General features: G+C 37.1%; 3 protein-coding genes across 7 annotated transcripts; 2 read left to right on the forward strand and 1 right to left on the reverse strand.

The window, feature by feature from the left end:
• Positions 1 to 919: 919 nt before the first annotated feature.
• LOC118017406 (60S ribosomal protein L35a-like) lies at positions 920 to 1,295 on the forward strand. Its single transcript, XM_035015309.1, has one exon. It carries the CDS (start codon positions 920 to 922, stop codon positions 1,250 to 1,252), a length of 333 nt encoding a protein of 110 aa, XP_034871200.1. The 3' UTR covers positions 1,253 to 1,295.
• Positions 1,296 to 5,650: 4,355 nt separating this feature from the next.
• Positions 5,651 to 18,308, forward strand: HSPA13 (heat shock protein family A (Hsp70) member 13). Its single transcript, XM_035015134.1, has 5 exons — positions 5,651 to 5,749; positions 7,797 to 8,137; positions 11,480 to 11,693; positions 13,439 to 13,606; positions 15,147 to 18,308. The coding sequence occupies exons 1-5, from the start codon at positions 5,725 to 5,727 to the stop codon at positions 15,812 to 15,814; spliced, it is 1,416 nt and encodes a 471-aa protein (XP_034871025.1). The 5' UTR covers positions 5,651 to 5,724; the 3' UTR covers positions 15,815 to 18,308.
• Positions 18,309 to 26,519: 8,211 nt separating this feature from the next.
• Positions 26,520 to 116,026, reverse strand: LOC118017326 (multidrug resistance-associated protein 1-like). 5 transcript variants are annotated; one of them, XM_035015136.1, is made up of 28 exons: positions 115,785 to 116,026; positions 111,048 to 111,109; positions 103,203 to 103,350; positions 102,321 to 102,463; positions 96,907 to 97,084; positions 86,708 to 86,962; positions 84,107 to 84,172; positions 81,939 to 82,076; positions 79,966 to 80,112; positions 78,110 to 78,194; positions 77,958 to 78,024; positions 77,442 to 77,568; positions 72,845 to 73,021; positions 69,481 to 69,648; positions 67,885 to 68,005; positions 62,029 to 62,104; positions 54,567 to 54,627; positions 53,842 to 54,061; positions 44,153 to 44,307; positions 42,058 to 42,213; positions 38,990 to 39,189; positions 37,700 to 37,826; positions 35,805 to 35,906; positions 33,227 to 33,370; positions 30,760 to 30,918; positions 29,335 to 29,501; positions 28,183 to 28,377; positions 26,520 to 27,633 (listed from the first exon to the last, which is right to left on the reverse strand). In XM_035015136.1, the coding sequence occupies exons 1-28, from the start codon at positions 115,854 to 115,856 to the stop codon at positions 27,507 to 27,509; spliced, it is 3,843 nt and encodes a 1,280-aa protein (XP_034871027.1). In that variant the 5' UTR covers positions 115,857 to 116,026; the 3' UTR covers positions 26,520 to 27,506. The 5 variants fall into 5 exon arrangements, with proteins under 5 accessions (XP_034871027.1, XP_034871026.1, XP_034871029.1 ...); XM_035015135.1 differs by having other exon boundaries at positions 67,885 to 68,047; XM_035015138.1 differs by lacking the exon at positions 79,966 to 80,112 and having other exon boundaries at positions 67,885 to 68,047.
• Between the last annotated feature and the right edge of the window lie 28,153 nt (positions 116,027 to 144,179).

The following is a 144,179-nucleotide window of genomic DNA, read 5'->3' on the forward strand; positions in this document are numbered from 1 at the left end:
CTGCCTTCGGCTCAGGTCATGATCCCAGAGTCCTGGGATCGAGCCCCGAATCGAGCCCCGAATCGAGCCCCGCATGGAGCCCCGCATCGAGCTCCCTGCTCCGCGGGAAGCCTGCTTCTCCCTCTCCCACTCCCCCTGCTTGTGTTCCTGCTCTCACTGTCTCTGTCTCTGTCAAATAAATAAATAAAATCTTAAAAAAAAAAAAAATAGCCTAAATTAGAGCAAACCTCCACATCTAACTAGCAATTTATACTAAATACACAAAAGAGACAAAGCTGTTTATACGATTAAGATACAATCCACAAAATTGTAGGAAGCCTTGAAGGACAAATGGTTTATTTTTTAAAAAACTGCAAGTGGTAGGGGCGCCTGGGTGGCTCAGTCGTTAAGCGTCTGCCTTCGGTTCAGGTCATGATCCCAGGGTCCTGGGATCGAGCCGCACATTGAGCCCCATATTAGGCTCCCTGCTCAGTGGTAAGCCTATTTCTCCCTCTCCCACTCCCCCTGCTTTTGTTCCCTCTCTCGCTGTGTCTCTCTCTGTCAAATTAATAAATAAAATCTTTCAAAAGTGCAAGTGGTTGACTTTTGGATTCAAATTCAAAGGAGCAAACTGGAAAACAATACAATATTTATGTATGAAGCATTTGGAAATGCTTCTGACTAGATTCTTAATAGTAGAGAATTACTTTTAATATTTACGTTTGACAATATTATTTTGTGTTTAAAAATTTTTTTACATGTACTTATTGAAATATTTAAGGATAAAAGGATTTATCTCCTATTTGCTTCAAAGTAATATGAGATTGAGGAATAGGGCAGATAGACATAAAACATGATTAGTTAGGCTTCGCCTTTCTTTTTCCGCCATCCTGGAGTCTGTGGAGGCCTGCTGGGAACAGGACTCCTATGATGCCAAATAATGTCTGGAAGGCTGTGGTCCAAGGCCATTCTTGCTGGCTATAAGCAGGGTCTCCAGAACCAGAGGGAGCACACAGCTCTTCTTAAAATTGAAGGTGTTTATGCTCGAGATGAAACGGAATTCTATCTAGGCAAGAGATGTGCTTATGTGTACAAAGCGAAGAACAACACAGTGACTCCTGGAGGCAAACCAAACAAAACCAGAGTAATCTGGGGAAAAGTAACTCATGCTCATGGAAACAGTGGCATGGTTCGTGCCAAATTCCGAAGCAACCTTCCTGCTAAAGCCAGTGGCCACAGAATCCGTGTGATGCTGTACCCCTCAAGGATTTAAATTTAATGAAAAGTAAATAAAGGTGTAGATTTGTTCTCTTGTATTTTTGTTTAAAAAAAAGCATGATTAGTTACCAATTGATAATTATTGAATCTGGATGAGGGGCATGGTCGCTAACTGTCTCTGCCTTATGTATGTTTAAAATTTTCTATAATAAATGTCTTGAGTTTTCCTATCCAAAAAGGTGTTGTCTTTTTATCTACTTCAATATTTTGTTCTAGTCTTAGGAAAGATGGATTGATTGATTGATTTTTAGGAGAGATTTAAAGCTTTCTTCTTTTATTTTTAGATGTACTTCTAAGGATTTTGTTTGCTACTGTAAATGTAATCTTTCCTGCCATATTTTTTTCTAACTGGATGTTGTTTGCATATAGAAAAGTTATTCTTATACAATATTATTAAAGGAGCCCTCTATTCAATTCTTATTGTTTCACAGACATTTTTAATGTGTGTTTTAATTTATATAATCGCTACAGACTGTGTCTCCACTCCTCCCCACCCCCCAAATCTATGTTGAACCCCAATCCTCAATATAATAGTATTAGAAGGTGAGACCTTTGAGAGGTGATTAGATTATGAGAGTAGAATCTTCATGAGTGGGATTAATACCCTTATGAAGAAGACCCTAGAGAGTTCCCTTGTCCCTTCCACCCTGTGAAGACACAGAGAAGACAGCAGTCTATGAATCAGGAAACAGGCTTTCACCAGACACCTAATCTGCCAGTGTCTTGACCTTGGATTTCTCAGGCTCCAGAACTATGAGAAATACATTTCTGTTGTTTATGAACTACCCAGCTTGTATTATTTTGCTATAGTAGCCCGAACTAAGATAATAATCATATAATTAGAAAATGATGATAAATTTGCCTTTTTATTTTCCCTAAATTTATACTTTCTATTGTATTTTCTTGCACAGGCTGTTAATTCCAAAGCAATGCTATATAATAGTTGTAAATGAGTATTCTTATCTCGGTCTCAATTTTACTGGTAATAATTCTAAGTTTGGTGCTGGTTTGTTGTTTGGGACATATTTTTGATCATGTAAGAAGTATTCATACGTTCATATGACTTCAAGTTTTTGTTATGTTTTGCTTTAATCGGAAATAGATTTTTTAAAAACGATCTGTTTCTTATTGTAAACATATGTAATATATATATCCACTTAAATTAATTTGAAACTTACAGACAATAACCAGAATATAAGCTATTTTTAAAATAAAGGGCAAACATACTCATCCTTCAAAAGTTCAGAGGTATGATAATAAGGTTCTGTGAAAAAACAACAACACTGGTACCAGCTTCTTGGTTACAAATCACATTTATTTCCTAATACGTTTACATGAAAAATCTTCATGCAATAAATTTTAAATTCCCAGAGAACAGAAATATATGGAACCATAGCAGTCTAGCACAAGGGGGAAAATGTATAAATACTCTGGTTCAATAAATGAGATTTGTCCCGTTATGGCATAATTTTAACATAGAAGTAATTTTTTATGTTTAAATATCACAGTGTTCTATAGAATCTAACAATGTAACTCAAACTAAATTGTAATTTCAATACACTTATTCTTCTAATGAATGTGCAGAGAACTGGATCAATTTTCCATTCAATGAACTTTTCTTATATAGATGAGAGAAGAGAAATAAGTGTGAATTAAACAACAACAAGGATAATTTGTCCCCTGAATTAGACTGGTATATTGTAAGATTTTTGTTATTTGGCAATGATTTTCCTAACAGAGCACATTTCTGAAATAATAATGAGAAATATCGGGATATATAATTAGATAATTTTTCACTCCAGCTGCTATTGTTAAAGATTACCTCTAATCACTAAATTGAAGGTGAAGTATAATTTATTAAGAGAATGAACACTAATTGAGATCATAATTTTCTTGACTTCTCTTGGCCTCTATTTTTCTCTCTATAAATAAGGGGGTGGGTCCAGATGCCCTCTAAGATATTTTCCAGCTACCAACTTCATTTAGTTATCTATTTAAGTCTCTAATAAATAGTTACAACTTTATATAAAAAAAAGGCAATCTGGCAGTTTTTAGTCTATCCCATTTATATTTATGCATATAATAAAAATTGAGCCTAAATCTGTCATCTGATATATTTTTTGACTTATTGCTTCCTTTGTTCATATATTTTGCTATATGGATTTTTAAATTTTACTTTAAATTATATACATTGACACCTCTCTATGGAAAACTGAAAAAAAGTACACATTTTAATTTTGTCCCACTTATTTTTCTCTATAGCTTATTCTTTTATATGTTTTATCATTTTTTAGTCCTTCAGAAAGTTGCCTTCATAACCTTGAATTATCTATTTAAGCGCCTATGTCTCAAATTCTCCATTCTAAATATCTATGAACTCCCTACTAAGAAAAATGAAGAAAACAGTATATCCACATTTCTTTCCATATCCCTGCCCTCACCCTTATTTCCCAACTCTCTTGGTTGCTATTCTTTATAACATTAGTATAAAGATCTTGAAGTCTTCTTGACTTCAAGATTAAATTACAGTGTTTATTCAATTCTGTTTCTGCCCTCTATCCATACACAATTATGGTTTTGTTAATCCTAAGATTAGCCAGTTATTTTACTAGCAAAATGAGTTTATGTGGTATGAATAGCAGAGGAATTGCGATTCAGGACAAGCAAACTATAGTGAACCATAGGCAAGTCTAGAGAACCAAATGAGAGAGGCTTATTTCTATGGAGGACAGGACAAAATTGTGAAGGACTTCCCTGAACAAAAGTCCATTGTAGTAGAGTGAGAGTTTGAACTTTTTTTTTTTTAATTTTTAATGATTTTATTTATTTGAGAGAGCGCGAGAGCCATCAAACCCCTGGGCGGGGAGGGTGAGGGGGGCCGGAGAGGTAGAGAGGCAGAAGCAGAGGGAGAGGCAAAGGCAGAGGGAGAGGCAGACTCCCCACTGCACAACAGGGAGCCCGAGGAGGGCGGGGGCAGGATCCCAGGACGCCAGGATCACCAGGATCATGACCTGAGCTGAGGGCAGATGCTCAACCGACTGAGCCACCCAGGCGCCCCTAAAGAGTTTGAACTTCTCATTGGCTATTGCTATTGCTGGGCAAGGAGAAAAGTTTATTACCTCCTGCTGGGGCAGTAAATTAAGCTTCCTCCTGCTGAGGATGCAAGGTGTGGCTTTTCCTCCTGGGGTCTGCAATTGACAACCCGTGGTAGTCCCAGAGAGCTCCCCCTTCAAGGCTTCTCCTGCTCCATTTTAAAAATGATGAGATTTCCTTTATTTTCACAGTATATACCATAGTAAATTATATGTATGTGCTTACCTTCTGTCTCTCCTTCCGGTTGTTACCAGGGGCTACCACTACGGTCAATAAATGTTGGTTAATGTGATCTATACCTAATAATATTCATGACTTGAGTGTTTGAATTATGTGTTCTTCATAAAGAAATTATACTGAACAGTACTCACTATAGACATACACACACTTTTTATAGATTACATTATGAAAGATTTTTTTAAATGTACAAAAGTGGAGAGATTATAATGCATCCCCATTAACTATACTTCAACTTCAATAACCATCAATATTTTCATTTACATTTTTTAGTCAAAAAGCCAGTAGTATATACCCCCAGCAGGTTGACCGGTTGTCAACACGGATTGTTTGATTTACATCTAAGATGAGGAAACATATTTCAATTCACCAGGATTATAGTTCTGGGGAACTTTAACAGCAATGACAGACAAACAGACAGACAGGCTTTCAGAAAGAGCCATTAAGTACTACCAGTGACCAAGAAGGAAAAAAAAAAAAAGGTCTCTTATAGACTAGAATCTGAAAAACACTTCACAAGTTTCCTAAATGGCCATTACATGCTACAGGACTTGTCCATGAAAGCAATTCCTGACAATTATGACAGGTGTTTAGAGGAACCCCATCCAGAATCTAGATCCCAGGCAAAGGATCATTCTTTAAAAGGTAGGAAGAACGAAAGACAAAGGCTTGAACCTAGGCCTGGGAGAGGAACACGGCTAAAGAAAGCAATAACCTACGGGTCCTCGCTCTCCCTACCGCGAATGGGGGCAGGACCGAACTACACTTCCCAGAATGCAAAGCGGGGGGCGGCGCTAAAGAGATAGTGTGTTTTTACCTCAACTTGGTTCCGGGCGCTTCCGGTTTGATTATAAACCCCAGTCTCTCTTCTTGGCTCTTCTCCACCTCAGCCTAATTGGCCCCGTAATCCGGGTGTGGGAGGGCGGCTCAGACGTCACTGGCCGCGGTTGAATGGAGGCTCTCGGCCCCGCGACCTGATGGTAAATGAAGTCTCTTCTCTGGTCAGAGCTGTAGCTTCTCCAACTGCATTGGAGCAAGAGAACTACATTACCCTGTAAGCCTCGGGGCTGGGAGGTGGCGTGGGGGCGGTCCCTCACGTCTGGTACAGTCATCCCAAGCCTCTTCGGCGGGACTGTGATGGCTGGAGAGATGACGATCTTAGGTCAGTGACCAGGGGTTCTCTATGGCTGTTGTGGGCACCGGAGCAGTTTGGGGAGGCCGGGATGGGCAGGGGTGGTTGTCACCTCCCGGATCCAATTGGCGCAGTGGGAAGGACTCGGGAAAGGTGACTTAGAGGCGGTTTTTGGTTTCTCGGGGCGCCGGATTGAGGGTTCGTCCAGAAATGGCCTGGGCCAGAGTAGGCCATGTAGGGCCGGCGGCGACCCTCTGCGTACATCCCAGGGACATCGGGCCTCGGGAAGGGTTCTTTTCAAAACAACGTCGATTTTGAATCGTTGGTTGAATTGGGGCCTTTGAGAGGCTGCAAGAACGTGCATCTCCAAGACCCCTTTGTAGAGGAAGGGGGAGGAGCAGTCCCCGCGGCCTGAGCTGTAGACTCGTGGGATGCTGCATTTTGAGAGAGCCAGGCCTCTTGGATGTATAGCCTGATGCACTTTCCACCAGTCTGAGTTAGTAATTAACCCTCCCCGAACGAGAAAATAATGAAATGTTTCTGAAGTTTTCCACACAGGAGCAAGAGGAAAGTGGGGTTGGCACTTGATTTCTTTCTTTCTTTTCTTTTTTTTTTTTTTTGAGTTATGTGTGATGAGGATGAGCTCACAATTAGTAAAACAGACTCCTACAAATTGACGTTTTGGGTCGTATGTAACACGTATGGACATAATCTCCTGAAACCAAATAACATATTAATTTTAAATTCGAAGTGGCATCTTTCTTCATTCCTTATGTTTACAATCTGCATGGCGTTTGTTCATATTTGTGTGTCTGTGTGTGTGTTATTTTATTTTATTTTTTTGTATATATTTTTAATTTTTTTATTCTTACGTTAATCCCCGTACATTACATCATTAGTTTTAGATGAAGTGTTCCATGATTCATTGTTTGTGCATAACACCCAGTGCTCCATGCAGAATGTACCCTCCTCGGGCGCCTGGGTGGCTCAGTTGGTTAAGCGACTGCCTTCGGCTCAGGTGATGATCCTGGAGTCCCGGGATCGAGTCCCGCATCGGGCTCCCTGCTCGGCAGGGAGTCTGCTTCTCCGTCTGACCCTCTTCCCTCTCGTGCTCTCTGTCTCTCATTCTCTCTCTCTCAAATAAATAAAATCTTAAAAAAAAAAAAAAAAAAGAATGTGCCCTCCTCAATACCCACCACCAGGCTAACTCATCCTCCACCCCCCTCCCCTCTAGAACCCTCAGTTTGTTTTTCAGAGTCCATCCTCTCTCATGGTTCGTCTACTGTGTGTGGTTTTTTTAAATCAATATTTGTTGAGCATCTGTTTGCTAGGAGCCATTCCTAGTGCAAGGGATATACAAAAGTGAACAAAAGCCGCCTTCAAGGAGCTTTGTATTGCATTTAGGGTTACACATTTATGGTTCTCCTTCCCTAAATATTAATTTCTGCAAGAAGTATTTTCTTAATTTGTATTTAAATACAGAAAAAGTTAATTGTGTTCTGTTGTAAAGTGGCAGTTTCATATTTAAACTACTTTCAAAATCATTTTACGCATTTATCCAGTTCATCCTTTTGAAAGGAAAAAGGAGATGAGGGGATAAAAAGTTTTAGTCCTCCAATAACAGAGTTTTCGCTGTGGAAATTTAATAATGGAGTTTCTTTTAAATGATAACTAAAGCTGCTTATAAAGCTATAATATCTAAATATTAATTGATCAAGAAATTGAATTATATCTATATTATATTTATCTAGCTTTTGCCAGAGATGAATGGCTTTTCCTGTCAGTATTAGCACAATTAATTATATGTTTTTACTTTTTCTTCCCCCATAGGTGTAGTACACAGACATACAACTACAGGGGTTTTTTGGTTTTGTTGTTCCTTCATTTTAACTGTATTATAGTCTTTATGAAAGACTTGATGTCTGAGAGAAGGGTTATCTTTAGTACTATAAAAGAAAATATTTTGAGAGTGTATTAGTCTTTTCTCAAAGAGTGTTATTAAAAGGACTTTGCTATAGTAATTTAACATATTGTAGTAGTTTAATAAAACATATCTTTTCATTTGCCTGTATTTCAGGATCAGCTGTTTTGACTCTCCTGTTGGCTGGGTATTTGGCACAACAGTACTTACCATTGCCTACTCCTAAAGTGATTGGCATTGACCTTGGTACCACCTATTGTTCTGTTGGGGTGTTTTTTCCTGGCACAGGAAAAGTAAAGGTCATTCCAGATGAAAATGGGCATATCAGTATACCCAGCATGGTGTCCTTTACTGACAATGATGTATATGTGGGTTATGAGAGCTTAGAGCTGGCCGATTCAAATCCTCAGAACACAATATATGATGCCAAGAGATTCATAGGCAAGATTTTTACCCCAGAAGAGCTGGAGGCTGAAGTTGGCAGATACCCATTTAAGGTAAGTGATTAAGCTAAAATCTGTTTTAATTTTAGTTAAGCATACTGTTTCAATTAATGCTTTGGCTTCAAGCTATGAAACATTCTGTTTCAACTTACTTACTTTGCATGGAAGCTACATTATGACAAGCAGTCCTACAGCAATTCCATGATGACTTAATTCATTGGCTCCACAGCTCTATCATGGACTTGGAGCCTTACTATGTTCTTGCTTTGCAATCCTCAGAATATCTGCTTAGATCTTTGTTTCACTGTAGCAAGAAGGCTAATGATGCCCCATGTACTATGGATGGATGGATGGGTGGATGGACGGATGGATAGATGGATGGATGGCTAGATAGATGGATAGGTGCTGTGTGTGGTAGGATATACATATTTATATACTTTAAAAGATCACAGTAGGCATGCTATTTTATGACTTATTTGAAACTCAACAATATGACATGGTTCCTTAGAATGGCTATTCCAATATTTAATTTTCCAATCTCAGTAAGGGCACATTTTTTTCCCCTGGTTTTCCACTTATGTTGCAGCTTCAGTGAATATTCTTGTACATAGATCTTTGTGTACTTCTTGATCCTTAGCTTGAATTCTAGAAGTAGAAGAACTTGAGTTCTTTAAGTACTTTGATTTATCTTGCCAAATTGTACACTGAAACGGTTGTGTACTCTTTACTTTTTTTTAGAGGGCCTATATCTTCCCTAGTTACTGTTTGTTTGTTTAAGATTTATTTAAGAGAGAGACAGAGTAAGTGTAAGTAGGAGTAGAGGCAGAGGGAGAGAATCTTCAAGCAGACTCCACGGAGACCGCCACGGTACTCAGTCTCAGGGCCCTGAGATCATGATTGAGTTGAAGCCGTAAGTCAGACTCTCAACCAACTGAGCACCCAGGTACCCTCCCGCCCCAGTTACTATTTTTTTAATCTTTGCCAATATATAAGTGAAAAATGGTATTTTTGTATTAATTAGCATTCCTTTGATTTTTACTGAGGTCAGATTTTTTAAACATTTGTTAATTGGCATTTTTATTTTTTTAGTGATCTATTTCTTGTCCTTTGTCCTATTTTTTGGGGGGGGTTCTTTTCCTTTGTAAAATACTTAGTGATATGTTTACAGTGTTTTTTTATGTTCTTTTTTTTTAACTGATGATATATAATTTTGCTTTTGAGCTGTCAAGAATGTTAAATTTTTATGTGGCAAAATCATCTAAAAAATTTTTAAAAAATGATTATAGACTCTTACCATGCTTACAATGGCCTTTCCCATCCTGTCCACTTCTATTGCTAATGCTTTTACATGACTATATGTAGGTTTGTGTTTTGCCAGTTTTTTCTTTTAAGTATTTTATTTTTTGTCTAAAACATTTTTTTTCATCATGATGAGTGTACTCTTTAATCCCCATCACCCATTTCACCCATCCCCCCACCCATATCTTTTAAATACTTAAGTGTTTTTTTCCATAGAGGGTTTTTCATGTAAACTGTGAAGTGGAATTCTAAGTGACTAGCTTTTAAAATTGATAGCTGTATCAGTGCTGCTTATTGAATAAAATTCTTAAATATTTTATGCATTTTCAAAGGAGAAAATAAATCTATCCCATGCATTTCTTAGGTTTATTTCTTTGTTCTTTTTTAGCTTTTTTCTTAGGATACTTTATCAATTTATAAGTCTTAAGTAATGATTAAATTATATAGAGCTATACATTTCCTCAAAATTAAGAATTTGAGTACATTACTTACTGATTCAGGAATTATTTTTTTCCCAAGTTTTATTGGAATATAATCAACATATGGCCCTGTATAAATTTATGATGTACAGCATAATGATTTCACTTAAATATATTGTGTAATTATTAGAACAGTAAGTTAACATCCATCATCTCGTATAGATACAAAAAAAAAGAAAAAAAATTTTTTTTCCTTGTGGTGAGAGCTCTTAGAATTTACTCTCTCAGCAACCTTCAAATATACCATATAGCAGTATTAACTATAGTCATCATGTTGACATTACATTCCCAGTACTTATTTCTTTTATAACTAGAAATCTGTACCTTTTGACCACCTTCATCCATTTCCCCTACTCTCCCCCCATCCCCTGCCTGCGGTAACCTATCTAATCTTTTTTTCTCTGAGTTTGGTTGTTGTTTTAGATTCTACATATGAGCGATCATACAGCGTTTGCCTTTCCCTGTTTGACTTAACTGCGCTTAGCGTAATACCCGCAGGGTCCATCCATGTCACCAGCGGCAGGAATTTCTTCTTTTTTTATGGCTGAATAACATTCCACTGTGTATGTATATCACCACTTTATCCATTTATCTGTTGATAGACACTTCGGTTGTATTCATGGCTCGGCCATCGTAAATGTTGCTGCTGTGACCATGGGGTGCAGGTAGCTCTTCCACATAAGGGTGTGTTCCCAGAAGTGGAGCTGCTGCATCAGATCGTAGTTCCATTGTCAGTTTTTTGAGGACCCCCTGTACTATTTTCCAACCAAGAGTTAGTTTGAGTTTTCTTGGTGTTAAGTTTCTAAGTGTTGTGATTTTTTTTGTTGTTGTTGTTGCTGTTTCATGTGGGAACTGAACCTCATTTTAATAGTATCTGTAGCTTATTTTTGTTTTTTCCAGATAGGTTTGTAGATGGTCAGGTTTTCTTCATTGAAATCTAATTATGTAGTCTAGAATGACCAGGGTAAAATTCATACAGTTTCTTAGAAGACTTAATTCTCTTTACTCTTGATATGAATTTAGTCTGTTGGTGAAAGTGGGATAGCATGTTTTAGAATTAATCTAGTTTTTTAAATGTACAACCACATTAGCAGGGATAATGACTTAATACATGTTTTCATGGAAATAAGAATATAAGTGATATTTGATTCTTGGATAAGAACATAATGAAGTACTAAAATTATTCTTGTTAATATGTGCCAGAACACTTTTTCACGTATCTATTATTTTTGGAAACAAGTTAACTAAAAAAAAGAAGATCCTAAGTCAAATACATGATCCAGCAACTTTTATTCCTTATATTTCATCTTTTTTTCTTTCATTTAGCAGATATATATTGAGAATCTTCTATATTCCATTTATATGCGTGGTGATGGATTTTATTATTCTGCTGTTATTGTAGATTCACTTTATAGATTTTAAAGTATAGCTTTTAATAACCTCTAATCTTAGTAAATGATAGATTATAAATAAATTTTATGATGTTATAAAGTTAAGTTTTTTATTGAATAAGTCCAATGTGTATGTATGTATGTATTTAAGTATATATGTGTATGTGTATATGTATGATTTTACATTTCTTTCTTTTTTTTTCTTTTTTGGCAAATCCTATTCACAGGTTTTAAACAAAAATGGAATGGTTGAGTTTTCTGTGACAAGTAATGAGACCATCACCGTTTCCCCAGAATATGTTGGCTCTAGACTACTGTTGAAGTTAAAGGAAATGGCAGAGGAATATCTTGGAATGCCAGTTGCCAATGCTGTTATTTCTGTACCAGCAGAATTCGATCTAAAACAGAGAAATTCAACAATTGAAGCTGCTAACCTTGCAGGTAATATCACCCTTGCTTGAGTTATATTTTTCTCAAAATGTTCTTAGGTTGAAAATCTTCTGTAGTAAGGTGTGTCACTTTGCAAACCACCTAACGAAGCACATGAATAAACCCAAAGTGGGTAAATTAGATGGATTTTGATATAGGTTTAGAAACAGAAATTAAGAAAATTTTATGGCACAATGTAAAACGCAACATACTATGAAAACAGCCAGTTAGGTAGGCATATAATAAAGACTGAGAACATGGGTGCATGTTAGCAATGAGGAATTTTTTCTATAAACTTTCTTTAATGTTATGATGAATGTAATATTTTTTTTTAAATCTGAGGTGGAAGAGAACTCATTTAAAACCATTCAATAAATATTGAGTGCCTTGATAAACAAAACAGATAAATCTCTGTTCTCATGGAACTTATATTCTACTGGAGGGAAACAGAAAGTCTGTATTAAAGATAAGTATATTGTGGGGTTTCCCTCTCTTAGCATTATTTGATATTTTGGGCTAGATAATTCTGTGTTATGGGAAACTGTCCTGTGCGTTATAGGACAGTTAGCAGCACCCCAGCTTCTACTCATGAGGTGCTCCAGCCCTCTCCTCTCCAAGTAGTGATAATCTTCTGTCTTCAGATGTTGCCAAATGCTCCCAGAGGGGCAAAATTGCTCCTGGTTGAAAACCCTGATACATTGTATATCAGAAAGTAACATGCAATGGAAGAAAAAAAGAGTAGAACAGGAACAGGATTGCTGGTGGTGATCAGGAGGTTGGGGGGGACTTGTAGGTTTTAGAGTGGTCAGGTAGGCCTCATTGAGAAAGTGACGTTTAAGCAGATTTGAAGGAGGCACGTTTGTTAGCCAAGCTGATATATAGGGTAAGAATATTGCAGGAGAGAATGGTCAGTGTAGCAGCCATAAAATGGGAATTTGCTGGTACATCTGAAGGTGGTAAGTTGGTCAGTGTGACCAGAGCAGAGTGAGTGATGAAGTCAGACTGCTAAAGGAAAGGGTATGAATTTAAATAAATTCTTCAGAATTTGAATAATTTTTTTATGGCTCCTGATACATAAATGCTGTATTACTTTCCAAACCACTCATGACCTATGGCAGTTAGGTTAAAGCAGGAAGTTTGCGCAAGGAAATCTGACCTTTTGCTTGAACTTTCACTGTTTAGCATTACTTTCAAGATCAGATTTGCTGTATATTTCAGATTTACATTTGAGGGTCTTAAATTTTAAGTACTTTTTTAAGAGTCATTTTACCTATTGGAACATTTCATCTAGTTTTTTTAATAATCTCATCTGTTTACTTATCTGCTTTTCAAAGTCCCTTTAAAAAGAAGAGCATAGTAAGCTTATTTCATTTCCACAGCAATTTATTATAGCACATAATGATTAAAGTTTTATTGCTCTTATATTCCCAAGTAAAATAATGAAAATTAAAAGGGGCTAGGATTTTTTAAAATTAAATATTAAATAATACAGAACAGAATGATGTATTCCACTGAATCTGGGCTTTTCTTTTCTTACATTAATAATTTTTTAGAATGATTTTAATGATTCCATTTAGAACAACCAATATTTATCCTTCCCATTTCATTATTTTTGATGGGTTTGTGACTACTATCTTTGTTACTCAGTGGAGTTCATGTCGCATAAAACACACTAACATGGTATGACGTTGAGGGGGAAGGAATTTTGAGAATGGTGTCCTCTGATGAATTTTTCTTCCTTCCAACCAATCTTACAGGACTGAAGATCTTGAGGGTGATAAATGAACCCACAGCGGCAGCCATGGCGTATGGCCTCCACAAGGCTGATGTCTTTCATGTCTTGGTGATAGATTTGGGTGGAGGAACTCTAGATGTGTCATTGCTAAATAAACAAGGAGGAATGTTTCTAACCCGAGCAATGTCTGGTAAGAAAAATACAGGGAGACTAAAAGAGGTTCAGATAATGCTTTCCTTATTAGCACACCTAATGTGTTAAGTGTTTATTTTTAAATTTTTTTCAGGGGATGCCTGGGTGGTTCAGTCGGGTAAGCGTCCAACTCTTGGTTTCAGCCCAGGTTATGATCTCAGGGTTGTGAGATCGAGCCCAGCGTGGGGCTCTGCACTTGGTGCAGATCTGCTTGAGATTCTTTCCCCCTCTGCTCTTCCCCTTGCTTGTGCACGTGCTCTCTCTCTCTCTCTCTCTCAAATAAATCAATAGAAATAAAATAAAATAAAAATAAAATTTTTTTCAGTATACTTTGACTTCATTTTGGTAGTCTGTATATGTAATTTTATAACCACCATTTATATATATATCATAACAACAAAAACTGAAATCTAAAAAAAAATGACTGAGGCAAATAAATATATCACTGCCAGTTGTAGCTCACTGAGCCGGTAGGACTTCATGGCTTCGGTGAAGGAAACGAAAGCAAGAAAAATCCTTTAAAATGAAGAGTGATCAGTTTATTTCATTTGCTAACATGTTTTACAAAATAGATATGCTTAGAAAATCTAATAATAGTATTCTCTAGGAAATTATAGGTTTTTGTATTCTAAATCTTTTTTTTTTTTTTTAAGTATTTTGTTTTAGTTTAAAGAATGGAGCCTGTTTAAAAAGTGAAGCTATAAGTTATAGGTTGTCTAACTTCTGCATTTTTCTGAAACCAAATTCAGTGCCAGGGATTTATATTAACATTAATCTTTTCCTTTTAAATCTCTCTTTCTCCTTTTTTTTTTTTTTTTAAGATTTTATTTATTTATTTGACAGAGAGAGAGAGAGGGAACACAAGCAGGGGGAACAGCAGAGGGAGAGGGAGAAGCAGGCTTCCCGCAGAGCAAGGAGCCCGATGCGGGGCTCGATCCCAGGACCCTGAGATCATGACCTTAGCTGAAGGCAGACACAACCGACTGAGCCACCCAGGCGCCCTTTTTTTTTTAATTTTAGCTCTTAATCTAACACTCCCCCTGCTTGTGTTCCCTCTCTCGCTGTCTCTCTCTCTGTCACTTAAATAAATAAATAAAATCTTTTAAAAATTTTAACCAGATATACACTGTTTTTTTTTTTTAAAGATTTTATTTATTTTTCAACAGAGAGACAGCGAGAGAGGGAACACAAGCAGGGGGAGTGGGAGAGGGAGAAGCAGGCTTCCTGCGGAGCAGGGAGCCTGATGTGGGACTCGATCCCAGGACCGTGGGATCATGACCTGAGCTGAAGGCAGACGCTTAACGACTGAGCCACCCAGGCGCCCGATATGCACTGTTTTTTAATAATATACATTTGAGTTAAAATTACTTTAATCCAATTATTTTTAATCAGTCTTTGTATGAATAAAATCTAAATAGTTAAGTACATTAAGCAAGAGATTTGTTATTCATTATATCATTTTCATACATACTAACAGACATGTATATGCATATACGCGTACAAATACATAAATATACGCCTTTTTATTTTTAACTTAGGAAACAATAAACTTGGAGGACAGGACTTCAATCAAAGACTGCTTCAGTATTTATATAAACAGATCTATCAAACGTATGGCTTTCTACCCTCTAGGAAAGAGGAAATTCACAGATTAAGACAAGCTGTGGAAATGGTCAAATTAAATCTGACTCTTCATCAGTCTGCTCACTTGTCAGTATTACTAACAATGGAGGAAAAGGACAAGAAGGAGCCTCAGAGTAGTGACACTGAACTGCCAAAGGACAGATTTTCTCCCACTGATGGCCACCATGTGAACAGTGTGTTTGGAGCTGGCCTTTCTGAAAAGAAAAGCGGAGAAAGTCAGGTGTTATTTGAAACAGAAATATCACGGAAGCTCTTTGACACCCTTAATGAAGATCTCTTCCAGAAAATACTTGTACCCATTCAGCAAGTATTAAAAGAAGGCCACCTGGAAAAGACTGAGATTGATGAGGTGGTTTTGGTTGGGGGTTCCACTCGTATTCCTCGAATCCGCCAAGTCATTCAGGAGTTCTTTGGAAAGGATCCCAACACTTCTGTAGACCCTGACCTGGCAGTGGTGACAGGAGTGGCTATCCAAGCAGGGATTGATGGAGGCTCCTGGCCTCTCCAAGTCAGTGCTTTAGAAATTCCCAGTAAGCACTTACAAAAGACCAACTTCAACTGAATTATGGAGGGATGATTATTTGTGATTGTCTGATGAGCTCTTCCTCCTTATCAGACCACCTCCTCCAATAAAGAAAAATCTCTAAAATATCTCAGAAATTTACCTGAAAGGTAACATTTAGATACACAGAATTTTACATAACATTTTGTTTTAGGATTAAATGTGACCAGATTGATCCTATTTGATTTCAGAGAGATCTCACTCCAACAAATACTTTTAAAATGATAGAATTGAAGTAAAACTGTTATAGGAGCATGGGTGGTTTTGTTCTCTGGAATCTGGAAGTAGATAACCATATGCACTTAAAATTACATTCTGTAAACATTGCCTAGTACCAGTATTACAATTCCCAGTTCTTACTAAATTGTATTAGCAGGAGCTGGTAACTGATTTGCTTGGTTATCACGTGTAACTATTAGTTTGAACTCTACTTGAAGGACAGTATTGGTGTCAGGTTTTTACATTGGCTGGGAGATAGCAGTATTAGTAATATAAGCTGCATATATATATAATGTTCAGTAACTGCCATAAATAAATTTACTTTCACAAATTCAATTACGTGTCCTATTTACATAATCTTCATTCTCCAGATTTTTAAAATTACTTACTGTATCAACTTACTTTCTTTCTAAAATAGCTGTAGATTTATTCAGATGTTTCAATACCAGACAGTAAACGTAACCAATTTATACTCCAGTTCCTTCAGTTGCTATGCATCATTCTCTGCTTGGATTCCCATGATTCTGCCTGGTGAGAAAACAGTGGGGATTTAATAACTTCATTCTACACGTCTTAATGTCACAATAAAGCCATCATTACTAGCTCTTTTTTGTTACCCAAGACCTTTGCAGACACTAGTAAGTACCAGTAATTAGCTACAGTATTTATGTTTTTGTTTTTGTTTCTTTGTTTATTTTCAGTAAGCCCTGGAGAATGTAGCTTGCATTTGAACTATCAAATCATATTTGATTCAGTTTTTACTGAGATTTTTCCCCATATTGGTTTTGAATGAGGAAAATGTGCTCAGTTGTAAAATCCTTATTGTTGTTTCCCACTATCATTTTACAGTAGTCACACTTGGACTGTTTTTAGCCTTAAGGTTAGTATGTGTTGCGAGTAAAAAAATTTTGAATATTGGAAATAATGTGGCAATCTAACGTGGGAGGCAATGTGGAAGAATTTCTACAAATCAGCATTTGTAGCAGTTTCGTTTTGTTTTTGTTTGTTTCCTTTTAGAAATGCTACAGGGACCAAGAAAGAAAATGTAGCAAGCAGTTATATTTCTGTGATGGCCATATTTGAAGACTTTTTGTTTCTTAATGCATGCATGCTTCATATTAATACTCAAAGATTACATTCTGGTCAACATTTTTGTTAATGTAAAAAGTATGTCTGTTTTATCTGTTGTTGAATTTAAAGGATGTTGAATTTCCAATCACTGAAAAACAGAACTAAGCAAACTCATTTCAGCAACATCGAAACATTTCAGCTTCTGAGAATAAAAAGCTGAATGTTAGTATTTTTTGCAGATCTAAAAAAAAAAAGGTTAGCAATGAGATTGCTGTTAAAACACAATTTCAATCACATAGTTTTGTGTACAGAATGTCTAGTAAGTAGATAGAAAAATAAAAAATGTTTGTTGACATATTTTATTTTAGAACTAACAGAGAAATGCCAAAGATGAATCCTTCACTGCGTTATGAAAATATTCCAGTGTTCTCTTGGACTTGATATGAATCTTTAATAGATTTTAGAATTGGAAAAGATCTTTTTGCAAAGGTCTTAAGAGAAAAGTGTTCAATCTGTCAAAATCTCCACTTACATTATCAGCTTTAACCTAAAGCATTTTAACATTTTTAAAAAAAGCCTTGACTCTCTCAAATACATGAGATAGTTCAGGAAGATCTGTTACCACTTTTTAGTGGAAACAATTTGCAGAACGGGGCAGCTAATCTCATACACTAAAATTGGAATTTAAATGTGTCTGAAAAATAGGATGGCAGTGTTGGAATTTGGGGGCAATAGTTTAGCATATTCTCTAGTATAGTTACACCTTTAAAAATACGAAGTAATGTCTGTCAGTCATATGTTAGGGGCCTATATATAAATGGTCTTGAAATCAATGTAGTTTATTTATTTAAAAGAGAAAGGGATCCCGAAAGGGATCATTTATGCCTAATAATCTTAAGACATTTTTCATAAAACAATACATTCTGGTTGTACATGTAACTAGTGTTTTTTGAAGTGCATTAACTTTTTAAATATTAACTGTTGTATGATTAGAATATGTGAATGAGTAATTTATTTTGTATCAGGAATGTTTCGGTACTGTGTTTTCACTCCAACCACTGACTTCACAGATGCTACTGTGTATGACATTTCGGAAGATTATATAGTTATTGTGCATAACAGATTGTGCCTCTTCAAATTGTGTGTATACAGGTAATTCACATTTTAATGTAAATAAATACCACTTTGCAGTTTGTTTTTTAAACTGTGTCCTTTCTCTTCCATTCACAGCTAGGCCAGAGTACATATTTGAGGTTTATAAGTGAAAAGGGAATCAGGGACAGCTGCTGTGATGCTCATGCATGTGAGCTCAGCAGCTATTGCCCGCTCCCCTGCATCCTGACTCTGGGGTTGCTTGTATCCTTTTCCATTTATTTTCCTAATTTAGAAGTGACAGTTCCTGTATCATATGAACAGTAGCTCCGGAATTCTGAATACCAATTCATGACCTTTGACTATAATGGAGCAAAGACCTAAATTAATCTATAGTTAGTGAATAATCCTACTGTAATCCTTTGGTTGATTCAGTAATACTTCATAATTTTCTAATAAAGTTTGTCTTACTCTTTGGACAAAAACTATATATACATATTTTATGTATCTAAAGAAATTCATTTGATTAATATAGTCTTTTCAGATGAGCCCTTAAATAAAGATAGTAGACTTGACTTTCCAATAGTTCCTGTGATTCCTTCATATTTTTTCTAACCACCATTGCTGAGGGACTCAAATGAGGAAATATAGTGACACCCCCATATTTAGTTTATTTAACCAACAAAAACACAGTACCCCATTGAGGGTAGGCAGCCTCCATTGTAGCCTCCAATGACACCCATTTTCTGGTATTCATCTCCTTTTGTGATCTTCCCTTGACTTTGGGCAAGATTTGGTGACTCCCTGCTAATGATGAGAGGTACATGGTGAATAAGCACCCCAGCGGACAGCACCACCTTCCAGCTGTGAGCGCCTTCTCAAAAGCGAGCCCTCTCTTCCTTCAGATAATGTGGCCATGGTTGAAGTTGAAGTATAATCTCATGAGAGACTTAAACCAGAATAGTCCAGCTAAGTGGATTCCTGGCCCATGGAAACTACAATATATTTTTGTTGTTTTAAGCCACTAAGTTTTGGATTAATTTGTTGACCAATAGATAATAGAGTGCTAATTATGTACCAGTACTGTTCTAAGGGTTTTAGTGATGGGGTGCCTGGTTGGTTTAGTTAAGCGACTGCCTTCGGAACAGGTCATAATCTCAGGGTCCTGGGATCAAGCCTTGTGTCGGGCTCCCTGCTCAGTGGGGAGCCTGCTTCTCCCTCTCCCTCTGCCCCTACCCCCTTCTCACTCTCTCTCAAATAAGTAAATAAATAAAAATATTTTTAAAAAAGTTTTAGTGAAAACCAATTTAGTTTTGTTCTAGCAAACTTATGAGTAGGTACTATTATCCCCATTTTCAGATAGGGAAATTAAGGCACAGATGTGTCAAGAAATTTCCCCAGGATTATACAGCTAATAAGTGGCAAAATCAGGATTTAAATCCAATCCATGCTCAAACGCAGTGCTGTGCTGCTTTATCCATCACATAATACAACCCCATAGTACCGATTTTATTGTTACTAAACTACTGGATGGTATCCATGAAAGACTTCTTATTTAGCTGATGATATTAAAATTACAGATTTTGATAATGCTATTTAGTCCCTTACACTTCTGACTAATTCATTGGTTTTTGTGAGTACCTAGTGCAAAGAAAATACTCAATATTACAAATGGCTATGCTAGAAAGATAAGGAAATAAGCAAAGAAGTTCAGTGACTTGCCAATTTATGTGGGCTTGTAAGAAAATGCCACAATAAAATAGGTTATTATTTTAGCTAAAATTCTCAAGCTCCTGATTCTGTAGTTCTCAAGTTTCTGCAAGTTATTGAAAATTCTCCTGATGAAGTATGAAAGAAAATAAATTTGCCTTGGTAAAGCATTTACTTAATTTGTAATATGAATTAACAGACATGAAGTAAAAAAAAAAATTGACATTACTTGGGTGTTAAAGCAGGACCAAATGCTGTTTTTTTTACACCTCATTGAATTAACTATCATTCGGCTTATGTAAAAGACCTCCTTGTAACTTTATTAACATATGTATATCACATAAACACACACACATTTCTCCTGTTAAGAGTTCATCCATTTACCTTAAATCATCGAACATGGCCTATATAGAATTGGAAATTGGAATCTGGATCTCAGTTAGTTGTAATCGCTACTCTTCCTCTGTCTCCCAGTTTGCTAAACTCAAGTTATTTTGCTGAGGTAAGTCTTGAAAAAAACTTTGTGGCAAAAAGTAGTTATGGCAGAATCTGCTAAATGCTACTGCAGTATCTTTTCTATTCATTCTTACTTGTGTTGTTTAAAGCAGCAACATCCACTGCTTTAAAAACTGTTTCCCAGCCTCCTCTGCAGCTAGGGGTGGCTAGTGATACAATTCTGACCACTGAGATGTAAGCATAAATCAGTAGATAGAAACCCCACAGGCTTTTTTTTTTTTTTTAAGGTTTTATTTATCTATTTGACAGAGAGAGATCACAAGTAGGTGGGCAGGCAGGCAGGCAGAGGGAGAGGGAGAAGCAGACTCCCCGCTGAGCAGGGACCTGATGCGGGGCTCGATTCCAGGACTCTGGGATCATGCCCTGAGCAGAACGCAGACGCTCAACCGACTGATCCACCCAGGCACCACCGCCCTCCCTTTTTTAAGCTTACACGTTTGTGCTATTAAATGTCTTGTTCCTCACCATTCCTTTCTTCTTGGAACAGACATGATGCTGGGGATAAAGCAATGGGTTTTTGCAACTACCAACCAAGATGTGCTATGGATGATGTTTGAGCAAAAGACAAAAGACAAAAGTGTTATGGAACCACCCTGGCCAGCTTTGTCCTCTCTACCTTGAGAGGACTTCTTTCTACTTAAGAAAAATAAACCCCACAGGGGGTCTTGGCTGGCTCAGTTGGTAGAGCATACAACTCTTGATCTCAAGGTTTAGGCATAGAAATTACTTAAAAAAATAGGGCGCCTGGGTGGCTCAGTTGGTTAAGCAACTGCCTTCGGCTCAGGTCATGATCCTGGAGTCCTGGGATCAAGTCCCACATCGGGCTCCCTGCTCAGCAGGAAGTCTGCTTCTCCCTCTGACCCTCACCCCTCTCATGCTCTCTCTCTCTATCTCATTCTCTCTCTCAAATAAATAAATAAAATCTTAAAAAAAAAAAAGAAATTACTTAAAAAAATAACAAATAAAAACATAAAAATAAACCCCTTAGTTGTTTACCCTTCTTTCTTTGTTTTCCTTCTTTTCTTCCTTCTGCTTTTAAACTTATGACCCTTACTATAGGGTTAAACATTTGGCCAAAGTGTCATTCGTTGGACTTCTGTTTTTGGCCAGGATGGAATAAGAAGGAACTCATTTGACTAAATAATCAGACAAAATACATGAAACAACAGGACTTTACACATCATGGTCAACATTAATTCATATCCATTACCTCTGTGGAATCACTGATATGGTAATACAGGGAAAGCAGATGGCTGTTCTGTAATACCAGGAGAATGTTGCACAAAGGCTCAGAACAGAGCTAAAAGCAGGTGTTCAGAGGGAATTAGTGGCAACTGAAGTGTTATCAATATGTATACCTAGCTCCTGTTTGTACTCCGCTGTCACTCATTCCAAATCATTTATGTCATGCCCTGAGCAGAACGCAGACGCTCAACCGACTGATCCACCCAGGCACTACCCCCCTCCCTTTTTTAAGCTTACACGTTTGTGCTATTAAATGTCTTGTTCCTCACCATTCCTTTCTTCTTGGAATGCAGACATGATGCTGGGGATAAAGCAACGGGTTTTTGCACATGACATTTTCTACTACACATATCGGCAATAAACCAATGGTCATTCATGAGTATATTAAAGAGGAGTTACATTTTTGAAGCATGACTTCAAAAACTGATCCTATATCACTTCCGTTGGCGCACAGAAAACAATGCATGTGTGGTATTTTCTTTCTAAACATTGGGGAGCAAATATTTGTCAAATCTTGCAGATTTTTTTTTTATAAATATCACAAATATTTCTCAAGTTATGACCTATTTTTACATTTTACTCCTAGGTCTATTCACATTTATTTTGTTCTTTGTGCCACGCCCAGGAGATAAAAGATTCCTAGCTTTGATCAACTGTGTAACTAACTGTGTGCTCAGCCTGGCCAATCTATACATAACAAGCGAGCAACTCTGGTTACCTCGCCAGCAATCGTGGAGAAGCCAGTCAGCCTTTTCCCCATTCATACTCATTACCTTATTAATTCAGCCGCAGAGCAGTCACATGAATTACCTACCTACCTTTCATCTCTATAAGCACATTTAGAAAAATGTAGCTTACAGGATAGCCATAAGTCTTGATTTCAGGATTCTACAGATGGCCCACGTGCTTGCAAAATGACAGCTAGCAAGATGCGAATTAGGAAAACCAGAAGGAACTAGATCTGTCCTGACTGGTACCTTCTCAAGTGACATAATATAATAACCTGATAACAATATGATACTATATTGTGTACCACTGGGGACTGGATCTTAATCTCCAGTTATCCCAAAATTGCTGTGTATAGAATAGACTTTTGTAAACATTGCCTCGATTTTGTCCTTTTTATTCACTTAACAGTGTGTTCCATGATGTTTGTAAATATGAGACTACAATTACAGGAGCTGTGACTGTTGATATTTAGATAATAGCTAATATGCCATTGAATGTTTTCTACATGCCAGACACTGTCCTAAGTGTTACATGTTATTGATTTAATTTTCAAAAACTTTAGGAGGTAGATAAAACCGTTACTCCCAAGTAAGCCCAGAGGAGTAAGTAAACTTGCCCCAGTTTACACAATCGGAAAGTGGTGGGAGTGGGCTTTAACACAGGCACCCTGTCCCAAGATCCTGAACTCTCTAACTTACTATATTTTATTTTATTTTTCTTGATTATTTTTCCTAAAAGCCCCTACAGATCAGTTATAATTATTTGTGTATTTAAAATATAGCATTATGTCTTCATAATACTGTTTGACATCGAAGCTATGTTTAAAAGTATATGAAATTGCCATTATTAAACCATTTTGACCTACAAAAATGGCTATTTCATATGGTTCAAGCTAATGATATATTTGAAAAAGCAGCCTGTCCCCAAACTTTAATTCCATTTACTATGCTTACAAAGCTATTGGTTTAAAATCTTTCTCCCCCATTTTTAACCACCAGACTCTTTTTAACTGGCTCTCCCAGGAATGAGACATATTAGTAGGAACTGGAAAGACCATCAATTTTCTCACCATGTAGACCTGGATTCTACATATTTGGCCAAGATCCTCTTGAAATCTTATTTTTGACAAAATGGGGTAGATAATATCTTTCTTATATTCTTTAGTGAAGACTGAAGTAACAAAAGATTCCAATGCCTTGCACATTACAGGCATATGGTATGCTTTCAATAAATATCATTATCCGTAAAAGAATTCAACTTAATCCTGCTTAGCATTTTCCTTCTATCAGCTAAGGTAAATATTTCTACACATTGAAATTATAATCACTATTTTCTTAATATATTTTGTAGTTAATATCTTTAAACAAATCAATCATTGACTAAAGGTGTTTTCTTTTTACAAAATTCAAATGAACTACCTCTCTGTAATCCAGTCATATTGAGTACCCTGCACTTTGCTTCCAGTGTACTTCAGTGATTGAATAACCTTGGTGAACATAATTGAAATGAAAATGTAATATTAATTTCTTAAAACATGACAAAATTATCTTTGAGTACTTTTGGCTTAGTCTTTTTTTTTGTTTTTACTCAAATTCTAGTTAGTTAACATACAGTGTTACTATAGTAACATATAGCTTCTTAAAACATGACGAAATTATCTTTGAGTAATTTTGGCTTAGTCTTTTTTGTTTGTTTGTTTTTATTTTAATTCTAGTTAACATATAGTGTAATATTGGTTTCAGGAGTAGAATTTAAGGATTCCATCAGTTATATATAATATTACATTTTTGATGTTTATTTTTGCTTTATTTTTCTCTTTAAGTATATGTTATACATATATCTGTATATGTATATATAAAACTGCACATATCCTAAGTATACAGCTTGATGAATTTTCACAAACTGAACCAATACTTGGGCCCAGATCAAGAAACAGAATATAATCATTATTGCAGAAGCCCACCGGTGTACCCCTTCAAACTTTACCCCTCCTTCCTTACCAAGAAGAGCCAGTATCCTGACTTCTAATAGTACTATAGACCAGTTTTCCTTTCTAAAAAACTTTTGTACAGAGTTATAGAATCACATACTAATATTTTTTTGTGGTTGGCTTCTTTCACTCAACACATTCATGAGATTCATCCATGCTGTTGCCTGTAGCTGTTGTTCATTCATTCTCATAGCTGTATAGAGTTCCACTCTGTGACTATACTATAATTTATCCAGGCTTCTGTCGATTTCCATTAGATTTTTTTTTTTTTAAGATTTTATTTATTCATTTGGCAGAGAGAGAGAGACACAGCAAGAGAGGGAACACAAGCAGGGGGAGCAGGAGAGGTAGAAGCAGGCTCTCCGCCAAGCAGGGAGCCCGACGCGGGGCTCGATCCCAGGACCCTGGGACCGTGACCTGAGCCGAAGGCAGACTCTTAACGACTGAGCCACCCAGGCGCCGCCCCCATTAGATTTTTTAAATTACAGAGGGTCTCAAAAAATAATAAATTAAAAAAATAAATTACAGAGTCTCTGGTTGATTTACTATAGGTGTAAAGAGGCTAAAACATAACCTTTTAACAATGAAATATCTAGATCCCTCTCTTATTTTAATTCAAGTATAGTTAACATACAGTGTTATATTAATTTCAAATGTACAGTATGATGATTCAATAATGCTCTGCATGACTCAGTGCTTATCACAGTAAGTGTCCTCTGAATCCCCTTTACCTATTTCAGCCATCCCCCTACCCACCGCCCCTCTGGCAACCACCAGTTTGTTCTCTGTATTTGAATCTTTTTCTTTTTTTTTAATTTCTCTTCTCATCTTTGTTTTCTTTCTTAACTTCCACATATGAGTGAAATCATATGGTCTTTGTCCTTCTCTGACTGACTTCTTTCACTTAGCATTATACCCTCCCAGCCATGTTGTTGCACATGGCAAAATCTCATTTTTTATATGGCTGGGTGATATTCCATTATATATATCTTCTTTATCCTTTCATCTATCAGTGGACTCTTGGGTTGCTTCTATATCTTGGTTATTGATAATGAAAACACTGGAAGACTATATGCTACAAAAACATAGGGGTGCATATATCTTTTCAAATTAGACTTTTGGGTTTTGGGGGGTAAATACCTAGTAGGAAAATTACTGGATGATATGGTAATTCTATTTTTAATTTTTCGAGGAATCTCCATTCTGCTCTCCACAGTGGCTGTACCAATTTGCATTCCCACCAACAGTGCATAAGATTCCTTTTTCTCCACATGCTTGCCAACACTCATTATTTCTTGTCTTTTTGATGTTAACCATTCTGACAGATGTGAGGTGATATCGCACTCTAGTTTTGTTTTGCATTTCCCTGATGATGAGGGATGTTGAGCCTCTTTTCATGTGTCTGTTGGCCAGGTCTATGTCCTTTTTGGGAAAATGTCAATTCAGGTCCTCTTCCCCTTTTTAATTGAATTACTTGATTTGAGTGTTGAGTTGTAAAAGTTCTTTATATATTTTGAGTATTAACCCCTTATCTGATATATCATTTGCAAATATCTTCTCCCATTCGGTAGGTTGCTATGTCGTTTTGTTGATGGTTTCCTTCACTGTGCAGAGGCTTTTTATTTTGATATAGTCCCAATAGTTTATTTTTGCTTTTGTTTCCCTGCCTAAGGAGACATACCTAGAAAAATGTTGGTAGGCCAGTGTTAAAGAAACTACTATGTTTTCTTCTAGGAGTTTTATGGTTTTAGGTCTCACATTTAGGTCTTTTTAAAAATCCATTTAGAGTTTATTTTTGTGCATAGTGTAAGAAAGTGATCCAGTTTCATTCTTCTGCAGGTAGCTGCCCGATTTTCCCAGCACCATTCGTTGGAGTTTAGATCCCTTTCTTAATGGAATTCAACAGATATTTTATTCATTATTTACGGAGTACAAAACATACTGATAGGCACTTCAGGGATTGTAAAGAAAGGATGACACTTCTAGTGGCTTAGATTCTAATGGGAGGAGGCTTCAGATAATATAGGGTTTTATAACTTCAGGCAACTTTTCATAAATACCTGTAGGGGATGAAGGTAGGTTGTACATGGTCATGCACAGGAAGGAGAAAAGATGAATAAAAGAAACAGTTGATAGGTCTTCCAGAACATGTTAAAATATTTTATTAAAATCATCTTAAAGGAAAATACCACTAAATTTGAATACTTCAAATTTGAAGGGCAATTCAAGAAATAATATTGCTTCTATTACATAAAACAGTTAAAAAGTCCTTCAAAATATGATTAGTATTACAAGCCAACAATCTTCTTGTGAATGTATACTATCTGATACCTAAGTCACTGAGGTTAATCCAGCCAAAAATAATGTTGCATAGAAAGTACTGTTTTTTACTCAAAGTCAATAGTAAAAAATATTATAAAATATTATTTTAAAATAAAGTATACCATAAAATACAGTGAATATATTATTTCTAAAAAGCAACTGAATAACTCCTAATATTTTTTCTGTGATTGCCCCATCATTTTATATACTGTACAGTAGCTCAACATGTATTATGTCTGTCTATAAATACCTGTATTATATTACTCGAAAATGCCAAGTCATTAATTCTTCAAACATTGGTTGGGTATCAACTAGATGAAAATCACTATGCTAGGAACCCAACATACAGAGATGACTGACACTGGGTACTTGCCTTCAAGTAGCTTTAGTGGGAAGACAGACTAAAATAATTAAAATAAGAGTATGGTCCCTGTCATGACGCCAGTATGCACACGGGGATGGTGAGTACAGAAAAGGGACAGCTAGATCAGATCGGAGAGCAGGGGGGAAATCAAGGGACCCTTCACGGAGAAGATGACTCCTGAATGAACTCAGAGACTTAAAGGATACATGGCATGTAGTACTTTGGGCAACGTGGAGAAGGCAGATATTCCGGAGGGCATGAGTGGAAGAGAGAAGGTTGGGTGCAGCCCAGGATAGTTGGAACTCTGATGCTTTTTGGTATTTATGCGAACATGTAGCCAGGGGCCTACCTTTGTGCGGTTCTCCCCATTGTTATTTTTAAAATACGAATCTATTTTTTATTCAGTATAATCAATCTATAGCTAAAAGTTTTTATTATTTTGCCACTGAGTCTTCTGGTATTCCAGCTTCTGTTAGCATTTCAAAGAAAAGTCCTTTCTGGAATATCAAATTCTGCGGTGTTTCAAATTCTGTAATCCTTCCAGAGTCTAGAACAAGTACCCTGCAATGTGAAAAGAATCCAGTCAGGTAACCTTAATCAGTTTTCCGGCTTACCCTTGTTTTTCTTGCTAATGTAGAATGTAAATTACCGTGTGAGTTATGTCACTACAAAATATGGGTACTACTGAACTCAAGAAGTATATCCAGTTTTCTTTTTTTTTTAAAGATTTTATTTATTTATTTATTTGAGAGAGAGAGAGTGAGAAACAGCATGAGAGGGGGAGAGGGTCAGAGGGAGAAGTAGGCTCCGCCCCAAATGGGAGCCCGATGTGGGACTCGATCCCAGGACTCCAGGATCATGATCTGAGCCGAAGGCAGTCGCCCAACCAACTGAGCCACCCAGGCGCCCCTCCAGTTTTCTAATATTCTTTTAGCATTAACATATTCTTCTAATTGTTTGGAAAATATGTTTCCTACTATTAAGGAAAATTTTGTATCTCTCAGTATGGATACAATCCTTTATTAGTGGCAATTAGTTGTTTGGTATATTCAGTGGCTATCCCTGTGGAGATATAGATATGTTTTGTTTCTGAAAACAAATAAAGCATACCTATCTGAATCAATGATAGAGTGCAGTCTATGAGCAATCGTCAGGATGGTACAGTCAGAGAACTCTTTCCTGATTGTGGTCTGCACCAAGTTATCAGTCTCAAAATCAATGGAGGCTGTTGCCTCATCCAAGATGAGAATTTTTGTTTTTCGAAGCAAAGCACGAGCAAGACAGACAAGCTGCCTTTGTCCAACGCTGTTAAAAAAAAAAAGAAGTAAAGTAATTTCTATGGTGGACTTTATGGTTACACACTTCCTGTTCTAAAATTCTGATTATATCACTACTCACTCTCTTTCTAAGTCACATATTCATTCATTCTTTTGTTCAAGAAATATTTATTTTGTCAAAAGAGACAAAAATCTCTACGTGGAGTTTACATTCTCGTGGGAAGACAGAAAAAAATAAACATGATACATGAGTAAAATGCATCGTAATAAGAATTCAAGCACACAAAGAGGGAGGGTATAGAGTGCGGGCCTGGGGTGGACATTTTAGATGGGCCTGCCAAAGAAACCCTCACTGGACTGAGGGTGTTGCCTTTTAATTTAAGACCCTTTGGAAGGGGAGAGCGGGCCACGCAGATTTCCAGTGGAAACTTGTTCCCGGCAAAGGGAACAGCAGGTGCAAGATCCCTGAGGCAGGCAAGAGCTGGCCTGGCATATTCAGGAACCAGCAAGGAGGCCAATGTGGCAGAAACAGACAGAGGTAAGGAGAGCAATCAGAGAGACCGAGTCATGCAGTGCAGGGCTTGAGGGGACCTAGCTCACTTTCCTTGGGTCTCTGATCACGTGAAAGGGACTGTCATCGGGTATCAGACAGCCATGAAGGAGAAAGGAGTCCTTACAACATTTTTAAGGAAGAAAGCTATTTGAATAGGAGTCTTCACAAAAGAAGAGTCAATTAAACAAACTTTCCATACCGGATCGTTCCTTTCTTCCCCCTTCTTTCCTTCACCAGAGGTTTCCCAGCCAGTGGTTACCATTATATTCCTTGTCCCTCTTCCCTAGAGGGAATCAGCAATCGTGCACTTTGAACAGACCAAAGGAGGTCCTCGGTGACTCAGGAGGAGCGACTTCTCTTTGAGGCTAACTCAAAGTTTCTAAGGAGCCTTGGAATGAGTAACTTGGCCAAGCTTTGTTCTTAGCAGCTTACCTGAGGTTTTCACCTCCCTCTGTAATCTCATGCAGCAACTTCTTGGGAAGGGACTGCACAAACTCTTTTAAGTGACACAGTTCTAGCACCTCCCACAGCTCGCTATCGGAATACTTGTCTAGGGGATCCAGGTTCATTTGAAGGGTACCAGAAAATAAAACAGGATCCTAGAGAATAAAATTGTCACCAGTAATCTTACTGTCTCATGAGGCACAGATACATTTTTTAAAAAATCAGATTCAGAAAATAAAAAGCAAAATGATCAAACCTAAATAGTTACAAAATTCACTTTATATTGAAAACAAAAGCAGAAGAGAATCAGGGTAAGCTGTAAGTGAGATTAAATCATTATACATTTCCTGATCCTCTTTTTCCTTCTCATTAACAATGTCAACATCAGCCACAATGATGATGATGGTAGGTGCTATCGGTGCCATTTAGTCAGAGAGAGAACACAGAACAGAATAAATGCAAACTATAGTATGTATATAATATTATCAATCAGCACACCAACTCAGAAAGATGGAAGTCAATATCCCCACTTAAAGAGACTGAACTGGAGGGTCCAAAGAGCTCGTGTTCAAAGCCACACAGAAGGTGAGTGGTTGAGTAGAATTTGAATAGGACAAGTCACGCTCTTTCCAATACACCAACATGCCTGGTGAAACTGTATTTTACTACACCTGTATTTATTTGTAAGAGAGGAACGACTAATATCTCTTTTCTTCATTAAATTTTTTTCCCTGCCGGAATTTCATTCAAATTTGCTTTTGAAGTAAATTCATGAATACGAGTATATGTCTAAACAATATGAAAAAGAGATCATATTTTAAGATATTTTTTCAAGGTAAATACAAAGGTATCTCATAAATACTCAGCTTAAATCTCTCAAACTCAACTGAATAAGTCATCTTTGACTGTAGATGCATATTCTTGAGCCAATTTGCATATTTGTTAATGATCAAGTTCTTTTGATGCCATAGATAGACAAATCAAAGGACTTGAAAAAAATGATCTAACTGAATTATTGTTCTTTTCATCTTTTAAAATGTTTTCAAACTTCAAATCAAAGAGGCAAAATTCTACACTCCCTCTACCAATTAGGCAAAAGCCTCAGTATTTTTTTTCTTTCAAAAAATACCAAGGCATTTCAGTCTGATCTCTTCATTCAAATTTTGTTTGCATTTACTATTATGAAGGAAACTTAGAGCAACATACCAGTTTTTCAAGTGGATAAATGCATTTAGGAAGAATGTTTTAGAGTAAGAGTATTTAATAGGATTCAGTTATGTAGTGATTTTTCATTACACATTCAAATGCTCTGGCTTCTAAAAATGAATTTAGATGCTTGGAAGGAACACATTTAAAAAAAAAGAAGATCAACTAAAGGGAGTTAAGAAAGTCTACTGACAAAATAGACTCTACCTGTGGAATAATATTAAGTTTGCCCCGAAGGTCATGAAGTCCAATAGTGGATATGTCAATACCATCGATAATAATTTTGCCTCCTGATCTTTCCACAATTCTAAATAGACAATTTGAAAGCGTTGATTTGCCTGCTCCAGTCCGTCCCACAATTCCAATCTGTAATGAAATGATCATAAACAGTTTGCACTGTGCTTTTGGTAAGGGACTGCGACCTTTGCGCTGACAACAAATACATTAGGTATCGGGTCAGCGGGATTTAATTTTGCCAAACAGAATCACCCTGCCTGGCATGGAAGACATAATGTTGACTTCTAAGGATCAGTCTTTATCCAAATACTCATTACTCCCTGGAAAGGCTCAGGTTAATATGTGTCTTTTCTCTACTTTTGAGTAATTTAATGAGCACCTGACTAGAGCATGCCAACAGCCCCAGGAAGAGCAAACCACCCCTGAACCATCCTGGGACTAGCTATTCAGAGTGCGGCCAAAGATGACTCTGATAATAGAGTGGTTTTCTTGGTCCTTTCAAAATGAGGCTTCTCTACTCTCCTTCTCCAAATAAAACAAACAAACAAACAAACAAAGGGGACAGGAACCCTTTGCCAGGATAGAAAATCCAAAGGGATGTTTGTAAATTTCCTTGGTGTATCAAAATAACTCTGGCATTAAAACTATTGAGGATGGCTATGGGTAACATCTGAGGATCTTAGATTCATGGACAAAATAATCAACTTGTCATAAACATCAAGTGACTACACATATTCCTCTGACCATGAGGACTAAAGCAATCCCTCTGGGTGCTGATTTGTGTCTTGGTTTTAATGGGCACATTAGGCAGAGAAAACATTAAGGAGGTTGGTTTGCCCTGATAAAAGATCTTAAATCTTAAATCTGACACACTATACCAGAAACATCAGGAATCTGTTGAATTAATTGGGATAATCAAAATTCCACAATGACCTCCTTTGTTCCAAAGACAATTTTTATTCTTGATGTTACTGCAGTGGACATGGTGTAGAGGGTTAGAAAAAGAGATGTTTGGGGTTATAAAAGCCCGGTCTTTGAAAAAGGAAAAGTAGGTCACTGTTGTCAATTTTTTTCTTCATTTTTTACTTTTATTTACTTGTAAAATCTTCCTAAGGAAATAATGTGTTTTCATAAAACATTTTGAAAAATGGGAGAAAAACTATAGCAGTGGAAATTATTTACAATCCTGTCACCTGAAGAGAACCACGATATATGCTTTACTACTGTTCTTCTGGGATTTTTGCTAATGTAGTCTACCTGTTTGCTTTTTTTTAAAACATAAAACTGATATACTATCAACAGTTTTGTATATAGCTTTTATTAACCAAATTACATCTCAAGTGTATTCCCTTCTCACTAATAATCCCAGAAAACATGGTGTCAATGACTACACAAATATTCTCTCCTATAGATTTACTGTATTTTAGGTAACTTAATTTTATTGTCTTATTATTGCTTTTTACTTAATAAAGGAAGTAAAAATAACGTATACTACTACTAGGTATATATCCAAAGGAAATTAAATTAGTATCTCGAAGAGAAATCTGCACTCCCATGTTCATATTCCCAATAGCCAGGATATGGAAACAACCGAAGTGTCTGTCCATAGAACGGATAATGAAAATGTGTGTATATATATATATACACATACACACACACACACACACACATATATATACTGGAATAATTCAGCCATAAAAAGGATGGAAATCCAGCCATTTGTGGCAACATAAATGAACCTGGTGGACATTATGCTAAGTGGAATAAGCCAGATGGAGAAAGACAAATACTGTACTATCTTCCTTATATTTGGAATCTAAAAGAGTGAAACTCATAGTACCACAGAGTAAACGGTGGTTACCAGAGACTGAGGGGTGGGGAGAATGGGAAGATGTTGGTCAAAGGGCATGAACTTTCAGATGAATAAGAAGAATGTGTTCTGGCGATCTAAAGTATAATGAGGTGACTATAGTTAATAGTACTGTATTGTATACTTGAAATTTGCTGAGATAGTAGATCTTAGGTGTTCCTACCACATCCAAAAAAAATCAAAACAAAACAAAAACAAAAAACCTTGTAACTATGTGAGGTGATGGATGTGTTAATCTGATCGTGGTATCATTTCACTATATATATCAAACCATCATGCTGTACACTTTAAATATATACAATATTTACTTGTTAATTATAACTGAATAAAGCTGAAAAAACAAAGTACGCTAAGATTATGTTTCATAATATAGTATGCACAATTTAAAAATACCTTTTTTTAAAGAGGAAAAACTTATTCTGTATATACCAACCACATGAGTTTATTACTTTTATATGAAATTTGAACAAAGACCATCTTATATTCAATACCATATCATAGTTTGACCTTAACAATGAATGAATTCAGATAAAAGGGAAAGTGAAACTTCTGAAATATATATGGTACCTTTTCTTCACCATGAGTCCGGAAAGTGATATCTTGTAATGCTAAACCAAGATCATCTCGGTATCGAGCCTGATAATTAATAAATTCCACTATCCCTTTATCGGGCCATTGTGATGGAGGTCTTTTAGACATTATCCAGGGTGCCTTAAAACAAAGAAATATTATAATAACCACAAAAAAAATACCCTTTCCTCCAAAAAGTAATTATCATGCGTATAAACAAAAGTGATAGAAAACATTCGTGGATATTATGATCTCCTGAAAATAGTTTTAAATATTACCAACATAAAACTTCTCACCTTGTTAAAGAAAAGCTTAGAAATAAGTTTTTGAAGGTAACAAGGCTTCCCATCTCCTATACAGTTATTAAGAAGAATCTTCTACAACTCTACAAAGTTGCTGAAGGTAACCTGTTTGAAATTTTAGCTGAGATGGGGGACAGTTTGTCATTCATTCATTGCCCAATATTGAGTATTTACTATGCTAGTCAGTGCTTTAGTTGATGGAGATTTATCATTGAGTAAAACAGATACAAATTCTTGCCCTTACAGAGCATACAGGATGCCAGAGAGAGACAGAAGGAACCACACAGCATATGTAGAATGTTAGACAGTGATAAAGCTTCAGAGGATGGGAGACAGGCAAGGTTAGTGGTGGTGGTGTAATTTTACATAGGGTGGATAGGGAAGTCTTGGCTGGACATGATATGGGAACAAGCCATGTGGATATGGGTTGAAGTGCTTTCCAGGCAGACGACTAACTAACTATACGTGCTGAGGTCCTGAGACAGGGGCCTGCCTGGGACGTTGGAGGAACAGGAGGCAAAAGAGTGTGGTGTCTGGGCAGCGAGGTGAAGTGTTTTCATCAGAGGGAGTGATCACCAGTGTCAGAGGATGGATCAGGTCAAGTGAGGACTAACAGGAGACCACTGGTGATCTTGACAAGGGCAGGTTCAGTGGAGTGGTGGGATTTAAAGCCTGTTTGGAGAGAGTCCAAAATAGAATGAGAGACATATAGGCTATTCCAGAAAATTCTTCTGTAAAAAGGTGCAGAGAAATGGGGTTACAGAAGGGTAAACAGAATTATATGAACAATTTACTTCTTCCACATCAAGAGTTTTTGTAACAGTATTTGTCATACCTGCATCAAATTACATAAAGATGATTTAAAAAAAAAATGTGTGGGTGTATGTGCTTTACACATTTTATTGTTTTTTCAATATGAAAAGAATATATATTAAAAATTTGTATGTACATAAACAAAAAGTTTATATACAAAAGTATATATACAAAAAATTAGAAGATACAGAAAACAATAAAGTTATGTAGTGGTCACCACATGGCAACAGACTGAGCAAAATTAATACTGATAATTGGAGGTTGTGAAGGTAGATTAATCTTCCGTGAAATTTGTGTGAAAAAGGAAGGTAAGACCTGGGGAAGAATCTAGGAGAAGATTCCAAATTTAAGTAGGAGTTGGAGGATGTAGATAATATTTTAGCCTATTTATAGGCAAGGGGGTCAGGGTCCTGAGATGTAGAAATTAAAGGAAGTGGTTAATGGAGCAAAGTCTGACAGAAGACATGAACAGATATTACCAAAAATATAAGTGGAAACTCAGGTTTCTATTTGAAGGAGGGACACCTCTTCCTGAGAGTCATAAGCAAAAGAGGAACATTTCATGATTCAGATACCTTTATAGGTGGATTGAAGAAGATAAAGAAAGTCAAGTCAACTTTAACATTTACCTTGTTAATTCATGGAACTGGGAGGCAGAAGTAACCCAGATTAGTAAAATATGAAGATAACTCAAATATTATACTCTGCCAATAGTCTAATCCTTCTCCTTTCTAAATTATAATTAATCAAAGGGAACAAAACAGACTGATTTATTCTTCTCCTCCTTTCTATCCACAGAGACGTTAATGATGAGTAAATGGAATAGAAAGCATAAATAATAAAGATGTAGTTAATTTAAAAATTGCACAGACTTCAATTATGAAATGACTATACTAAGACACTTTTCACAATGTAAAATCCTCACGAAGTTATAATCTTAGGTTGCATATTTTACTCTACATTGGTAGAGGACAAATCATTGTGCCTTCTAAAAACAGGTAATCATATTTAATCTCTACAATACAACATATCTTCCAATTTATGTACTATTGCAATTTATTTAACTCTGGTATTTTTTCTATTTTAGTGATATATAAAATAATGGTGTATTTAACAGTAGATTGGGTTTTAATTTCATTGAAATGCTGAATATTACAACATGAATTTGGAAAAGCAGGTTTTGTTTAAGATTTATTTTTTTTAATGTCAATTTAAGGTGCATTAAAATACCTTTTTTTTTTTTTTTAAGATTTTATTTATTTATTCATGAGAGACAGAGAGAGAGGCAGAGGGAGAAGCAGGCTCCCAAGGAGCAGGGAGCCCAATGCGGGACTCGATCCCAGGACGCTGGGATCATGACCTGAGCCGAAGGCAGACGCTTAACCATCTGAGCCACCCAGGCGCCCGCATTAAAATATCTTAATCTTGCATCTATTTATTGGTTATTTAGGAGTGCTTACCTCTTTATCCATATTTTCATATTCACAAACTCTTTCAATGGAAACTGCATTGGTTTCAATTTCACAAGCTTTCCTCACCCAAAAATTCAGAGATTGAGTAATCTGGAGGAAAAAAAACCCAACCTTCATGAGTGGTTCTTTAGTCTTTTACGTAATATTAATAATACTTCATAAAGTTTCACTTTTCATGGTTTTCATATGCTTTATCTCTTCTGATTATTCAACAACTTTAGAAGTAAGCATAAACACACAAGTGTTTAAGTATATTAAACTCATACATATCATAAATAATTGTTTTTTGGCAGAATAGATATAGTTCAACATAGGTTGAAGGAGTCCCTACTTGGTGCAAGGAATGATGAATACCAATATTGATGGGATCTGCTTCAAGAAATGTACACCCCGGGGTGCCTGGGTGGCTCAGTCAGTTAAGGGTCTGTCTTAGGCTCAGGTCACGATCCTGGAGTCCCAGGATTGAGTCCCGTATCGGGCTCCCCGCTCAGCAGGGAGTCTGCTTCTCCCTCTGACCCTTCCCCCCTCTTGTGCTTTCTCTCTCACTCAAATAAATAAATAAAATCTAAAAAAAAAAAGAAAGAAAGAAATGTACACCCCAAGTGAGAAAAAGTTGTGCACAATATTACTTTTGGCATTCCTCATTATCGGAAGGAGGATTCTCCTAAGTTTTGACCACTACTGTCTCCTCTTTTTCTTTTTCTTTTCCTTTTTTTTTTTTTTAACTCTACTTTCTTCTCACCATACCCACAAATACAGATTGTAATTCAAGCCTAATTCTAAAAGTCAAAAAACTCTGCCAATTCAGTTTTTTCTCAAGTTTGGTGCCAGATCATTTGATGGCCAACCTGACTTGAGAACTGACTGGGGTTCTTTAAAGTCTTTATTTAACCCACTTAGGGTAAACATGCACGTATTTCACTGCAGAACAAGTAGTTTGATCATGGGGTTCTGCCCCAAACATTGACTATGGTATGTGTATCATATTTCCTTTCTACAAGCCTAAGTTCTGAATTCTGAAATGCAACTGGCCTTAAGCATTTTGGATAAGAGATGAAGGGTAGGCACTCAAATCATCTAGACTTATCTTCTAAATAATGTGTAAGTATATTTAGTAGTTTAAGGAATATTCTATTTTACAAAGAGGTCATGAACACACTGATACACTAGTGCTTTCCAGTGTAATATAAGATAGGGCTTATTAGGGACAAACTTACAAGCAAAGAACCACCAGAGCCTATATTCTCCCCAGTTTGCATCATCTCCTTGGTTAGGCTGGGCAAACTGGAAGGACAGGCCACAGTGGAGAGAGGCTCTACCACTGCTACATTCTATAAATTTATAAGGATAGGAGAACAGGAAACTTCTAGGTAACTAGGCAACCCCAGGAGTTTCTGAGTCTTCTAGCACTCAGCCTGTTGTTTCTGTGAGCTCACTTAGAACTGCTGAGCCAGGGGCGCCTGGGTGGCTCAGTGGGGCGCCTGGGTGGCTCAGTCGTTAAGCGTCTGCCTTCGGCTCAGCTCATGATCCCAGGGTCCTGGGATCGAGCCCCGCATCGGGCTCTCTGCTCAGCGGGGAGCCTGCTTCTCCCTCTGCCTGCCACTCCCCCTGCTTGTGTTCCCTCTCTCACTGTCTCTCTCTGTCAAATAAATAAAAAAAAATCTTAAAAAAAAAAAACAAAACTCAAAAAAAAAAAAAAAAAAGAACTGTTGAGCCAGCTTCCTGCTAGTAGCAACAGAGGAAGAAATGAGCCTCCAGGGCAATCCTGATTTGTCTCTCATTACTTAGTTAATACCATATAAAATTCAGACAGGCAAAGGAGAAGAGAGTTTAATTAACTGGATTATAAACATATCATATACCACAAAATCATTATTACTTACATTTAGGGCATAGGATATGGACAAACCAACTATTGCTGAATCTATAGAATTGCCAGCCAGCACAGTAAGCAATGCAGCAAAGAATACCATTAAGTTGCCAAGGAATTCAAGTCTAACAGACAGCCACCTGTGATAATGGAAGACACTCCTCAGCTGAGATGCAAAAGTTTTGATGCACTTAGTATGAACTCTCCTCTGGGAAATGAAAATGTAAACATCAATAGCTGCTTCCTTTTTTTCCTCACTTACTTAGAACTCAATCAAAATAGGATCGATGCAGTGATGATAGATTAAAGGAGTCCCTCTACATAAAAACACACTTTACTTTTGCAGAACTTTGCTTTTAAAACTTAATCAGAATTAAAAATCAAAAAAGAACACCAGCCAAAATGATGCATCATATTTTAAAATCCTATTGGAAAATCGATCACCTTTCCAATTACATACCCTTTTTTACATGATAAAATTAGTCTCCAAAAGTTAAAACATGTCCAGCTACCATTTAATATTTCATTTTTCTCCTTTATGTGAAATGATAACCTCAAATTTAAAATATAAATTATTGTATGTAAATAAAATATATTCTACAAATACAAAATATAACATAGAGTCATATTATTAGTAATTCTAATAGCATCCTATATAACCCTCAAAAACTTGGGACCTGGGGCATCTGGGTGGCTCAGCGGGTTAAGCATCCAACTGTTGGTTTTGGCTCAGGTCATGATCTCATGGGTCACGGGGTCAAGCCCCGCATCAGGCTCCATGCTCAGTGGGGAGTCTGCTTAAAGATTCCCTCCTTCTGCCCCTCTCCCCACTCATTCTCTTTATCGCTCTCTCTCTCAAATAAATAAATCTTTATTTTTTAATTTTTTTTAAAGATTTTATTTATTTATTTGACAGAGAGAGCACAAGCAGGGGGGAGTGGCAGGCAGAGGGAGAGGGAGAAGCTGGCCCCCCCAAAGAATAGGGGAAGCCCTGTGCAGGACTCGATCCCAAGACCCTGGGATCAACCAACTGAGCCACCCAGGTGCCTCAATAAATAAATCTTTAAAGAAAAAAAACTTGGGACCTTATTTTCATGTAAAGTAGCATGTACTTTTTATTTGAATATAAATAGATGCACTTTAACTTAAATGTATATTAAATATTAGAAACATTTAAGGTTTTCTTCTTTTTTTAAATAATTTGATAAAATGCCATTACAAAACACTCTTTCCCTTTAAAAGTTAGTGCACAAGACATCTAAAAAGAGACTGGTCTTGAACTAGGTATACTGATATGACTTACCTGTTTGAAATTACATTATTGTAGAAACAGACCAGGTTCTCATTCACCACCTCTTTGTTTTGCTGGATGAACCTCTGTTCATGTCCAAATGCCCGGATAGTGGACACCCCTGATAAAGTCTCACTAAAGTGTGAAATGATAGGAGAGCGAGACGCTCCTGCCAACCGTCGAATCTGCCGAGAACTCGCCACATAGTATCTCTAACCCAAAGACAGAAAGAGGCAGTTGGAAAGATGTAGCACAAATTGCTTCATTGGTGTGAAAATGGCAAGACATTTAAGTGACCCCAAGAAGTGAAGTTCAAGCTTTCACTCCAGTACCTGTGAATGTGGCCTTATGTGGAAATGGAATCTTTGCAGATGTCATTAAGGATCTCTAGATGAGATCATCCTGGATTTAGGGTGGGCCTGAAGCCAATGCTGAGTGTCCTTGTAGGAGACAGAAAAAGAGAAGACAGACACAGGGAGAAAGCCATGTGAAGATGAGACTGGAGTAATATGTGCATAAGCCAAGGAAAATGCCAAGGATTGCTGACAGCCACCAGAAGTTAGGAGAGAAGCATGAAACCAATGTTCCCTCAAAGGCTCCAGAAAGAACCAATCCTGCCTATACCTTGATTTTGAACTGTTAGCCTCCAGAAATGTGAAAGAATAAAATTTCTGTTGTTTTAAGCTACCAAATTTGTTACATACAGGAGCCTTAAGAAATGAATACACGCTTGGAACAGTAAAAAGCCCAAATTCTGGACAGCATAACTAGAACAGAATTGGGCAAAGCTCCACTTCGATAATCCTTTCATACAACCATTACTGAGTACCTACTATGGAAGAAGCTCTATGTCACAGGTTGGAAATGTGACTAGGGAGTTAACCCATTAAATGAAGGAAGTCAACCAAGTGTACAAACAATAGTATTTTTGTACCTAAATATAATCATGAGGAAAAATTTATTTATTTATTTATTTTGTTGACAAAAAAAAAAAACCCACCAGTGCAGCCATCAATACAATTGGCTAGTTCTCCTCTAGCTTGGTTGAGACTAGTTGGGATGAGTGGAGACTGGAGAGCTGGAGGGAGCATGCCCTGAGTTAACTGGGCCATCATTCATCAGCCCCAGATAATTGCTACAAACTGGAAATGAAAATCAAGAGTTTCCACATCTTGCAATTTTTTTCAAGAAAATCTTTGGATCTGGAGTTTTACATAAAATCCCTGATTTTAAAATGTCTTCATTTTGGTAAAAATGAACAAGCTGAGCAAAAACCCATGTGAAACTACATGTCAACCTGCAGTTGACTCTGCTCTGTGCAAGTACCCTGGAGAACACAGAGGACTGTGGCATTCTGGGACTTCAAGGGGACTTAATATCATAAAGAAATTTTGACTCTGGGCCTCACCCTGATAGATTCTTTATTTCACCCTGATAGATTCTTTATTTCCTCCCAGTTTTATTAGGATGTGATTAACAACAACAATAACAATACACACACCCACACACACACACACGTTGTAAAATGTGATTTTTTAAAAAAGAGGTGCAACTAAAGACTCTGATTTAATACGTCTGGGGTATGGTCCATAGGTCCAGGGCCCATCCTTTGAGTAGCACTGATATAAAGCAAATCTCGTCTTTTATAGGGGAAAGCAAGGAAGCCTGGAAACAGAAATGAGGTGTCAAGCATAGGAGTCAGGGAAGTAGAATTTGAGGCTCCTGAATTCCCATTCAGGGCTCATCCTATACAGTGTCCCCTAACAAGATATGGTTTCTGGACTCATTTCCACTCCTGGTCACCCTATTATAATTTACCAACCACAAGACTATCACATACATTTTCATTTGTGATAGGAGAGTTTTTTTTTTTAAGCAGATACAATTGATTCTCAATACCATCCCTCATATTCTAAATTTTTTTCTTTTAGCTCTAAGACATAGTGTCTTCCCTGGAGGACTTACAGTCTCATTGGTGAGACAATTTGTAGTCTAAAAAAATAGCTTACAATACTACCTGTATAATAAATCCATAATTACCTGGATGAATCTGATCTCTTTGCACTATTCTGGTAGAGAACACTTCACACAGAAATGAAAGTAAGTAAGATCCAGTCAGGCAGAGAGAATAGGGAAAACATAGGAAGTAGGAGGAATAATAATGGCATATGTGTAGAAATGAGAACATGATTAACATTCTGGTTTGGGCAGATTAAACTCCAATATGAATTTTAAAACTTTAGTTTGGGGAAAGCATTGAACTACAAGAACTGCATCCTTTTATGTAAAGAGCCTCAAAATACTTGCATTTTTAAATTAAATATGTGTTAAAAAATTTCCTTTTACACTGTAGCCTCCCAGGGACATCATCTTGGAATGTGGCTGACCACATTTTAATTGGAATATAAAGATATGTATCATGAGAGATCTGTTTCCTTCTTCTAGGAATCCTTTGCTGATATTAGGGATAACAGGACAAAAAGGCCGTTACCGGTTTCTCTTTTGGATTTACAGGCAAATTCACTGTCTGCTAAAGTGTAAATACCATATAGATTCTGTGGTGGCCTTAAAAATGCACAACTCAGTTCTGCTGCGGCAGGCGGCACAGCTGACTGGCAGCCCAGCCACTGCCCCTCTGGATCTACTACTCTATGAGCATGGAGGCCATGTTTCCCACAGGTGGCTCCCAGCAATGACTGAGTATGGCAAAGGTGCCAAAGCAGGCCCATTTCAGGGACACGTGGGACATTGCAATGGGCGACACTGCTTGTAGACGTCCCATTAATGCAAGGAATCTTTCATGGACCTGTCCCGTAATCCAACATCTTTCCTACCCAATCCTCTTCTCTCCCCTACCAGAATCAGACCTGCATCACTGTCTGAGAGCTCACCCATCCTTCTGCTGCTCCCTCTCCTTTATCTTTTACAGGCATTCCCTGGGAACTCTCTACTATATGGAATCCTTTCTTGGAATCTGCTTTTTGGAGAACGTGAACTAATGGGCCATTGAAGTGGGTCTGAACTTGAACCCCTGACTGTGAACTTATGTTATTAATACACATAAAAATCCAGGTACTTACCTGTATAGTGAAATAGAGGAACACCAAGGGAATAACCCCCAGAATGAAGAGTGGTAAAGCTCCCCCAATGACCAAAACTGTTCCAATAACATCCAATGTGCAATTCAGCCAGGTCCGTAAGTAGTAATGGAAACGTATATCAATTATAAACATGTCCTGAAAAAAATGATATCAGGTCACTTTATTTTTAACTTTTCATAATTTAAAATGAGGAAAAGAAAAAATATATTGTTTAATGTAAACATTTTTTTAAAAATTACCCAGATGTGACAATCTAATGATCAAATAAGTCTAACTACATGGTCTTTGCCCTCCCCAATCCACCCTCGTATATTTTTCCCCTGTGGTGAGTTGTAATAGTTAAAAACACATTCTGGTAACAAATGACCATGATCAAGCAATTTGCATTTCCCAATGACAACTACACAGCACTTAGTTTATATGACTAATGTCAGACTCTGCTTAAAAACAGAGTCCAAACCCAGGTAGTTGGGTGTTCAGGGGCATTGGCCTACCACTATCTACTACTCTGTAAAATACTAGTGAGCCATTCTTATCCACTGAGAACATGTTCAGTGGTCTTTTGGGTAGCTGGATCCTGTCAAGATTCTAAGAGGCAGGAAAACAAAATAATCTTCATTTGCAAAATTAGAAACTGAAAGATGGAGTGGACAATAAAGAAGATCATAGGAAGGTCATGCATCAATTCACATATAACTTAATCAAATCTATGTTGTCAAATCTATGGCATAAGGTATGACCTAAGAAATCCCAGAGAGTAGGAAGATACCCAATCTAGAGAGATGAACGACTACTCAGTTCATGACAAAACTGACACAAAGAGTGGAGATGGAATTTTATTAATCTCAGTCTTGCTTTGGGAATTCTCTGATTATCTCATATACCAAATAGTATAAGAGCATCATATCCATATGAAGTTTTCTGCCTGTCTTTAGAACAACCTTCCCATATTCTCATCTGTTTAAGACCCAAGCATTTGACATGTTACTGTACAAAAGTGACAGTTATTCAGTAGGGTCCTAGAGAAATGTCCACTGAGAGATAAAAATGCTGAAGATCAAGTTCTTCCATACATTTTAAAAGCTAGCATGTACATTGGTATGATGAGGCAAGATTTAATATTCCACCAAACATTTATTACGCTAGGTACTTTCACTTTGATTTTCATGTTTTATCCTCACTTCCCCCCATACACACACCAAAAATTTTTTACATGTACACACAAATATATTGGCATATTTTACAGTTGTGGGCTTGTACTATCTGATTCAGGAACCACTAGCAATATGTGTCTATTGAGCCCTTGAAATGTGCCTACTGCAAATTGAGATGTGCCATAAGCAAATAATACAAATCAGATTCTGAAGACTGTGTAGAAAAAAGAATGTGAAATATTTAGTTAATAATTTTAAACAAGTTTAAATGAGTTTGAAATGTTTCAGACATTCTATGTTAAAATATATTACTATAATTAATTATTTCCAGCTGTCTCCTTTTACTTCTTTATTGCAGCTACTAGAAAATTTAAAATTACCTATGTGGTTTGCATTACATTTCTGTTGGACGGTGCAATTTTAAGTGTTTGATAGTAAATACCAGGAGGGAAACCCTGTCGGTAAGCAGAGACACTCTGGGAAGCCCCACCTATCCCCCATTCACCAGAAGTGAGCTCACAGTTTTCTTAAAAGCAGAATGCTTAAAATCCAGTTATCTTCATATAGACTTATATTTTCTTTACTTTCTCAGCCCCAACCAGCGATTCTCAAGCTAAATGTATGTAAGAATTGGAGTCGTAGACACCAGAACACATATGCTTTTTGGATCCTTTCAGCAATTTTCAAGGGTTATTTTGATTATGTGTGTAAGATGTGGTGCTGCTATACATCAACTATAAATGTCCCAAGAATTATAAATAAAATAATAAGGAAATCTATACTAAACATAATCCCATCTTTTCAGGGTGATATACATATACATATACATATTTATATATATTTACAAATACTATTACAAGGTACTAAATATGGATCACCATTTTTAGGTATGCTATTCAATGAGGTGTGGCTTTACTGACCTTGGTGAACCGATTGATGATCTGACCTATGGGATTCGTTTCAAAAAACCTGAGCGGGAGGTGTAGCACATTATCCAATAGCTGAGTATGCAAAGTTCGAGACGCAGACAGGGATCCTCTGGTGAGTATATAGGCTCCAGAGCAGACAAAGAGACCTAAACACAAAATCTTATCAGGGGTATGTTAACCTCTTAAAGGAATTTTGTACCTTAACTCACAAAAAGTTGCTTATCATAGCATTTTTTAAATGGAAAACTCAAAGAGCAAACTTAACAATGTGTAATTGTGGACCAAACTAAGTATAGATGTATATGGTGCATTGATAATAAATATACACTCTGATGGGTTGCCATCTCATCAAAGAAGGGCTCTCCTTATTCATGGGCTTAGATTCTACAGAAATGCACAAAACATAACAGAACCAGGTTCACCAGATACTAGCAACCTATTAATTTTGTGATGTCCTATGGGGCAATACGGTATTCACTGGTGCTGCTAGCCAAATAATTATAGTTCCCCTAGCTTCTAGGTCCATGGTAGAATTGTTCTTTCTGGGCTCCTTGTGATTTATGGGACCTTATAAAGAGTTCTGAACAAGTTGAAGGAGAAACAACACGTAATACCCGGTTACAGCACTTAATTGCTGGTATCAGAACTGCTAAAGTTTATTACCTTTGTACAGTGCCTGCCAATATTTATAATGGTGGATGGATTGCGTCTTCAACTTGGGTCCCAAGAATAAGGAATAAACTTTTTATTATTTTATTTATTTATTTATTTATTTATTTAGGTCTATTAAGCTACTGAGATTTGGTTGGTGGAAGGGCTGTTCTTGCGACAACTGAAAAGGCAGACATATAAATAATAGACATATAGCTGTAGTGGAAGAGATTGGAAATAGTTATAAGCACCTATTGATGCTATAACAATATAACTATTGTTACCCTCATTTGACAAACTATGGTAAGAAAGAGACAAGCTCATAAAAGAGCTATCCATGTGTGAGGAGAAATGAAAGGACAAGAAGTTCTCAAACTGGAGAACTTGTAGGGCTGGAAGAAGACATGCTTTGTTACAGTGATTGGTCAAAGATGGATATGTGACTCAAACTGTTTCAAGGAGAGTAACTTCATGGATTTCTATGGAAGGAAGTTCTTTGCGAGAGAACATTTCCAACACCATGTGAAGCCTGAGAATTAAGCCAATGAGGACAACAAGCAGAGCTGATAAATAGAGTAGTGAACACTTCATCTGAGCACAGAGATGGAGTGTGTACAAAGACTATGCCTGGACTTTTCAGGTTGGGGAGTCAATAAATTTCCATGTTACTTAAGCTAGTTTGCTCTGAGTCATAGGGGATACACAATTGCTCCATTGTTCTCTAATACACAAAATTGCTAACAAACGTGTATTGCCAATATGATTCTTATTCCTTTGTAAGTATGTGTAAAACAAAACAAAACAATGATAGTTGACCCTGACCATCTTAAATTATTTCAGCTAATTCCTTTATATTTTAAATAATAACACATGCTGCTGTTGAATGATTTGTTAGCTTCAAATATTTTCTATTTTTTTCCTACCTCACTCCCCCCAAACTTCCTTTTTCCCCTTTCAAAAACAGGTTGTCACCCTCTTTCCTCAAGTAAACATTCAATATTTATATTGCCACTAAGCATACATTATGCATGAAGTTCACCACTCTTTTCCATATTCTTAGTTTCCTATGCAACAAGCACTAATTTATTCCCAAACACTTCAATAGTCAGCAAATCTCTTCTGAATATATTTCAACTCATCAGATATTCTATTATTTCCTTCATCCTACTTAGCCCCCTTCTCTTTGCAACATAAACTACTCTCTCGGAACCCCCTTTCTTTCCACTCTAAACTGGAATGGTTGCAAGATCAGACACTTGCATTTTTCAGTTATGGGAAATGTTAAGTATTATGAATTTGATCATTTTCACTTGCATTTACTGAAAGACTTATGTGAATGTTGAACTTCCTGGATTGTTCCTCTAATTTTCTTATTTATCATTTTTTCATCTCTTTTCAGTGGTATACATCTGGAATAATTTCCTCTAATTTATCTTCTCACAGTTGTTCAAACTCTTTATTTTATTTTTTAAAAGATTTTTATTTATTTATTTGACAGAGAGATAGCGAGAGCAGGAGCACAAGCAGGGGGAGTGGGAGAGGGAGAAGCAGGGGGCTTCCCGCCGAGCAGGGAGCCCGATGCGGGGCTCGATCCTAGGACCCTGGGATCATGACCTGAGCCAAAGGCAGATGCTTAACAACTGAGCCACCCAGGCACCCCTGTTCAATCTCTTTAAATTCCTTAAATGTTTCGAGAATTGTTTGTCTAAGATTGAACTTATTCCAGCACATTTTCACACTTGCTTTGTGGATATAATATTTTGAATCTTTGAAGACACTACTTTGACATTTTAAGCTTCTATTTCAAATAGGATTATTTTATTTCTGGACTCCATTGCTTTATTTATTAGCTCTTATTTATACTGTTGGTTTGATTAAAATGCAAGGCCATCCATCATTATCAGTTTAAATATATGAGATAAACACATGGTTAATTAATAGAGGTATCTGGTGTGGCTTCCTTCTGCTATTGCACACATTAATTTCCCCCAAGATTTTTTCCTCTGAATGGAAGGGATTGCTTCAAATTCCACATAAGTGGGCAGATGTGACACAGAGAGTCTGAATACTGGGATCCAGACTGGAGCTTTTCCAAAAGCCATTTAAGGAGGATTTCTTCTATGTAGGCCACACACACTAGGAACCCTAATTTCCTCTTTAGACATCAGCTTTCTAGTTTTCATTGTATTGCTACAATGCCAGTTGCTGTGAACATGATGGTGGTGATGGTGGTAGGTGTTGTAGGAGAGACTGATGGGCCAGGAGAACAATGGTCTAGTGAATTATTTTGATTATTTCCATGCAACTCAATCCTACTCTCTACCTGTGACCATGAGTTTAGTGTTTCTCCACTGCCCAAATAAACATCTCCCTCTTGTGTTATAGCTTCTCCCCTATCCATTTCTGGCTGCAGGTTCTTCTACCCTTGATCAACTATCAGGTTAATTGCTTATGTAGAAATTTATCACTCTGAAATCTTCTGAAGTCTTTCCTTTTATATTTATTCACTGTCATCTCACTGGAATTTTGTGAGGTAAGTAAAGTAGATGATCCACTCACTCATCTTAAACTAGAAGCAGCAGTGTAGTCTTTAAACACTGCACCTTGAAAATAAGGTGCCTAGGGACGCCTGGGTGGCTCAGTCGTTAAGCGTCTGCCTTCGGCTCAGGTCATGATCCCAGGGTCCTGGGATCGAGTCCCACATCGGGCTCCTTGCTCAGTGAGGAGCCTGCTTCTCCCTCTCCCTCTGCTGCTTCCCCTGTTGTGCTCTCCCTCTCTCTGACAAATAAATAAATAAAAATCTTAAAAAAAAAAAAAAAAGAAAAGAAGGTGCCTATATTTTTCACATTGGATTGGAGAAAGGAAGTTCCTAACAATGAGGCATAAAAGATAATAGACTGGGGATGTTTAGAGCGTCCTAAAGATTCTAAGGAGAATAGCTGGGACCTAGGAAGAAAATGTTCAGAACTATTTCTTGTTTAGAAAATGAGGTTAAAATTTTTATTATTGTTACAAAATATAGATCTAACACTGTGCTTTGATCTCTAGTTTCTTTTTAAATGTTAGCTTTCTATATTATTCATAGTAGGCCTGTGGTATTAACATGTGAAAGACAATGCTGCTTATGCTTTAAAGCACTCTTGCCCTTTTTATTTTGTGAGCTATGATGATGTAAGTGAATACAGCCTGCTCTTCATTGTACCAAATTCTGTAAGATGCAGCTGTGGTCTACTGAAAAAAACAGAAATTATACATTTTCATTTCTTAGGCTTACCCACTTACAGAAAACTTATAATTACATGTAATAAATAAGTCTTCAGAAAAATTTTAATTTTTTAATGCAAAAAAATTAAAAATGAAAGAAAAATTAGAGAGGATTCTTATTCATTCCCTCACTCATTCATTCACTCATTCATTCATTCATTCATTTAAAGTAGGCTCCACACCCAGAGTGGAGCCCAACATGGGGCTTGAACTCATGACCTTGAGATCAAAACCTGAGTTGAGATCATGAGTCAGATGTTTAACCGACAGCTACCCAGGTGCCCTGAGAAGATTCATATTTTAATGATTGAAGACCACTCTACACAAAGATCCAATAGGGAAAAAATCCTTTTGATTATACTGCATAATCTGTTGCCTCATTACAAAATATTTCCTATATCTACTGATAGTTAATTAAAAATAAGAGAGTCTCTTCAACAAATGGTGCTGGGAACATTGGACAGCAACATGCAAAAGAATGAAACTGGGCCACTTTCTTATACCATATACAAAAATAAATTCTAAATAGATTAAAGACCTAAACTTGAGACCTGAAGCCATAAAAATCCTAGAGGAGAACATAGGCAGCAACCTTTTTGACATGAGCCATAGCAACTTCTTACTAGATACGTCCCCTGAGGCAAGGGAAACAAAAGCAAAAATAAACTATTGGGATTTCATCAAAATAAAAAGCCTCTTCACAGTGAAGGAAACAATAAACAAAATGAAAAGGCAACCTATGGAATGGGAGAAGACATTTGTAAATTGCATATCTGATAAAGGGTTAGCATCCAAATTATATGAAGAACTTACAAAACTCAACACCCAAAAAACAAATAATCCAATTTAAAAATGGGCAGAAGACACGAATAGACATTTTTCCAAAGAAGACAGACAGATGGCCAACAGACATATGAAAAGATACTCAACATCACTCATCATGAGGGAAATAGAATTGAAAACTACAATAAGACATCACCTCACACCTGTCAGAATGGTTAAAATCAACAATACAAGAAACAACAGGTGTTGGTAAGGATGTGGAGAACAAGAAAAAAATCTTGTTTCACTGTTGGTGGGAATGCACAGTGGTGCAGCCACTCCGGAAAACAGCAAAAGGTTAAAAACAGAACTACCCTATGATAGAGCAATTGCATTAAGTACGTACCCAAAGAATACCAAAATACTAATTTGAAGGGATACAACACATGCACCCCACTGTTTATAGCACCATCACTTACAATAGCCAAATGTCCATCCACTGATGAATGGATAAAGAAGTTGTGGCACACACACACACACACACACTGGAATATTACTCAGCCATATAAAAAAGAATGAAATCTTGGGGCACCTGGGTGGCTCAGTCGTTAAGCGTCTGCCTTTGGCTTGGGTCATGAGCCCAGGGTCCTGTGATCGAGCCCCACATCGGGCTCCCTGCTCAGCGGGAAGCCTGCTTCTCCCTCTCCCACTCCCCCTGCTTGTGTTCCTGCTCTTGCTATCTCTCTCTGTCAAATAAATAAATAAAGTCTTTTTTTTTTTAAAGATTTTATTTATTTATTTGTGAGAGAGAGAATGAGAGAGAGCACATGAGAGGGGGGAGGGTCAGAGGGAGAAGCAGACCCCCTGCTGAGCAGGGAGCCCGATGCGGGACTCGATCCTGGGACTCCGGGATCATGACCTGAGCCAAAGGCAGTCGCTTAACCAACTGAGCCACCCAGGCGCCCAATAAATAAAGTCTTTAAAAAAAAGAGAAAAGAATGAAATCTTGCCATTTGCAATGACATGGATGGAGCTAGAGAGTATTACACTAAGCAAAATAAGTCAGTCAGAGAAAGACAAATACCATACGATTTCACTCATATGTGGAATTTAAGAAACAAAACAGATGAATATAGAGAAAAAGCAAAGAGAGACAAACCAGAAAACAGACTCTTAACTGTAGAGAACAAACTGAGGGTTACTGGAGGGGAGCTGGGGGGAGGGGGGATGGGTTAAATTATTGACGGGTATTAAGGAGGGCACTTGTTGTGGTGAGCACCAGGTGTTGTATGTAAGTGATAAATCACTAAATTTTACACCCAAAACTAATGTTACACTGTATATTAACAAACTGGAATTTAAAAACTTAAAAAAGATAAAAAAAAGATATATGGCAAATCAAAAAAATGTATACCTTAAACTAATATTACACTGTATGTTAACTAACTGGAATTTAAATAAAAAGTTTAAAAATTCTGATAAAAAAGTAAGACTTTACAATGGTAAAATTGTGAACATTAAACTTACATAGCTTGTCTAGTATGGGAAATGATATTTGCTCACTTAAAATACTCTCCAAATTATATTGAATTTCCCCTAAAGTTGTAACATGAGCTCCTGGATTGGTATGAGTTTAACTCTCATATGTAGATGTGATAGACACAGATATAGAGATATTTGTATATATGGATGTTTCTTTTGCTGTTCAGAATTCTAGACTGCTATATCTATTCTTTCCTCAATGAGTTGCGAATTGCAAGCCAATAAACTTGACTCTCACTGATTCAAAACCAAACACACTGTATCTTTCATACTATAAATATTCTTTGTATCTCATTTTAGTCATTAACAACATCTCTTTCCCCAATGAATATTGTTAACAGAATGGCAAAGTAAATATAAATCTGTCTCACAATATTTGCATACTTTTGATGGAGACACTTAGAAGCAATACTATGGCCACACAATAAAGATGGGAAAGGAGAAGAGAACCAAAGCCCCAAGTTTCATACTTTTTATTTTATCTTCTTTTTTTTTTTTTTTTACCAAATGCATGTATCTCTTTGTGTTGTCCCTTATGAATATCCTTAGACAGTATGACTTCCACATATTTTTTTCTTGTTTGAATTCTCCCTGAATATCATTCTCCCTCAAGGTGCCTTTCTTTCCTTTTATAATCATACACAAAATGTCTGTACTTTAAAAATCTCTTTATTTCTACCATACTTTTGAATATCCTTTTTTTTTCTTTCAAATCACCTAACTTCTTTGAAGGACAATATGTATCTACTCCTTAATTATCAATTGTTGAACTACCTACAGTCTGTATTCTCTTTCTATCTCTTTCTAGATGATGCATCTTTGACTACAATCATGGGTCTTTTCTCAATTTTTTCTTCTTAACATTTCTGCAGCATTTCAGAACCAGTGAGAACTTCTTTGAACTTTCTTTCTTTCTTCTTTTTTTTTTTTTTGGGGGCTTTTGTTACATCATACTTTTCACTTGGAAGGCAGTGTATCATCATTTAGAGTTTTCCGAAGTATATTCTATGGAAAACAAGTTGCTCAAGATATTAAGGGCCAATACAAGAAGAAACATTTTTTCCATGGTCAAACGGATTTGAGAAACATTGGGTTAGATAGAACTAAACAGATCAGTTTACTGAAAAATATCTGGAAACTTCTAGTGAAAGGAAAAAAAGATTTCAGAAGCACAGAAAAATATAGTCCTCAGTTTTCCAGATCTATTGGGAGTACAGATCCCTATATTTGTGGAGTATCTCTACTGTTTCATGTAAAACTTTTGGAAATGTTAATTTAGTGGTTAAGAACATAGTTTGGGGAATCTGGTACACATGGATTCAAACCTGGCTCTGAAACTTTTATCTGTAGGACTTTGTGCATAGTATTCATTTCCTCTATTGTTAAATAATAGCTAACATTTACTGCACTCTTGTTATACGCTCAGCATTTTTTTGTAAGCTCTATACATATTAGCTAATTTAATCACTGGAACAATATTTAGGTAGAAATTATCTACCTTCTATAAATGGTAAAACTAAAAGTTTAATTAACATGCCCAAGTTTAAGGAGTCCCTCATTAGAATGTATGTTAAATGAATTAATAAATTAGTTTAAACCATATGGAATTACCATTTTTGTGTGTCATAAAATGTCAAATATAGGCAATTTCATGTATCTAACCTCTATAAAATGCTTTGGGTTTCTAGGAACAGAGCAAGCCTTCACATTATTGTGCTTTTGTGGGGTTTTTTTGTTTTTTTGTTTATCTATTGATCAGGAACTTATCTCTGCTCAATTTCTCTGAAGCCAATCCTCTAACTGGCTGTACATGGGCATTCCCCAAGTAACCATCATTCACCCTTGTGGCTCTTAATCCTCATTCATAGTGATCATATCTTCTCTATGGCTCACTTGTTATCTCTATGAGAATGACTCAACATCTCGGTAGAACCACAGAGCTATAGAGTGTTAGAGGTTGGAGGAAATGTAGAAATTATTTAGTCTAAGCCCTCCATTTTACAAATAAATGAAATTTGCTTCCCAAACTTCCAGATATGCATTTAAATCTGCCTACTGGGAGAAAAAAAAAGTAGAAAAATGCATCTACACTTTCTATTAAATGTGTCCAAAATTGAATTCACCACTGAATTGAGTTGAAGTCAATTGAATTCTCTGCCCCACGTATTAAGACTCCCCCCTCTGGTTTCCTTATTTTTGTCTTCATCATTCCCCAGTTACCCAAAATGAACTTCGAAACCATGAATGAGGCCCTCTTCTTAGCTTCAAATCACCCATTCTTACGTATGTGTTCACTGCAGTGTCTTTCCTCTCTATCCCTTTTCTCCAACTGCATTGCTATTCTCTGACCATTCATTTGTTTGTTCATTTATTTTCCTACATCCTTTATTCATTCAATCCTATTCCATTCCCTACTCATTGGTTAGCACTGGACTAGGTGCCTTGGATGACATGGAGATAGATCAGAGAAGAGATTTTTCTATAGTAGATTATCTCCCATCCAGACTTCCACCTAGAAGATACTTGATTACTCCTTCCCTATCAATCCCAAATTTTCCCTGGTCTCTGATTTAATCCCTCCAATAAAAGTCCATCTTTCTTTTTCATCACTGTTAATTCATTCTCAGTTTGAAAAATAACTCTAATTCACCTCTTTTCCCTCAAATTCTCAAAGTTTTCCACTTGCCTTTCCAACTATCATCTCCAACACATCTCCAAACTACCTTCCCACCTCTAGTTCCCCTACTGCCCTACCAATAACCTGAAGACCACTCAAACTGGCTCCCTCACTCATGCCTACAGCCCCCTTTCTTCCCCACCCCTGTCTTTACTCACATCTTTCTCTCTGCATCGGTCACCTCTCCTTTTCTGTGACCTCAGTCTCACAAAATTCAAATCATTCTTTTAGCGACACCTCAAATGACAACTATTCCTTGGAAATTATCTTAACTCTCAAATATGGCTTTTTCTTGCTCTGTATCCTTGCAGGTTTTCTTTTATTACTTTTATAGCACTTATTGCTTGCCATGTAGTTTTAGACTTTACTTACAATGTAGTTTGTAACTGACTCACTTATTGATCTTCATATCAATCACAGGTCTCACACATACAGTGAGTAGCCATGTGGTCAAGACTTTTGGGTCCTGAATGACTTAGCATATGGGCCTCATTTTCCTCGGCTGTAAAATAGGAATAATAACACCTTTCCAAATACTTTTTGTCAAGAATAAATGAGACAAATACATTATTTAGTGTGGGCCATGTAGCAGATACACATAAGTTTTGGTTTACTTTCTAAAATACGATGAATTAAAAGCATATGCATTTGAATTATCTCAAAATATTTGAAAAATATGGCATAGGTTTTATTTGAAATAAAATGATGCCATATACTTGCATTTGAATAAATTAGGTCAGAAAGAGAAAAAAGAAGCCCCTGGACTTTTTTTTTTTTTTTTTACCTTGCATTAATCCCAGTAATCCATAGATGTTAAGTTTATTGCTTCTTATTTGCTTCCATTCTCTGAACTCATTCTTGTGTTTTGCTTCTTTTACCCAGGCACTAAGCCATAGATTCTGTCCAATGCCCACCAAATTCTGCCCGAGGTAAGCAGCCACACTCAGCCACACCCAGAGCCAGCCAAAGGCTTGGAGGTACTTCAGAATGATTGAGAACTTCATCTAAAGGAAAAATTAATATGGAATTAGATTACTGTACTTAAAGGTCAGACAAAGTAGATTTAAATCCTACATGGCATTTTTCCTAAGCTTTGTGATCTTGGTCAAGTTACTAACTCCTCTAACTCCCAGATTATTCATCTGTAAGTTGGAATTTTAACAGTAGTCACCTTATAAGTACATCTAAAGTGCCAGCATAGTCCTAAGTGCTTAAAAATGATGCATGTTCAAATAATATTGGTTACTATCATTAGTAACAAAGAATATACATGTAATCCTAATTAAACACCGCTATAATAAACCAACAGTTCCATTTAATGTAATTTCTAAGTAACATGTAATCCTAATTAAACACCACTATAATAAACCAACAGTTCCATTTAATGTAATTTCTTCTATTATATAGTAACCCTCCTCAAATGAAAAATATATATTTATTAATAATGCAATGCAATCTTTTATATTTGTGTGGTTAATAACAAATAATACTAGTAATTCTGGTGCTTACCCCACCAATAGGGATCTTTTCTTTTTTCATTGAGAACTGTTTTCCTTGATCCAGTGAGGGCCTAATAAAGCAAGACAATGTACATTTTGTAGTTTTCAGATCAACCACGTTTTTTAAAGTTATACATTAGCAACCATTTTACTGCATAATCTTCTGCCCTGATAACATTGTTCCTTTAATCTTTTCAAATGGAGATTGTTTATTTGCCAATATCTCATATATTTTAAAGTCAGAACATATAGTCTGATTTTTTACTGCTTCTTCTAGATAATTACCTTTCAAACTTGAGCCAAATCCCTAGATTATTTAAGCTAATGCTACCCAGTTGTACCATACTCTATGTCTTCTCATCTACTTGCCTCCTGGCCTATCAGGACTAGCACCAAGGGGCGCCTGGCTGGCTCAGTCGGTAGAGCATGCAACTCTTGATCTCAGGGTTGTGAGTTTGAGCTCCAAAGTAGGTGTGGAGCCTACTTAAAAAAAAGAATAAAAATTAAAAAAAAATTTTTTTTAAAGTGGGCACCTAGGTAGTTCAGTTGGTCAAGCATCTGACTCTTGATTTTGGCTCAGGTCATGATCTCAGGGCCATGGGATCAAGCCCCATGGTGGGCCCCGTGCTCAGCGCAGAGTCTGCTTGTCCCTCTCCCTCTGCTCCTCCCCTTGCTCATGTGCTCTCTCTCTCTCTTTCTCTCTTTCGGATAAATAAACAAACAAACAAGCAAATAAATAAAAAGACTGGCATCGGGCTCATCGTCCCACTTTGTTCTGCCACCATCCTGGGTAATGTCATAGTTTACATAGACAGCTTATTAAACTCAATCTCTTTTCAATCTCATGACCTTCATACTTCCAGGTCCTTCCTCTGCATTCTACTCTGATCATCAACTGTCACGACGTTAAGCCATGAATCTTATAATCAGGAACTAACCCACCTTGGAAAACCCAACTCTAAACATTTCAATCTCTGGCCATAACTCCTTCTATTTCTAAATTGTACATTCAATAACTCTCACTACATTTGGTTTTAATTCCATCTAGACTTCCAGTTCCTGAATCCAACTTTCCTACCATCCTTGCTCTCCTAGGATGATCAATGATTCTAGTTTCCCAGATATTCCTGATTTTAGCATTGATTGTCCCATATTCCAAGAAACTCTCAGTCCCAGGCAAACCTATTACGTCTTTTGACTTTTGACTTCATTATCCAGCCTGTACTCCATGATTACATTATCCAAACTGTGGTAATATTCTGAACTGTCAGGCTCTGCTTTCTTTCCATTAAACCTCCATGTTAGAACTCACATGTCAATCTTCATCACACTTGCTTCAAAAAAAATCATGCAGCTCTGTAAATTGGTTCCACCATGAATTAACATCTTCCCTCTACCTGGGCTCTTAATAGTGCTTAGAAATTCTTGCATGACTCTCAGAAGGGGCCCCACATCCTACTTGATGGAGAAAGTAAGGGCAGACAGGAAAGTCAGTCACCAAATCTCTACATTTACATGCACCTCTACGCAGCCTTTTCTAATTCTCTCCTACAGCAAACAAAGGAAATTCTCTCCTCAGATCAAGAATAACCATATGATCTGAATCCCATTCTGTCCCATTTCCTCAAAACACATTTATTAACTATAGTGTCTCCACACTGTCCTGTCAATGAGTCACTTGATGGTACTTGTTAGAAATACAGATTATAGGGGCGCCTGGGCGGCTCAGTCGTTAAGCGTCTGCCTTCGGCTCAGGTCATGATCCCAGGGTCCTGGGATCGAGCCCCGCATCGGGCTCCCTGCTCCGCAGGAAGCCTGCTTCTCCCTCTCCCACTCCCCCTGCTTGTGTTCCCTCTCCCGCTGTGTCTCTCTCTGTCAAATAAATAAAATCTTAAAAAAAAAAAAAAAAGAAATACAGATTATAGGATTTCCCCCACTAGAAACCTGCCTTTCAAACAAATGATCCAAGGGATTCTCATCTTAAGGCAAATCTAAGAAACTCTGAGTTCTTCCCAATTTTTTCTAAACTTCATCTTCTCCTCCCTACTCCTGACTCCTTCCCATCAGCCCATAGAGAATAACACATTCTTCTTATCTTAAAACCATCACCACAAAAATGATACTACTCTCAATTCTATGTCTTTCATCAGTTACCATCCTACTTCTTGCCTTCCTTTTATAGCCAAACATTTTTCTGCTAAACCACTTTGCCTCCTTCAACTGTCTGGCACCTGGCTGGAAGTGTTTCCATCAATGGTGCCTTGATGAAATGAGTAAAATATTTATTGTTATATCCATGGGATACTTTAAAAAATATTTCACTTAAACTCTTCATGACATTTAACAACATTGACCACTTCCTTGTTTAAGGAACATTTCCTTTAACTTCCCTACCACCATGAATTTGTATTTTCTCACACCTCTCTGGCCCTCCGTGAGTTTCTCTTTAGATTCCTTTCTCTGTATTCTCTTTAATGTTTATGTTTCCTCAGGCTCAATTCTAGTCATTATAGTCGATCCTTGAACAACACAGGCTTGAACTAAACAGGTCCACTTATATGCAGATTTCTTTTACAATAAATATACATATGGTACTGTAAATGTATCTTCCTTTTGATAAGATTCTCTTTTCTCTAGCTTACTTTATTGTAAGAATACAGTATATAATACATATAACATACAAAACGTATTAATTGACTGTTTGCCATCAATAAGCCTTCTGGTCAACTATGGGTTATTGGTAGTTAAGCTTTTGCAGAGTCAAAAGTTATACTCAGATCTTCAGCTGCTTGGAGTTGTTGATGCTCTAACCCCTTACACTGTTCAAGGGCCAACTCTATTTCCTTTGTATGCTCCACACTCTTCTGAGTAATCTCATTCACTCAGTTTCAATGACCTTCTTTGTGGGTGACTCTCAAATTGCTTGTTCTAGTGCATACCTCTCCCTTGAGTTCCAGATCTCTACAGTAACATGCTTACTTCATCTCTTTGCTTGTTTATCTCTATACCACCCTAAACTGAACCAGGTATTTTCCTACCTCCTTTAAAGCTTTCTCTGGCTTTGTAAAGGGCCACAAACACTTCCTCTGTCTCAATCTTGGTACATTTCTAACCAATCACGTGGTATGTGTCAATTCCTCTAGAACTGTATTATTGGAGAAACAGTTGGAAAATACCTAACAGCATGAAGAAAAGTAATGGCAAAGGAGGAGAGAAAAAAAGAGGAAGAAGAGAAGCAGGAGAAGGAAGATTCATAATCCTATGTTCCAGAGACATTCGGTGCTAACATGTTTGTGAATATTGCCATAGTCTTTCCTCCACATGTGTGTAGTATCATAATACAAATGTTGTTCTAAAACCATTCTTCAACTTTTAAACAACTTTATACATGGTCTTTGTAACTCAGTATGCAAGGAACCTAAAATATTATTCTATAACTGCATTATATTTTTCATTTTATTATATTAAGATTCATTTAACAAACTCAGTAGTTCTAGTGGCTGTAGACTGTTCCTACTTTTTTGCTGTAATGATCATTCTTTTTACACATCTCTCATTGTTCCTTGTAGGGACACAGGAGCATGGGGTATGTTAAGTTCTGAATTGAGTTTAATTTCCCCCCATTTCTCCATGTTTTCCATTTTATTTACCAGAATAAGAAAGGCTTTATTTGATCAGTCTGGTGGCTCTTCCCTTTCTATCTCTGGCACTAATGTCAAGAAACATTCTGTGGGAGGTTGTAACACATGGCCTTTGTAGAATCAGCTTCACCATCAGGAAAAGACACACTATTTAACAGACACTTTCATTGGAACAGCTCCTGGTATACGATTTGGGTTAATTACTGTCATCATCCGTCAAGCCCTTGGCATGGCTTCTGTTTGAATAAGCAAATTCAGCATTGGTGTCAAGCCAAAAAATTAATTCTTAATGTAGTTGGATATAAAATGCTATGAAACCCAACTGTTAAAAGGGAATTAAAGCATCCTAATTAGGCATAACTAACAAAGACCGAGAATTTATTGGACACCATAGAGGAGGGCATTGCTTCTGCAAACTACAATGTTACTTATTCTTTTTCCACAAAAATACTGCATTTGGTTCTGGGCACTCTACTGTGAATAACAGATTCCATCTGAATTTTAAAAGAGCAAATTATTTTATGCTAGTAAAGAAGTTTTAAAAATGAGTCTTGTGTTGTCCTTCAGAAAACCTCAGGAAAGTTGGCACAATACCCGTCTGCATATTTTTGTGTAAAAGATATAAAATTAACATACTGAAACCATTATCCCTGAACTGAGCATGCAGTTGCAAAGTATGGAATATGTATGGGAGGATTAAAGTGATTAAAAGAGTCTGACATGAAAGACAGAAGGGGGCAGTCTAATACTGAAATCACACTCCTGATTTATTTTATTTGAGGAAGATATTAATAAATATTTAAAGAAATAAAATAATTAATATATACCATGTAAATTTAAATCAGGAAGTGAAAAGCATAATGTAGAAACAGTTCAAATTATTTTAGTCCCTATTAGCGAATTGAACTAACGTGTCATAAAGTAATTCTAAGTCTTAAATTTCAGACATTATTTAGTCCAACTCCCTTTTTACCCCCCTCCTGATGGGCAGTTAGCCACTTTCCCCATGAACTAACTCTTCCATGAGGAAGAATCACTGCATTCTATCTCAGTACGTCCCGTTGTAGAGACTCTCTAACTGCTGTAAAGTTCCTGCCTGTGTGTATCTTCCAGCCCCTAGTCTATCTTAATGCTGCACTAAGTGGAAATTGGATAATTCTAAAAAATAGAAAGTTAGGTTAAAAAGTCAGGAAAATTTTCTCCATGTAATATTATCTTACCAAACAGTAAAGCAGATAAAAAATGAAATTTAAGATGAGAAGTAGCACAGAAAATAATAAACTAGGAAATACATAGGAAGTAGCCAAACATGCACATATTTTGGAAAAACTGAAATAGGTCTCTGGTCTCTCAAACACAAGATAAAAAATGATTTAAATACTATGATGACAAACAAGAAAAGATCAGCATGGGGGAATTCATGGACCTCCAATAACATTTTCATCGCAGTTACTAAGAAGTAAGCTTGATGCTCGTTGTGTTGACAAGAATGTAACATATTGGAATTGAGGCGATCTTCCCAATGTACTCAATAACTGGAGAAGTAAGTTTCAGAATGCTGGCTTCAGTCTGAGCCTCCATAAGTTGAGAAATGTTTAGAAATCAATTCTGTAAATAAATTTTTATAAGGATTGGGATTCCTGTTTCAAGAAGAAACTTTCCAAAAATGATTCACAAAAACTTCAAGGGGTTCAATTTAGATATTGTGACTGACAATGATTTTATAAATAAGGACAACTGATTTATTATAGAGAGAAGGGTATGATTAAGTTAACAACAATACTTACTGATTTTTAAGTTCTAAGCTTTTATTTATTTATTTTTTTAGATTTTATTTATTTATTCATGAGAGATAGAGAGAGAGAGAGGCAGAGGCAGAGGGAGAAGCAGGCTCCCCGCAGAGCGGGGAGCCCGATGCGGGACTCGATCCCAGGACCCTGGGATCATGACCTGAGCTGAAGGCAGACGCTTAACCGACTGAGCCACCCAGGTGTCCCAGTTCTAAGCTTTTAAACAAGTTACATATTGACTACATGGTGAAACTGTACACAGGTGAAAATTCTCCTAAGGATTAGAGATGCTTAGATCCTATAGCACATGAATTTCAAAGTCTGGTTCACTGCTTCTAGATTCACTTCTCTTGGGGATCCTTAAAAACAGACACTCATTTAAATGAAAGGTAATGTCATAATGGTCAAAAAAATAAAATAGAATAAATGATGAATTAAAAGATCCTTGAGCGTTCTTTCAGAATTCAGTTACTTATTCATCCATTCAACAATTATTTATTGAACATCAGCTTATATGTTATTATAACATATAACACAGCTTTTTATTCAGTGTTTAGTTGAAACTTTTTAGATGACAATAAAGCAATGAACAAATAGACAAAAATTTAGGCTGTTATAAAGCTTAAAACCCAGAAGTGAAAGACAAAATAAAAGTAAATAAATTCTCCAGTATACTGAAAATTAATAAGGATTATAAGAAAAAAAAATAAGCCTGGAAGGGGTTGGGGAGGACTGTGACAAAACAGGGTGGCTAAACCCAAAGTCTTCATCAATAAGGTAATATTTGAGCAAAGACCTGCAAAAGGTGGGTGAGCAAGTTGTATGGCTATCTGGGACAATGATTTAGTTGATCTACTGACTCAGCTGATTCTGATATAGAGGCAAAACTCAAACCTGCAACATCCACATCATCCACACATCCTTAGGAATATCCACTCTTTTCAAAATAAATAAATAAATTCAAGGTCCTGTTTTTTGTTGTTGTTGTTGTTAAAGATTTTATTTATTTATTTGACAGAGAGACACAGCGAGAGGGAATACAAGCAGGGGGAGTGGGAGAGGAAGAAGCAGGCTTCCCAAGGAGCAGGAGCCCGATGCGGGGCTCGATCCCAGGACCCTGGGATCATGACCTGAGCCGAAGGCAGACGCTTAACGATTGAGCCACCCAGGTGCCCTCAAGGTCCATTTTTTAATTCAAGGTCAAATCTACAAAATTCTGAGCCAATGGAACCCAAAGTGCTTGCTTCCTTATAATCCATCCCGATCCTCCATTTTAGCAATTTTGATGAGTGGCTGCTCCCTATAATTCTGTTTATTCCTATTTTTTTTTCTTTCAGTCTCCTATTTGCAACTGCTGTGGGGAATACTGGGGCAAGTAACAGATTAGGATAATTTGCTTTAATTACTGTTCATTTTAGTCACTTTTGAAAAAAAAAAGAAGTATAATATAACAAAATCCAATCAGGGTCAATGTTTTATGATTTTTATTTCTCTCACTTTCTCCTATCCTTCTTTCACTTCCTCCCTCCCTCCTTCCCTTCATACCTTCTCCCCCACCTCCTCCCTCACTTCTCCCTCTCTCTCTTCTTTTTTCCCTCTCTCTTGCTTCATTTAACAGATTCTTCAATTCCTACACCAAGTCCCTATTTCTAGGTCACATATCCTGGCCTGATACCCATACCAGTCCATTGTAGAATTCTCACATCTAAAGCTTATTTCACATTCACATCAGCAGTGGGTATGACTGTTATGGGTTGGGAACAGGGCGCACACCCACACACACACAATTCTGCTACTAGAATTTGTCTAGAAGTTATTGAGAGTCTAATGAGCATGTATGTCCCAAACTAAGTCACATCCATCTCTCTTAAAACCTTAGACACATCCATCTAACTTACAGATTAAAACCTGGAGACCACTAAGTACATATTGTAGCCATTATAATGTGTAGATCCTTTATAAAGGAAACATTTTAAATGTTAAAAGGATTGTAATTAATTATTCATAATCCCAGTGAGCCTGGTATTATCCTAATACTCACCTGTCATTTTGCTCCAAGATTTGGTCTTTCAGTATAGTTCTGGAGTTGATTACACTGACTCGCTTTAAAGCATGAGCTGGAGAGGAAGATGGTAAGTGCTTTCATATACATATAAGCAAACAATGCATAAAATATAGAGAGATATGATGAAAGATTATACCAGTTGGAGAAATTTTGGTTCTGGATCCACAGGTATACAGGGAGCCCTTTCATTTTTCCCATTACTTCCCCTTCACCTGAAGTATCTTCTAACATCTTCTAAAACTAAGATTTTGTAATGAAAAAGCCTACACAAATTATTTTTTTGGACATTAGAGAGGAGTGTTAACTTGTTTTGGACTTCCACGGAATGGCTAGTATTTGCCCAAGAGGAACATGACTCTAGTCTTTAAAAGAAAAATGCAATTTAATGAAGCCTTATAGACAATTTGATTATTATGAAGATTACTAATGAAACACAATGGTAAATTCCCCAAATCTCTGTCATGTTCTTTCTAATGTCACTAATACTAATAATAGCTTCCTATATGGCAGGCATTTTTCTAAATGATATATATATACATGTATATATATATTCTTGATCCCTATGAGGAAGATACTATAATTATCCCTTTATTCTAGGGATGAAAAGACTGAGGCACAGAGAAGTTAAGCAGGTCACACAAACCAAGGTCTCACATCTAGAACTATAAGATTGAGGTTCAAGTTACTGCTTGTGAATTTGATGGGAAACATCTCAGAGCTTGGCTGAGTTTTGTCTTTTTTTTTTACAGTATAATACTTAAACTCCTTGAATTTCAGACTTCTCATCTTTAAAAAAAAGGACTGGACCTGGGAATTTCTACAATCTCTTCTATGAATTCTATGTTTTCTTATTTCTAGAAGTAAACATCTAATAGCCCTTAATGGAAAAATCTGACTTACATCAACCATCTCTACGAAACATGGTATTCCATGTCTCAACAGAATGAAAATTTGATCTGGAGATGTTTCAGCCCCCTCCTGCCTAAGGACCGTTTTCATTTTTATAGTTTATAATAATTTTAAAATTTATATATTTGCAATTTATAGGGGTCTTTCACATACATTACATTTGAGTACCAAATGAGCTTGTAAGATAAAGACAATAGTTAAGCTTATCCATATTTTGCAAGGGAAAAATAAAACTCAGATAGGATAAGTGACTTGACTGAAACCAACAGTTATCAAAGAGACAGAGAGGAAGGGAGAGAGACAGAGACAGAGCAAACAAGAGTGAGCTGAGTCACACACCCCTTCCTGTCTCTTCACACCAAGTCAGTGTACTTGTTCCTACACATTTGATAAAACGTTTAAGAGTTTGGCTGGCCTCGCATGAAACAGATGTACTATCAGATTCAAATTCTGCCACTTACAATCTGTCTTAACTTGTGCAAGATACCTAATCTTTGTAAAATCATGACTATGCGGTCTCAGGAGGTTTCGGGGAGGATTAAGGTAAGGTAAAAGTTGTGAATATATTGACTTACTACCCATGACATCCTCCTAGCTATCACCAGGATTATTAGTGTGGGTAAGAAGTAGCCTAGGGGCACCTGGGTGGCTCAGTCGTTGGGCATCTGCCTTCAGCTCAGGGCATGATCCCAGGGTCCTGGGATCGAGCCCCGCATCGGGCTCCCTTCTCGGTGGGAGTCCTGCTTCTCCCTCTCCCACTCCCCCTGCTTGTGTTCCCTCTCTCGCTGTGTATCTCTCTGTCGAATAAATAAATAAAATCTTAAAAAAAAAAAAGAAGTAGCCTAGACTAAACCTATAAATATGTAAATTTATCATTAGTCTTCATATCTTTCTTCATTGACCTTTCTTCTCACCTCTGACTGATTCTCTAATATAATATCCCCTTAAGGTGAGATTTGTAGATTTTTCAGAGCTGGATGGAGTCTCCAAGATCTGATGTATCCAAACCCAAATTATACTATAAAAACTACTTTTTCTAAGTAATCTGTTATTAACCTTAATAGTAAAGGTGAGGATGGTAGGAAAAGAAGAAAAAGTGGCTAAGTCGTAGGTAGTTTTGGAGGCAAGGGAATGATAAAAATGTGCATTGTTCAATTCCACATCAGCCACTAGGAAAAAAAAGACTTAGTTCAGTCCCATTTTCATAAATGGGAAGAACCAGAGGTGTAAAGTCAACTCTATGAAGACTCACATAGTTATTCTGAGTCAGAACTAGAGCCTGGGGCAACCTAAAATTGGCCCAGTGTTTTTTCCACAAAATTGTGCTTACTTTTACTCCCACTCTGGTGTCACATAAGTTAACATGAATTTTAAAATGGAAGCATTGTGTACCTTTTAAAAGAATTCTTGAACAGACTCAAGATCAAAGAAGATAAATTAAAACATAAATGATAGATCACAGGGTGTTTTAGTACTGGGGATCATACTTCTCAAATTCCACTCCTTATCTAGGTAATCCTTTTCCCCTAAATCCCAATAAAAATGCTCTCAGATATAATGTGAGTTTTCCCTACTACTTATACAAATAAGAAAAAGAAATGCCCCACAGGGACAGGCCTGCACCTCACATTGGTGGGTACCAGGGCAAGAATATAAATGAAGGCCCACATACCATATTCCTAATTATTTAACAGTAACAGATAGAGCCAACCAACTTATCATAAATAAGTTCTATTGCTTATCCCAACCAATACACCTTCCCAACCACCTGAAAGCTAAGGTCCATGTGAGAGTGTTTGAAATCCTAAGAGTTCCTTGGAAATATAACAGTCCTAGGTGAGGTAGTCCCAGTAAAGGCCCTTGTCCCCTTCTCTCCCACCCCAACCCCAACCTGCTGCATGTCTGGGGACACCCCAGCCCATATGTCTAGGCTTTGTTCACCCTAACCCATCCCTCCAAGAAAGAAAAAATTCCTCAGGCCAAAGAGTGGCAAATGCCGGTAGATTAGCCTGCCTTTGGGAGGATAGGATTGAGGAGCAAGTTTATGTTATTTGGGCAGAGAATTCTGGAACCCCAAAATATCTGGAATACTCAAAAAGTAGAAGATTGGAAGGAGACCCCTGATGGGCACAATCCTTGGGCTCTTGACCAGAAAGGCAGCTAAGAAAGGCCAGAACAAGGTAGAGTATAGTACTAGGTCATGCTGGTCCAGATCTAAGAGCAGCACTATAAGAACCTGACACTGGGGGCGCCTGGGTGGTTCAGTCAGTTAAGCATCTGAGTCTTGATTTTGGCTCAGGTCAGGACCTGAGGGTTGTTGAGATGGAGCCCCGTGTAGGACTCTGGGCTCAGCACAGAGTCTACTTGTCCCTTTCCCTCTGCTCCTCCCCCCACTCGTGCTCACGTGCACTCTCTCTCTCAAATAAATAAATAAATAAATAAGAACTTGACACTGAATGTAACCTGGTTTGAAACTATTATTTAATGGGGTGGTTTATATCATCAAACTCTACTTTTGCCTTGCTCTGTGTGGGCCCTAAGGGAATTACACTATACATGACCGACCTTTTACAAATACCTATCTAACATCTAGTATCATCATGTGTAATTTTATGGTGGCCTTTAAAAAGCCTTTACATTTTTTTATTCAGCATCCAAAAAAATCAAAATCCCAGAAATATCCTTTTTCAAAAATGTATTATATTTTTAGTACAAAAATCATCTCTACTCATCACCTTCCTGAATTTTAATAGAGAAGACACAATATTGAAGTCATTAGGGGAAAAAAAGTTCAATTTGCATTTTTCTAACTCTGGCATATTTCTGACAGTGAGGTAGTAACATCTATTAATGTCAGGCCGACTTCAAGAATAATACTGCTTTCCATTTGTTACCATAGAGGATTCATGTACATAAGAAGGTATATACAAATAAAAGAGAAGGCATGATATTTGTTTCCAAAAACTGGGATTTTAAACAAGAGCAAATTCCACAACTTTCAAAAGATACACTGTTTATATTTTATGGTAAATTAAATATTGACCATAAAACTTATGCATTGCCTGCTTTTTGAGCTATATTTTCCAAAGTAATACAACTTATATTTCATGTGGCCTTTAAAATAAATGGCCACATGAAAAATACACTGGCTCATAGCATTCCAAATCATCCCATTAACTCCTGAGGAGACATGCTTCCAGCAGATTCACCTGTTTAACAAACAGCTACTGAGGACCTGTAATGTGCCTAGCATGAAGCTACCTAAAAGCTGGGAATAGAGAAAACTGACAGACCACATTTTCATCCTAGGAGACACTCACAGTCATCTCTTTCCTATACATACAGTAAGCATAAATTACTACTTAGCTTGGCCAAGAACATAAGAGATCATTTTCAAAATTGTTAGCCATTAAGAGAAGAGAAGGTGCTTCTTTTATTAAGCATGACCATAGCTGGGACGCCTGGGTGGCTTAGTTAGTTGAGCATCTGCCTTTGGCTCAGGTCATGATCCCAGGGTCCTGGGATCGAGTCCCGCATCGGGATCCCTGCTCAGTAGGGAGCCTGCTTCTCCCTCTGCTGCTCCTCCCCCTGCTCGTGCTCTCTTCTCAGAAAAATAAATGAATAAAATCTTTAAAAAAAAAAAAAAGAATGATCATAGCCATCTGATGATGCATCAGATATTTCTGAATGCATCTACAGATAGAATATTTGAATTTGAGAAAGGAATAAAGACAAGAAAGACAAAAAATAGTAGTATATAACTAAAGTGTATTAGCTTAGGTCCAAAAAAAGAAACACATCAACAAAATCGCTTTGATTTCACAACAAATAATAAATTGCACTGATCCTGTTATAAACTGGTTTCATATTTTTATGACTTTTATAACTAGGTACAGTGTAAAGTGATTAGTGGATAGGAGTTCATATAGGAAATACTGAGATATAGCTCTGTATTTCCTCTGTTACCCTGAAATTATGAAGTAGGTAACTGATTTTATAGTCATTTCTCAGTGGTATTCTGGGAAGTTATAGGACAAGTATCATAGCGGTCTACCTGAGAAAGCATCTATAGATGGAAAAAGAGATGACGCACATTACACTTTTTTTTTTTTAATTTTATTTATTTATTTGACAGAGAGAGCAAGAGAGCACAAACAGGGGGAGCAGCAGACACCCTGCTGAGCAGGGAGCCTGATGCGATGTGGGGCTCCATCCCAGGACCCTGGGATCATGACCTGAGCCAAAGGCAGACGCTTAACAACTGAGCCACCCAAGCGCCCCTACACTTTCAAAGATGGGAAATAACTGACCTCTAGAATATTAAGTTAATACTCGACTTCAAACATCCCTGTGTCTTAATTAGGTAAGGATCAAACCACTTCATTTACATAAACATGTATAATCTTAATTTAAAATGGTAGGAGTATAGTAACAAAAATTAGTAGGTAAACTCAATTGTTATCTTATAAAAGTTAAGACAAATATCATTCCCCTTTGTCTTTCCTCAGATTCCTTTTCTGTCTGTTCGTTTCTCCTCCCCAGCATGCAACAGTATGTTTAAAATATTTATTACTTACTTGACATGGATTTATGCTCCCTGTTCTTAATTTTAAAGAAAGTAGAATGTTTAGACCCATTATATTCTAGACCCGCAGTAGAGCTTATAAATCATCTAATCTCTTATTTCAGAGATGAACAAACAGATCTTGGGGCATAACATTTTGCTTAAAAAATCATAAATGAGGGTAATTTTTAGCTGATGTGTCCTAATGTTTGTTTCTTTTCTAGAGAAAGGAAGGTGCCCAGCTCCTGACTTAAGCAGGATGAATGAAGAAAAAGGCATTGTAAGAAATCACACAATTAATGGACTTTCGGATTGGCTAGGCACACGGCATCGTAGGCTTATTTTTCATTGTGTCTCACCTTTTTCTCGTTCACTGAAGGCCTGAAGCAAATTTGTGAGGTTTCTGGTTTTCAACAGCAGCTCCTGGTATGTTCCCATGTGTGCAATTCTGCCACTCTCCATTACAACAATCAGATCCATCTGTGGCAGAAGTGTGAGGTTATGTGTCACTAAAATGCGAGTCTGAAAAACAGTGTTTTATTTCTTGGGTTACCAAAAAAAAAAAAAGGAAAAATAATCTATTTTAAAGAAAGCTGCAATTTTTTGTTTTTTGTGTGTTTTTTTTACTATTTCAGAGTGTAATTGTCAGTAGGTACCAGTAAAAGGCAGCATATATGTATTTCACAACGGATGATTATATGCTGTTAGACAAAAACCAGACAAACAAACAAACAAGAGATTGCAAGTGTTTTAACCCTCTGGTTCAGGTAGTCTTCATTCATTAAAAACAAATCAATTTCATAACAAATTTAAAAATTTCATATCTGTCATTCATGCTTACTTTTTAAAGGTCCTATAGCATTACAATAAAGTGTTTGATTCCAGTCATAATTCATATAGGAAATACTGAGATATAGCTCTATACTTCCTCTGTTACCCTGAAATTATGAAGTAGGTAACAGAGGAAGTATAGAGCTCATAGTCTTGTGAGGGAGACTGATGTATTTATTCATAGTATTTATTTTTAAGTCTTTCCATATTACTGTACACATACACATAGGATTGAACCAGAGGTTTTTATCTTGGGCTCATTTTAATAAGTAAAGACATTTATCTATTATTTACTTAGATATATACGTTAACATTTTATGCATTTATTTAATGTTTTCCAGATTGCCTTATATTAACAAGTCTATAAATGCGTATTATGAAGGAATGAGTACAGCCTTGTGGTCAGACGGACTTTTTAAAATCTCTGCTGTTCTTTTTTTTTTTTTTAATTAAAGTACGTTTGCACACGATGTTACATTAGTTTTAGGGGTACAACATAGTGATTCAACAATTCTACATGTTATTAAAATCTCTGCTGTTCTTAAGCTAAGCTACCTGTATCAAATCATTTTGAGTCCCAAGTTCCCTCATAGGTAAAACAGGAATAATAATACCTATTCAGAGACTTGCTATAAGAACTAAATGAACTAATTTAGCGTCAGACATGGTATGCACTTGGTAAATATTAATTCCTTTCTTCTTGGCCCTTTCACAAGAGAGGTGAATTGTTACTGCTATGTTAATAATACCATAGTTTTAAGTAATAAATAATCAGTAAAATAATACTTTTTTTGCAAGTGCTATGTATGAAAATATCATTTAAAAAAAATCAAGTAAACTAAAACCAATTCATTCTGACATACAAATCCCCTTAGAGTATGGTATCAGTCTATAAGGTAACAATCACATAAATTATTGTCAGAGTAAACTTGTAAAAAAAAAAACTTTAAAAAATATTCATTAAAGTTTATCTGTAAAAAGGTCAGTATGATATCCCCTTTTTCATATGAAATATCACTACTTTACTTCAACAAATGAACAAAATGTTGGAATTTTAGGCACAATGCTATGCAGATTATCACCTTCCCCTTTCCCCCCAAAAGCATAAGTGACACTATGGCTACCTTGTTTTTCAAAATACCCGAGGACCCAATCACTTTCTCAAAAAGTTGCTTTCCAACATGGACATCAACTGCAGCAAAGGGATCATCCAGGAGGTAGATGTCAGCCCCACTATACACAGCTCTGGCCAGACTTACGCGGTGCTTCTGGCCCCCACTTATATTCACACCCTGCAGATGGAGCAGGAGGAAAAAACCAAGACCAAAAATGTGTAAATCTCAAAGCACGTATAGTGACATCCAATTTCTCTTCTGTAGCATGGATAGAAAACAACTCAAGATTAACCCTCAAACCCTTCTTTATTACAAAATCCAAAGGCCTACCCCCACCCCCTATTTCCAAGTGCTACTAACTTGTGCAAATTAACAGATATATCTACTTTCTCTTAACTGCTTGCTCTCAAAAGTAGATACTAACAATTAAGGAGAAAACAATTTCCAATCCCCTAACTCTGAAAAGTCATGCCTCTGAAATATTAAATAAGACTTTTGGCTGCCAACCATATACCGACACCAGTGATCATTTTTAAATTGACACATAGAAAATGGAGAATAATAGCTAAATTACCAAAGCAGTAATCACCATGTCCTATTTTATTCTGTAGAAAGATTAGTACAAGTCTTGTTGGCAAAAGTACAACTCTAAGAAGCAAGAATAAGGAATATACATCATTCCGTGTGAGAATTAAAGTCGACGTGTACAGCCACATATAGAGAATTATGGGGCCAGGCCCAATTTACTTGATTTATTTTATATTTAGTGTTTATAGATCTGGCTTAAAAGCCCTCCTTGCAGCACAGAACTTAGCCAGTTACCTCTAATTATAAAATGCCATTGCTTTTTTGCTTTTCTCATCTTCCGCCTACTCAACAAATACCTCCTTTGTATAACCATATTCTGGGTGCTACGCGAACACTTGGGATTCAGAAATAAATGAAACTGAGCCTCTATCATGAGGAGGTCACAGTTTAGCAGGGGAGACAGGCATGAAAAAAATATATAAAGTAATATGATACATGTGTGCATGTGTATATATATATGTGTGTGTGTGTGCGCTTCTGTGTGTGTGATTGTAATAGCCCCCAACTCATGGGTGTGTCATGAGCATTTAATAAGATGAATGTAAAATATTTACAACAAATCCAACACCAAGTACAGATGCAATCAACCTCACTATCATCACCCAATCACTCCTCTCTCCAGTGCATCCTCTGCCTTGTCACTGCATATCCTGTGATTACGAAATCACCTTGTTTAAACACCAGTGATGCCCACATCTCATCTGCCATCACCCACTCTCCCAATGCTGCCTGCCAACCAGACTAGCAGAGGCTGGTCACTCTGCTAGGGAGCCCATATCTTCCCTTTTCAATTCAAAAGCTATTCACTCTATGAAGTCCTCTTTGAAAGCAATCTTCCACCCAGTATTCCAAGTAAACTGATTCCTTCCCTCCATTCCTGTCCTGATGGTGCTCCATTTACTCATCCCATTGCCAGAAATGGCTATATCCACATCAGTCTCCCTCACAAGACTATGAGCTAAATTCATCCTTGCATTCCCAGCACATAGACTGTCTGATGATTAATATTAATAAAGGACAACTGATAATTTCATTGGCAGAGATCCACTAGACTGAAAATCTCTTGAAGGCAGGGTGATAGCTCTCTTGCTCACCATTGGGTACCCCACAGCAGAATAAAGGCATATAATAATACATTGATAAATATTTGTGGTCAATTGAAGAATGCCAAAGGAAAAGATAAAGGAAAGTGAGGAAAATTCTGCATTTGTTATCTTGCGTGTCTCCTAACAGTTGTAAACAGATTGCCTTTTGAAATATTCAATTACATGTTTATTTTATTTTATTTTATTTTATTTTTTTTTAAAGATTTTATCCATTTATTTGAGAGAGAGAGAGAGAGAGAGAGAAAGCACATGAGAGGGGGGAGGGTCAGAGGGAGAAGCAGACTCCCCGCCGAGCAGGGAGCCCGATGCGGGACTCGATCCCGGGACTCCAGGATCATGACCTGAGCCGAAGGCAGTCGCTTAACCAACTGAGCCACCCAGGCGCCCTACATGTTTATTTTAAAGTATATCATCAGATTGGGAGACACTTAATAATAAAAAGTAGAAGTTATAAACAGCAGTAACATTTATGCCTATATTAAATATATACTTCATATTTTGAAAATTTTTCTTTTTTAGATTCTTTTTAGTTACATATTATCAACTATTTCTTATTATTAGTGATTGGCTTTATTGGCATAATATTCAATATGTATTAACAAGTTTGAAGAAGTCACATTTCTGCATAATTTTAGCTATGGTGCCATTTTGCCTGCGGACAGTGAAGACACCAGAAAAAAAAGAGAGGTGGGGAAAAAAATTAAATCTATTTAATAACTTGAGAAAATACATCTGCAAAGTAACAGACTATGAGCGAAGCCAACATAAGTCTACGTAAGAGGTAAATTTTGCCTCATTCTAGAGTTTTTTTAATATGCCCACTTTCTATGATTTTGTTCTCTATTTTATTTATCAATTTATGTAAGAGGACTATTAAACAACAGGGGGCCAGGGGTAAAAATGCCTAACAATGCTATGCTCTCTTTTCAGAAATTCGAAGCACTTGGCAAGGATTATTTACTCATCTTCACAGCACACATGAATCGCAGGCAGAGGCTGCTTTTGCATTCATGTTTAATTAATGGAGATTTTAGTCACGGGTCGGAGATAATCTCTCGGGGTTCATGCTTTGGCTCACGCTATCTTGTTTTGTTTTGTTTTAACTCCAAAACACTGGGCAGCGTAATGACTATTCATTAATGCAATGAAAATAAAATAGAACAAAGACTATGGGAAACAAGATCCTCTTAAGCAAGAATGAGCAAACACGGAGAAGGCACATTAATGACAGCATCGTCCCTGAGCCTTTTTAGAACCTGGCCTCGGTGCCACCACTGGAGACTGGCACTCTGTTGCTACTGTCCTAGGCTTGACTTTGTGCAAAGAGACACAGGGTAAAAAAAAAAAACAAAAAAAACCAAACTACCATTCACTCGTTAGGTAGTGAGCCAGCAATGAAAACAAAGTGCTGATGATCCAGTTGGTGGGCTTTCATTCCCCCACGTAGATCCTAACGACAGAATTTCCTGCTGATTTTAAATCTGTTTTCCAGATAGTCAATTACAGATAATTATTTGTCCTTAATATTGCCATCTCTTTCATAGGAATTCTGTAATGATTTTTAAAAGATTATAGTTGTGTATGGCTCTCTAGGACCTCAGGAAAGAGACTATAAATATTTTATTAGCACGGCTGAATGGAGTTTTATTCCTGCATATGATAAATTATATTTTCCTTACTCTTTCTCCAATCTCAGTTTGATCTCCATTTGGTAACTGCTCCAAATCAGGAAGGAGGGCACAGGCTTCCAATACTTGCTCATAAAACTGCTTCTGCATGATGGAGCCAAAGAGAATGTTTTCCTGTAAAATGCAATTCTGAATCCAGGCCTGCTGGGCAACATAAGCCACAGAACCCTAAAAAGGGAAGAAATAAAAGACATGCTCTTAACAAGGGAAAAGAAAAAGTTGCATACACCACATTAAAGGAACATATTCAGTCCAGTTTTGCTTTAACTTTAAACTGAATTTTTAAAAAACTAGGTTATTTCTTAACTGTAAGTATATCCTATTTACATTTTAATCTTATACATGTTTCATAGAGGCTCCTTCAAATGAGTTACTTTGTACTTCTTATTTGCTTTCACTGTAGTTTCTATCAAAGTTATCTGTATCTGGTGGAGTTTTCTGGAAGCAGAGGCTGATTGTATTAGTCAGCTCCAGTTGCCGTTAACAAGATACCACAGACTGGATTGCTTAAACAACAGAAATTTCTTTTCTCACAATGCTGGAGGCTAGAAGTGTGACAAGTTGTCTGCAAGGTTGACGTCTTCTGAGGTCTATCTCCTTAGCTTGTGGATGACTGCCTTTTCTTGAGTCTTCACATGGCCTTCCCTCTGTGTGGGTATGTGTGTCTTAATTTCTTCTTCTCTTAAGAACACCAGTCATGGGCGCCTGGGTGGCTCAGTCGTTGAGCGTCTGCCTTTGGCTCAGGTCATGATCCCAGGGTCCTGGGATCGAGTCCCACATCAGGCTCCCTGCTCGGCAGGAAGCCTGCTTCTCCCTCTCCCACTCCCCTTGCTTGTGTTCCTGCTCTCGCTATCTCTCTCTCTGTCAAATAAATGAATAAAAATCTTTAAAAAAAAAAAAAAGAACACCAGTCACATTGGATTAAGGCCCACCCTATTATATCTTAATTTAATTACCTCTTTAAAGACTCTATCTCCAAATACAGTCACATTCTTGGGATTAGGACTTTAACATATGAATTTTGGGGGAACACAGTTTAGTGCATAACACTGAGCCTGGAGTGCAAGTTGTTTATTTGGGATCAATTCTTGTGGAAGGAAAGAAGGTAGGAGGATTGGGTGGATGGAGAAGTCACACCGTGATCCAGATCCAACAAAGCTTTGTCCAACCCTCTAGAGAGATATAGAGTATTACCCATCAGAGTTGTTCCATGTTAGGCTAGATTGGCCTGGCTTTCAGTTGTGGGCCCTCAGCCAGGCCATTGTCAGCAGGTCAACCCTGAAGGAGCTAACTTGCTGTGTGTACTCCCAGGGCTGGGAGGCAAGCCCTTGCTAGACAGGGTATCTGGGTGGCACATCCATATCTTCCACACACTCACTGCTCCTATGCTTATTTTTTGATGATTTTATGACTCAAAATGATTCCTAAATATATGACAGTTTACTGTATAATATATCCTTTTAACAAACCCTCCTTTTCTTAGAGAGGACCCACAATATTTAAACTAGAGACTTACCTTTCAATCTGCCTCATGGACTCTATCCATACACTGATTTTAGAGAATTTATTTTGACTACACAATACAAGACACTTAAAGTACTTTTTGACCTACTAACCTACGTATATGTATGTAACTATTAGCCTTTTGATTTCTCCAGGTACTTTAAAGATCAAAGATTAACTTTTAATTCTTCTTTGTTGAGCACGTAAGACATGGAGTGGCTTTTGATCCCAAACAATGTAATTCTGATCTGACTTGATCTTGAACACAAAAGTAATTGCTCTTGAATTGCCTTACCCTGAATAACCTTTGATTAAAATAATATTAAATCAATTCTCAAGTGATAGAGATTTTGAACACTTATATACCTAGCAAGATAAGGGGAACAGAGGGAGAACACTGAAAAAAAGACTGAAGAACAGGAACAATGGTGCAAAATATAAAACAGAAACTAAATACTACATTGAGAGCTATAGACTTGATGTGTTGGTATGACTGGAGCTGAAGAAGAGTTGATCCATTTTCACAGAGGTATAAATTCTTCCTTTAATTTTTAGAATAATTATCATTTTAATTTCATATACAAATGAAAATGTGTTTTTATTTCATTTTATTCTTAATAATGAAACCATAATAGAATATTGCTAATTCAAAAACTGTCTTCCAAATCCCTAAGATTCCATTAAAGAACACTGGATACTGAAAACTCTGCATGAATGGTGCCTGGTGTGAACCTTTGATATTGAGAACAAGGAGACTGAAGGTTGAATGTTGTGATATGATATGCCTCAAAAAAGTGCTCATAGGAAACCTTGAGGAACAGAAAGACAAAACATAAAAGCACCTTGTAAACACTAAGTGTTAAGTTCGTTATTATTATTAAATTAGAGATGATAAGAATGACAGTTATAAATTCAGGATTAAAAATGTTTTGAGGAGTTCCTGGGTGGCTCAATCAGTTAAGCGTATGACTTTTGGTTTTGGCTTGGGTCATGATCTCCGGGTCGTGAGACTGAGCCCCAAGACGGCCTCCACGCTGGGTATGGAACCTGCTTAAAATTCTCAAGATTCTCTCTCTCCCTCTCCCTCTGCCTCTCCCCTACCGTTCTCTCCCTCTCTTAAAAAAAAAAAAAAATGTTTTGGGAAATAATTTATCCCCATATCCTCATACCCTGCCATTGCTCCAGACCAAAGAACTTCCCGAAGGACAAAATTGTCAATTATATTGACAGATAATATCTTCTCTCTTCCACAACTCTCGCTTAATATAAACAAAGGGTGTCCTCTGTCTTGTGATTAGTAACAGCATTGTTATAATTTCTTGCATCACCATGAACATTTTAATTTCAAACCTTCAAAGGATCAGAAATAATCTTTAAATCTTACCATGAGTGCTTCAACAATCATAATAAAGATAACAATAACCGTAAAAATTCACAGGGAGCTAGCAGACTCTGTGCCAAGAACCAGGCTAGGTCTTTGCACATTAATGCATTAGATGAAATCCAGAATTGATATTGTTTTTATCTTGATCAATTCCTAATTTTTTTTTTTAAGATCAAGTAAAAATCTGATAATTTTTCTAACTCTTCAGAGTTTGTTGTTTTTTATACTTTGATTCATTTTTTTTATATCTGATTTAAACACTTGTCATAACTGATTTTAGTATCTCCCTCACTAGACAATAAACTCTGTAAAAAGAGGGGTAAATCATATTCATGCCTGTTTCCCTGGTACTAAGTGCCAGGCACATAGTATGTGTGCAATAACTGTTTGGTAAAAATAGCTGAAGACACTAAATAAATGAAAATAAAGTCAATATGACAATCATATTTTTAAAGGATATTCACTGGCCTAAGATAAGTTACAGTCATCTTCAACTATAGACAAATGACTGACTACAATCATTATGAAGAACATAAGGGTACAAAGACAGCATACTTAAGGTTTAAATAGTGGTATTCATTAAGTATAATCTTATCAGAAAAAGTCCCAGATACCAATAGTTGATCCTAAAATAAGTAATAATAATAATACTGAAAGAGAAAAGAAAAAATAAAGGGCTAATCATTAGAGGACTGGAATCAGGAAAGACATAAGGATATGAGGAAATACATATTATGAAGAAAAATGAAAGAGTTGGAGTTGATTCTTCCTAGAGAGAAAAACTGTGAAGAAACTGGTCTCACATCCATAGAACTTCTCCATCTTGTCAGAAGTGAGAAGGAGGAATTAGGTTAGTATTTTACCTAAGAGTTAGTTAAATCTAAAACTCATCAGATAGTCTAGTGTTTCAAAAAAATAACAGTTGATTAAGAACCTGTTGAATTCTTATTCCCATTGACTTTTAAGAATAGAACAAAAGGCTTGGAGTAGTCCTCTCCATAGTCCAAGGGCTGAAATTTAAAAGTATTTAAAAATAATATTATTATTTAGATGAACCATGAAAGACTATGGACTCTGAGAAACAAAATGAGGGTTCTAGAGGGGAGGGGGGTGGAGGGGATGGGTTAGCCTGGTGATGGGTATTAAGGAGGGCATGTATTGCATGGAAAACTGGGTGTTATATGCAAACAATGAATCATGGAACACTACATCAAAAACTAATGATGTAATGTATGGTGACTAACATAACATAATAAAATAAAAAATATATATATATTATTTTTCTTTTTTTTTTCTGGGTCAAAGATCCTACCCCTGAGCAACTATAAGACTTCTTAGAAATGTGCCTGTAATTACTTAGGTAACTTTGCAATGAATGATAATTAGAAACCAAATCAAATTAAAATATAAATTGCATTAGTTTCTCTATAATTGGTTGCAATTCAGTTAATATCATCAAACAATTACCATAAGCATTCATAAATGATTCACTAAAGTATTTGGAGGACAGAATGCTATTACTAAAACATCCATAGCTAATCAATTTTTGTGGAAATTGAAATGTTTGCTACAAACTAGAAATACCCATTAAATACTTGCATCTTCAATTTGATTTGATTTAAATTCTTATTGACGCTAACCATGTGTTGGCCATAGCCTATTACACTAGGAGATGTGGAATGAATGTATTGCTGGCTTTACCTTTCTTTGAACAACTCCTGTAAGTTTCTCCATTTCCCCCAGAATGGCAGAAAGCACAGATGATTTTCCAGATCCAACCTGCCCTACAACAGCTACTAAAGCTCCTTCTGGAATCTTTATGTTCAAGCTGCATGACAAGAAAAGGAGAGAGATGATATAGGAAGTTCTTGTTACATTTTTAATGTTTATTCCCAGATAAGTTAGAGTGCTGAGCATTGTCCTTGAAATTGCTGCTATTCCTATGATACTAAATTATTCTATGAATACCCAGCCATTACAAAATGCAAACAACAAATGCTGCAGAGGAAACAGGAAATGAATAGAAAACAAGAGTAAAAAAAAAAAAAAATCCATAAAAACAGAAGGTATTATGAGAGGTTAAAAAAGAAAATTCTTGTAAGTTTCAATATATTCATCTTTTCCTTTAAAAACGCTAAGAAATAAAAATATGGAACACTTTAGAATTCAATGCTAAAAAAAATTTTTGTTTTTCATTTTCCCCAAACCATGACTTACTTTTTTAGTACTGGAATCCCTGTTTTATCCCAAGAGAAGGAAGCATTTGTAAAACCAATGGCATGATCTGAGAAGAAAAATAAATACATTTTAGAGCCAATTATCTTCAACCCGGAAGTCAAATAAATACTGAATGCAGAGGAAATGCTGACCTCCTATGTAGTTTGTTTCAATATTTTGAGGATGAAGCTCCTCAGTGTTGAGAAAGTCTTCCAAACGATTCAATGATATTCTTGTCTATCAAAATAAACACAGATAGAATTTATTTGGGGGTCAAGTAGAACTTCAACTAAAAAGACTTACAGCACGATTAAAAATTTGTGATGCAAATTGAAGATACTGACTAAATATTCAGCAAGCATAGCTTGAATTGTTCTAATGTTTATAAATAATTTCATTCCTAAAAAGAAAGAACAGCTTCAAGAATGAAAGATCAAAACAGATGTCATTTATGCAGGAAGGCATGAGAAAAAGAAACAAAAATTCCTTCTTAACACTCTAGGAAAGCCATAATAACTACTTAATAATTATAGAAAGATTAGTTTTTAAAAACAACATCAGAACTGTTGAATGAATTTGGCTTCTGAATATTAAATGATAGCTCTGGCAATTATAACACTGGGTTTCAGTAAAATAGCTACAAAATGCTTAGCTACTATTAGGATAAATAAAATCAATTTTGTTTTCCTGAAACTGACTTACATGAAATCTCTAGTGCATTTTTATTCACTCAACGCTAGAAGACACCTATTGTTAGTGGATAAGATGAAACTGGGCCATGGTTTTGTTTACCAAGTGTATCATATTAGTATGCAGGGTTGCTTCTCTCTTTCCTTCTCTCTCTTTGTTTTGATAATTGCTCTCTGTATTTATTTAGTGAAGGCAGAAATGTACCACTAGGAGTTGGAGACCACTTTGAGATACCAGACCTTTAGCTGGATTCTAATTTCAAAAGCAAAACAAAACTTATTCTAAGAATGGCATTTTTCTTAAGAGAAGAATGCTATGAAACAAGTGTTAAAAGCCTCACATCAATAGTACTTCTATGCCCTCTGTTGGTCATTATTAGTAAAATAACAACAACAAAAAAAGGCATGCTGTAACAAAAGTGGATTACTTGGTATTCACTATCTAATTCTTTATTCAAATAATATACTATTATTATAATTTCAATATAATTAATATAATTTAATATCATTATTACTATTATAGTTACTATGAAGTAACTGTAAATTACTATTTATTCAAATATAAAAATTTAAAGGCAAAGTTCTTAGATCAAAGAGCGGGTTCTAATAAGTCAAGCTTCACTTTGTTTAAAAGACTTGAGAAAAAGGACTCAATGGGGGACATCCAGGCAATCCAAACCTGACATTCAAAAAATTTAACAGAAAATCTCAGGGCAGAGGATTCAAGGAACTCACTTCTTCACATTCCCTGTGGTTTTAGCAGCTTTCTACTCCTTATAGTATTCAAAGAGTCTCCAGAGACTGGAGATTACAGTGAAGGTAGCCTGAACCAAATACCTCATACATGGTTTGTTGGCAGACTGATATTAGCAATGCACTTGTCTCCCTGCTTTATTCACTCAGTGCAGATGAAATGTTGCTGAACCCTGGGAAAACATTCCTATCCAGTTCCATGGAAAGCACCTCGCTAAAAATTTTTCAATTGAAAACAGAAAATGAGCCTTTTGACGGCATGGCGTCTGACCCCAGCTTTTAAAAAGCTAAATAAAAGAAACTAACACTTAGCAAAGAAAACAAAATCTTATATTAAAATAGTTAAGTCATTTTGATAGAAGAAAAGCATAGGCAAAGAAGACATGATTCCTTCCATTCTTTAATGTTTTCTATTATGCATTAATTCAGGGAGATTAATTTTGAAAGCAGTGTAAAACCACCACAAAAAGCAAAATAAATAATGAAGAAAAGAAAGAAAGAAAATGTGCAAAACCACAGACTCCAGTAGATGAATGATTTTTAGTTTAAGCATATTTCGGATGTACCTGGACCACAGCTGAGATTACCATTGGTAAATCAAACAAAGGAAGCCTCAAAATATTAAACAAAGACATAGATGTGAACACTTTGGTGGCTGTTAAAATGTTTCCTTCATCCAATAAGAAATAGATGCCAAATGTCACCAGGGACACCTGAAAAATAGACACATGTTCCTTCCTTCAATTACTCAGTGCTAACGACAGGATGAGTTAAGGTTCCAAAAATTAGGGGAAAAATTTAAAACCTTTTTTATTGTTGTTTACCAAAATTCAGTACTATTCAGTACGATTGCTGAATAATATAAAATAAATATTCAGTTCACTAAGATATACAGATCATACAATTGTGTATCTTAGACCATGGCATCCTTGAGACCATGCGGTCCAGCTCCCTTCTATAAGACACTGTGTTCTTACCAGAGTTATTACTCCCATTTAATATGTATGCTAACTGGGGTGCCTGGGTGGCTCAGTTGGTTAGGCATCTGCCTTTGGCTCAGATCATGATCCCGTGGTCCTGGGATCAAGTCCTGCTTCAGGCTCCTTGCTCAGCGGGGAGTCTGCTTCTCCCTCTGCCTTCTGCTTCCCCTGCTTGTGCTCTCTCTCTGACAAATAAATTTAAAAACTAAAATAAAATAAAATGTATACTAATTGATCTTTTTTTCAAGATGGTATATTACGTAAATTTATTTTCCAATGGTGTGTGTATACATTCTGATTCATATGTAATGATTATACTTTCTGTGAGTCATAAAATTAACTGAAGAAAGTATGAATAAATTATGGCTCATAACATTTATATTTACTCTTGTAAGTTTCATTTAGAAAAGGCAGAAAAGTTCATATATGCATGAGAATGTACTGACTATCATGTACCTAGGACTTATCTTAAGCAAATGCTTCTTGGACATTTTTACCAAAGAATTCCAAATGTAAATATTGCTTTTATTTTCATAATCCCCACATATTTGTTTAAATAAAAATAACAATATTTTAAATTACCAACAAAAGAGACATATGGAATTTCTCCTGACTCTATGACCACCAGGAATGGTAACTTTGATTAAAACTGATGCTTCAGGGGCACCTGGGTGGCTCAGTTGTTAAGTGTCTGCCTTCGGCTCAGGTCAGGATCCCAGGGTCCTGGGATTGAGCCCCACATCGGGCTCCCTGCTCCGCGGGAAGCCTGCTTCTTCCTCTCCCACTCCCCCTTCTTGTGTTCCCTCTTCCACTGTCTCTCTGTCAGAAAATAAATAAAATCTTAAAAAAACCCAAAAAACTGACGCTTCAGTTCTCTGTGGTTTTGTTATCCTCTCGCTTTCACTCATTGCTTCATACCTCAAGGCAATTTATACTCTAGTTTAAATAGCATGGGATTCCTAATGTGTACATGGTATGATGGAGAATGCCCTCAGTTCATACCAATTTGCCTCCAAATATTAATTCTATAACTTTGAGGATGTTTCCCAAACTAGAATGGACTTCCATTCCCTATTGTAAAATGAAAAAAGCAAAGGCCTTATTATTGCAAGAATGAAATAAGGCAGTCTCTATAACTTATCTGGCATGCAGAAGAAACATTCAATGAATGTTAATTCTCTTCCCAACTCTATATGGTGTGTGTTGGGTCGTGCTTAAAAGGGATTAATCACACAAATCAAGACATTCCAGAGCTGAAATGAAACTCTGAAATGCAGGTTATATTGTTTAAGAACAGACTAGCACATGTTTGTTCTCTGAGAAATTTACAAAGAAGTAAAATCTTATTATGTGTAAAAAATACAGACCAATGAGAATGCACATATTTTCCCCTTCTTTAAAACTTCCATTCCCTAATCTACGTAAGTCAATGACTGCACTTCTTGAAAATTTTATTTCAGATATAGATTTCACTTTGGACACTGCAATTCCAAGTAATTTGGAGGTGAATCTGCAAATCAAATTTGAAAATCAAAACAGGAAATATTATACGCACTCACCAAGAATGGAATGCAAGTTAATGTCAGCATAGAAAATACAGCAAGATACCCAGCTGATTTTTGAACTTCCAATTCCTGCTCTCGAATTTCAACAATCTTCTTTTTATAGGAGGGCTCCCATGTATAAAGTTTGAGGATCTGTAAAGGAATCAGACAATAACTATTTGATAATCAATATCATAGAAAAAATAAAAACATGCATACATGCAAATATACACAGCATACCCCCACACACAATTGTAAAAGTTAAAAAAAAAAAATATGGTGAACTCATAAAGTAAAATGCTCCTATTTTCAGCTGAGTCAAAATGTTTCCTTGAATTGTGGGCTTTTTTTTGCGGGGGATGGGGTAGGTGGCTGGGAGAGGAAAATCACCATCTCTCTCTAGCCTTATGTCCTTCTTACCCACCAATAGCTTATTCTTGAGTCAGACTTTGGCAACATCCCAGCTCTTGGCATGAACTCCATAGCAGTTTCCGTTTAGCTTAATCTTCGTACTTTTCCTGCTGGTCCAGCTCTCACTTCAATCCACTCCCCATTTCTTAATAGCTACGCTCCTCTCCCTGGACTCCCAATTTCTTGGAAACTGACGGCATGGGACTTGAAGCCATTTTCGGAAAGGTGACTGGTGTTTTGAGATTGTAAATTGGAATATATACATATTCACACACATCCTCTTGGTTCTGTTTCTCTGGAGAACCCTAAAAATCTTCCACTGGCTCTGTGAGCTTACACATGACCCTTAATTGCACACTTTGTTTCCTTGTTTGGATAATGAGAATGAGAAATGATTTTCTTGGGGTTCACAAGAATTATATGAGGAAACAGATATAAAGTGGTAAGTACAGTGTGTGATCCATAGAAAATGTTCACTAAATGGTAGCTATTATCATTATCAGAGAGAGGCCATGGTATCTGTTATCCTTACCCCTGGGATGCCGACCCCCCACACCTTTAAACTATGCTGTACTTTCAACTTGCCTATACTTGGTCCTCTACCAGTATTCTAGTGTATTCACTGCTGGGACTGCTATTTCAAATTTTAGACTTTGCTCGTATCTTTAGGAGATGTTCTTTATTTTATCTACACTGTCCTAGTCCTACTAATAGTATAAATTTCCTTTTAAGAGTATCAATATTTAAAACCTATAAACATACATTACTGTCCTTTCTATGAATACAGGGGTTATCAGTTAACCCACTGAGAGGTACAAGATGCATTTGGATCACATTACTTTGGGAGTGTATGACCCTATTACATAATCTCAGTTATTTAATAATTTAATCTGAGTTAAATTTCAGAGCTACTTAAGGCTATTCCTAATTTTAGATAAATAAATGATTATCAGTCTCTTTTCAGGGTATCTTTTATCTAACAATGTTTTTCACTTTAGTAATTTTCAATGTTGTGAAAGTTCTACACAGCACAATACAGCATAATTTTTATTGATTTCTAAAGTGAATCAATGTGTACATATAATTGGCATAACCTATGTTTATAGTGATAGATGCACCAGACAGAGGAAATTTCCTATGCAATTATCAATTCCAGAAGGAAATTCCATGTGGGCTTTGTAAATTTTGCCCTTTAGAAACATCTGATAAAGCATAATCCAGGTGCAACAGGATTTGAATCTCTATCATCTATCTAAAAGTTCATGAGGTTGGTTTCACTCTTTTATCATAGAGAAAATATTAGCATGGAGTGTAGCTTTCCTATGGAACAAATAATTTATAACATACCTTTTGCAGAATCACATTTGTATGATCATTTCTATTCCACATAAAAGAACCTGAATGACATGTCATCATTCCCCCATATAAATCTGCCTTCACACTGAAGATGATGTTATGGCCACTCTTGCCTGCTTCATTCCATCTCTTCTACCCAATCCCTTCAAACAAGTCACATTTTGTGTCTTTTGGGATATTTGTGTTCAGTTGTTGGGTGAGAAACAAAGAGAAAACACCTGCATTTTATTTGGTTTTATTTAAATACTATTTTAGCAAGAAGGATTCCTATACATCTGAAATCTGAAATACTCTGCCAAGAATGTTATATACAATTATATAATTACTTTGATATTAAGAATGATAAAAATTCATTTATTGACTAACATGGCTATATTCTAAATAGTGAAATTAAAGTCATATTCCTTGTATATTACCTTAATTCCATGTAAGATTTCATTGAGTAGTTTTATCTGTTTATCTTTGTTCTTCGTTTGGCTTTTCTATTCAAGGGGGAAAAAATGAAGGCATATTTGACAAAGGTTGTTAATAATTTAACTAACATGGCCCACAGCTATTTTTCAAAATATAGGCTATTCTCTCCATTTTATATAATATTTAGTTGAAAACCATTTTAAAATATTCATATAATATTATTCTATTGATAATGTTAAAATTAGTTATAAATAGATATTTTAAAACTTAAAAGTAGTCAGCAGAATATAAGCAAGGTGTGTATTTTACAAAATAGTAGAAAATATAATATTCATTTAGATGTAATTTGTTTAAAATTGAATACTAAAATAATATCCATCTTCTATTAAAATGGGATAAAATTCCCCAAACTCTATCAATTATTTACATATATAATACATATATATTATAAGAGAAGTATCACAGGAATAAAAATAAAGGTCTGTATATTGTAAGTACACTATCTTGAGTGTTAATACTTGTGATTAAAATGTATATTTTCTTTTTTTTTTTTTTTAAAGATTTTATTTATTTACTTGACAGAGACACATCAAGAGAGGGAACACAAGCAGGGGGAGTGGGAGAGGGAGAAGCAGGCTTCCCGCTGAGCAAGGAGCCAGATGCGGGGCTCGATCCCAGGACCCTGGGATCCTGACCTGAGCCGAAGGCAGACGCTTAATGACTGAGCCACCCAGGCTCCCCTTAAAATGTCTATTTTCAAATACTGACTCTTTTTTGGCAAATCTTATGTAATTACTGTATATTTATTCAAATATTTAACATTTATATTATTTTATACTTATCATGGCTTGCGTATTGCTTCTTAAGGATTTCTTCCAATAATATTGTCATAATTATGATTTAAATAATAATAAGTACAATATTTGTATATCTAACAAAGGACACATTTACAAGTTAACATCCATAATACTAGATGTGTGATTAAAGACATATTTTCAGCTTAGTATATTTGTACATAATATTGCAGTCTCTTTGAAATTTTTAGGGCCCTATATTAAGGTCCCCCAAATCTATTTCCATTCCTAAATATTTGAATCTAAATTACTTAAAATACAGAATTTTTTAAAAAGCTAGTTTAAAAGTATTTATTAAAATTATAAACAAGCTTGTTATTCTAAATACTAGTGTGTTAATAATTCATAATTATTTCATAGTTATATGGTATATTCTAGCTCTCACCTTTAAAGACTAGTCATCTTTTTGGTAATTATTTGGTAATTTGAATTTTAAAAATTCAGAAAAATATAAAACAAGGCATAAACCTTCATCACTTAAATGTATTAAAGTAATAAGTGAAAAATCTCCCCTCTTTCCATCTAATTCTACTTTACAGGTAACTTTTTTTTTTTTTCCTTAAATGTAGGCTCCATGCTGGGTGTGGGGTTGAACTCACGACCCTGAGATCAAGGTCTGAGCTGAGATCAAGAGCTGACGACCTAACCGACTGAGCCACCCAGGCGCCCCTATAGGTAACTATTCTTAAAAGACTGGTGCTTTATCTCTAGATTATTTCTATGCTTATACAAGTCCATTTATATCTATATCTATATAACTTCATTTATGCCTCTCTATCACACCCATGTGCATTGGTATATTCACATTTTAAAAACTGGATTAAGGATATTTATGTACATATATGCATAATATACACATGCACATACATACATATGTTTCTTTCTTTTTTCCCCTAACATATGATTGACATATTTCCATGTCCATACATAGATCTTATTCCATACACAGATATTATTAATCTTTGATCCATTTAAAATAATAAAATAAGTGTCATAAGCAGTACACCTGTACCTGTGTGGTTACTTTAACACGTGAAATCATTTGTCTCTCTCCTGACAGCGTGCGTGGCTTTTCAGTGCAGTGAACTGTGTCCTGTCTCTCCTTTCCTACAGTACAGCATACTGCACACTGTCTGGTACATGTCAGATGTCAAAAAATGTATTGATAGTAAGATGAATGACTGAATGTAAAGGAAGAATATTTAAATGAATTCAGTTAAGCACTTACTATCTACTTGCTGTATGCAGTCACGCCTTGCTCACCGTGGCCCACTCTTCAAACAAAATGAGCATACCCTTACCTCCAGGCTGTGTGCACACTGTTTCTTCTGCTTAGTAAATCTTTTTCTCAGACATCCACATGGATTCCTCCCTTATCCTGCTGATACATTGTTTCTTTCCTGAGGACTTTGCTGCCCCTGTATGTGAAATGGCCCTCTCGTTGTTACTCTATCACCCTAGCCTAAGTTATATTTCTTTGTATACAAATTAACACCAGGCATTATGTTCTTTATTTATTTCTTAATGCCTGTCTCCTTTAATGAAAGCTGGAACTTATCAGATCTCCTCACTGCTGTACTTTGGCACAGAACAGATGTCCAATCAATACTGGTTGAATGAATGAACGAATGAATGATAAATCTGGATTATTTCCACATGTACAGAATTAACTAGATGGTTATTGTCGACTCCAGTCAGAAAATTCAGCTTCTGTTTGACATATGTAACATGAGGCAGTCTTTTTCTTACCTTTAGCTTTTTTACTCTAGTTGCAGCTAAAGCATTTATTGGTATAACAAACACAAGGACTGCTACCCCTGCTAACACAGCTGGACCCAGCTCTTGCCAAAGGAGTGACATGGCCATCAGGATCTGAAAAGGGGCTGACCAGAGGAGACTGAGGTTTGCTGTCAAGTCCATGAGCTGCTGGGCATCCGCTGACATCAAGTTAATAACTTCCCCAGTTGAAAACCTCTTTCGAGAAACATTAGATAAAAGTAGGGCCTGAAAAAAGAGAGGCAAAATATTTAAAGAGTTCTGTAGACCGTGGGGCATCTTTATCGTCAAACAATGGTAACTTTTAATATCAATTTTCAATATATATTTAGGAAAATCTAAAAGATTATTTATGTGTTAGGATTATGAAATACTGAAACTTTTAAAAATGCTTTTAGATGAAGAAAAATACAATTACTGATCAAAACACACAGTTTTAAACTTCACTGCATATTGGTAGAGAGTAACATTTGGATTCTCAAGCAAATATATTCACCAAAAGCCCTCTACAAGCTGTCGATTACAAAATTGCAAAAAGAAATCTATTCTAGGGGCACCTAGCTGGCTCAGTCAGGACAGCATGTGACTCTTGATCTCCAGGTCATGAATTCAAGCCCCACATTGGGCATAGAACTCACACACACAAAAAAATCTATTCTAGATTTCTAGCATTGGGGATCCCCTCTATTCGCTGGCACCCCTATAATGCTAAACCTTCTAAATTTTATCAGTACAAAGTACATAAGTGATCCAATAAATATCTAATGAATACTGATGCTATGTACTATGCTTGAAACTAGAAAATTTAAAAATGACACTGTCCCAATTCTCAAGAAGATTATAATTTGGTTGTGGAGTCCACCCCCCCACCCACCCACATATACCTCCCACACAGGATGATCGTAAGCATAAAAATAGTTAAGAAGGGCCATGGGAATTTAGAGAGATAAAAATACTGGAAAGGCTTCTTCGAGCAGATGGAAATATATCTTTTCTTCCAAAGCCCAATTCTCACTTCCTGTGCACGTTATTTTAATATTTGGATATTGAATTCAATATTCCCAAGCTTAATTATTGGTAACTCTTACTAAGGTTGATCTCAGAAATTCATTTATTAAATTCTCCACCCATTTAAAATTCCCAGTGAAATGCATAAATAAATTGTCAAAGTCGTGGAGAATTGGTATGTGTACTGGAAGCCAGGCAAAACTCCATTCATATGCCAAGAATTTTAAGGAATTTCCACTACACTGATTTAAAGAGACAGGATAGAGAGGTGGAACAAGCAAGAGTAAATGAGAAATTACAGGAGGCACTCAAAGTCTGTTTTCTCAATAAACGGGTAATACAAAGTCCCACCCTCACCCCCCAATAAAAGGTTCATGTGGAAAATAAGTAGTCAGGGGCTTCAGTGGACCTCTTCTAACATTCTGAAGCTTAAAGCAGGAGGGCTTCATGCAAAGGGGGAGGCCACGGGGTCAGCCCTGGGAGGTTCACAAGGTGCCAGGATCCCCCAAGCGCTATGGCTACTGCAGTGTTCAATCCTCATTTAAATTTCATGCAGTAAATTGGAAACATTTCTGTTACTGACTAGTAAGGGGGGACAGCTGTGCTGATGATAAAACAGAATGACTACTCAAACAGAGAAAGACATGTATCATATGATCTCACTGATATGAGGAATTCTTAATCGCAGGAAACAAACTGAGGGTTGCTGCAGTGGGGGGTGGGGTGGGAGGGATGGGGTGACTGGGTGATGGACACTGGGGAGGGTGTGTGCTCTGGTAAGCGCTGTGAATTGTGCAAGACTGTTGAATCTCAGATCTGTACCTCTGAAACAAATAATGCAATATATGTTAAAAAAAAAAAAAAAGAAGAAGGTAGCAGGAGGGGAAGAATGAAGCGGGGGAAATAGGAGGGGTAGACGAACCATGAGAGACGATGGACTCTGAAAAACAAACTGAGGGTTCTAGAGGGGAGGGTGGGGGGATGGGTTAGCCTGGTGGTGGGTATTGAGGAGGACACATTCTGCATGGAGCACTGGGTGTTGTGCACAAACAATGAATCATGGAACACTACATCTAAAACTAATGATGTAATGTATGGGGATTAACATAAGAATAAAATTAAAAAAAAAAAAAAAAAACCAGAATGACTACTACTGCCACAAGAGAGAAAAAAGGAAAAAATACTAGTCCCTACGACAATGAAGCTTTAGCCATGTCTCCTCCAAAGGTAGCTCTTTAACCTCCTCCTGATACGTTACTGACCACCCAATGCAGCCAAGTGAAACAATGGAAATCCAAGCACGGGAACTCTCATTTCATTAAGTCTCTAACATTTCTTCAGAGAGGTTCATTGATCTCTAATAGAATCCACCAGCAACTTATAATTATAAACAAACATATTTCCTCTCATACTTCTAGAAGGAAAAGATAAATAGTATTTAGTATTTATGAAAATACTAGCAGACTGAAGAGTTCAAAGTAGCTAAATTAGCCAAGGAATCAAATGAATGACCTCCTATTGGAAAAAACATATCACAAGAAACATAAAAAATATATGAATATCTCTCTGTAATCTTTATAGTGAAAGAACATGATAACGATTAAAAATGAGTAAGAATAGAAAAATTACTTCAAATTAAAAGCACAACTGTCAAATTTTTAAAAATGTAATGGAGGCACCAAAAATCCAAATGGATATTAGAACAAATGGAATTCTTAAACTATGAGTAGATATGTTCAAAAACTTTTCCCAGAAATTAGAGAAAACATATTTTTTTTAAAGATTTTATTTATTTATATGCCAGAGAGAGAGAGAGGGAGAGTACAAGCAGGGGGAGTGGCAGGCAGAGGAAGTGGGACTCGATCCCAGGACCCTGAGATCATGACCTGAGTTGAAGGTAGACCCTTAACCATCTGAGCCACCCAGGTGCCCCGAGAACATATTTTTAAAATGAAATGACTTTTTAAAAAGACTTAAAGCATGGAGAAATTTCAGGAAATCACACACACACACACACACAAGATATAAATATATATTCAGGTTGTCAATTTCTTCCTGTTGATCTATAAAGAACTTCTCAAACTCAACACCCAAAAAACAAATAATCAAGTCAAAAAGTGGGCAGAAGAGATGAACAGACACTTCTCCGAAGAAGACATACAAATGGCTAACAGACACATGAAAAAATGCTCAACATCATTAGTCATCAGGGAAATTCAAATCAAAACCACATTGAGATACCACCTTACACCAGTTAAAATGGTTAAATTGGCAAGGCAAGAAACTACAAATGTAGGACAGGTTGTGGAGAAAGGGGAACCCTCTTACACTGTTGGTGGGAATGCAAGTTGGTACAGCCACTTTGGAAAACAGTGTGGAGGTTCTTCAAAAAATTAAAAATAGAGCTACCCTATGACCCAGCAATTGCATTACTGGGTATTTACCCCAAAGACACAGATGTAGTGAAAAGAAGGGCCATATGCACCCCAATGTTCATAGCAGCAATGTCCACAATAGCCAAACTGTGGAAGGAGCCGAGATGCCCTCCAATAGACGAATGGATAAAGAAGATGTGGTCCATATATACAGTGGAATAATACTCAGCCATCAGAAAGGATGAATACCCAACATGTGCATCAACATGGATGGAACTGGAGGAGATTATGCTAAGTGAAATAAGTCAAGCAGAGAAAGTCAATTATCATATGGTTTCACTTATTTGTGGAACATAAGGAATAGCATGGAGGACATTAGGAGAAGGAAGGGAAAAATGAAGGGGGGATATCAGATGGGGAGATGAACCATGAGACACTATGGACTCCGGGAAACAAACTGAGGGTTTTAGAGGGAAGGGGGGTGGGGGGATGGGTGAGCCCGGTGATGGGTATTAAGGAGGGCATGTATTGCATGGAGCACTGGGTGTTATACGCAAACAATGAATCATGGATTACTACATCAAAAACTAATGATGTACTGTATGGTGACTAACATAACATAATAAAAAATTTTTTTAAAAAGACATAAATGTATACACATTTATGTATATATTACATAAACATATTAATATAAATATTAATATATTTACATTTATATTTCTTTATAAATTCAGAATAATGAATAACACAACTTCTAGAGTGGAATGCCTGGGTTCAGGGCCAGTTACTCTGTTTCATAACTCTTTGACAATGGGTAAGTTACTCATTGTTCTGAGTTTAAGTTTCCTTATATTATATGTATACCCACACACACACGAGCATTATATCTACAGCTACCTCTATATCTAGAACTGATTGTTTATCTATTTCTATGCACATAATAGTGCTTAAAACAGCAACAGAGTGCAACAGATATGTTAATATGTGTTTATTATATATGTATATTATGTGTTTATTATATATGTGTATTATATATACAGATAAAACATAACAACACACACACATATACACACACACACAAAACACAACACATAACACAATTACTTTACAAGCAAAGAATGAGAAGAAATAATTAAAGAAAAAATTAGAAGACAATCTCTCTGAATGAAGGAAAGATTTCAAACCAAAAGCAGTTAGGAAGTAGCAGTCTAATTAGAAAACAGTATACCTCCTCTTAGCATGGTGAAATTTGTAAATTCTATAATGTTAAAATTATCCTTAAAAAGAAATACTTACAAGCACCTAAACACAGAAAAATCAAAATAAAACAGGTTATCCTAAAATGGTGGGGCAAGAGGTGGGGATTGGCAGTAGCTTTACCTGTCATACCTACTATCAGAAGATAATGTTGCAATGGTTATAAAGAATGTGTGGAAAAGGTAGTTTGATATGTATTGAGTGAACCATATGTATTAATGAGTGAAGATGGTAAGCAAGGTGGAAAGCAAAATAGGGAAAAAAATGACAATAGTAGGAAAAGAGTTTAATATATATACGGAAGTTTCTGCTATGCATTTATTTAAATTTATGCTTATATGTAAGAATGTACTTAAAAACAAAATGATTTTTTTTTAAGATTTTATTTATTTATTTGAGAGAGAGAGAAAGAGCATGAGCATGAGCATGAGCAGGGGGAGGGGCAGAGGGAGAAGCAGATTCCCCACTGAGCAGGGAGCAGGATCATGACCTGAGCAAAGGCAGGTGCTTAAAGGATTGAGCCACCCACGCGCCCCCCTCAAACAGATTAAATACAAAAAAGAATCATAAAGAGATCATATAATAATGTATTTTGTCAATATGTTTTGTCATGATATATTATGAAGTAAGTAACAGATTATAAAACAGTGTATTACAAATATATATTATGCAGGTAAAATAAATGTTAGGGGAAAATATATCAATGCTTATCTTTGCAATCTAGAATTATGAATGGCTGCCATTTTCTCTTTCCTATTTTATGCATTACACATATTTTCTTCAGTAGACAAGAGAAAATTTTCTTTAAAAATTAATTGCTTTCAAAATATTAAGGAAAAGACTAAAGGGCACTATATAATTGGATCTTGTCCTGCATGGCATTTTCAACATCAGGAGCACTGATTTCTCTTTCAATATTTTTTTCTGCCAAATAAACTTCTACCTTTTTGTAAGGGACAAAATTCACAAGCCATGAGGGGGAATTTAGTTACCGCTTATTGCTAAATTATACAATCTAAACTGCCTCTTTGTTATATGAAACAATTTGGAAGAATACTGCAATATGTCACCACAATTATACTGGATGATGCAACATGTTCCAGAATTGTCTAGTAAAGAGTATTTAAAGAGATAAAAGAGAGAAAGCCAGAGTGAGGTAAAAAGAAAAAAAAATCAACTGTAAAATCTAAAACCGTATAAAAAGTTGGGAGTTTATAAATACTCTTCAATCAAAATGACAATTAACAAATTTTCATTTACAATTATATTTAATCATAATCACTTACACAAAACTCTGTTATTTTTAAATTTCATCCAATTTTGAGATTTCTTTACTACAATATTTTCTTTACCTAGTCTACACACACACACACACACACACACACGGCACAACTATGTGACTTATCAATTCCTAAAACTTCACTGATTTCATTTATTGAATTATACTCTAACAAGACCAAGATGAACCGGATAAGGCTCCAGCCTCAAAAACCTCTCTTACTGACTGGAAATATTTGAATTATCCCTGAACTCAACTCACTAATATCTCACTTTATCATCGGATGATGAAACCTGTTTGCAATTTCACATTCTCCTTCTTATATATTTGTTCCTTTCTAGACTCATTGCCATGGTCCTGGTTCATATCTTTATCTCCAGAACTACTGAAATAGTTCTAAGTTACTCCTTATTTCCAACCCTATCTATTTTCATTAGTTTCTCCTGATCATCCGTCTACCCTATGGCTCAAATGAGTTCCAATTTCCTCTAGAATTAAAGTCCGTTTTTACAATGTATCTTTCAAGTTATTGAAAAAGAGAGTTGCAATCCCTTCTATTTTACCAACCTACCCCTCCCCACCATCCTACTCATAAAAATACTATCTCTAGCTAAATTAATCTACTCATCATTTTCTGAGCAAGCCATGTATTCATCTGTGTACTCTCTCCCACAATGTATTTCCACAGTAGAGTCTTTGCCTCGTGCAATTCATCCTTCTGACTTAAATCATGCAGTATTATGCAATACTAATCATTACATTTTTCCTGACCATCCTAGCTATAAGTCATAGAAATCACATAATTTAGAGCTGGAAGGGTCCTAAAAATTCCTCACCCAGTGATTCTAAACCAGCAGTTACTATACTTCTAAAGAGATGTGGTGGACCTAAAGGCGGACCCTCATAACATTTATAAGAACTCATTCTTCTTCAGTTCTTCTGTATGCAAAAAAAGTATGCCAGGATTCTCTTTCTGACTTTAAGTGCAGGATTAGGATTCTGCTTCTCCTCTTCCTGACTACACTTACATATTTTTATTTTTTTAAATGTACTAAATTTTATTAATTTTCTTGCATTTTAGAATTATCCCAATTAAGGTTAAGAACAAATCTTTAAACTACAAATATAGACAGTTTAGACACTGCACTACTGTCCAATAATGGTAGCAACTAGCTATGTGTTGTTATTAAATTTCATTAAAATTAAAAATTCACTTCCTTAGTCTTAAGAGCCACAGTTCAAGGGCTCAATAGTCATATGTGACTAGTGGCTGCCAAACTGGATAATGTGGATATATTACTTTTGTTTAGTTAAAAAAATGTTTTAGAAGTCAGGAAGTTTTTATTGTATTTTGCTTTATTTTACTTTATTTCATTTTTTTTTTTTTTTCAGATACCTCCTTCAACATAAAACAATACTTTGGTCTCTAACTCAAACCTGTTCTCTTTGTCAGCACCCCATGCTCCAAATCTCTCCTGTTTCTCCTACCTCCCCGCTTTTTTAAAAATTGTGATATATTTAATTGACATATATAGTTTCAGGTGTGTAACAAAATTATTCGGTATTTGTATACATTGCAAAATGATATACAATACAAAATGACATTGTCAAATGATCACAAGTCTAGTTAACATCCATCACTACACATAGTTACAAAAGTTTTATTTCTTGTGATTAGAACTTTTAAGATCTACTCTCTTAGCAGCTCTCAAATATACAATACGGTATTTTTTTTAAGGATTTTATTTATTTATTTGAGAGAGAGAGAGAGGAAGCACAAGCATGGGGAGAGGCAGAGGGAGAGAAAAAGGGAGAAGCAGACTCCCTGCTGAGCAGGGAGCCCGACGCGGGGCTGGAACCCAGGACCCTGGATCATGACCTGAACTGAAGGCAGACATTTAACTGACTGAGCCACCCAAGTGCCCATCACAATACAGTATTATTAACTATAATTGCCATGCTGCACAATACATCTTCATGACATTTATTGTTTAATTAGAAGTTTTGTACCTTCTGATCACCTTTACCCATTTTTAAAATCACAAAGATTCTACTGTTTGGTGGAAGAATTCCCCCAGACTCCCCATATTAAACCCAGGACTAACTGATGCTGCTTTTGAAGCATATCCCGTTTCTTAGTCCTCAAGAATTGTCATGGGGCCTGCACCTGTGAGCTAACAGGTAACAAAATCTGAGCTTTGAGACTCATGAACTCTTAAAGTGATCAAGTGGAATGGGGCCCATGTTTTTCCCACAAACCTTAAAAATGATATTCCTATTCCAAACTAGAGCAGTCATGTGGATGGGTCGAGAACAAGAAAGTCCTAACATCTCCCTTCCTCACCAAGAAAAGGATCTGAGACCACGTTTACGCCACTCTAATAACAAGTCCCTAATGAAGTAGAGCCAATGTCAGATTAATATGGGTCACCTGGTGCCACTATGAAAGCCATTTTGGATACTGAAGGTCTCTAAATATGATAAAAATCAGAATTCTACAACCCGTAAAGAGAATGGAAATCTAACTACCCTAATTAGTCCCACAGAGATAGACTCTCTGGAAAACAGGTGTATGATACGAGACTAAGAAAAAAGGCCAGCCTTACATCAGTGCCAGCTGCACATGCTATCTCAGTGCATCAATACAGGTTATAACAACAAAGGCTATGTCTTCTACTGCTTGTTTGATGGACTTGGCATTAAACGGTAATCCATACAGCAAGCTCTACTGAGCTGGCTTGATTGCTGTACTCCTTTGATCCAGAGTGCTCTTTGTTCTTAAACAATCTCTCTAAGGAATCTATGGTTTCATCCCTATAGTCAGTGTTACCTCTTCCATTATTATCTCCGGGGTCTCCCTGCCCTTGTAATAGACTCACCCACAATGCTTGATTTTCTTTTTTTATTTGACAGCTTGTTCTAATTTCTACTGCAGTCCACTCTTTTGTATTTGTAAATCCATCCAAATCGTATTCCCAAGCTCCAATGCTTTAATCACTGAATGAAATCCTATTCCATATGGACTGTATATCAAAAACAAGTGTTAACATTTAAACTGATTCCTAGACTCCTTGATATCCTTCGTCCATATTAGGATTTCTTGGAATTTACAGCCTCTAGAATTACGACCATAGCAGTATGTCCCTGCATTTGGGCTAAGGCCATTCCATACCCCCATTTTGGCCCAATATGGCCAAATGGCCTATATGCTTCATGCACAGCTCAGCCCAAATTATAATACTTCCTTCCACTAATACAAATTCTACATCTCTCCCAAAGACCATTTCAAGTCTTTCTTTCTATGTGAAACCTTCTTTAACTGCACACAATCACTGTGGATTTCCTGCTCATCTGACCTCTTATAAAACCTGCATTTAGTTCCACACATTTATTATGTATGCTAATAATTCCCCCCAATTTCTTGAAGGCAGTGGCTCATTTACTCATTTACTCAGTCATCCAACTTTTATAAAAATGTATAAAAGTCACTTTCCCAGATGATAAAGGTACAATAGGTAAAGAGGTTTCTATTCCAAATCTTAAAGGGCCCACAATCTACAGAAGAGTACAGAGTAAGAATGCAAAATACACTTGATTGACTAACTCAGGTGATAACTACGGGAAGGAAGAAACTCTTCAATTGTTTATAATTATGATGTAAATAAAAGGCTCTGGATGGTAAAGAAGTGGTATTTAAAATTGCATTTTCAAGAAAGAACAAATTGAACTTCAGTGTTATCACAGGTATAAGAATCAGCCAGGTTGTTCTGAAGGGTGGATGGGTGCAGAGGCAGGGCTTAGAGTGAAACAGAAGTAGATAATGATTATATAGAGAAAGATGGCTTTGTTGCATGAGAAAGTGAAGTAGAGTCAGCAGAGGAAGAAGAAAAAAGTAGTATGCAGAATGAAAATAATCATGAAAAGAAGAAACTTTATTAATACATAAACATAGACAACCATGAAAACATTCATTGCCATTCACTTTGGGGGGAGGAGTTCAGTGACACAACAGCAGACAGAAACCATCATCTAGTTTCATGGATTAGGGCTCACCGGAAGTTGGAGGGGCTGTAAGGACTATAGAGAGTCCTATAGAGAAATTAATACAACCAACATTGATGAGTCAAAGTTCTTTTAAGGCAAAACAAATGTACACTCAAAGGGCACCCTAGGAACATTTTAACGTACTCTCCTATTTTAAAGTATGCAAGGAAAGAATCCATTTACAAATTGAGAATTCCTTAATTTTTTACCTTTTTGTAGATGAGTCCAATTACGGCCGTCTTAATTTTTGCTGAAGTGAGCATGTTAAAACGTTGGTATTGCTGAAGGATCAAGGTTTGCAAAAAGACTACAACAAAAAGTGCCAAAGCATAACCATAGCCACTCCATCCAAAATCTGGGCGATGTTCACAGAAAATGATCATTTGCCTGAACGTCATATAGAAATTGAGAAAGGGTAAGAAATGTTAAACATCTAAAGCAGTTAAATGCTTATGAAAGTTAAATGCTGTCAAAATGTTACACACACTCACATGTTTACCTGCTCTTTTTCTCTTCTTGCCAATTTGGCTTCTTCCCCCTGCCCCTTTATTTTTTATTTATTTATTTTTTTAAAGATTTTATTTATTTATTTGACAGAGTGACACAGCGAGAGAAGGAACACAAGCAAGGGGAGTGAGAGAGGGAGAAGCAGGCTCCCCGCTGAGCCCCAATGATGCAGGGCTCAATCCCAGGACCCTGGGAACATGACCTGAGCCAAAGGCAGACACTTAATGACTGACCCACCCAGTGCCCCCCCTTTATTTTTAATTCAATTATGATATAAAGTACATGGAATCAACAGTTACTTTCAGAGGCTTCTGAGTACACGGTTAATTTCTAGTTCTCACATGGTAATCTCACCAACTAACTGCTCTGGTCTAACTTCATCATACAAGTTGAGACACAAAGACCTTTAAAGCTTCTTTTTTATCATAATCATACATTTTGTTAAATATAGGGAAACATGACAGAACGTTAAGTAGTGAATCTCTCAGAATGGCACACAGTTTTTTCAAAGAAAGACCTGAATTATATCTCACCTCTTATTACTTTTATCCGTATCCAGTTTCTCTCTACTCTATCTTCCCTTATTTTCTCCTAAGTTTGGCAATAGCATGGTCATGATGATCATGGTCAATGCTGGGTTACAGCTAGACAATGGGGATAGTTCTAATCATAGCTCTCTTGGTTGCTTATTGCCCTTCAACTGTAAACACTGGTTAAAATGCCCTATGTCATTGTTATTATTATATACATGCTCTCAACTTTTTTTAAACTGCATCTGTGTGACTAATAATAATACTAATGTAAAAAGTCTACATATACTCTACATCATGGTGAAAACAACTTGGATATATTCTCTCAGATACTACAGATTAATATGTCATTTATTTTGCAGGCTCAATTCCTGATTGGTTTAAGTAGTTCCTGTTATTTATTTTATAAGTAAAAAGTATAATATTAGATGTTTTAGAAATGTACATTTTTTTTTTTACTCTGAGTTCTGGAAATGCAGAAATGTGCTTGTTATTGTAAACAGCCATTTTGAGTTAACTTAAGATTATAACCAGAAGGAAGCCACATGTAATTAGGTAAGACCATATCTAAATTTTTTTTAAGAACATTGACTTTAAAAATTCATTCTTTATGTGAGTTTATGTTTTTAAAGTTTACATTTTTTAAAAATAAAAAATTAATGTCTAAGCCTTGATCTATTTTATTTGCAGCTTGGACAACTTATGGGTAAAAAAATTAAAAGCAATTGTGTTTCCCAAATTGCTTTATAAACCAAGTACTTCAAGAGATTAACTTTATTGGAATTGTACTTTGGAATCAAATATATACCCGTGTTTCTAAAATTACTATTAAAACCTCTAGTCACTGAAAATTATTGAGAGCATTGTGTATTCTCAATGACAGTACTGAATTATACCACAGCCCACCTACATGAAATAACAGGAAATTCTGTATTTCTTAGTGGATCTCTATCAGATGCCTTCCACTGGGACACCAAATTATTTTTACAAGAGCAACTTACTAAATGTCTTCTCAGTCTATGAATTAAATTTCCTGAAAGAGGTGCACTATTCTTCTTATTGTGGCTATATCTACAAATTAGGCTTTTTTCCTTTCTCATAAAATCAAACAACTAAATGACTATCAACAGGTACCTTAGTGGTTCTACACATATAAATCTGGAAATATTAAAAATAATCTGTGATCAAGAAATGGTGAAGACCAGGGCGCCTGAGTGGCTCAGTTGGTTAAGCGACTGCCTTCGGCTCAGGTCATGATCCTGGAGTCCCTGGATCGAGTCCCACATAGGGCTCCCTGCTCAGCGGAGAGTCTGCTTCTCCCTCTCCCACTCCCCGTTTGTGTTCCCTCTCTCGCTGTGTCTTTCTCTGTCAAATAAATAAAATCTTAAAAAAAAAAAAAAAAAAAGAAATGGTGAAGACCATAAAACCAAAATCCTCATATCGTTTATGAACACTCATTGGTTTGACTAACATAATAATAAAATTCATAGAAAAGGGGAAAATGAGTAAGCATAAGAATCAACAAGAAACATTTCTTCTAATAGTATGTTAATGAAAGTATTATTTTTATATGTTTGATTACTACACATATGAGTCATGATAACACAACAATGTATTCTCATCCTTAAAGGTAGTAGTCTCTAGTAATTTCCCTTATCAAAAGGAAAAATATACATCTCAAAATTAGCTTATAAAATTAGCTCCCCCAGGCTCAGTTTATGATCATGTAAACTCATAAAATTCTTTATGTTTCAAGTTTTTATTTAAATTCTAACATTAAACCCATAAAATTATTTCTGATCCTTTAATCCTCAATGTGGAAATATTAAGGTTATTCAGCTACTCTAGAATCAGAATCTCTTGAAAAAGTGTGACTTTGGATAAGCCCATTTATTCAGTATTCCATTCAGGAAATGTATTTGAGTTCTATGTGCCAGGCTCTGTGCTAGGCAGTAAGGACACCGACACTGAGTAACATAGAATCTGTTACCATGAGGAGCTCATAGTTTAGGCAGGAAGAAAGATACATCAACCAACTGATTTCAATGCAATATTGACATTACTATTTTGCAGGTATGGTCAGGCTAGTCTGTTACAAAAGTGTGTCACAAAATTAGGGAGACCATTCCTTACCCCATAGACAAGGACTTAGTAATTATTTAGCACCCTGTAGACTGCAAATATTTGGAGACACTGAATTACCATGACCTATAGCTATTTTTTAAAAAAGTGGCCACAGTGAGATTCTGGAATGAGTTTTTTGAGCAGTAGACATTGAAAACTAGGAATCAGAGCATGACTAAAAATGGCTGGGTATCTCTTGCTACTCCTTCCACTCAGAAGTCAAACCTAACCATTCTAAGTCTCCTCCCCTTGGATCTGGGCTGATTTAGGGGCTTGCTTGACCAAAATAATGTTGCAGAAGTGACATTCTGGGGCTTCCAAGCCTAGATCATAAAAAGACTTGTCTGAGCCTCTTGGCATGTTCACTCTGAAAAAAATCCAGCTGCTATGTAAGAAGTTCAACTGCTCTGAGACTTCTGTGCTCAAGCTAACCATTTGGAGAGGCTTGGAGAGAGAGAGACAGACAGACAGACAGAGATGGATATCTGGCTATCTTAGCCCAGGCATGAATATGTAAGCTAAGTAGCCATTGTGGACATTCCAGCACCAGCACACATAAAAAAGAACCAAGATAACCCAGCTGACAGCCAAAACCAAGGCCCCAGGGCGCCTGGGTGGCTCAGTTGGTTAAGCGACTGCTTTCGGCTCAGGTCATGATCCTGGAGTCCCTGGATCGAGTCCCGCATCGGGCAACCTGCTCGGCAGGGAGCCTGCTTCTCCCTCTGACCCTCCCCCCTCTCATGTGCTCTCTGTCTCTCTCATTCTGTCTCAAATAAATAAAATCTTTAAAAAAAAACAAGGCCCCAAACATTCGTCTCTATTTGAACTTCTAGAGCTATTGCCTGCCGAGCTAATCAGCTAGGGCCCCCATCATGGTGAATCAAAGAAAATCCATCCCTCTCTGAAGTTCAGATCCATAAAATCATGCCTTGTTTCTGTAGCTTAGTGGTTATCATGTTTGCCTCATAGATTTTGGTGTGAACATAATAAAATGATCATTGTTTTATGCCACTAAACTTTGACAATCTTAATACTACAGCAACAGATCACCAGAAGAGGGCAGGAGAGGAAGATGCTGGTCAATACATTTCTGAGAGAGAGATTTCTGGCCACAGGTGAGAGAACTCTATGGCAACTCCTTAAAAATAGCTGTGATACACAAAGGTGAGAGGCAGAGGCAGGGGAAGAAGAGGTATGTTACCTTGTCTGTGGGGGGGTTTTAATCCAGAAGACATTGGCTTATATTTCCATAGACAAGGGAGCCAAACAGACCTTGGAGTGAAAAATGACAGGAGCACATTTTCTGACAACAAAGGATCACCTTCTTGCCTTAGATTCCCTGACACCATGCTCTCTTGGTTTTCCTCTCTCTGCACTAAGCACTCCTTCTCACTGCCCTTTGGTGGATTTCCCTGTCTTCACTAACTCCACAAATTGGAATAGCTGGATTGTTTGTCTATAGATGTCTTTACTTCTCCTTATCCATGCTAAGGTGGTCTCATCCAGAAAAACAGTTTGTCATACCCAGTATAATTTGGAACAGTTCCTCAGTTTATTACCTCAGCCAATATTTTTGTTAACTCCAGGCTTATGTAGACAATTACTCACACAATCTTTTTGGATTGGCTAGATAGCTGTCAGGGATCCCCAAGGCCACTCCCTAGTTAAATGATTCATTAGAAGGACTTGTAACAGTCAGCATCTAGTCATACTAATGACTATGACTTATTATGTTGAAAGGATACAAAAAAAAAAAAAAAAAAATCAACAAAGAGAAAAGATACATGGGTCCAGGAGAAAATAGACACAGGCTTCCAAAAGTCCTCTCTCAGTAGGGTCACACAAAACACACAAAAAAACCCTTGCATATAGATATTAAAGAAATATCAAGGAAATTCTTCAAACATTATGTCTCTATGTATATGTGTGTGTATGTATATATATATGTATGCATTTATATTTATTTATATTTATATATTACTACCCTGGTTGATAAAGTTCAACTCCCAAAAGGCCACAGCTAAGAAAAATAGTAAGGGTATGTATCATTTCATTTTCTAAATATATATTCAAGACCGACTTCCTAGCTTTTAATCATAACTCTGGAATTTTCTAGCTATGTGAACTTAGGCAAATTACTTGAACCTCTTTTTCTGCATCGTGATAATGAGTGTAATAATATTTCCCGTCTCATAGGATTGTTGTAAAGATTAAATAAGATAATTCATATAAAGATTTTAGAACAGTGTTTAGTACATGGCTGACTTCAGTAAATATTGACTATATTACCATCATTCACATTTGTATTATAGCAAAGCTAACAGAATGTCCATATCCTACATAAAATTTGCAATAAGGACCTTCCCTACTCTTTTTTAGTACAACTTTGAGAGTTGAACACTTGCTTATCATTTACCTGTGGGGAGATTAAAAAAAAACAAAAAAACAAAACTACAACTTACTTCATTATGAGTGGGCTAGTGAAGGACAAAATATCAGCAAACACTCTGAATAAAGCAACTTGAATCAGGACAAACTTAAAGGTGTTCCACAATGCATAGACCAGAGATGGTTTCCTGGCATGTGCCTCTTTATGAAAGGATGCCTACATAATGAAAGAAAATAAGAAACAGTGAGAAAATTGGACAGAGCTAATAGAGGTAAAAAATGAAATATATATATACACCAACCATAAAATTAGTACTGTACTCCAGAGATAATAAGGTCAGAAGGGATAAATTCAGTTAAACTTGAAAATATGACCTGTATCATTGGAACTGTATGTCTTCAGATCACCTGGTATTATTTACACCACGTGGTATAAATGGGCAAGAGAAACAGTTCTATTTTATTTTGTGAATGCTGAAACTGTTTCATTAATGTAATTAATTAATATAAATACAATTTTATCTTCAAATTGTATTTTCTTTTTGGGAATTCTAAAGAGGATATATATGTGTGTATATATGATACTAGATAGATAAGGAGTAACCATCCCTGCTCCATAAGCTTTGCTCTTGGTCACGATGTTATTAGTTGGACCAACAGATATGAGGCCATGAGATATCGAACCCATCTTTGCCATGATAGTTGAGCAAAAGATACTGGTAAAAAGCCAAAGATAACATATCAACACATTGTTCCTGATATTAAAGGGAGGGGTTGCTGCATAATTTGATGACAGAAATTCGTTGCAATAACAACCAACTGTACTTATGAAAATGGCTTGTCATTGCACTATTTTAAGAACTTTCTAAATTTATAATAATATCATCTCATGTTTGGGAGAACCTCTTTCTAGTTTTAGGTAGTAATTAGGTACTTAGGTTTTAAGAATTAATTACCTTTACTTCTTGCCTCTCTTGATTCCTTAAAACTTCCTTCCTCCATTGTTTTTCAAAGATGGGACACACAATATAGGAAGAATCACTTTCATTTAGTTCAACAAGATCCTCTCTTTCCAAAGGTTTCTTATAGCCTAAAACAATTATTCTAAAAATGAAAGAGTAAGGTAAACAATTCAGCAAAACCAATAATCAAGTTAAAAATAATTTTGCATGCATTTATCTTATTCTTTGATTTATAAATTATTTTTTAAATCAGGATGCAATGACTAGATTGTAATGTGAAAAATCATACAACATATCCTGCAGTTCAACAATGTGCAATAATCACTTGTAGCTTTTAGAAGAATTACTTGGATTATTCAGTGAAACACTAACTTCCTTTACTCATCTCATATTGGAAGCACCTACTACTTTACCTCCCTTACTGAAATTTATATAGCTAACTTTCACAGTCAGGTGTTCACTTCAAAACCCCAACTCCTGGGGCGCCTGGGTGGCTCAGATGGTTAAGCATCTGCCTTCGGCTCAGGTCATGATCCTGGGGTCCTGGGATTGAGCCCCCTGTTGGGCTCCCTGCTCAGCGGGGAGCTTGCTTCTCCCTCTCCCGCTCCCCCTGCTTGTGTTCCCTCTCTCGCTGTGTCTCTCTCTGTCAAATAAATAAATAAAATCTTAAAAAAAAAAAAAAAAAACTACAACTCCTCTGTCTTGTATCAGAGGAGAAATGGATCCAACCTCTGCATTTGCAACTTCTCCTATTCCACTGGGACATTATATACCCTTTGCCACTTCACTTTACAAATTGTCCAACTAGATGTGGAGTACCTGTCTCTGCCCCATAAACTTTAGCCTTGGCCATATGACCTACTTTGGCCAAGAGAATATGAGCCAGTGTGACAGTGCTGTTTCTTAAGATGCCTTAAGAAGTACGGCAAGTTGGGGCGCCTGGGTGGCTCAGTCGTTAAGCGTCTGCCTTTGGCTCAGGTCATGATCCCAGGGTCCTGGGATCAAGCCCCTCATCGGGCTCCCTGCTCGGCAAAAGCCTGCTTCTCCCTCTCCCAGTCCCCCTGCTTGTGTTCCCTCTCTTGCTGTCTCTCTCTGTCAAATAAATAAATAAAATCTTAAAAAAAAAAAAAAAAAAGAAGTATGGCAAGTTACTGCGCGTCTCAGTACTTCCACTCTCCCCCATTCAGTGAGTTTACCCCAAAGGACATTGTGAATAATTATGCAAAAACAATGGGTCTAAATCAGGACTGTCCCTGGCAAACTATGATTCATGGTCTAGTTACACAACAAATGTTGTGGCAGACAATAAATTATACTTACCTTACAGCCATCCTTCTGCCCCATCATCTTACCACCAGGAATCTGATACTTATTCAGGTGAAAATCTCTCAAACTCAGGGTAAGTCCTTATCCCAGCCACAGAGTCATAACTTATAGATTGGTCTAAAGTAGTCCTGGTAATCTCAGTATCTTTTGCTAAGCATTAATAATTTAACTCAGTTACGGTTAGGGATACCTAAACACAAGTCTGCTGAGGAGAACTTTCTTTTTCAAAAGGAGGCACAAAACTTCAAGAGGAAAAAATGTTCTGCCTCCTTTTTCCTTTCCCCTTCTCCTTTCTGCCTGCACTGGAGGTATAATGCTCTGACATAGAGAAGCCAACTTTGCCACCATCGGCAAAATGCCAAATAATAAGGAAGGGAAGTGGAAAGAGAAAAATTCTGGGCCCCTTATAACATAGTTTACCCGCTTATTCCTAGCGTTCTGCCCAATAACAACAAAATAAATACCTATTTGTTTCAGCTGTTATTATTTGGCTACTCTGTTGCTTGATATGTTCCTTGATTTTTTTTTTTCTTTTCAAATTTTTATTAAATTCTAGTTAGTTAATATATAGTGTAATATCTGTTTTTGGAGTAGAATTTAGTGATTAGTTATACTTACGTATAACACCCAGTGCTTATCATAACAAGTGACCTCTTTAATACCCATCACCCATTTAGCCCACTCCCCACCCACTTCCCTCCATCAACCCTCAGTTTGTTCTCTGGCAAGAGTCTCTTATGGTTTGCTTCTCTCTCTCTCTCTCTTTTTTCTTTCCCATATGTTTATCTGTTTTGTTTCTTAAATTCTACACATGAGTGAAATCATATGGTATGGTATTTGTTTTTCTCTGACTGACTTATTTCACTTAGTGAGGATGTGGAGAAAGGAGAACCCTCTTACACTGTTGGTGGGAATGCAAGCTGGTGCAGCCACTCTGGAAAACAGTATGGAGGTTTCTCAAAAAGTTGAAAATAGAACTACCCTAGGACCCAGCAATTGCATTACTAGGTATTTACCCAAAGGATATAAAAGCCAGCCAAGTTCCTAAGTGATGTAGTTCAGATATGCTCAGTTTATGAGCTTGGTGACAGGACTTGTTCAGGAAGAAATTAAACCCACGTTTAAACCCAGGCCTTTTGACTCAATAGTTTTTGTTCTTGCCATTATAAAGTACATTATTAGTCCAAGAGACCATAACAAAGTATTACACTACTCCACACTGGGACTGGTTTCATTGTCATTATTACTGAACAATCTCTATTGATTGACCCTGAGATGGATTTAAACCCTCTGGTAACCAGAGTCTGCACTGGATTCAATTTCACTTTTATTATACTACATAATATCATATTACAATTCACATTTAACAAAAAGGTTTAAAAGTAGTAAGAAAGGACCTTCAATAATCATGTTTCTGTTGGCTCAAATACCCTGGACATTTTCCTGCAGTGCACTTTCAAAAACATATTAAGCAATAAACTACTTTTATGTCATATTAAGTCTTTCTATTCCATTCCACAAAATAAATATTCATTTTCTTTTTTTTTTTTTAAAGATTTTATTTATTTATTTGAGACAGAATGAGAGAGAGAGAGAGCACATGAGAGGGGGGAGGGTCAGAGGGAGAAGCAGGCTCCCTGCCAAGCAGGGAGCCCAATGCAGGACTCGATCCAGGGACTCCAGGATCATGACCTGAGCCGAAGGCAGTCGCTTAACCAACTGAGCCACCCAGGCGCCCATAAATATTCATTTTCAAAATAAGATTGCATTGATTTTCACAAAAGCATTTTTAATAACATTTACTGCCTCAGCATTTTGAGTTAGAACTGTGAAAAACTCAGCGGTTTTGGTTCATGGGGATAAGTGACCCCTGGCTTTCATGCTGAGTCTCCAAATAATGCAGCATCTAAAAGTGACACTTCAAATGAATTGATTGTGATGCACGTGGTTCAGCTGTTTAACTACTGTGACTTGCCTTTTCCCAGGTGTGTGCTCCCTCCTCCTCTTTTTGCTCTCCCTTGGTAAATTTAAATACTCTCATCACCCTGGCTGGTCTTTCTATCACACATAAGCATCCAGGAAAAGAGGAAGGAGTGCTTCTTTTTAAAGCAAATGATGAGGCAGCTTTTTGGGAAGAACTGGGACCAAGAGCTGACTGTCCCAATAAGGGGAATGTAGCATGCACCAGGTCCCATAAACTTGTGGACTTGATTCCTAAGCATGCATCTTGTATTTTTTAGACTGATACTTCTTTTCAAAGGTCATTCAGTTAAATTAATTTGATCCTCGCAGCTCTCTAAAAGAGGTAGAGCAGTACTAATTTCCCATTATTACAGGTGGTTAAACACCAAGAACTCCAGAGACTGGTCAGTTTTTTAAATGTGACATAAACCAAGGCTAACTTAACCAAAGGCAGACAATGCCGTTAAGTGTAATATTCCACTCTGCTTTCAATTTTGTGATCTTAGAGAGAATTTTGAGTATATTTGATACTGACATTAACAAGTTGTGAGTAAAGATCTCATCCAACTGATCTTAAGAGCAGCAAACCAGTAGCAGTTCGCTAGGAAGATGAGATGAAATATAAATTTTGTAGATGAGTAACATTGGAAAACAGATATATAGTTGCATCATCAATTTCATTACTGTTAATCACTTTTTAAAACATTTCTGGAAAGGGGTGACTGTGTTATGGGAAAAGGCAAAGGGTCAGTCTATCCAAAACTTACAAGATACGACATAGGTAATATATGTTTTATTAATATGTGAGGAAAGGGAGGACAGACTGAATAGTGTATCCCTGGTTAAAACAGTGATTCAACTGTGACCTATAAAAACTTTAACTAGGGGCGCCTGGGTGGCTCAGTCGTTAAGCATCTGCCTTTGGCTCAGGTCATGATCCCAGGGTCCTGGGATTGAGCTCCGTGTTGGCGGGAAGCCTGCTTCTCCCTCTCCCACTCCCCCTGTTTGTGTTCCCTCTCTCGCTGTGTCTCTCTGTCAAAAAAATAAATAAAATCTTAAAGAAAAAAAAAAAAAACTTTAACTAGATTTTCCCATGTATGTCAAGGGGATTATTCTATGACAATGATTATTATACACTGATGACAGATTATATTTGCTAATAAAGGCTTCATAATTATTTGATCATCAAAACTATCTAGACAGTTCCTCCTTAGGAATTAAGGATCATAAGCATATAATTCCCTGATTATTTGTATCATCTGAGCACATTTTAATTGGATTATTCATATAATTATGGGAGCTTGAATTTGGCCTAGGAAATAATTTCTGACTTTATTCTGTAACTCAAAGAAAAGATCTGAGAACACAATTAACCACTGTCTTCAAAGAGACATTCTCTTAAACAATAGCTATATTTTAGCTGCAAATGTTTAATTACCAGATAAGAAATCAAATTAGATTCATGCCAGTGACAGCTCCAGATAGCAGCATGCTATAAAAATATTTCCTATCTAGTTCTGAGATGTTAAATCTAAACAGAAAATAAATGTGATAGTCAACAATTACAGCTTATTGGTTTGTTCAAGACATTGAGTTGTTATATTTTAAAATTTGCTAAGCCTTATCTTGCTTATTAAATTTAATTTCAGCTCATATTTTAGGCCTCCTAAAATGGTGTTTGTAATATTTAAAATAAATGCATATAGTCTTTATAGTCTGATAAAGTTTTAAAAGTTCATTTCCTTAAAATTAATTTTATTTGCATTATTTAAATTCTATGATATCCTGTGACTTAAAAATGATAGTCTGAAATTTTTAAAGCCAGAATAGACATCACTCTTCCTCTCAACACATGAATGAAATATAACTCAGGTTTGGAAAATATATTTATACATATACAAATTTGAAAAATCAAGATCATTAAATGTAAATAGCCCACATTTACATAATTCCTATTTAATCATTCTTTTTTCTAGTGTGTAACTTAATGTAGCATATTGATGTAAAATTTTTGCCATCCTCTTTAAGTGATTCTTAGATTTGTGTTAACTTGAAATTCTTATAACTTAATGCAATTTATTTGCTTCTGCCCAATTATTTGCTCAGCAAGTATATCAGTTTTCTACTTAAACTGCTTTCATAAAAATCACCAATGACCTTTACATTGCCAAATTCAATGAAGAATACTCAGTTCTTTTTTTAATCTACCCCTTTTCAGTATTTGGTGCTATTGACCACCTTATTTTCCTCCTTTTTTGACAGTTTCCTTAGCTTTCAAACACACTCTTTCCTTGGTTTGTCTCCTACATTCGGAATGCCTTTCCTTAGCTTCCTCGGTAGATGACCCCTCCTTTCACCATTTAATACTGAGGATTCTCAATGTTCTGTTTGCTCATCCCGTTCAATAGGCTCTCCCTTCTGGATGATCTCATTCATACTCATGGCTTCAACGACTGACATACAGTCAATGACTCCCAAATCCGTATCAATAGATCAAAAGCCTATATATCCAAACACCTATTAGATATTTTTTATGGGGATGAGTCAGACATCCCAAATTGAAGCTTCTCCAAACTGAACATAGTTTTTCCGCCACACCTGAATCGGGTGGTTATCCGAGCCAGAAACTGATAAACATTTTTCCCAGTTCTTCAATTTCCTTATCTAATCGTTCATTAGCTTTTGAATCTGTTCCTTCCTCTTCATCCTCTTTACCATAGTTCAGACCATAAGCATAAATTTACAGCATAATTGAAGAACCTAACCACTCCCTTTGTCTCCATTCTCACCTGGTACATACCATATCCACACAACTGCAAAGGGGATTTTCTGAAGTGCGAGCAAGAATTACAGGACACTCTGCTTAATCTCTTGCCACGTCAACAGGCTGCAGTGTGGGAGGGGTCAGTCCACGCTTGCCTCTCTGGTTTGCATACAGTATTTGCTCAACTTGGAATGCCACTTGGTTCACTCTTACATTGTTACATGTTGGGTTCAAACATTAATTACTTGTAAAACATTCCCTAACTGTGCAAATGTGGTTAGACGGCATTCCTGAAAACTGTGTTTCTCTATCATGCTTATATTGCCTTTTGCCTTTTTTGGGTAATTGACAGCATACTTTTTAATCTTTCTAAATCTATGAATTCCTAGAAGATATGAACTAGGGCATTTATCTCTGCATTCTTTTTTTTTAGGATTTTATTTATTTATCTGACAGAGAGAGACACAGCGAGAGAGGGAACACAAGCAGGGGGAGTGCGAGAGGGAGAAGCAGGCTTCCCGCCAAGCAGGGAGCCTGATGCGGGACATAGTCCCAGGACCCTGGGATCATGACCTGAGCCAAAGGCAGATGCTTAACGACTGAGCCACCCAGGTGCCCCTATCTCTGCATTCTTAAAGGTTAGCATAATGCAGGGCATCCAGCACACGATCAACCTTTTCTTTTCTTTTTTTTTTTTTTAAGCATTCATCTACTATTGAGAGCATATTTGTAGATCATATTGGGCAATTTTGTTTCTACTAACCCTAAAACAAGGGGCATAAAGTTAAGATAATAGTTTTTTGTATCATAATCTGTTATGGGGGAAAGAAATACATATCTAAAGAAAGCTTCTGAATTTATAAAATTGGAAAAATCAATTCTTCTCTTTTAATATGATTTAATTCTGGGTTAAAGCCCTCATCACACATTATAGATGAACTATTCTGTGAGATAAACCACATTATATGTCTTATAAAAATGACTATGTATGTGTTTTAATAGCAGTATATATATATACACGCACATATTTGTGGGAGCATTCCTAGTAAAGAGCAGACTATCAAAGTGAAAAAAAAGCATGAAACAGGGACTCAAAGAAACTGACTTCCAACACCAACTTGGTGCACTCCTTCTTGGGTATCAATGGACAAGTTAATTCCTTTCTCTAACCTTCAATTTTCAATTTTCTTATATGTAAATGCCTATCTCATAAGACTTGGGGGGGAATTAAGTAAAATTATATGCACATATATACTGGATGTTAAAAAAAAATTCAAATTTCTGGGGTGCCTGGGTGGCTCAGTCAGTGAAGCACCTGACTCTTGGTTTCGGCTCAGGTCATGATCTCAGGGTCATGGGATGGAGCCTCGCCACGAGCTCCCCACTCAGCACGGAGTATGCTTGAGATTCTCCACTTATCCCTCTCCCTCTGTGCCCCCCCGAATTGCTCGTGTGTGCTCTCTCTCTCTTCCTCTGTCTCTCTCAAATAAATAAATAGAATCTTAAAAAAAAAAAAATTCAAATTTCTCTCCTTGTATAGTCCTGACAGGGTTACAAATCTTATGAAGGGACAGACATATTGCAGGAGTATTAGCAATCTTATCTGTGGAACTACTTAGTATGTTATTGTCTTGTGATTTCTCTGTAATAAAATAAGAAAAAAGTCTTAACAAAGTCAATTTAGAAAAATATGCATGCTTTAGACTGGAGGAATAGCATTTAGGTGTCATTTTCCTTGGAATCTTCCTCAGAATGGTATGCTGCAAACAAATTAGTACAATTCCTACCTGCTAAACCAGGAATATGTCATCCTACTGAAGAATGAAGCACTTTTCTCCGGATTGCATTTCTAAAAAGAAAAATATAACAAGTAGTCTATGAAGAATATGCCTTTATTTCAAATTTGAAATATCTTTGTCAACAGGTGGAAAAGTAAACATGAAATAATTTCATCTACCAATAGTTGCAGCTATGTTGCTATCATAATCCCTAAGGAATAAAATTAAGATATGAGAATGGTGGTTGGACTAGAGGCATTTTAAGATTTCTCCCAACATTATCATTATGACTCTGCTTACATAGCAAGAAATCATGTAGGAAAGGGAAATCATTTCTGAAATCTCTATTTCTCATTCTCTCTCTCTCTCTCTCTCTCTCTATCTCCTTGAATTTCTATGACTGTGTATATATGTATGTATTTGCTTATGTATACATACATAATTTAGCTCTCTATATAGGCTAAATTTAAAACATTTTAATCACTAAATTAAAGATAGTTTTGTTTTTTTTTCTAAAAGTATAAAAATAAGAGAATATAATAGGCATTTTTTTTTAAAGATTTTATTTATTTGAGAGAGAGAATGAGAGAGAGAGAGAGCACATGAGAGGGGGGAGGATCAGAGGGAGAAGCAGACCCCCTGCTAATCAAGGAGCCCGATATGGGACTCGATCCCGGGACTCCAGGATCATGACCTGTGCCGAAGGCAGTCACTTAACCAACTGAGCCACCCAGGCACCCGAGAATATAATAGGCATTTGGTTTACATCTGTGTGCTTAATTACATATTTTAGTATAAAGGTATAAATATATAAACATTTATTTATCACAATTACATACTATTTTGGGAGTTTACAACATTACCATAAAATTCTTCCTGTTGACCTGGTGAGTTCAACCAAAAGAAGGGCTTAAAAGGGCCTCAAAAGTAATCATTTTATATTTTTAGAGTCAGCACCAATGTCTATATTTTAAAAAGTAAAACTGATCACCAGAGTAAAGTTCATTATGAGAAATTGTCCCATATTTAACAATTTTAGCACTGACCCTCTCTAATCCAGTTCTGATCTCATACATAAAGTGTTCACTATGTTTTAAAAAATTCTTATCCTAGAAGGAATTTGTGCAACAAAATTCCAACCTATACAGCAAATGTCCTGAGAAAACATTGTTCACTCCACATCTGTTCTCTGAGTTACAGCAAATGATCTACTATAAATCATTTACTCAATTGCTATCTATCCTTATATTATTGTTGCAAAAGTAAATGCAGTGACAGATGTAAAACCATCATCATACTTGGCCCAAAACAACAACTCATGCATATGAACTGTATCATCATCACTACTATTACCAAACATATTACTTGGAAAATAAGTGCACATATTGTGGAGAATGTTCTGAAAATTCTTGAATTAACCTGAAAGTCACAAATTATTTCACAGGGAGTTGCCAACTTGATAATTTACCACCAAACCAGAGATCGTATTCACCTCCAAAACACGTGTATTTCTGTGGCAGATTGCAAATGGCTACAGATCCTTAGGAGCTTTTCCCATCAAGAGGTAAACGCTAGTCTCCACCCCTTGAAAATTTTGATCATGAAAATGCCACAAGAGACACCAAGAGAGCTCCAATTCTAAGTGCCGAGAGGCTTGCTGTGCTCAGAACCCTGAGTGCACCATGTGTCTGATCCTGAGCTGGCCTGCTAGAGGATGAGAGACCCCATAGGAGAGAACTGAGGTGCTCATCTGACAGGTCTGTCATCCTGGCTTGGAACAAGTACTAGACATAGGAGTAAATTAGTCCTAGACGATCCTGTCACCAGCCAACTTTCCAGTTGGCTTTAGTGCCTGAAAGAGATCAGCAGAGATCAGCCAAGCTGACCCAAACCAGGTCATGACTCAACTGATCCAGAGAATCATGAGCTAAGTAAAAAAAAAGAAAGCATCTTATATGAAGCCCTTTGAGTCCTTTGGTAAATAGCCTCCTTAGATGTGGGCCAGGCTTCTTACACTGAATTTATCACAGTAAATTCCAAATTTACCTCCCAGAAAAAAATTACAGTAGATAGGTAAAATATCTGGTGAAGGTAATTAGCCTTATCAAGCACCAAGGATATACAAATGACTTTTCAATAAATACTGAATTCATAGCATGGGTCTCACTGAGTTCATTATTGATATATTGCTATAAAGTAAAGTAAAGATCACTCTCCTCTGAGCTCCCCGGCGTTAAATAAACCTCCTATCCTCCAAGATCTCTGAGTGCCGCTTGGTTCTTCCGTCAGGCGATCCAGTCCAAGTTCCGTAACAAGAGTATCTTTCAGTGTCTTAATTTACTCCCATCTTCTCCATTAAACATTTCTCAATCCTTCTAATTCACTTATCTCACTCTGACATCACTTCTGGTCTGCAGACCGAACTGACCCCAATGTTTCCCATTTCCCTTGTTGCCCCAGGGCCACTACAGGCCTTTGTTTTCTAGTCCATTTTCTTATCTATTATACTTATCTACCATTTCAGGTATAGCAGGTGTCCTATCAACATACCTTAACACGGCGGACTTAAGGGCAATTTTCATTTGAACAGAGGTCCTGTTATTTCTGGATGATGATGGAGCAGGAAATTTTTAGACCATGAGACCACAGCATAGCCAGGGTCCAGGATTAGTGAAGTGTTTTGCTTTCAATCTTCCTTGGGTTCAACCTTGAGATGTGGTCCCACGAGGATATGGTTTGTGCGACTGCTACATTTAACAGTATCTCACAACCCCTAACTTCAGGAGCTTCCTTTGTGCATACTGGAGCAGGGTTCTGGGATTGGTGGAGGAAGTTAGGGGAAGTGGAAGGACAGCCTCGTGAGGAAGGGAAAACATCCAGAAACCAAAAATAATTTGTTTCTTAATCACTTATTATGTGCCAGATTCTGTATGAAGTGTATTATCTCATTAAATACAACATGTCTGTGGGGCTCCCAGGCTGCTCAGCCGGTTAAGCGGCTGCCTTTGGCTCAAGTCCTGGGATCAAGCCCCGACAGGCTCCCTGCTCAGTGGGGAGACTGCTTCTCCCTCTGCCTCTCCCCCCTGCTCATGCTTCCTCTCTCTTTCTCAAATAAATAAATAAAATTATATAAATATATATGTCTTTGTGGTGAAACCACTTTTGTCAACTCCATTTTACAGAGGAGGAAACTAAGGCCCAGAGTTTAAGAAACTTAAAGAAGTTTAAGAGATAGGATCTAATCCAGTTAGTCCATTGTATCTTCCAGTCGTGTTTCCACATTCTCAACTCTGTTACACGCTGCAGCTACTGAGATAGCTTTCCTCCTGCCCACATCCTTCTACTTCACTTCTGGCTAATTCTCACTTGTACTTCAATCCTATTTAAGATTTATTGCCTTTGGGGAAAGAAAAAAAATTTACTGCCTTTGGTAATTCCTTTCCTCCCATCCCAGCCTCCAAGGCTTATATTCTTTTTTTTTTTTTTTTTTTTTTTTAGGGCTTATATTCTTGTTCTGGGTTACCATAGCAATCTCAACATATGCCTCAGGGAGGATTTAAGGGATTCTTCAGAACTGTCTTCACTGAATGTACCCTCACTCTTTCCTGACTATCAAAACATTTGCTGACAGGTACTTCTCTCTTGCTAGACTTAGTTCCTCTGGAAGACGGAAAACTGTATTCAATTCATCTTTATATTTTCAGGTTTAGCCCAGGGGCTAGCTCATAATAAACATGTTGGGGGGGAGGGGGATGAATGAATGGCCCCTGCTAATCACAAGTATTTAGAAGTATTCTATTCATAGGTCACCATGCCAACCCTAGAAACTATCAGAACGTCATGTTCTGGGGCGCCTGGGTGGCTCAGTTGGTTAAGCGACTGCCTTCAGCTCAGGTCATGACCCCAGGGTCCTGGGATCGAGGTCCACATGGGGCTCCCTGCTCAGTGGGGAGCCTGCTTCTCCCTCTCCCCCTCCCCCTGCTTGTGTTCCCTCTCTCACTGTGTCTCTCTCTGCCAAATAAATAAAATCTTAAAAAAGAAAAAAAAGAAAAAAAAAGAAAGTCTTAGGGGAGGAAGTTAGGGGAAGTGGAAGGACAAAACAAGTGGCATTTTTGTTAGGGAAATTACTCCTAACACACCACTGCGCGGTTGGTGGCCCTGCTCTGTGGTCCAGCACGTGACTTCTATTGTGGAAGAAGCACGTGTTAACCACGGGGGCAGAGCGAGGCACAGTTAAGCGTCTGCAGTGTCCGGATTGCCCCAACCGCAGGCTCCCAACACCCGGTCAGTTAACACCTGCCAGTTAACCCCGGGGTATTTAGGCCGAATCTCCCCTGCAGTTTCGGTGGGTTCTGCCGCTGCGTGTGCAATCCCATCCCAGCCTCTCCTCCTTCCCCGATGCCAGGTCCGTTCATTCTTTTCCCAAACGCTTGTTTCTGCTGACGGCGGAGTGCTCCACCCCTTCAAAGCAGCCTCTTTCTCTCCTCCAGCAGCCACCTTGGCTGAGATCTTGATGGTTCAGAGTTCACATCAGCCTGAGGGCTGGTGTCAGCTCCCACGACTGCGCGCTTGTGTGTGTCCGTCCGTGTGTGCGTGTGCGTGTGATTTCTACTAAACCGGGGGCTCTAAAGCATCAGTTCACAGGCCAGCGCCCGAACCGGCGGCTCTCCCCCCCCTCCCTCTCCCCACCCAGGGTGGCGAAGACCGCCCGCCTCCCCCAGGGCCCCCAGGACCAATGAGCATTACCTGCGCCTCGGGCCCCTCGGGGACCCGCTCGTAGCTGCTGCCGGCGCCCCACCTCCGCGGGATGGAGAACATGGTCCGCGGGCGCCTGGCGAGGGGAGGCGGGGGGCGGTACCGAGGCCGTTAGCTCTCTCGGCTGGGGTCCGCCGCCCCGGCGCCCCGAAGTTGGGAGGACGCGAGCACTCAGCCAGACCTAGCGGGCTGTCGCCCTGCCCCGAGCCGGCCCTTCCCGGGAGCGCGCCCTGGGCGAGGCAGGGGGCGGGAGCGAGGCGGGCGGACCCGCGCCGGGCGGGGGAGGTGGGGGAAGGGGCGGAAGGAGCAGTGGCGGGACCTTCTGCGGAGGGCGGTGATCTCCGCCTCTGGGCAGATTGCGCTTGACTCGGTGAAGTTCCCTCCGCGCTTTGCAGGATTGCTTTGTTGGACAATGTTTCTTTCTTTTCTCTTTCTTTCTTTCTTTCTTTCTTTCTTTCTTTCTTTCTTTCTTTCTTTCTTTCTTTCTTTCTTTCTTTCTTTCTTTCTTTCTTCCTTCCTTCCTTCCTTCCTTCCTTCCTTCCTTCCTTCCTTCCTTCCTTCCTTCCTTCCTTCCTTCCTTCCTTCCTTCCTTCCTTTTTCTTTCTTTTCTTTCCTTTCTTTCTTTCTTTCTTCTTTCTTTCCTTTCTTTCTTTCTTTCTTTTTTTCTTCCTTCCTTCCTTCCTTCCTTCCTTCCTCTCTCTCTTTCCTTCCTTCTTTCTTTCTTTCTTTCTTTTTCTTTCTTTCTTTCTTTCTTTTTCTTCCTTCCTTCCTTCCTTTTTTTCTTTCTTTCTTTCTTTCTTTCTTTCTTTCTTTCTTTCTTTCTTTCTTTCTTTTTTTCTTCCTTCCTTCCTTCCTTCCTTCCTTCCTTCCTCTCTCTCTCTTTCCTTCTTTCTTTCTTTCTGTAGATTTTGTTTATTTATTTGACAGAAAGAGCACAGGCGGAGGGGAGGGGCAGAGGGAGAGGGAGAAGCAGGCTCCCCACTGAGCAAGGAGCCCAACACGGGGCTCCATCCCAGGTCCCCGGGATCATGACCTGAGCCGAAGGCAGAGGCTCAACCGACTGAGCCACCCAGGCGCCCCTTCTTTATGATAGAAGCACAAAGCTCATTTCTCCCTGGGATGACATGTTTATAAACAGAATATTACAGCAGTCCGGAACAGAAAACTGTTAAGGACAACAGGTGTCAGCAGAACTGTATGGAGCGAATTTTATTGCAATGACTTTAAAATTAGAACGAATGAAATACTTCCCTTAATACTTCCTAAAGTTAGGAAACCATAACAGTATATGAAATCTAAATTTTACTCTTCAAATTAGTTATAAAGCAACATAATAAATGAAAAACGTCGTAGTAACTAGAATCAGCAAAGGACTAAATGAGAAACATGACATATAAAAGGGAATATGAATATTAAGGATGGCATTTGAGTTTTAATAACTTGACAAACAGTAGCCTTGTATAAAGTACTGATGTATGCAGTACTTTGAGGAAGATCTGCTGACCCTGAGATGTGTCATTGGTCTGAGAAAATATTTTGTTTCAATTTACTTAGGACCTGAAGCAACAGGAGTAATTTTATTTTATTTTTGCTTGAACTCTTGACCCTGAGATCAAGAGTGGCATGCTCCAAGACTGAGCCAGCCAGGCATCCTAAGAGGGAGTAATTTTAGAAATTCTGAATAATGGGATAAAGATAAAGCAATGTGATAATTTCACAAGGATGGGTAATTATGTTTCAGGACTAAGGGAGATTCTGTCTGCATCTTGAAATTAATGTTAGAGGTAAATGGAAAGAATTGAGATTTAGGCGGGCCTGGGTGGCTCAGTCGTTAAGTGTCTGCCTTCAGCTCAGGTCATGGTCCCAGGGTCCTGGGATGAAGCCCCGCATCGGGCTCCCTGCTCAGTGGGAAGCCTGCTTCTCCCTCTACCACTTCCCCTGTTTGTGTTCCTTCTCTTGCTGTGTCTCCGTCAAATAAATAAATAAAATCTTTAAAAAAAAAAAAGAGTTGAGATTTAGGATTGAAGAAAGCCTGTTTCCTGGAGAAAAAAGGCTCATAGATGATACCTAGAGGAAATTTTGGCTTGCCCATAGAATGGGCCAAGCTGTGAGGAACCAGACAATTTCTATATAAGGATTAGACTAAATGATTCATCATAGAATTAAAGTTCTGGGGGATGTTTAGAATACAGTTTATTTGGCTTTCTTCCTCTCTTTAGACCATATTAGTCTGGCCCTTTGCAAAGAGGAAGTTGTAGATTTTAGTTTGAAACAAATGTGTCTGTGAAGAATTGAGGTTGCAGCTTGGGATTTAGAAACTTTGTCTCACTTCTTCCAGAACTTTACACAAACTCAAGTGCAATCTGGGGACATTTCATATTCAACAGCCTCAGCTTGAGGGGCCCCTGCTCCATCTGTACTTTTAAAATGCTCACTGTGTGGATTCCATGTGGAAAATACAAGATCTTTGTAGAGTTAGTCCTTGCTTTCAGATACAAGGAAAGAAGGAACTTGGAGCCTGTGCCTCGGAGGAGGAAGCCAGAAAGAAGAGGCCTAAAAATAGCTCAGGCTTTAAATTCAACATGTGTTTTCCTCCCTCTTCTTGGAATCAGTCCCCTCAGAAAAGGCTGGTGTTCTGGCAGCTGAAAGCGGACAGATTTCTATACACACTCCATATAGACACACAATCCACTGATCAGTGGGAGGAGACAGAGATCCCCAAGGTAATTAATTATTAGTAGTTATTATTAAAGGAGAGAGGGTTATAGGTATTGGGGAACTAGAATGATGAAGTCTCCACTCAAAGGAATTGGGGGAAAAATCTCTGGGAGCCCCACAGGATTCCATTTTAAGTTTCTCCATTTTGAAGGAGGCTCAAGGTAAGACTATGCTAATAAGAAGGAAGGCATGAGTTTTCAAGAAAGGAATGACCATTTTCTTTGCTTCAAAGAAAAAACAGTAAAATATTCAGATTTGCCTAGGCAACAGAAAGTATAAAATAAAATAAAATGACCTTGACATAAGCAAAGCATTGCTGCAAAGTTAGCATTCTATCACTGAATTCTCACACTAGCTGAAATAAATATTTCCTCCTCAGGAAAAAAAATCATGGAGATATGGAATAAAAGGGCATGTGGATTTAGTAATGGGTGGAGCATGTTTTATGTCACAGTATTCCATTTTTTTAGGTTCATTTTGAGGATTCTTTTTTTTAAGATTTTATTTATTTATTTGAGAGAGAGAGAGAGCACACAAGCAGAGGGGGCAGCAGAGGGATAGAGAGAGAAGCAGAGGAGCCCGATGAGGGGCTCGATGAGGGGCTCGATCCCAGGACCCTGGGATCATGACCTGAGTCAAAGGCAGACGCTTAACCGACTGAGCCACCCAGGTGCCCCAATTTTGAGGATTCTTGTCCTCCCAGGGATTCTGCTCTTACTTTACAAGTTCTGCAGGCACTCAGCTCTTCCTTTCTTGTTGAGAGCTTCAGAGATCAGGGTCAGAATCTCTGAGGCTGATTAGAATAAAACTGGAAAGAAAGAGCTGCGTGTTTCCCATAGTTAGCCGAGCAAATGGTTGTCTCCATGGCAGAGAGGGGAGAATTCTTTTCCTCAAGGCAACTGTAGGTTGTGTGCGTATACGGGGTGGAGTCTGGAGTAGACAGTATTTTCACTGTTCTTGTTAACCTTGGTATTAAAAATTGAATTAACAGTACTCTTCAGTTCATGGCATACTACCATCATTTTGTGAAGCACCATTTTTATTTTGTTTTGTTTTCTTTTTATTTCCCCACTGAGTCAATTTCCAATCCATTTATTATCCACCGTAAGTCATTTATCTGGAGTGACACAAAAGTATACAAATGGCATTTTCTTATGCAGTCATTACAATACAATTCCTTCCCTCTGCCCCTTATTTTTTAACTTATTATTGTGAGGCCATGCAGTACTCACCTATTGTTCCTGACTTCTCCGTGGTGCTTTGTTCTATGCAAATACCACAATTTAGAGGAACTTGAATGTGATTAAGCACATAGACTCTGAGGTAAGACTTCAGGTTGAAGTTCAGCTTCACCATTTAAGAAGTGGAAGATGAAAGCAAGTCATTTAACTTCTCAGGGCTCACTTTCCCATCTATAAAATGAAAGTGATAGAGATGCCTTCTTCATAGATTTGTTGTAAGGATGACATAATTCAATCATATAATAAGTAAAGCACTTAGAACAGCAAGAGCACATGGTGTATATTGAATGAATTATTATGATGATTATGACTTACCTAGTCACCTAGTGAACAAGATGTAGGCTAAGTCCAACTACTTGCTCCCATGGTCAGTGCTATGAGGAATATCTCTCTGAAGACTGGTGTGCGACTTTCTCTTAGACCAAGAGATCTAACTCAAACTTTTTGGACTTGGGAACTCTTTACATTCTTCAAAATTATTGAGTACTTAACTAACTTCTGTGTATATGGAGTATCTCTATGGATATTCACTATGTTAGAAATTAGTTGAGACTAAAATTTTTTACTTATCAATTTATTTAAAGATAATAAGAAACCCATTATATGTTTTCATTAATGATAGGTTATTTATGAAAAGTAGCTATATTTAAAGAATGAAAATATTTTCTGAGAATACTGACATTGTTTTACATCTTTTCTTTTTTTTAGAAAGAGATGTGAGTGTGAGATGGGTGGGGAGCAGGCAGAGGGAGAGAGAGAATCTTTTTGTTGTTGTTGTTAAAGGTTTTGTTTATTTATTTGTCAGAGAGAGAGAGCACAAGCAGGAGGAGTGGCAGGCAGAGGCAGAAGCAGGCGCCCTGCTGAGCAAGGAGGCCGATGCAGGACTCGATCCCAGGACCCTGGGATCATGACCTGAGGCGAAGGCAGCTGCTTAACCAACTGAGCCACCCAGGCATCCCATTATTTTACATTTTAACATCTGGTTTGGTAAAAGATGGTGGGACTCCCATACCTGCATCTGCGTTCAACCTATTATAATATATGCTTTTGATTGAAGTAGATGAAGAAAATCTAGCTTCCCACACATATGTAGTTGGAAGAGGTGGATTAATTTGTTGCTTTTCAGGTAGTTCTGGGTATTTTTCTTTGATATAACAGCAAAACTCTGTTAGTTTCTTAAAAGTTAGTTGCAATGTAGAAGCTGAAGCCCTATCAGTAAACCTTTTGTGCTACATTAAAATTCACTGGTCTCCCTTGCATTTTGAATGAGTCTTTTATAACTGTATGATTTTGTAACATGATGTCTTGGTTATTTGGAATATATTAGTTCCCTGAGTAATGAATATCTTCCAAATGTTGACACATATCATTATGTAATATCAAAAAAAGTTTATTGATATCACCACCAATGTCACCAAAAAATTCTGTAAATATTGGAAAGCTGTCAAGCTCATAATGCTGGATACTGGTAGTCTAAAAATATAACTTTCTCTAAAAACCTTGAATTTTTCACTGGCAACAAACACCGTCAGTTGTATCCCTTGAAATGGCAGAATCAGTTTATTTTCTCTTGAGCAAATTCTGCCAGATATCCAAATCTGAATGACCATACTTTGTCTTCAGTCATTCTTTCGTGTAAAAATGGTGTTCCATGAAATAGTGGCCAATTCAGCTTCCATTCAAACTATTGTCTAAGTGTTTTTCCTCAAAGCTACCATCGTACTTTGTCATGCAGCAGGAGTGCTTTGTGGGTACTTTGAATTTCATCACACAAAATATTAGAAATACATACTCAAGGGTCAAGACTGAATAGCTGTACACACACACATTTTAACTTACTGTGAATCCACAGTAGTAAAGAACGTGATGACTACTTGTACTTGGCTTTGCTGCATTTATTTGTTCTAAAGAGCCAGCAGTTTTACCCATGATTACTTTCACATCATGGGTCCAAATGTTAACAAAGATAGGTGAAAAAAGACTAGGTACTAAGACTAGTTATTTGTCTGTGGTGCATAACAAGACTACCATCCAAGAAAGTTCTGAAGAGGGTTTACATTAAATTTAAATGTAAATTTAAAATTTAATTTTAAATAACAAAATTCACCATTGATTCATATTCTCTCCCAAGAGAATAAACAGCAATGAAGTCAAATACTTTATTGCTAAATATTTTCACTGGGTCATTATGTATATATTTGGAACAAAGAAAAAGTAAATTATAACAATAGGACAACCGTTGAGTTAATTATAAATACATCCACATGATGCAATATTATGTCATGATAAAAAATGACATGATAAAAGTTAATATCTGAACATGACAATATAATTATATAATTTTAAATGATATAGACTTTATAGATGATATCAACTATAAAGTATATGTAATTAATTAAATTACTATAGTATACAAATGTTAAATTATTTAAAATGTTAAATTATTTACTGTTTGCAAATAATCAGATGTTTGTAGTGGTCCCCATTGGATAGTGAGATTATGAAAGATTTTTATTCTCTGTATTTATATATTTTCAAAATTCCCTATAGCAAGCATGCATTAGTTTTTGTTTTTAAGATTTTATTTATTTGACAGAGAGACACAGCGAGAGGGAACAGAAGCAGGGGGAGTGGGAGAGGGAGAAACAAGCCTCCCACGGAGCAGGGAGCCCAACAGAGCAGGACCCTGGATCATGACCTGAACCGAGGGCAGACGCTTAATGACTGAGCGTCCCGGGCGCCCCTGCATTAGTTTTTAAAGTAGACAAAAATAAATGTTAAAAAAAAGGGCGGTTTCGCCAACAGGCAGATGTGTTTATAAACAGGCACATAATTCTTCAACACAAACTTTGTTCCTCCAAGGGCTCACGTTTCCCCAAATGACTTATCAGCGTACGAAAGGAGGAGATGATTGAGGGCCGGGTTGAAAGCAGGGCTTGAATGTGAGACCAAAGGTAGAATCTCAGTTTGCATTTGCTAGCTGTGTGAAACTACGCAAATCACCTAGCTTCTTGTTTCTTAGCCTCAGTTTTTCAGCCTAACTTTTACCTCACAGGGCACCAAAAGTACTATATTAGAAACTGAATTAGAAACCAGATTAAAATGTTAGGCACAGAACCTGGCATGTGGTTAAGTAGTCAGTAAATATTGCAATCATATTACATTTAGAGCCGTATCTCAAAAGTCTAAAGGTTAGGGCTCAGCTCGGATTGGAAACCAGAAATGTAAAGCACGGCCAGTGTGCAGAATTATGAGGCTGTCTTTCCAGATCTGCTTCTCAAAAGGAGAACAAGAGTATTTAAAGGAATGATTGAATTCACTCAACAAAGAGAACCTGTTAAGACGCAAGAATTGAAAATGTTCGCGAGTGTCACTGTGGCTGTCCAGATTGGATAGAAAAGTGATAGGCAACTGGAGATGGAAACATCTCAGAGTATAAACCTTTATGAGTTATATTTAAACAGTCACCAGATCGCAATTCCAAATATGCCCTTGGAGGGATAGATGGAACAACTTTCCACCTGAGTCAGCCAACAGACTGCTGCCTGTTAAAGGTGAACTTGGCTTTCTTTTACATACATGGAAAGGCACGCGCAGGTACCTCATTTGGAGTTGATAGCTTTATTCTTGATTGAACACGGCTACTGTTTTTTTCCTAGTAGTAAGCATAACCAAATCTCTTCAGAATTTCCATACTGATCACAATAGCATTTAGCAGCAAAAGGGCAGGTATTGATGTTGACAGGGAGAATCACACATTTTTAAAGTTAGAATGCCTTGGTTTATTTCTATTGACTATGCACAGGTTTTTCTCTATGAAGCTCAGACCTCAGAATCTGACACCATTGAGAAAATGGCCAACTTTTTAATCCCTGCATTCTTCCTAAAATGACAGCCAATAGCAAAATGAAGTGAGCAGAACATCTTGGCCTTAAAAAACAAAAGAGCCAGTCATTTTACCAGCAAAATGAGTTAATTCAAGAACAGCGGAGGAATTGCAACTTGGGACGAGCAAACCTTGGCAAAGCAGAGACACGCCTGGAGAACACAAGAGAGGGGCTTGCTCTCATAGGAGGAAGGAAGAGGCTGGGCGGGGCTGTTTTGTTGAGTTCAGGTGGTGATGGCTTCTCATTGGCTCAGTGTGGCAGTTTCTCATTGGCTGGGCTATTGATGGGCATAGAGAAATCCTTCCTCTTGCTGGGTTATGTAAAGCGAGTTTCTTTCAGTTGGGGAATGTGAAGTATGCTTCTTTCATTGAGTTGTAGTGCACGAGAGCGCCCCCTCCAGGGCTTCTTGACTCCATCTTAAATGCGGCTTCTTTTACATATTTTTTAAAAAATAATAGTCGAAATAGTCGAAGCACTTATTAATTCCATGTATTAAAAGCAAGTGCAAGTTGCTCTGCTTTCGACTGCATTACAAAAGCTAAAAATCAACACCAGAGAAGTTAAAAACTAAGCAATAGTAGAAAAGGTCTCAAGTTTCGAAGGATTTATTCTATTTTTTTTTTTTAAAGATTTTATTTATTTGACAGAGACAGAGAGAGAGAGAGGCAACACAAGCAGGGGGAGTGGGAGAGGGAGAAGCAGGCTTCCCGCCAAGCAGAGAGCCCGATGTGGAGCTTGATCCCAGGACCCTGGGACCATGACCTGAGCCGAAGGCAGATGCTCAACGACTGAGCCACCCAGGCGCCCCTCGAAGGGTTTATTCTAAATCCACCATGTCACAGAGGTAGAGAGGCCAGGAGAGAGTTCAATGACTTTCCCACCATTAGCGTTAGAAAGAAAACCAGGGCAAAGTATTAGATTTCCTTGAATCCAGGATTCTTTGTGCCGCTATACCAATATGATACGCTTTCATTTTTCTTCAAAAAACTAGTGATTTGCAAATGTGTAAGAGAAGCTACTAAGTCTGCTCATCTTCTGGTACAATTTATTTGTGATCATATTTGTTTGACCCCCCAAAGTTGTATGCACATCATTTAGCAAAAAGAAATTTCTAAATATTTTCCAGAGAATTTTTTCAAATATGCACTGCTTTATTTAATTAATGTATTTAACAAGCATTAAATGACTACTTCTACGTGCCAGGCATTCTGGTAGGTGCTGGAAATGTAGTGAATTGTCCTTATCCTCACTGGATTATACACTAGAAGGAGAGACCAAGAAGAAACAAGTACACCAAGTAAATAAATAACTACAAAATGCATGGTGCTATGAAGAAAATGAACAAGATGCAGTATTAGAGAACAATGAATCAAGATATGGATCACCTTCCAAATTCGTTGGGGAAGGCTCACAGGTTAGAACATAATGATAAACTATAGCCAGCCACAGGAATAGCAGGAGGCAATCAATTTCAGGTAAGGAAATACTGTAGGCAGAAACCTAAACACTTGTTCTTTGTGGGTTTTTTTCATGCTTTTTATGATGCAAATTACTTGAAAACATATAAAACATATAATCTGCCCATGACTAGGTATTGCCAAACCTGCAGCAGAACTGTATTCTTTTTTTTTTTTTTTAAGATTTTATTTATTTGAGATAGAAAGAGCATGAGTGGGGCAGGGAGAGGCAGAGGGAAAGGGAGGAACAGACACCCCACCAAGCAGGGGCTCAATCCTAGGACCCAGGGATCATGACCCCAGTGGAAGGCAGACACTTAAGCAACTGAGCCACTCAGGCACCCCCAGGACTGTATTCTTTATTTCTCTATCTTTCCCCACCATTGCCTGAATCATTATTTGGTTTCCAAAGAGACGTATGTGGGGCAAAGTCCACATTTATCTTTTTTAAATGAATATTTATTGAGCCACATTACACATGTCTGCACATGTTCCTTTCTGTACATTCTGTGCGTCATGCATAGTGCACATCTATTACAATAGACTCGAATAGTTTTGATCAAACTCATGTAAGATGCTAGGACAGAACCCTGAAGACTTTAAGCTCCAAACTTAATAATAGCTAATATTTATAGTGCACTTATTATGCCAGTTGGCATACTATTTACACTTATAATCTAAGTCCACACAACCAAACCCATGAATTTTTGAGAAACTAAGTAACTTGAAAAGAGTCACCCGGCTGATAAACTTAAGAATTGACCAGAAGCAGTTTTACCATCAAGCTCTTTGGAATAGAGGGTAACCGTGCAAGCAAAGCCCAAAGGCTGGAATAGCTTGCATGCACAGTGATATTAACACAGCTGGGGGACGATGATGTGAGCACAAAGGGGTGGGGCTGTTATCACAGAATAGGGTTCAGAGAGGAAGACATTTTCTCAGGGTATAAACCCAGCATTTCAAAGGGAGGGCAATTCCTGCCAACTACAAATACCTTTTCTGAATTTTCCAGTGCAGGTGAATGGTCATTTAGTCATTCATCTGTTATTCATTGAATATCTGTTACGGAGTAGGCACTGTGTTAGGTGTTGGATACAATTTTTTTAAAAAATTAGAAAAGGCAGTCAAATCCTGCCCACATAAAACTTATAAGTCTTATGTTTGTGGGGACAATGAACACACACATAAAGAAATGTTTTGATGTCAGATAGCATGCTATGGGGAGAAATGCTGAGGGGAAGAGGCAAAGGAAGATGAGTGATGTTGTTGCAATTTATATGTGGTCATCAGCAAAGGTCTCTCTGAAAAAGGATTTTAAGCAAATACCTAAGGAAAAGAGGAAGAAGGAATGTGGTATCTGGCAAAATTCAAGGAAACTGCAATGAAAATTTGCAGAATGGGCGTCTGTGGTTTGGAAGAAACTGGGACAACAGTGGAACACTTATCAGAACGTCCATCCACACCAGTTCTTGATGGCACAGAGGCCGATAGGGTGCAGACAAAGAGGACCACAGCAGCTCTGACTGGAAGAGAGATTCATAAATTTGGATCTGAGGACAAAGATGTTTTAGAAATGTGTCAATTGATTTGGTTTACTTCTGTATATCATTTTCTTGTAGGCACAAGAGTGATAAATAAAACCTCGGTCTAAAGCCTAAAAATATTCTCTATGTACATATAAAAGAACACATCTGCTAGGTAAGAAAACATTGTTTCATAGTTTAGTTGGTAATATCGTTTTTCCTTAGTGGTCTGTGAAATAATGTAAATGCCTAATCATTGACATCTTAGATCCAATGAATTAACAGTTTTGGGAACAGCAGATAGTGGAATTCTATAAAGGATAGAGATTTGCGAACGAGGCTTCTCATTAAAAAGACATCTTTTTGAAATAAAGCTAAAGATTTTCAAGTACCTAGAAGTAGAAATGATAAAATCACATGTATTTAAAAGCGTGAAAAGGGGTCATGACAGGCTGTGCACAATTTCTGCCTCTTTCCCTGTCCCCCGCTTGGCCAATATTCTCTTACTCAGAATCACCATCAATCTTTATCTATTAAAGAAAAGGTGGTGGTTATGACACAAGAAAGTAGTCATTATCTTCCCATTAACATTAACAAGATGAATTTGTGGGATAAGGATGAGCCGTAGAAGCAAGAGTTTTATTAATTTGGCTTTTAAAATGCACATTAATGAACAGAGAGAAGTAAAAAAAGCTTTAGATTCTTCCAAGACTATTATCTAGCCTTAATTGTAGTAGATCCTACAAAAATTTAGACATGGGTTCTCCCTGCAATGATTAGTTGTTAATTGAGAGTTAATTTAAGGATTAAAGAAAAAAAAATTTTTTTATCTGATTTGAACAAAATGGAAGAGAAAATGAAAATACGTATTATTTAATATGTTAAATTTATTTCTTCTTAATAGCTAACACTATTTAAAGGCACATTATTTTGAATTTAAATGTCAAATATACCTATGTTCATGTTTGAAATAATTATGCTTATAAATATATTAAGCAAATAACCTGAATGTATTATCTCACAGTTTTATGAATTGAACAATCATAAAGAAGATGTTTAAAAAGCAAAGAAAAAAACCACCAAATTCCATCCTCCTCTAATGGCCACTCTATGTATGATTTTTTTATGTTCTAGTTCTCTCTATAAGCACCATTACTGAATTTAGTTGCAATTTTACCAAGATTACATTTATGTTCTTCCTTTTGCTACATTTTCTACATAATTATTTTAATAACTACCCAATATTCTATAGCTAATGAAGCATAATTTAATTAATGAAGTAATGGAGTAAATTTTAGATTATTTTCAAATTTTTACTGTCACAAAGGACTCTGTGCAGAAAGTGTTTTCATACACGTCTTTTCATTACTTCCTTGAAATGAATTACCAAGAATTATTAGTTCAGGAGGTTTAAACATTCAATGGCTCTAGTTAACTTTGTCAACATTATGCAAAAGTATATACTTTTGTTATATGTTATATGTTATATGTTATATACTAACATATTATTTTACCTGGTTCTGCAACACTCCTCCAGCTCTGTGGATACGGCTAACAATGATAACCTTAATCTAGTTCAAAATATGCCAGGCACTATTCTAAGCACCTTATATAGAATTGTAATGGAAAATTACAGATTTTATATTCAAATGAACTTGTGTTGGATTCTTTACTTTTCTAATGAGCTCAGTGACCTTAGGTAGGTTACTTAATCTCTTTGAGATAAGTTTCCCCAGTTATGCTATGCAATTAGTACTTAAAAATCTTGCAGGATTTTTGAGAGAATTGGTTTTCTTAAGACTTGAATTTTTAAAAAATCTATCCCTTTAATCTAACTGGAATTTATTTTTAATATGTTAAAATACGTGAATGTAATCCTTTTAGATAAGTTTTTCATTTATCACATTGCTAATTAAGTAATCCCTTTTGCCATTATTTAGTGTTATATACTTCCTTATATTCTAAACTTTCATATATAATTGTATCTACTTCTAAAATTTCTATTCTTTTTAATTGATATATTCTTATGGCTGTACAATAATACTTTAGTAACTACTGGATCAAAATATGTTTCATTCTTTGGTAGGCTATACATTCTTTGGTTTTGCAAATTTATTTTTACCAGAAAATTTCTTTAGTTGTAAAATAGGTGTACAGGGTGGGATTGTGTTAAATGTATATGTTAATGTCAGGAGTATTGAAATGTTTTCAATATAACCAAAGTGAAATTGTTAAGGTTTTGTTGCTAGGTTCTCAATGTAACACAGGTGCAGCAATCTCCCTAAATGAGACTGTTGGGGAGTGAGGAACCTTCTGGTGTTCCCATCAAAGTCACTTGAATAAACTTTTATAATTATGGCAGCTATATGGTTTGATTATATGATTATAGCTTTAGAATTATATGATTGTAGCTATAGAATTAACTGAAATATATTAAATTGGATACCTTATTTGAAATATATAAGGTGTCCAAACTGTTTATTACATTTAAATATAAAATTTGCAACTATATTTCAATTATCAAGAATGTAAATATTGGTATACTGAGCCAGAATGTGCCATTTATAAACTAGAAAGAGGAAATTAATTCTGATTCCTGAATTAAATCCTGATTTACCTGAAATTCATTTAAATTTAATTACATATACTCTGTCATGCTACTTAAATGAAAGATAATAACATTTCATTCCACCCACAAAGAAATTTGCATAAAATATTCAAATAAGAAATAAGGACACATTTACCCTAAATGAGTGGTCCAAATTATACAGTAAAATTTTAATATTTTAGACACACATTCATGAAATTTAAATTTGTTAAATAATAGTGATAATATTATCAGCATTTATTTAGTGCTTCTTATGTGCCAGACATATTCTAAGTGCTTTATTTGTACTCATGTTATCTCAGGATAATACTATGAAGAAGAAACTATAATTATTTTCATTTTATAGCTGGGGAAACTGAGGCATAAAGCCAGTCTAAGAACCTTGCTCCAAATTGTACAGAAGTGTATGAACCCAGGTTGTCTCCTGAGCCTTTGCTTTCAACCATTTTGCCCCAAACAATTAAATCCTTTATACACTATAACTTCAACTTTATTGAACAAGTGCTTTTGATTATCTATAGCTTCGTAAATTTAAATTAAATCCCTTATAAAATCTCAGCTATTCATTTCAGCTGTTGGGGGAATTCCTATAAAAGATCAAATAAAGCTTAACAAGTGTTCTTGTTCAGGATTAAACACTAACCGTAGAACAAAATCGTATGCACAGTATGGATTTAAAAATTGAGCACATCTTTCAAAAGTGACTTTTCAATTAAAATATATGATATATGGCTATAAAGTATTGTCTTTATGCCCACACACTTTTGATTTAATTTCAAGAATATTTTATGGTTCTATAAAAACTGTATCAGTAAGTCTATAAAAGCTAGAAGATACTTGGTTTAACCTTTATTCTTTCTACACCCAAAGTAAAACCGGCAATTACATTCAGCTTCTATATAGAGGCAGGAGGCTATCCAGCTAGCATTTTCAATTGCAAATGCAGACTTTACCTTCTAAGGCAAAGGACAGCTGGCGGTGGGAGCAAATCAAGTCGGACTAGTCTGCAGGAGCCCCCAAATTAAATATGCATGTTACTTGGGCACCATCTGCTGGACACTTTAAATAATACTCCATTTGCTGTGAACTCGAGAATGCTGAGATACATGCGTGGAGAACTCCTGAATTCCACTTCCGCCTTGTGTAGTAGCAATCCATTTTCTCTACCTAGTCAGAATTAATTGCCCACTCAGGACATTTACCCCCTTTTTTGCCTGTTGATTTACAGGCATGAGGAGCTCAAAGTGGCCAGGTGGTGGGCTCAACTTCCAATTTAATGGCACAAAATGACTGGGTCCCCCAGTGAAAGAATTACTCCATTGGGAACCAGGATCACGAAATTAGCAGAAGCACAAATCCTGAGGGCCCTAAGGACAAAACCACTCAATGCCGCCATTGCAGTATGGAAGCAGCCATAGACAACCGTGTGGCTCTATTATTACAACAAACATTTATTTAGAAAAATAAGCAGCAAGCTCAATGTGGCCTGTGGTTTATAATTTAGCAACCCCTGATATATGTGATATAAATCTTTATAGTTTTTAATGACTTGTTTTATGACCCAGTGTAAGTTCAGCTTTCTTAATTGTTTAGTGTTCTTGTTGATATGATGATAGATGGATACGGAGAGAGACAGAGATAAATAGTAAAAAATTGAATTATCAGTTACAATTGCTATCAAGAGCAAATAGGAATTATCAGTTACAATTGCTATCAATAGCAAATAGGAATTATCAATATCAGGATCAATTAATTACAATTGATAATTGCATTGCTCAACTTTTCTAAATCCTTGATTGATTTGTGTATGTGCTTCTTTATATTATGTATGAAGGTGTAAAAATTCTCCCAGTATAATTGTGACTTTGTCTATTTCTCTTCGTATCTCTGGCAATGCTTCGCTTTATGTGTTTTGAGGATGATATTAGGTACATACAATTTGAGATTTATATCAAGCTAAAGAATTGAACCTTTTATTATTTTCAAGTGCCCACTTTATCGTGTATAATAGTGTTTGCTTTAAAGTCTTTATTTCCTTTTTTTAAAAATATTTTATTTATTTATTTGACAGAGAGAGACACAGTGAGAGAGGGAACACAAGCAGGGGGAGAGGGAGAGGGAGAAGCAAGCTTCCTGCCGAGTGGGGACCCCGATGTGGGGCTTGATCCCAGGACCCTGGGATCATGACCTGAGCCAAAGGCAGACGCCTAACGACTGAGCCACCCAAGCACCCCAACCTTTTTTTTTTTTAAGATTTTTTATTTGACAGAGGGAACACAAGCAGGAGGAGAGGGAGAGGGAGAAGCAAGCTTCCTGCCGAGCAGGGAGCCTGACGCGGGGCTCAATCCCAAGACCCTGGAACCATGACCTGAGCCAAAGGCAGACGCTTAACGACTGAGCCACCCAGGTGCCCCTAAAGTCTCTACTTCCTGATATTAATACATTCATGTTAGGTTTTTTTCTTTATGTTTCCATGGTATATAATTTTCCATTCCATTACTTCCAACATTCCAGTATCCTTTTCCATTAGTTGGTTTATTATAAATAGTGGATAGATGGACTTTTAAAAAAGTTGGTGTGAAAATGTCATTTATCCAGAGCTCTCATATTTCATGTTATTATTGATGTATTTGGGTTTAAATATGCCATCTTATTTTGTGTCTTTCTTTCTTTCTTTCTTTCTTTCTTTCTTTCTTTCTTTCTTTCTTCTTTTTCTTTCTTTCTTTCTTTCTTTTTTTTGTCCTGTGTTTCTTATTCAGCCTTAATGGCATTGCACAAGGCCATGCACTCTGGGGTAGCCTACATTAAATGTAGGCTGGTAGAGGTTGGGGTATAAAGACCAGGCCATTTCAGTCCAAAACAGGTTAGCTCTGACCATGATAGGACACTCAATGTCTCCCTCTGCCTATTACTGCTCACATCTCCCTCCTTGGGTGTTGACCCCAAGGATACTCTCCTATAAACATCCTGTACACTAAACTCCATCTCAAAATTTACTTCCTGGAGAATCCAAACTGTGACACATCCTTTAAAAAGCAGAACACCCATATCAAAGGATTGTATAAAGCATGGGTAAATGTGAAAGTGGAAAACAAGTAAAATCACTATAATATACACAAACCATTATTTAGTGAATGCCGAGGTGACAGAGTATTGCCCTGACTCTGAGAGAAATGTTCCAGAATCTAAGCGAATAGTTTTCAAAGGGAAGGCACAGTAGAGATGATACATATTGAAGGGATCTGAGCAGAAGAGTCCAAGACTGGGTTAGATGTTGCTCTGATAAGAGAATACCTTCTGGGTGACACAATCCAGTTGAGTGAGGTGCAGTTGGGAAAGATCTGTATAATCCATCTTTTTCACAGACTCAGAATTTATTGTGCATGCTTTATAAATCTATCCCACTGTGGGTGGCCTTTCAAAACAAGACTAGTGTCAAGGGCGCCTGGGTAGCTCAGTCAGTTAAACATCTGCCTTCTGCTCAGGCCATGATCCCAGAGTCCTGGGATCATGCCCTGCATCAGGCTCCTGGCTCAGCAGGGAGTCTGCTTTTTCCTCTCCCTCTGTCCCTCTCCCCACACCCCCGCCATGTGCTCTCTTTTGTGCACGCTCTCTCAAATAAATAAATTAATTAATTAAAAAAAAAAAAAAAGCAAAGAAGACTAGTATCTGGACCAGAGGACCAGAAAGCAAAAGAAAACTAAAATGAAAGGAGCACTAGGGTTCAACTAACTTAAGGAAAAGAATCATCCTCCAAGGTTAAATTCTCAGAAATTTCCTGGAAACTGTTGAATTTAGCTGAAGCAGTAGGGGGGTAGCACAGGAAAATTTCAGGCTACAATATGTAGCAGATGCTAAGAATGCATCTTCACTGTATGCATACCGCCCACCCCCCACCCCCAGCACATCTGAGTTCCCCAGCAGTTAAATAGAGAGCCCCATAGCTCACAGCTTTCTCCCTGCAGGTCTCTTTCCCGATTGTCTGTAGCTTCTCCAGTGCCCTAGAAAGGATGGCATGGGTAGTTGATGTGCCAGGGCAACTCCTAACTGACGGTGGATGGGAGTCCAAGGATAAATGGCCAGACTCCTCACCCTCCGGTGGGATGACTCTGAGGTATGACTTTGGATATTGTGATTTGTAATAAGAAAGACATGTTTGGTCTTGATCTCCATTTCTGGCCCAGGGCTCCTAAAACCCTTGGAATTTCCTAAGAGATGAGAGTTACAAAGGAGTTTCTTGTTATGTTAATGAGGTCACATTTGGAATCCACCTGAGGGTGGAGGCTGGATGAGAGAAGACCTAACTCTGTGATTTGAAGATGGAACCTTTTAATCTTATCTCCCTGACCTCAGAAGAGGAGGAGGGGTTGGAGGTTGAATCAATCGCTGATGGCCAAAGATTTAGTCGTCCATGCCCCTGGTCTGAAGCTTCCACAAAAACCCAAAAGGATAGGCTCAGAGAGCTTCCAGGTTGGTGAACACATGGAAATTTGGGGAGAGTGATGTGTTCAGAGAGAGGTCATGGAAGCTCCTCATGGGTTTCCTATACCTTGCCCTATGCATCTCTATTTGGCTGTTCCTTAGTTATATATATATATATATAAATTGGTACTCTAATAAGTAAAACTTTTCTCTGAGTTCTGTGAGCTGCTCTAGCAAATTAATTGAACCAAGGAGGGAGCTGTTGGTACGGGATCCAGAGCCAGTTGGTCAGAAGCACAGGTAATAACCCAGATTTGTGAGTGGTGTCTGAAGTGGGGATATTGTAATTGGGGCCCAAGGGTTCAAGAGCACCTGGCTACAGGGGTCTCAAATAGACCATGTTCGGCCACTTGCCATTGACAAAACCCAAAGGCAGAGACGTGAGTGGTGGTGACACAAGAAAGGATTTCATTTCAGTGAGGTGAACGCTGGGCAGACAGCAGACTAATGTCTCAAAGACTGTCTCCAAACTGCTGAAAATACTTTATAGGATTATATAAGGAAGATGTGGGACAAAGTTCAGTGGGTATAGGCAGCGGGGCAGTAAAGGTTGGATAGGTCATTGTCTTGGGGTCAATCATGTGGAGTCTTGGAGTCAGGGCAGTCATTACTGCTTGAGGGGTAGTTCAGGTTCCCATCGCAGGATGCTATGTCTGCCAGGTCTTTTGCCTAAATTAAGAGATAAGCTGGAAAGAAGAACTTAATCAGTTAGAAAGTACAGACCAAGGTCAAAATGGAGGTTGTTAAACTCCTCTTTCAGACTTGTGGGACTGAACCCTTACTCTCCATGCAAGCTTAGAGGATGAGTAATCAGGGTTGAAAGGGGGCAATTGAGGTGATAAACTTCTGAATAGTTGGGGGAGTACCAAAATAAGAAACCTCAAAAAACCTGGGGTCCAGGGCTATCACCTTAGGGATTTTCTAAATTTTGTAAGGCAGCAATCTCTAAACACCTCTGAGAAAGGTAATGGGTACACAGATCAACTTTTCCTTCCAGATGTGATAAAACGCATTGCCATAATAAATCCTTGGATGGGAGTGCTCTCCAGTTGCTTTTATTGGATCTGGAAAACTTATGGGGACTGTGAGACAGAACCCAGGATGTAGCCACAAAGGAAACTCAGCTCCATGACATGGAGAATTGCTCAGGCTGCTACTGAGAAGAACACAAAACCACAAAATATTTAAATTTCCTTGGACTCTAACTTAAAATTTTTAGAGAGTTTTGGGGCCTTAACTCATAGGACAAGATTATTTGATTTCAGTCTGTGGGACTTTAATTTCCTTTAATTTCTTTTAGGTTGTGAGGAGATTAATTTTGTTAGTTAATTTCTCCCTGGGAACTCGGTAAGGGATTTATTAAAATGAGGAAATCTTATATTGGTATTTTATTACTGAAGCTTTCATGCATTTCATTGTTGGGGTGTCTGACTGGCCCCACCACCCGTGGTTTGCATTAGCTATCATGACGGGACATAGTGGGAGTGCAAAGTCAGAATTTGCAGTTCCCAGTTTCAATTCCTTGACCCTGAGTGAAAAACAGAGCTTCAAATGCCAAGGTGAAAAAACTATGAAACACAGCAGAAAACTGCAAACAGGTATTCTAAGGAGGGCCTTTGAAAGAACAAAGGCAGACTGGAAAGACACGTGAACACTGCCTCCCATCGAGTGTAGACACTGACACAACCAAGCGATGAAAAATTTGGTTCCGCAGAGCTGACGTAAGCTCCCGGGACTGTGGCCTCACGTGAGTCCAGGGCAGATGGGGAAGAAGACAATCTCTCTATCTCTAGGACATCTAGTTTTTATCAATATGTCCGTGTAATCAGAACATGTAGATTAACAGGTTTTTTTCAATGAAGAACCCCATACCTCCATAGGGTCAAGTGAATAAGATTTAGGATAAAAGGCCATGAAGAATTATTTTGGGGATGTCCATGGAATGGAAACACGAGGTGAATGAACAACATATCTCCCTCTAACATCCCTAGGCTTCTCATTCTCTAACCCATTGGGCTTAACCCTTAGGTCAATAGCTCATCAGGGACAGTATATTTCCCTTTAGAGGGGGAGACCAGCCTTCTATCAGGGCAAATAGTTTCCAACTTTTAATAGCCAAATCCTTCAATACCCAATACTGCTCTATTTATAGATTTCCTCCTAGGCCCATTAAGAAGCCGTTTATATTTCCTCCCAACCAGCAGAACACTAAAATCAAATGAACCCAAAATTGAGTTTCAAGGTGACAGAGCATTGCCCCAAATTTGAGAGCTATTGTTCCCAATTCTAAAGGAATCGTTTTCTAAGGGAAGGCACCAAGTATCACCCTAGTGCTTTATGATATACTGACCTCCCTATGTTCTAACTATATTAACAACTCTTTAGATCTGTTAGGAATTTTGTAACATAAAACTGTTTTGATTACATTTCTTTCTCAAGCCCACAGCATTGGAATTAGTACCACTATTGATGTATTAACACTATAGTTTTCTTTCTAGCATAAAAATTTAAATATAAATGAAATAGAATCAAAGAAGAGTTGATAAGGTCATTGGTAGGTGTGACACAACTTTCCAGAGCTACCAGGAGACAGAGGCCCTAGGGCTGCTGCTGAAAGGAGGGGCTTACAGTGGATGGGCTGGGGGTCATCCCATCTGGAGGATCTTTCTGCAAATAACCCAACAGATCACACTGTGAGTCACACCTGCACCTTCTTTGGCTCTCACTCTCTACAGACTCTGGGTCTAGAGTACTTTTATTGTTGCTCCACCATTAAGAACAGTATATTCCATGATTGTTTGGGCTATGCTTTTCTTTCTTCGAAAATTCCTTATGGGTTTTTAATCCCTTATTTTTGGCAAATAATAGGTAGGTAGGTAGGTAGGTAGGTAGATAGACAGATAGATAGATGCAGGTACAGATACATTTCTAGTAATTAGGAGAATCTACTTGCCTCTGAGACTGTTTTATCTGACACCGTGAACCAGTAACCCCTTAAAAGCTCCATGCTAATCTTTGTCTCAATAAAAAGATGTGTGTACGTGTGTCATCTAGAATCTTCTGTGATAGCTAAACTCTTCCTACTACTTAAGATTGTAAGATTGATTCAAATCCCAAATCCATGTCTTATGAAGTATGCAGGGGGCTCCTCAAGATTTCTAGGAATACCCAGAATAGTCATAGCTATAGTCATCTTTATCTTCAAATTCTTGCTTCCACTAAATTAGTACAAATAATACATTGGCACTGCTCCACACCTTATTAACTCAAACACTGAGCTTGGTTTTCCTCATTTTCAACACACGTGCATATGCGCACATGCACAGAAGGTCCTTACTGGCCTAGATGACCTAGGTTGACATTGCTGTAAAGTAACCTGAAATTGTAAATAATTTGAAATTGAGTCTAAAACACTATCTAGTGGTGCTTTCCACCAACAAAGGGTCCAGTCTCGCACTATTTTGATCATCTGTCTTCTCTTTGCTCTCCCTCTGTTTTCCTCAGTTTCCCTTCTTTACTCCCTCCCACACTATCCTATTCATTTCTATGCAGTGCTGGTATATTTCCTAGTTTCCCACTAAGCATTGCCCTCTAACGGCATCTCAAGGTATTCTAAACAAAGACTTACTGCCTAATCACTCATGTTAGCTGTTAAGCGTAATTCATTTTTTTTAAAGATTTTTTATTTATTTATTTGAGAGAGAGAGAATGAGAGAGAGCACATGACAGGGGCGAGGGTCAGAGGGAGAAGCAGACTCCCCGCCGAGCAGGGAGCCCGATGTGGGACTTGATCCAGGGACTCCAGGATCATGACCTGAGCCGAAGGCAGTCGCTTAACCAACTGAGCCACCCAGGCGCCCAAGCGTAATTCATTTTTAAACAGTTCAATTACAATAGATTAAGCCAGTTACCAGCACAATTTTTATATAACTTTATTTTGTAACTTATTTAAGTTGTTGAGGAACTGATTAGAAAGACGTTAAGTATTTTTCCACATATTTTGCAAGAACATGGTTTCTCTGAAAAGAAATGATCTCTCAATGAACAATCTAAAATAAAAATATATTCCAGGAAGTAATTCACTAGGCCACATATCAGCATGATTCATCATGTTTCCTGTAACAGGAAATCATTAAAATTAGAAGGTTTAAAGGAGCCATAGGGAGGGTTTGGTTTTTTGTTTGTTTTGTTTAATGGCACTGACAACTGGCTTTTTTTTACCCATATGCAAAATTCTGTTGGCCGAAATGATATTTTTCATTCCCGATGATCAGGTGCCTAGTCAAACACCTATACAAATACTCGTGCGATTAAAAATATGTATATATTTTATTTTATTTTATTTTTTTAAAGATTTTATTTATTTGACAGAGAAAGACACAGCGAGAGAGGGAACACAAGCAGGGGGAGTGGGAGAGGGAGAAGCAGGCCTCCCGCTGAGCAGGGAGCCCGATGCGGGGCTCGATCCCAGGACCCTGGGATCATGACCCCAGCCGAAAGCAGACGCTCAACTGACTGAGCCACCCAGGCGCCCTAAAATACGTATATATTTTAAAGGTGTCCACTGTCACCCCTGAGATACAACTCAGGAGGGTTCCCTGCTGAATCTGAAGAAGACTTATTTTTTTGGAGCAGAGCTGTAACCTCCACTTCTCCCCTTCTGTTCTGCAAAACAACTACATCAGATATCTGCAGTTAAGGCACATTATAGGTACTTGTGAACAAGTGACTGGTCAGGAGAGAACAAGTGACTGGTACTGGAATATGGGCTACAGGTATGATTCACAGAGATTATGGATGAGATATTTTTGAGAAAGAACATAGCGAGAAAAGAGCAAAGGATTAAAGGAGATGTATTGGTCAGTCCTAAAATATACTGAGTGCCCTTGACTCTGTACCTTTTACTAGAAACTCAATGTCTAAAGCTTCTTGAATTAAGTAGTGAAGTTTGATTTTGTTTAATATATAGATAACGAATTGTGACTCTTATCAAATCTCCGGATTTGATCATTCAGACCAGAAAAAAAAAAATCCTCTACTCAAGATTAGCTGGATTAATAACCAAACCCTTTGTTTACAGATATTTGCAAAACTCCAAAGTAAGTGCCCATGGTTAGAACTCAAGAGTCCTATTCTCTGGAAGTAGTTTGTAGTTTGCCCTATAGTTCTTAGGCCTGGCAGGATTTTCTTAGCCTTCCTTTGACATCTGCTAAGAAGGATCAATGACCCAGTATAACTATTCTGTATTCATGAGTGCCATCTTTCTTCTCAGAAAGCTGTAATTTTACAATATTACAACTCTCAGACACATGTAAGGTATAATTTTTCTCTTTCCTATTTCTCATTACAGAAATGAATTTTGGAAGGGACTTCATGATTGTTATAGCCATGGTAGCAAAGGGGATGATGAGTCAAAACATTAGTGTTTTTGCAACAATAAAACCCATAGAATAAGTAAGGCTGTCTGGTGAGCACTTGCATGATCTGGCCATGTCCCTACGACATCAATGCACTCTGGAATCCCTAAATAGTTGCCTTGGACTTGCTAAGAATTTTAACTCGCTTTCCTGCTAGCAATTTATCCCTTACAATCTGACTATACTAGTTAGATAATGGGTAAACAATTTGAGGAAATGAGCTATCTTTCTCTTCTAATCATGTTTTCTACAGGGTAAAAAATATTAAAATTCATCCTTACACAGATAACTTGAATTGGAGAATTGTATCAATTATCTGACTCAGTGGATAAACATAACCAGAGATATGGAAAACTGAACATAGCTATAGCATACCCTTGTATTAATATTGAAACCTATTAAATGGGGCTGCCTTGTTGAGTGTTTTCTCACTGATGTGGAACAGAGCTTTGCTTCTAAGTGTTTGTATGGAAAAAATATCAGTCCATTTCCATGCACCCTCTTATGATTACAAACAGAAGTCTTGCAATAAATATGATGAATTAGATTTTTTTTTGTAGTCCATAAGGAAAAATGATATTTACTAAATATTTATAAGTTGTAGTTACTTTTATCCTTAACATGTGAAATAGATCATTGTTTTCCACTTCACACATGAATCAACCGAGAATAGAAATGGTACAGGATTCATGGCCTGTGTTTCTATATTTGATTTGGATTGGATATAGATTTCAGACATTCAGTTTCTTGAAGAAACATTAAAGGATCTGTTGTTATCCAGAGAATTTAGGACAACTCGCATATGGCAATTTCTGAAAATGTCCTAAGAAACGATATGTCAGTTTAAATGCATATGTTCCTGCAATCATATTATTTATCAGTGCACACTGACTTAAGTATTAAGTATCTGTAGACAATGATATCGCCAGATGAGTGCTGAGAAAAATCAATACTCAGTCCGCTTGATTCAAAGGTACTATGAAAGAATGTCTATCTAAAACAGAACCGGAGAATATAAATGGAAAATCTCATACATGTGCCGTCAGGAAAGCAAAACTTAAGGACTGAGAGACTGATTTCCCCCAAATACCTAATTTACAGAAAACTGGTAATATTTGGATTTTTTTTAAATGATAGGAAAGTAATCAAGGATTGCTTCATATCGACTTTGGAAAATTTGCTTATTTTCCAGAGTCTTGAACAAGAGATGTCCCAGGTTGGGTTGGACTGGCAAATGATCTGAATTGAACTTTGTCTGCATGACTGGACTAGTTTTGTCTGCTCAGCGAGTTTTCGAGACTAGTCTCCATTTGCTTTGATTTTATCAGACTCTAACTGAACTCTCCCCTCTTTATATCCCCTGCCCACAAATACAGCCCCTCCCAAACCCTCAGTGGATTTGCCTGTACCTTGCTACAGTTTATCCATCCCAAATTACACTTCCTCTGTTATTCCCGAATAAATCCATCTTTTTTTTTTTTTTTTTGAGAGAGGGAGGGGAGAGGTCAAGGGAGAGGGAGAGAGAGAACCCTAAGCAGGCGACATGCCCAGCATGGAGCCCGACATAGGGCTCAATTCCATGACCCTGAGATTATGACCTGAGCCAAAATCAAGTAAACTCATCTTCTTTTTTTTTTTTTTTTAAGATTTTATTTATTTATTTGACAGAGAGATAGACAGAAGAGCACAAGCAGAGGGAGTGGCAGAGGGAGAGGGAGAAGCAGGCTCTGCACTGAGCAGGGAACCCAATGCGGGACTTGATCCCAGGACCCTGAGATCATGACCTGAGCCAAAGGCAGACACTTAACCATCTGAGCCACCCAGGCGCCTGTAAACTCATCTTCTAAAAATGATTTTAGGCTTGCCTCTTTATTTAGGTCGACAGTACTATATCTTCCTCAGAAGCTATGGGGACAGAACAGATGAACTTGCTTTCATGATATGAGACTGCCATTAAGAGAACTAACGAGATTTTTACAACGTATTTACTCTTTCTGTTTAAGTGAATTGTGCCTATAGTATGTATTTAAATGCTTTTCTTAGTAAAAGATAGAGTTGGTGATAGAAAGTATCACTGGTTTGCGTTTTCATTCAGGATTATTTGAAAATAAAATACATCTTTTTTTTTTAAGATTTTATTTATTTATCTGACACAGAGAGACACAGCAAGAAATGGAACACAAGCAGGGGGAGTGGGAGAGGGAGAAGCAGGCTTCCTGCAGAGCAGGGAGCCCGATGCGGGTCTCGATCCCAGGACCCTGGGATCATGACCTGAGCTGAAGGCAGATGCTTAACTGACTGAGCCACCCAGGTGCCCCAAAATGCATCTTTTATATAGAATTTTTCCCACATGTTTGTTTGGGTTTCCTTTTTACATCTCACAAATAAAAAGTAGTTGGTTAATGACCTCTTGTCTTTTTAAGAAAGTGGCTATAATTAATTTGCCTCACTCAGCTTCTGACTGAAATAATTGATTCTTGAACCAGAAGAAAAGAAAAACTCGAAATGGCCACAGTAGTAAACTTATCTGAATCATAGGAAATTTTCTGCCAGGCTGCTAGAAGTTAGAAGCTGGTCAGCTTAGTTGTGAGAAGCCAGCTAACCATTCTCCCTCCATCCTCTGCCATTCCCTTCCTGCTTCAGAACTTGGAAATCATTATCAAATAGAAAATTGACAGCTATTCTTCTACTTCCTAGATGCTAGTAGTAGATGATACTTTGTAATGTCAATATCAACATCTACATCCCACTTCAAGTTCTTCTACACCTAATTAGATACCAAAATTCCCATAATATGAGTGGGGTAGAATCAGGGGCCACCCAAAATCAAGACTGGTGGTGGTGGCTTACTATCCTCTGCAAAAGGTCATGCTCACAAATAAAGCATTAGAAACAGGGATGGGGTCAGGAAGACCTCTGGCCACAGTGCACCCTGAGGGTTCTACAGATCCACGTGCATCATCTGTTGCGAAAGTTAAAAACCCAGGTGGTGAATATAGAAAAGGCTCATCTCATTCCTGCAGGACAGAAATAGATAGAGCCCTTCTAAGTAATGAAAGAGCTTATGAACTCAGCACATGCTCCTGAAACAGTGTTCTGGATAAAGTCCCAACACAAGAATTGGAATTGCACACAAGCTGGCACACAATGGACATAAACTCATTCCTCATTCCGTGTAATTTGGTAAACACTGCTTGAGGAGAGTTCTCATTTAAAAATGAGTACATTTTAAGAGAGGGAAATTAAAATGTATGATAAAGCAACAGAAAAGAAGTCTTCATAAAGTTTCTGAGAAAAGAGGAAACTCCAAAAATTATTTACTTTAAGTAATGTAATAGTGAGCATGTTTATTTACCTCATGACACAAGAGGTTTCCTCATTAACTAAATATGGAGGGAGAACCACAAAGAAAGAGTAGGTTGGCATGAAGGTGAATAAGACATGATAAAAAGGGAGCTGCATGAGAGAGGGGATTTATATAGCCCATAAATGAAAAAAAAAAAAAAAAAAAAAAAAAGCCAGATTGGAAAAAGAGTACAGCATATCTCAGGTAAAACCAACAAGAATATATTCACACCTTTAAATATCCTGTAAAAGAGATGAAAATAGCACCTTGAATATACCTTCAGATTAAAAAAACAAGAATGGTAAAGATAAAAATCCTGAAAGTATAAAGAGGCAAAAACTAAATTTCTTACAAAGAGTAAGAAAATACTCATGCTGGCCTCAAAGTTCATCTTTGGAACATTTTTTTTGCCCACATATTCATTGCCAATTTGTTTTTTGTCTTCTGTGAATCACTGGTTAATATTATCTGCTATTTTTAAAACTGAGATTTTTAGCTCTATCACTGATTCATTAATGCTGGTTCTTATTTTAAAACTCAAGCAATACAGAAATATAAAGGAAGAAAAGGTTTCATATCTCTCAGTTCCCATTATAACTCCTCTGAGCAAAGCTAGCCACTTTGAACTAATGCAGCAGGAGTGTTAAAAGTGCTCATCTTTCTGAATCTATGAACCCCTGGAAATTCATATAGTAAATAAATTCATTAACAATCAGCAGTTTGCACAAAGATATCTGGCATAATATTATCTATGATAGTGAAGAAGGGGGGTGGAGGGATAGGCTAGCCTGGTGATGGGTATTAAAGAGGGCACATATTGAATGGAGCACTGGGTGTTATATGCAAACAATGAATCATGGAACACTACATCAAAAACTAATGATGTGTGGACGGAACTGGAGGGTATTATGCTGAGTGAAATAAGTCAATCAGAGAAAGACATGTATCATATGATCTCACTGATATGAGGAATTCTTAATCTCAGGAAACAAACTGAGGGTTGCTGGGTGGAGTGGTGGGGGGTGGGAGGGATGTGGCGGCTGGGTGATAGACATTGGGGAGGGTATGTGCTATGGTGAGCGCTGTGAATTGTGCAAGACTGTTGAATCACAGATCTGTACCTCTGAAACAAATGATACATTATATGTTAAAAAAAAAAAAGAAGACAGCAGGAGGGGAAGAATGAAGAGGGGGAAATCGGAGACGAACCATGAGAGACTATGGACCTGAGAAACAAACTGAGGGTTCTAGAGGGGAGGGGGGTGGGGAGATGGGTTAGCCTGGTGATGGGTATTAAAGAGGGCACGTACTGAATGGAGCACTGGGTGTTATACGCAAACAATGAATCATGGAACACTACATCAAAAACTAATGATGTACTGTATGGTGATTAACATAATAAAATAAAAAAATTAAAGTATACAACTGAAAAAAACAACTAATGATGTAATGTATGGTGATTAACATAGCATAATAAAATTTTTTAAAAAAGGAGTGTTTGGCATTACAGCCGCTCAATAAGTTCTTGATTAAATTAATAAATGTCTCTATTCTATATCTTCTCCAAGAAAAAAAAAAAGTTCAAGTTCCTAATAGAGTCACCAAGCAATATTATGAAATGTGCATTCTATAGCCAACATTAGCTCAAGGTTTAAAAATGTGATTATATGACCTCTTATAATTTCTATCTTCCTCACCTGTTAATGG

This window comes from Mirounga leonina, unplaced genomic scaffold (genome assembly GCF_011800145.1).
Source record: "Mirounga leonina isolate KUSES-001 unplaced genomic scaffold, KU_Mleo_1.0 Mir_169, whole genome shotgun sequence".
In the NCBI taxonomy this organism is placed as follows: Eukaryota; Metazoa; Chordata; class Mammalia; order Carnivora; family Phocidae; genus Mirounga; species Mirounga leonina.

What these genes read in the sequence shown, in the direction of transcription:
- LOC118017406 (XM_035015309.1), top strand. Translation starts at nt 920, where the DNA reads ATGTCTGGAAGGCTGTGGTCCAAGGCCATTCTTGCTGGCTATAAGCAG.
- HSPA13 (XM_035015134.1), top strand. Translation starts at nt 5,725, where the DNA reads ATGGCTGGAGAGATGACGATCTTAG. An exon ending in TTGGCAGATACCCATTTAAG is followed by an intron (nt 8,138 to 11,479) that starts GTAAGTGATTAA and finishes TCCTATTCACAG; the next exon opens with GTTTTAAACAAAAATGGAAT. An exon ending in TGAAGCTGCTAACCTTGCAG is followed by an intron (nt 11,694 to 13,438) that starts GTAATATCACCC and finishes CCAATCTTACAG; the next exon opens with GACTGAAGATCTTGAGGGTG.
- LOC118017326 (XM_035015135.1), bottom strand. Translation starts at nt 115,856, where the DNA reads ATGTTCTCCATCCCGCGGAGGTGGGGCGCCGGCAGCAGCTACGAGCGG. An exon ending in ACTAGCCCACTCATAATGAA is followed by an intron (nt 97,085 to 102,320) that starts GTAAGTTGTAGT and finishes TATGACGTTCAG; the next exon opens with GCAAATGATCATTTTCTGTG. An exon ending in AATAATGTAATTTCAAACAG is followed by an intron (nt 37,827 to 38,989) that starts GTAAGTCATATC and finishes CCATTATCACAG; the next exon opens with GTGGCTGTCTGTTAGACTTG.